Source organism: Cyprinodon tularosa, unplaced genomic scaffold, assembly GCF_016077235.1.
Source record: "Cyprinodon tularosa strain WSP-4 unplaced genomic scaffold, ASM1607723v1 ctg406, whole genome shotgun sequence".
Taxonomy (NCBI): Eukaryota; Metazoa; Chordata; class Actinopteri; order Cyprinodontiformes; family Cyprinodontidae; genus Cyprinodon; species Cyprinodon tularosa.
The window spans coordinates 965630-1104432 of record NW_024039126.1 but is presented as its reverse complement, the minus strand read 5'-3'; the positions used below and the strand labels follow the sequence as shown (position 1 = coordinate 1104432).

The window sequence follows — 138803 nt, the reverse complement described above, 5'->3', positions numbered from 1 at the left end:
GGCCAAAAATGTTTGAGCCAAAATGGCCGACTTCCTGTGGGTTTTAGGGCATACCTCCAAGAGACTTTTTTTCATGATTTGAGGAGATCTACCTGTGTGCCAACTTTCAAATCTCTGGGACTTACAGTTTCCCCCAACTCACGTTAGGGGGCGCTGTGGCGTAATTTGGGGGCGGCCATTTTGGATTCCATTACAGACCGGCTATTTCACGCGGGGGACAATTTACTGCCACGTTTTCCTGAGTTTTTGAATATGCGAAGTCCCCGTAAAATGCGTTCAAAGTGCTACAAGAATCGTAATAATAATAATAATAAGAAACTTTCGAAATACAATAGGCCTTCGCAGCGCTTTGCTGCTCGGGCCTAATAAGAAACTTTCGAAATACAATAGGCCTTCGCAGCGCTATGCTGCTCGGGCCTAATAATAATAATAATAATAAGAAACTTTCGAAATACAATAGGCCTTCGCAGCGCTATGCTGCTCGGGCCTAATAATAATAAGAAACTTTCGAAATACAATAGGCCTTCGCAGCGCTTTGCTGCTCGGGCCTAATAAGAAACTTTCGAAATACAATAGGCCTTCGCAGCGCTTTGCTGCTCGGGCCTAAAAATCTGGCCCTTCCTGTAAAATCATATACTGTGCAATATGTGCTCAGTATTTGGTTTGGGCATCTTTTGCATAAACTGCATCAACATCGAGTGGAACGTATAAATAATTAGCCTGTAGCACCATTGTGGTGTGGATGAGGCCCAGCTTGCTTCACAACAACCTTCCCCTTGTTTTTATTGTTAGCTCTCTGTGTCTCTGATCTTTCTTTTGTCACTACTGCATAGATTCCCTATGGTGTTTGGATCAGACCAGTCTGCTGGTCCATCAAACACAGCGATACCATCATCATTTAGGTGTGGCTGGCAGTGTAGACCGATACCAGGCCTCGTCCTGTTTTCCAGTGTAGTCCTGTTTCTCTGACTGTGACTAACTGGATGTCCTCTCTTCATCTCGGAGCTCGTCTGCCTGGCTGTGTGTTTCCTGGACGGGGCCGCCTTTTACAGCTGCTTTTTGTATCTCTGCTTCTGTCTGATGGCCGCTCAGAGAGCCTGGTTCTGCTGGAGGTTTCTTCCTGTTAAAAGGGAGTTTTTCCTCTCCACTGTCGCTACAAGCATGCTTAGTGTGAGGGATTGTATTTGAGTCAATGAGTCGATGCAATCAACTGGTTTTCCTTAGATAAAAACCTTTGAATCAATTTGAATGGATGATCTAGTGACCTGTAAATTGCCTTGAGATGACGTGTTGGGAATTGGCGCTATAGAAATATTATTACTTTATTAAGATGCATCTGTAAGGACTGTTCTCTTTCAAAACATGCAGCTCAGCTACATCAATCTCTGATTTAATCAAGTAGGAAATATTCATTTAGGTCCTGCAACTGCTGGTTGAGTTTAACCAAATCTTGCATAAGTTTCCGGAATCCATATTTCATCATATAGTGAGCAAAGAAGTTGTCGTTGTTCTCTATTGTTACAATACAAACATTAAAAAAAAACTTTGGACCATGCTGTGATAAGTGTTCCTGAGACTAATCTCTCTTCTTTGAGAGATTACTTTGCAGCCTAGAGCAGAGAGCCTTAGAGCGTCTAATTGAAAAAGTAGATGGAATCCCATTGACACCACAGCAACAATGAGGCCTCCCAATGGAATTACAGGTATTAGACTTGGCCATGTTACAGCATGGCTGCTGATACGAGTTAGAAAATAAGAGCATGGAATCAGGGCATCAGGGTGTAGCTGTGCTGAAGGATAAAGATACATGTGGAAAAGGCAGACAAGAGAAATAATCGACTCTGCTACTTATCAGCGTGTTCAGGCGGGAAATGGCGGCTGACCTCTTTGCTGTGAGACACTTAAACACAGAGTGTATCTTCCCCTGTGGGAGCTACTACACTAAACAAGACTGGCCTGCATCAACTGCATGGGACTAGTGGACAGAGTATCAAACTATGCAAGTATGAACTTGTGGTCTGTGCCCTAAAAATCCTTCAAACCCATTCAAACTGACATAAACGTGAACAAATAAAAATTGTGGCTCGTTATCTGAGAGATTAGGATCCAGTTTTTGTAGCCCTTTTATAACCAGAGGACAATATAAAGGGGAGAAAGAATTCTTATGAAGTTCTTAGGAAGGGATTAGTTGTTGCAAAAAAGAAAGCATTCTGTAAAACCCAATAAAGGCAGCAGAGAGACGTACTTTGACTCCACGCTGACTTGTGTTCTGCCTATTCTTACACTATCATTACAGCACAGCAGAGAGGCGACGCTCTCCACAAGGTTCACTCCTATCCCAATGGACAGCTATTCTTTGGACATGATTTGTTGGCCCATAACGTCTGACATAAAACCACAAACTGTGAGATAGAAGGTCCTTTTTTAATGAGCTGACGTTTATGTCCAGCCAGAGGATCTCAAAGAATCTGATTTCTTCAGATCTTTATGTGAAAATACACTTAGACCTTTATTTATTTTTTTTATTTTTTTACCATTCATGGATTTTCAAGCAAAGGCTTTAATAATTTTTATTGGGATTTTATGCAGTGAAATACAGAGAAGTACACAATTGTACGGTGGCCCTGAAGTGCAAACTGCAACTACAAATCTAAAAGCGAACTACATTAAGGAAAACACAATTACAATTACAATTACAATTACACGGTGATCGCGGTCTCAGCTCTGATGATGTACTCCGTAACCGACTCACAGGGTGATTTCTGCAGTGAAGTCAGCTCAGTATACAGGTTGATCACTCTGGGCTTTCCTTTGCCAGCATAATGGGCCCGCAGGATTCCCAGCGCCACACGCCCGTCGTCTGCCGCGTCATGCATGATAAGTGATAGACTTTTGTCATCCAAAAACTGAATGAGCTCTGCATAAGCCTCAGCGTTTTTCGTCGCATCTTCCTCTTCATTGTCATCATCGGAGGGGCTTGTCAAAATTGTCTGTTTCAGCCCTTGCAATTGAAGATGTCCTAAAAACTTTGTTTCCCATAGTTCATAATTTTTCTCGTCTCCATCAAAGAGAAGTCTTGACCAGCGGCTGTGTGCCATTGTGAAACTGGTGAGCCCTCTGGCTCAGGTTTCACTGCAGGATGGCCACCCAAATGGAATGAAAGCACTCAACAAGGAGGTCCAGTGCAAATGACGTGGTGTATATTTATTTACAGTGCTCTAACCAAAAAGTGCAGTAACAAAAAGACTTTCCAAAACATAAACAAAATCAACACGATGGTTGTTCAAAATAATAACTAATAATAAATCTAAGCACAGAGAGCAATACCTCTTTTGAACACGACAGTCTCAGGCACCAACCTTTCTCCTAGCATCCAACCCCCAAACTGAGGAAAAAGTAGGGTTTTTATACAAACAGACATAATTGGCAAATTGCATGCCTACTGGACTAAATCACTGACTGATTGGATGAGACCACTATGCAAGAAAAAAAAGGTACAGCTGAAACAATGCACTACTTCATTTTCACTGTTAAATTACATGCCTAAGCAATCTACATTAACCACATTACTGTATGCATACATTCAATAAAACACATTTCTCATTACATCAACATTACACCTAAAAATAGCATTTTAAATGCATCAAACACTCAGTTTCACCCCGTCAGGTAATCAAAGCCTCTGATTGGCTGAATGAGACATAAATTATTCCCCTACCCACAGTTCGTGTTTCCCAGGGGAGGAGAAGTTGTCGGACCAGGAAGTGTGTGTGCGCGTTTGTGTTTGTGTGTGCAATGTGTGGAAACTGGAGCGGTATGGGATTATGGAGCGATATCGGCGGGTACCTCACCGAACGCTGCGATGGCTGGTCACTCAGGTAAGTACTGAAAGTTTTTGGAGTGTTGGCGTGACAAAGAGCTCTCATATGCGGTTGCCGGCTCCGCGAGTGAAAGTCTCAGATTCGTGTGTGCGCGCTTGTGTATGGAGGTGTGTGCAGGTGTGTGTGACGTTAGCCAGCTACATTGTAGCGTGCTGTTCTGTGGCATTTGTGAAAAGGGACGGCTGCCTTTTCACATTTCCCCCTTCCTCTGGAGGCTCGCCACTTGGGTGGCGAGACAGATAATCCGCCACTGCATTCTGCGTGCCCGCCCGATAGCGGACCTGGAAACTGTATGGCTGCAAGGCCAAAAACCAACGGGTGATGCGGGTATTTGTGTCTTTCATCTGCCCGAGCCACTTCAAGGCCCGGTGGTCAGTCTCTAAAACAAACTGTCGACCCAAGAGATAGTAACGAAAGGAGTCCAGGGCCCATTTCACAGCAAGGCACTCCAATTCAACAGCAGAGTACCTTGTCTCTCTTGGAAAAAGTTTGCGGCTTATGTAAGCCACAGGTCGCTGCTGATCTCCTTCACCTTGAAGGAGCACGGCCCCCAGACCAACACCGGAGGCGTCAGTCTGGACGGTCATCGGCTGCTTGAAGTCTGGACTCTGCAGTACTGGCCCGCTGCAGAGGGCCTCCTTCAGGTCGTTGAAGGCCGTTTCATGCTGGTCCTCCCACCTGACTCGGACTGAGCCAGACTTCCTGGTGAGATTGGTGAGAGGGGCTGCTCTGGTGGCAAAGTTGGGGACGAACCTCCGGTACCACCCTGCGAGCCCCAAGAAAGAGCGGACCCCCTTCTTGGTCTCTGGCCGCGGGCAGTCCCGGATTGCCTGGAGCTTGTCTTGTTGAGGCTTGATGACTCCGCGTCCAACAATGTGCCCCAGGTAGCGCACCTCTTGCTGAACAAAGGCACACTTGTTGGGCTGGATGGTCAACCCCGCTTGGTGAATGCGGTGCAACACCTCGGCCAGGTGCTGCACATGCTCCGCCCAACTGCTGCTGTAGATGATGATGTCATCAAGATAAGCACCCGCGAAGGCGCCGGTGCCGTCCAGCACCCGGTCCATCAGGCGCTGGAATGTTGCAGGCGCCCCCTGCAGGCCGAAGGGCATCACCGTGAATTGAAAGAGGCCCTGGGGTGTCCTGAAGGCGGTGTAGGGTCTTGCTTCTTTTGCCAGGGGCACCTGCCAGTACCCCTTGCTAAGGTCCAGCGTGGTAATGTACTGGGCGCCTCCCAGACGCTCGATGAGGTCTTCAAGTCGGGGCATGGGGTAGGCGTCGAAGTGTGACTGAGCGTTCACCTGGCGGAAGTCAATGCAGAAGCGCATTGTGCCGTCCTTCTTCGGCACAAGGACCACTGGGCTGCTCCAGGCACTCTCCGAACGCTCAATCACCCCCAGTCTCTGCATGACCTGAAGCTCCTCCCGGAGAGCAGGTAACAGGCGCTCTGGAACTCTGTACATCCGTTGTCTGGCGGGTGTAGAGTCTTTCAGACGGATGGGGTGCTCTGCCACCGGTGTGTACCCCGGCTGGTCACTGAGCAGGCCTTCAGGAACAATGGCCTGTATCTCTTGCTGCTGCTGACGGGTTAGATGGGACAAGTCCAATGTCCCAGCTGGCTGTTCGGTCGGGAAGAATTGCTCAGGGGTGTCCTCCTCTTCCTTCACGGCCTGCACCAACAGCTGTGGACTAGGTGGTGCCTCCCTTTCATTCCACTCTTTCAGGAGGTTGACGTGGAACGCTTGCCGCTTCTTCCTCCTCTCTGGCATCTCCAGCTCATAGGTGGTAGGCCCCAACTGTCTGCTGATGCTGTAAGGACCCTGCCACCTCGCCAGCAACTTATTCTCTTCAGTGGGCAGGAGAAGGAGGACTTTCTGGCCAGGCTGGAAGGTTCTCTGTCGTGCACTCCGGTCGTACCAGGTGGTCTGGGTCACCTGGGCACTCTGGAGGTTGTCTCGAACGAGGCTGGCCATCTCCTCCATCCTGTCCCTCATGGCAATGACGTAGGAGATCACGTTGGAGGTGGTGGCCTTGGGCGACTCCCAGGCATCCTTCAGCAGGTCAAGGGGTCCGCGCACATGTCTGCCGTACAGGAGTTCGAACGGCGAGAACCCCGTGGATGCTTGAGGTACCTCACGGTAGGCAAACATCAGGTACGGCAGCCAGCGGTCCCAATCTTTGCCGTTGGCAGACACAAATTTCCTCAGCATACCTTTCAGTGTGTGATTGTACCTCTCAACAAGTCCATCTGTCTGGGGATGGTAGGGAGTGGTCCTGATCGCACTAATACCCAACAACCCATAAACCTGCTTTAAGGTGTTTGAAAGGAAAGCTGTTCCCTGATCCGTCAGTATTTCCCGGGGAATTCCCACCCTTGAGAATAACTGTAATAGTGCAGGGGCAATGGCTCTAGCCGTAACCTTGCGTAAGGGAAACACTTCAGGATAACGTGTGGCGTAATCACAGATTACCAAAATGTACTGGTGGCCTGATTGTGTGCGCTCTAAAGGTCCTACAATGTCCATACCTATTCGGGTGAATGGGACATCTATCACTGGCAACGGCTGAAGTGGATATGGCCTGACTTTGTGTTTGCTGTAAAGCTGGCATGTGGGGCATGTTTTGCAGTGTTTTTGCACATCAGTATACAACCCGGGCCAGAAGAATCTGTCTGAAATCCTCTGCAAAGTTTTCACACTTCCCAAATGTGCCGACCAAGGAATGTCATGACCCAAACACAAAATCTTCTGTCTTAGACAGGTCGGTATTACTAGCTGCTCTGCACTGCCACCTTCAGGCTGATGATACAGCAAGCCATCACGCACAAAGTAAAATTCACCCAGCAATGTCTTTTCCTGGCCTGTGCCCACACCATCCACTTCAACAACTTGGTCAAACAGCTCCTTCAGTGAAACATCTTGGTTTTGCAATTCTTTCAGATCATCAGGAACTTGCCACATCTCCTTCCCTGCATCAGGAACTGCCGCTAGCTCTTCACCAGACATGACTTTGACTGTGCCAACTAGTTTGTCATGCCTACGCTGTCGGCGTGTCTTCCTGTCTCTCATTTTTACAGGGGAACCAAAATCTTCTCCACTGTATGGCATTTCACGTAACAACTCCTGCGCCTTTTTAGCCTGTGCCCTGGTTGCAACGCAACTCATTGGGAGAGAAGCCTGCACCAGGTCTGGCAGAATCCCCACATCCTGACCTAAGACCACAGGATAATTCAAGCCTTTAACAACCCCGGCTTCTAACCTGAACATCTGATCTTGCACTTTAACAGACACAAGTGCTATGGGGTATTCATGGACATCACCATTCACACACACTACTCGCAGTTTCTCGCCAGTCAAAGCTTCAGGCTGCTGAACCAGGTGAGGTTGCACCAAAGTGTGGGTGCTGCCTGTGTCCAGGAGAGCCCTTGCCGGTTTATCATTCACAATCACACCCATTACTGGCACACTGTCAGCATACACAGCATCAGTCATAGGTCTAGGCACAGAAACCATACTGCAAGTAGCACCCCTAACCTTCTTCAGAGGACAAACTCTAGCCCAGTGACCTGGCTTACCACAATAATGACATACAGCCTGTGTGTTAGCAGGTGTATTGTGTGTTGTGGATGTGTCAGTAGGTCTAGGCTGAGAGGGGTGTTGAGGCATGTAATGTCTAGTGCTTGGGCCCCTACTCTGTGTACCACTCCCCGGACCAGGACCAACTCCACTCCCATATCCCACAGACTTACCCTTCGGCGGTTGAGGTGCTCTGTTGGGGCCTTGGAATCTGAAGTCCTTCGGTCCGCGGCGGGCTGACAGGTAACCATCCACGAGCTCTGCAGCCTTCAGGCCTGTGCTGGGGTTGTGCTCTTTGACCCACACTCTTACCTCCGGGGAGAGTGAGCGCAAGAATTGTTCCAGAATGAGCACTTCACCGATTTCTTCCACAGTGTGCTCCGCTGGGCGAATCCATTTTTGGTACAAGTCCTTCAGCCGGTTGTAGAATTCTTTCGGCGTCTCACCAGATTGAATGTTCGGCTCCCTGAACCGTGTTCGGTAGCTTTCGGCGTTTATCTCATATTTGGCTAAGATGGCATTCTTCACCTTGAAGTAGTCCACGGCTTCATAAGGATCCATGGCGACGTATGCAGCCCGAGCTTTGCCAGACAGGTACGGTACAAGGAATGTAGCCCACTGGGCTAAGGGCCACCTGTAGGCTGTGGCTAGGCGTTCAAAGGTGGTCATGTATTGCTCCACATCATCGCTGTCCTCTAGCTTCGGCACTGCTGCTCTGGTCCATGTTGCTGGCGCTGGTGCTGCTGGATCAGGAAACAGGATCGATGGGCCTGCCGCTGGCATCCATGGGGCTGGTGGTGGTGCTGGATACCCTGCTGCCGGTGCTGCTTGGAGGGTTGCTGCCACTGGATGTGCCGGTGCTGCTGCTACTGTCATGAGGGCTGCTGCCGCTGGATGTGCCGCCGCTGCTGGGAGGGTCGCTGCCGCTGGATGCGCCGCTGCTGCTGGGAGGGTCGCTGCCGCTGGATGCGCCGCTGCTGCTGGGAGGGTCGCTGCCGCTGGATGCGCCGCTGCTGCTGGGAGGGTCGCTGCCGCTGGGAGGGTTGCTGGCTTTGCTCCATCTGGCTGCTGCTGCTGCTGCCCTCCCCTGGAACTCCTGCGATGGTCCTCCAGCTCATCACGGACGTTACCCAGTTGAACTTGAATGTTGCGCCACCGCTGCTCTTGTTTCTCCCTCTCTTTCTCCTGCGTCCGCATGGACCGTTGCAGTAGGCTGTACAGGTCTGAAAGGTTGAGTGCTTCTTGCGGCCTGTCGTCGTCATCAGGTTGTGTCTGTTGCTCTCCTCCTATGGCTCCTTCGACCTCTTCCTCACCTGGACCCAGGGGGTTGGTCTTCTTCAACTTCCTGTAAGCCATCTCACTCTGCTTGCACTTCTTTCTTGTTGACTTTCGTGTCGGCGCCACGATCCCACTTCTGACACCAAATGTGAAACTGGTGAGCCCTCTGGCTCAGGTTTCACTGCAGGATGGCCACCCAAATGGAATGAAAGCACTCAACAAGAAGGTCCAGTGCAAATGACGTGGTGTATATTTATTTACAGTGCTCTAACCAAAAAGTGCAGTAACAAAAAGACTTTCCAAAACATAAACAAAATCAACACGATGGTTGTTCAAAATAATAACTAATAATAAATCTAAGCACAGAGAGCAATACCTCTTTTGAACACGACAGTCTCAGGCACCAACCTTTCTCCTAGCATCCAACCCCCAAACTGAGGAAAAAGTAGGGTTTTTATACAAACAGACATAATTGGCAAATTGCATGCCTACTGGACTAAATCACTGACTGATTGGATGAGACCACTATGCAAGAAAAAAAAGGTACAGCTGAAACAATGCACTACTTCATTTTCACTGTTAAATTACATGCCTAAGCAATCTACATTAACCACATTACTGTATGCATACATTCAATAAAACACATTTCTCATTACATCAACATTACACCTAAAAATAGCATTTTAAATGCATCAAACACTCAGTTTCACCCCGTCAGGTAATCAAAGCCTCTGATTGGCTGAATGAGACATAAATTATTCCCCTACCCACAGTTCGTGTTTCCCAGGGGAGGAGAAGTTGTCGGACCAGGAAGTGTGTGTGCGCGTTTGTGTTTGTGTGTGCAATGTGTGGAAACTGGAGCGGTATGGGATTATGGAGCGATATCGGCGGGTACCTCACCGAACGCTGCGATGGCTGGTCACTCAGGTAAGTACTGAAAGTTTTTGGAGTGTTGGCGTGACAAAGAGCTCTCATATGCGGTTGCCGGCTCCACGAGTGAAAGTCTCAGATTCGTGTGTGCGCGCTTGTGTATGGAGGTGTGTGCAGGTGTGTGTGACGTTAGCCAGCTACATTGTAGCGTGCTGTTCTGTGGCATTTGTGAAAAGGGAGGGCTGCCTTTTCACAGCCATGTCTTTTTCTCTTCTGTTCATTTTCCTTGTTTACTTACAAAGCAGGTGCTCACTGTCTGTCTGGACATTCACCAGTTTCTGTATTGATTCTGGACATTCTGGGCCCATAACCTGTTAGCAGAATCAACTTTTCAGCACAGCGTTCAACGTGACAGCATGAGACTCAGTCAGTTTTCGTGTTGTTCCCCCTTTGTTTGAAGGACACACCCTTTATTATACACGAGTGTGTTAAATTAGACAGGTCACGTGACAAACAATCATCCAATAATGATCAAAACAACAACAAATGAGAGCACAAAAACATTCATAATGTCAACAAACCTACCGGAAAAGGTAGGTACCAGTGGGAAACATGAGACATCGCTGATTGGACGAAGGCGCCGTTTGACCCTTGAACCGGAAGTCATTCTGCCTGCTGCGGCTTTTGAAAACATGGATATTGTCGGCGCCCCAAACATAGCTGCCGTTATCCAGGAATATTTTGAATCAGGACATACGTACGAGGTGATACTGGATATGCTCAAGACTAAGCACCAAATTTCAGTTAGTTTGCGTACACTGAAGACACACTTAAAAAAAGCTGGACTGTTCAGACGACGCAACTTCCGGTTCAAGGGTCAAACGGCGCCGTCATCCTTTTCCGGTAGGTTAATGTAATTGTGTTTTCCTTAATGTAGTTGCGCTTTGCTTTATGTAGTTGCGATTTCCTTAATGTAGTTGCGCTTTTAGATTTGTAGTTGCAGTTTGCACTTCAGGGCCAACGTAAATAGGCCATAATTTAATTTAATAGATAATTTATAAAGGCAATGATTTTAACATATATATTTCATTTGATGTTCATGTTAAACTTTATCTTATTCAAAGAACTGTAGTAGAAAACAGATGCTCTTCAACGTCAATTTGTACAATTTAATCTTTATTGAAAATATTTTTAAGTTACTAGTCACCTATTTAATGAAGGAAATGGCTTAACATAATGGTTGTGCAATTATTTTTTTAAATGTAAAACACTCTTAGGTAATGCTCAAAAAAAGGACATTTCTTAAGTTGTGCTGTGAGATCGACGTCTTTATTAAATTGCCTTTACGCACATAATTCCACAACTCTTTGTAGTGGCGCAGTGTAGAAAGACCTTATTTTTTATTGCATTTAGGGGACACAAAGAAACAAAAAATTCATTTTATTATTATTATTATTTCAATGCTTACATGTAGTTTGATAGACCTTAGTGTAAAAGTTCTGAAAATGTTTTTAAGGTAGCGTATAACCGTAAAGATGTCCAGACATGTGAATGTACTGTGTGGAAAGTGAGTGCGGCCATCTAATCAGAGCACCGTAATTCCCACAGCCTGCTGTTTTTGAAACCAAGCAGCACTTTCTGCACTGCTGCTTGTTTATCCTCTGGGCTGGTTTGAGTGGATGATGGCTGATGTTTTAGGATTGTACTTCACTGACGCTGCAAGCCAAAATCCATTGTTGGTCTATTTGGGATTTTCATTATTAATTAAGGTTGAAGCTCATGTCAGACATGGGTTTATCAGAAAAAAGTGCAATTGTGTTCTGAGAAACTTTTGTGGAAACATGATTTATTGCTCTTGTGGAAAAAGAAATTAAGCTTACCATTAGCTTCACTTTTCTTTTCCTCAATATGTTCTATAGAATTCTCCAGTGTGTTGTCAGGGTGTTTTGAAAACATGAAAGTGTACGGCCAATTTTTTATCTTTTCACGTGCAAGAATAGGACCACAAATATTACTTTAATGAGAAAAGGTAATGAAATATCCATAACAGTAACTGGAGTCATAGCAGTCATGGGAAAAGAAGACAAAGCAAGCAGTTGTTTGATTCCCTGAGGCTTTAGTTACTTCTCAGAAGAGAAACCTGGATTTTCCTTTGTCATCTAAGTTGCTTTTAATACCTTACAATGTAATATACATTTATAAAATACAATATAATATCAGCCATAAGAATAAGCCTTAAACAGATGATTACTTTTAAAGATCAATTTCACTTACAAAATCAGCAATTGCTAAATAAAAAAATACAATAATGGCATGTCCAGTTGCACTAACCAGACCCTAAGGAAATGCTAAAAAGACTAAAGTTTGGTGCACCATGAGCAGCGTAATGCAGACAGAAAGCAGCATTGTTTCTAAAAGTTAATGTGACCTTTCTAGAATCTCCCTACTTAAAGGAATAGTACACCCAAAACATGATTAGCCTTCATTTTCTACTCACCCCCATGCTGAACAAAACTCTGGAGTACTTTTTTGATATCTCAAATGCATCTGGAGATCTGGGAGGCTTCTTGCTGTCTGCTGACATTCAAATAATGGAGGTCTATGGCGCCCGAGACAGAAAGGTCCATAAAAGTCCACAAAAAACGTGTCAATATTCCTCCATACTGCTCGTCCAATGTATTCCAAGTGTCCTGAGTGGGTAGCATCCAGAATTTACTCGAAACGAAGTCATTTAGAATGTTTTTAGAGCATAAACAGTAGTGTATAGGATTTCCTGAAAGCGAGTTCACGACGCTACGGAAACCGTGGCAGACCAAACCAGATGAAAGTGCGCATTCAGCTCGTCAAAGAACTCATGCTCTTCCTCAACACTGAAGTCCTCAGACATTTTTCTTTCGTTGTTTCTTTCTTTGCACAGGTAAACAGCACATTTCTTCTTGTACGCTTGCATTATCGGCAGAGCAGACGCTGAATGCGCACTTTCATCTGGTTTGGTCTGCCGGCTTCCGTAGCATCGTGAACGCCCAGGCGCGCGCTTTCAGGAAATCCTATACACTACTGTTTATGCTCTAAAAACATTCTAAATGACTTTGTTTCGAGTAAATTATGGACGCTACCCACTCAGGACACTTGGAATACATTGGACGAGCAGTATGGAGGAATATTGACACGTTTTTTGTGGACTTTTATGGACCTTTCTGTCTCGGGCGCCATAGACCTCCATTATTTGAATGTCAGCAGACAGCAAGAAGCCTCCCAGATCTCCAGATGCATTTGAGATATCAAAAAAGTACTCCAGAGTGTTGTTCAGCATGGGGGTGAGTAGAAAATGAAGGCTAATCATGTTTTGTGTGTACTATTCCTTTAAACAGATGATTACTTTTAAAGATCAATTTCACTTACAAAATCAGCAGTTGCTAAATAAAAAAATACAATAATGGCATGTCCAGTTGCACTAAGGAAATGCTAAAAAGACTAAAGTTTGATGCACCATGAGCAGCGTAATGCAGACAGAAAGTAGCATTGTTTAACCACTCGCTAAAAGTTAATGTGACCTTTCTAGAATCTCCCTACTTAAGGTGGCTCAAGGTTTTAGTTCCAACATTTATGGATCAGAGTTTCTTCTTCCAATATGTGCAATATAAACAAGCTCTGCATGCTTCTCTCCTGTCCAGTCATACGAACATCCTGCCCTCCTTTGAGCAAAATCTTTCCTCTTACACCTTAAATGTTTCCTTTTAACGCTGACTTTAAGCCTCATGATTCCATGCAGATGTTCTTAGGAAAATCAGATGGTGTTCCACCCTTCACCTGTCTGTCTCTAGAGGTAAAGTGAAGAGGCAACTGGAGGGGATAAATTGCAATGATTCAACAGGTTCAGATAGTGTCCCCATCAGAGTCGTGAGGGCCTGTGCAAAGTAGCTGTGTGAAATTCAAGAGCAACACCTCATCCTAACCCAGCAGACAGTTCCAGTGTTGTGCAAGTCCTCTGTTTTGTTCCAGTACCAAAGAAAGCTCAGCCAATTGTCCATAATGACTAAGGACCTGATGCACATCAGATAGGTCCTAAAGAGACTTCTTTTGGTTCACCTGAGCAAGCAAAAAAGCAACTATCAGGTTGCTGGTGACGGTTGTCAAGTCATTCAAAAAAAAAAGAAAATTAAAAACAATCCACTGGACTTTGTTTCCAAGTTTGAAGACGTTTCGCTACCCAATGGGATACTGCAGGCTAACAAAAGAAGCCAAATGACCCCCTTTCCAAATGGGTTGACCCCTTCCTCTGTTCCAATTTGCATGTTTTCAAAACAAAAACAAGGTTTTGTTGGGCTATGCTGATGAAGGTTCTCAGTCATCCAGGTCATAGTCATTCCGTAAAAATTAAAAAAATATCCACTGGACTTGGTTTCCAAGATTTGAAGACGTTTCGCCACCTCTCCAGGAAGCTTTCTCAATTCAAATGTCTGGATCCGCAGTGAGTTTGAGTCTTATATAGACAAAGCATTGTGTCGCTTGGAAACATGCAAATGGTAATCGATGAATGGGTCGATTGGTTCCATCAATAGCCTGTAATACCTGAAACCTGTCTATGATTCTGAGGGTCGGTCGTTAAAGGGGGGGGGGGTTGCCGTTAAGGGGGGGATTGTCTCCTGTAACCTGAAACCTGTTTATGATAGTTGGAACTTTGTTGGGCTACTGTATAAAATCTCAAACTCAAAGCTATTTCTGACATTTTGAATTGAAAAAGCTTCCTCGATGGGAAGCGAAACATCTTAGAACTTGGAAACAAAGTCCAGTTGATTTTAAATTTTCTTTTTTTTTTGGAACAACTATCAGGTTTATTTTGCTGTTTGCTTATCATGGTGGAGTTGCAATAGAACAGTGTTTTTCAATCCTGGTCTTCAAAGTACTCTGCCCTGCATGTTTTAGATGTTTCCCAGCTTCCACACACCTGTTATCAATTGATAACAGATTATCAGGCTTTGCTGAACTGAAATCATCTGAATCAGGTGTGCTGAACTTCAGAAACATCCAAAACATGCAGGGAAGTGTGCCTAGAGGACCAGGGTTGAAAAACACTGCAATAGAAGATTCCATTACACACCTGCTACCAGACAGCACTGTAAGGATCGTGTTCTTTGATTTCACCAGTGTGTTTAACATGATTCACCCTGATTCACTTTGTCAGGTGGAAGACTCAACAATTGACTGATTAAGGACTACCTGAAAAGCAGACCATAGTTGAGGAGACTGAAATGTCAACTGTCTGATCAAATAGCAGCACAGGAGCACCACAGGGAACGGTATTCTCACCATTCCTTTTTACTCTCTACATTCCTGACTTACAATATGAGACAGGGGCCTTAAATCTCCTAACATAGTTGATAGACTCTGCAGTTGTTGGGTTCATCGTTAATAAAGAAGAATCTGAGCACAGGGAGCTGGTAAACTACCACTTTGTGGCATTGTGTGGAAACAATCATCTGATGCTGAAGTTCAACAAACACTGTGAGATGGTTGTAGTTTTCAGACGAAATATTCAAGTTAGGACTATATATATAAGTGATAAGGATTAAAAATATCTTGAAATAACACTAAGGAAACCTGTGAAACAGCATAGTAAGATTAAATAAAATTTTTAAAGGTAAAAATAATACCTGGAGCCAATTTTTGTCACGATTTGGTGTTGGATTGAGGACCCAAAAGCAGAGCCAAGTAGGCAGAGGTGAATTTAGGTGGGTTTAATGAGGTTCTCAGGTACAGAGGCAGGAATCAAAAATCCAACAAAAATAACAAACAAAACCAGAACCAAGGAGACATCAGGGGAAACCAAACACTAGGAGCCAGGGAGAGAGGAGGTAAGCAGACAGATGTTTGACGAGGATCCAGCAAACAGGAACTGAAGAGGGAGGCTTTTAAAGGGGACAGAGACAAAAAGAGGGCTAACGAGAGGATTGAAAACAGGTGAGGACAGAGCAGAAAACAGAGCTACGGATAGAGGACACAAGAGGGCAGCAGAGAACAACAAATGGAAAACCTGGAAGACAGGAACTAACAAGAAAACAACAAAATAATAATTAGACAATAAAACAAGAAGCAAAGTAAGACTGAATACTCTAAATAACCATAACAAAACCAAGACTGTGACAATTTTTAGATTAAATGGAAAAAAGATTTCAATAACAGTATGAATGTACAAACACACATATGACAAGGGTACGATTGCATCGATTGCATTGGGATGTTGAGAGCAGAGAATCCTAGACAGTCTAACAGCAGCTGGGAGAGAGGATCTGTGACAGCATCCCTTTGTACTTTTAGTGTCACAAAGTTTGGTCAAAGAAGGAATATTCACCCTTTAAAACTCTGCTCATATTCAGAATTGAAACTTCTGAAAGTTCTTTAAATATGAAATTATTCCATTTTGTTCAATGAATGATCAGTTTTTTTAAATTAAGAATAATTTACATTTGAATGTTCTTTACTGGAGGCATCCATGTTTGTAAAAGAACACTACTGCCACCTACTGGTTTGTGACGTCACGGTGCGGTATCGGCTGTTGATCAAGTCCCAGTGCTGTATCTGGTGTTTGTCACAACGCGCTATTATCCAAGTCATCTTGAAAACATTCTTCTTCCAAATGTTGGCTACATATTACGGGTTTTTTCTCTGGCCAGAAGTTCGATGGCAAATTCCTACCTCTTCAAGTTGGCGATCCAACGACCAACCCGTCCGTGGAGGATCAGGAATCAGAAAGGTTTTTTTCACTTTTACCCGATGTATTCCAGCATCCAGCTGCCATGCACGTGGGCATTGTCAGTTTCACTATAGCTCTGGTGAATTTCAGTGGTGAAGTCCTCTGGAAATCTTCAATAATTGTTGTTGATTGCAGATGTGTCTAGTAGTTCCCATTGATTTAGCTTGTAAAGCGGGGAGAATGGCGCTAGGCTTACCGCACCGTGACGTCACTACCGGAAGATGGCAGGAGGGATATATGTGGGCAAAAATAATCGCGATGAAAATTAGCATTTTTAATTTTTTTACTGATAATTGCTAAATTCAATAAATCACCGCGTACGTATTAGTTTAAGGTATAGATAATAATCCATTCATTATTTCTTGCTGACCGGACTTTTCCTTTAAGCCTATTTTGAAATTAGACTAAACAAATATCACTAAAAGTAGAACATGCACATCAACGCTGCAGCCCGGATTTGGTTAGCTAAAACATGAAATGAAGCTGTGTACAAGTTTGGAAAACAAAAATATTTAATAATTAATGTTACGCCAATTATCCTACAAAGTAATTTCTTAAAAACAGACATTACAACATTGTTAATAAGATAAATAAGAAGAGCCATTGTGTAATGAGGTTCTCCCTGCAGCTAATTATAATGAGTGTTAAATCTTAGAAAAACATTAATGCACACATACAATAAGTATATATTTTCATCCGCAGGTATGCTGTTTTTTTATACTGTATAGAAAGCTTAATGCAACAACCATGAGTAAGATAGTTTGATATAATAAGTGACCACAAGATAAGATGTTTTAAAAGGGGCTAAATTAAACCCCAAGGAGGAAGGATTCACTCCTGATCATCCCTACTACAGCAAACAATAACTGCAACATTGAAGGCAGAGTGCCACTGTGATTCTATCGCTTGTACACATCCAGTCCCTGATCCACCCCCTGATTAGAGGAGGGAGAGAAAATCCTCATCTTGAGTCCCACAATCATTAGTGTTGATCACAGCTGCAATTAAACTCTCGTTTATCTTAATTACTGAGCTAATGAGACGAGTCCCGCAGGAGCGAGCGGCTTTCTCCGAGGACACTTGGGGCGAGGAGCGGGGAAGCTGGAGAGGCATCAAGCAGAGTCACACTTAAGTGTGCAAACAAGCACGCCTTGATCTGACTCAGCCAAGCCTAGGCAGATGGAGACATATTGATACTGTATGTCTGTGTGAAGAAGCAAACACGGGAAAACCCATGATGACAGGTGCACACAGACAGCAGCTTCTGGAAAAACCTTGACTGCACCACCCTTCGATTTCCATTATCTGTCAAACTTATAATGATTTTATCAAGCCTTCATTGCGGTGCTATAACTCTTGATTTTGCAACGGCTGGGAATACATCGCGCCACCTAATTAATGTCTTTTTAATGCCCTTCTCCTCTAGAGCTTAACTCGCTCATTCAACTTTGCAACAAACACAACACAGAACAATACAACATGTGGGAGCAGACGGTAAGTAAGACCGAGTAGGTGACTGCAGCAAATGAGAGCAGAGGGTGACTTCAGGAAAGAAGAGGCCTGAGTGGTGGACCCTGTCCAGGGTGCACATGTGGTCATGGTGAGAACATGCACATACAGTCATAATAAAAAGAAGTGGATCCTCTTAATTAGGATGTACGGAAGAGGATTAGGGCCACTGAAAAAAAAGAAAGTAAACTGATTTTTAAACTTTATTTCAGTTTAACATGGGAAAAAAGTCAGAATTCTGAGATTAAAGTCAGAATTCTGACTTTATTCTCAGAATTCTGACTTTAATCTCAGAATTCTGACTGAATTCTGACAATAAAAAAAAGTCAGAATTCTGACTTTAATCTCAGAATTCTGACTGAATTCTGACAATAAAAAAAGTCAGAATTCTGACTTTAATCTCAGAATTCTGACTGAATTCTGACAATAAAAAAGTCAGAATTCTGACTTTAATCTCAGAATTCTGACTGAATTCTGACAATAAAAAAAAGTCAGAATTCTGAGAAAAAAGTCAGAATTCTAAGAATAAAGTCAGAATTCTGACTTTAATCTCAGAATTCAGTCAGAATTCTGAGATTAAAGTCAGAATTCTGACTTTTTTTATTGTCAGAATTCAGTCAGAATTCTGAGATTAAAGTCAGAATTCTGACTTTATTCTCAGAATTCTGACTGAATTCTGACAATAAAAAAAAGTCAGAATTCTGACATTAAAGTCAGAATTCTGACTTTAATCTCAGAATTCTGACTGAATTCTGACAATAAAAAAAAGTCAGAATTCTGAGAAAAAAGTCAGAATTCTAAGAATAAAGTCAGAATTCTGACTTTAATCTCAGAATTCAGTCAGAATTCTGAGATTAAAGTCAGAATTCTGACTTTTTTTATTGTCAGAATTCAGTCAGAATTCTGAGATTAAAGTCAGAATTCTGACTTTAATCTCAGAATTCTGACTGAATTCTGACAATAAAAAAAAGTCAGAATTCTGACATTAAAGTCAGAATTCTGACTTTTTTCCCATACTATACTGAAATAAAATAAAAACTAATCAGTTACTTTTTTTTTTTTTTTTCCAGTGGCCCTAATCCTCTTCTGTAAGGATGTGTGACATGTTGGCACAAAGTACAAAAAATAAATATTTTTAATTGAATTTACATTTATACAAAACAGAGCCTGGTTTGTTTGGGTTGTTTGTTTGAGAAAACCTGCTTACACTGCAAAAACGATCTAGAAATAAGTAAAAATTTCTTAAGTTAAGTGTATTCACCTTTAATTTGAGTAGGTAAATGAGATAGTTTGCCAATGGAATGAGTAATTTTACTCTTAAAATAAGAAAATTAGATAATATGCATTTGAAATAAGACAATGCAATTGTGTTTTCTTATTTTAAGTGTAAATTGTCTTGTTACATTGGCAAAATGTCTCTTTTACCTCCTCCATTCAAGAACAAATGCACTTATTTTAAGAAAAAATTACTTCTCTAGATTTAGATTTTTTGCAGTGAGGACCTAAGTTTGCGAGTCGTCATGTATAAGAACCACAGAGTTTCTTGGAAATTGTCCTTTGAAACAATAAAAAAAAACTGCAGCTGTTGGTCCATTATGCATTAAGCCATGTTTGGAGAGAACCATAAAGCAAGAACCGCTAGCAGCAGGTTAGCATGGCTTTGGAGCCCTGATGTTTGGACCTGGGCCCCTGGGCTCTGAATTACTTAAGATCCTTTATTATGACAGTATTTAGAACAGTTATTTAAGACCATCTGTGGCCCAGTAATGTTTAGGTCACATTAAGCATGGCATACACTCTACGATTGTTTTCAATCGTTGCACGTAGCTAGAGATCACACTGTACGATGAAACCACAGGGATTAGAAGTTCCCAGCTCACGATGTTTGTTCTCACACTATGCGACCCGACGCTCTGATGCGATCTATCTGCACACACTGTACGTCTAAAAACCCACGTGAGAATCAGCTCCTCAGTGAGATGGCGCTACTTGGACTCATCTATCCGGAAGCCAAATGAGTTGGCAATTTGTGCCATTTTGTGCTGAAAGCCCTAAAAAGAAAAAGCGACGACGTGGCTACTACAGTCTGTTCATTTTCCAGAAATCACTCCGTTTCACTCACATCCCCGCCATGCTTTTGTGTTTTCATCATCCTTTTTAGCACATGCCCACTAGAGACTGACAGGGGAGTGGATTTTCACTCCTGTCCCGTCCCACTCCCACAGAAAAAAAATTATGTCCCGTCCCGATCCCGGGCCAGAGTAGAAATCTAAATCCTGTCCCGTCCCACTCCTGGTGAAATTACTCCCACTCCCATCCCGCTCCCATTCAGAATGACTCCCGCTCCTGCACCACTCCCATTCGAGTCGAGTTTGCCTCCAACTGTTGGTCCCTCCATTGTTGTTTTTGAGCGCGGGTGAAAAACTCAGAGCGGAAGCACTGTTGGTTTTTGGGTCGTGTAGTTTTTTTTGACTCGCATTATAGTGTAGCTTCAAGGAAAAAAAACTTCAAAATGGCGGCGCCAGTACTGGATTATTTTTCTATTTTATTTGATTTTTTGGCATCGATCCTAGTTTTTTTTAGTTATTTGCCCACTACCACCTTATGACGGCCGACTAAATTTAAACCACTGTAGCTCTGGTTTTATGTTTAGGATCGCTGTCCTACCGGAAGGTGAACCTCTGCCCCAGTCTCCAGTAATTTCATTCAGTTCAATTCAGTTTATGTCTATTTTATGTCGATTCACAGCATATGTCATCTCAAGGCACTTTACAGTTCACCAGATCGTCGAAGCATATGACGTACTAACAGAGCGACGACGAAAACACAACCACAAGCCAGGCTACTCTTGTCGAAACCAGTCGGGAGAAGAGCAAAAACATCTTTTCCTCTGAGAAAAGCCTCCAGAGCAGTGTTTTGCTTTTCTTTCAGTGAAGAAATACTCTGTAATTCCGATAAAACTTGCTCGCTAGCCACACCAACGCTAGTTTAATCGGCTGAAGCCGCCATGTTCTTCAGACTGAACTGTCGCGCTTCTCGTTGCGTCACACCTCAACCCGCCTCAAAGCCAACGCTGATTGGACGTTCGTTTGGTGAACGGCTCCAAATTTTCTCTAACGGAGAGTCTACAGACTGATCTGCGAGTGAAACCTTGAAAGCTCGCGAGATCAGGATGGTCTCACGAGGCTAGAAAACTGCAGCATACACTCTGTATAATTTCAGTTATTTCCCATCAACTCTATATATAGAAGAAACAAGGCAGTATAGTTTTATCATTACCAAAAACACACTGCTTACTTGATGGCTTCTAGGTTCATCATCTGGCAAGCTGAAATATTTGTCTTCTAGAAAGACAACAGATTTCTGCAAAATATTTTTCATGACACCATAAAAAGATGAGATCAGGTATAAAGCCAAATCCTAAAACATTTCCTCCATTAAAATTTAGATTTTCTTTCAAAGAGCATTTTTAAAAAGACAAACAATATATCTGGCAGGCATAAAGGTAATTCTTGGAAGAGGTAAGAGAACCAAGTTTCATCCTTATCGTCGCCATGCAAGCTGTGCCTTTATCTCTGTTTAGAGTAAAACTATCAGATTAGCAAAACCAACACAAGTTAGGAGTATTAAATGAACCCTCTGCACTTTTGAACTAAAACCAGTGTCACTTCATAAATAGAATAGGTGGAACATCTGAATGACAAGTTCACTTTACTATTACTACCCTGGAACAATGATAAGATGTGATTGATTCCCCTCTCATTGCTAGTGATGTCACATCAGTTTGAGGCTCTGACCTGACACGATGGTGTAGCCAATTCCTCTGGGTTGGCCACGGTCCTGGTCAATGGCTACGATCTTCCGCACTTCATAGCCCTGCAAAAACAGAGACAACACCAATTAAAGGTTGCATTAAGTAATCCTAGCTTTGATTCTATTAGTTTCTAATTTATTCAGATATAACAAACTGATGAATTGGAGAAAAATACCTGGTTCTTTCCATTTCTGCATTATTTGCAGTGACTGTTGATATTAGATTTTTTTTTTTCTGTTCCACATGAGGAACGGTAATCTTTATATTTATGAACACTGGAAAAAATATTTGGAAATAAGTAAAAAGTTCTTAAATTAAGTGTATTTACCCTTGATTTGAATAGGTAAATTTAATAATTTGCCAATGGAATGAGTATTTTTAGACTTAAAATAAGATAATTAGATAGTATTCACTTGAAATAAGACAATGCAATTGTGTTTTCTTATTTTAAATCTAAATTGTCTTGTTCCATTGGCAAAATGTCTCTTTAATTTTTTCAATTTAAGAACAAATGCACTTATTTTAAGGAAAAATGACTTATCTAGATTTAGATTTTTTCCAGTGAATCTGTTTATCTTTCCTGGTTAGAGTAATGGATTTTGGGTTGGATTTGGTTTGTTTAATATTTTTTGGCGTCTTCTGTCCACCTTTTTTGTTAAAGTAACTCCCCAAATTCCCAAACTGTAGGACAATCTTCCCATAGTCAAACATCTTTCAAATTACTTACAAATAAACACTGATTCTTACGCCACAATGCCAGCAGTAAACTATAAATCATTTAACATTTTTTTTTCTTCATATCTTCATATCTGTTATTTTATGTAATTCTAAGGTGAGTCTCAAAAGCCAAGCAGAAGAGCTTGTTAGTTAAAATATCTTAATATATATATATATATATATATATATATATATATATATATATATATATATATATATATATATATATGTGTGTAAAATCAATTTGGGGAAAACCTCATTTAATAGCAAACTTCTCATGTGTTAAATTCTAATAACTGCTTAGTATTACTGGAATTCACATAAGTTTGATAAGACGAAAATCACATTGTTCATGTTGTTTATTTAGCTAAATATTAATTATGATTTTTTTGGTATAAAAAATTAGTTTAAACACTGGAAAAACGATTTAGAAATCAGTAAAAATGTCTTAAATTAAGTGTATTTACCCTTAATCCGAGTAGGTAAATTAGATAGTTTGCCAATGGAATGAGTATTTTTACTCTTAAAAAAGGATAATTACATAATATTCACTTGAAATAAGACAATGCAATTGTTTTTTTTTTATTATTCTGAGTGTAAATGTTCTTGTTCCACTGGCAAAATGTCTCTTCTACCTTCTCAATCCAAGAACAAATGCACTTATTTTAAGAACAAATGAGTTATCTAGATTTCAATGTTTTCCAGTGAAAAAGATTTGTTCTTTCGTGCTTTTATTTTTATCAATATAAAAATACAACTTTTTTATTTTTATTGTGCTATTAATTTATTATGCAACCTAAAATTTCAAAGAACAACAAATATTTAAAAGAAGTCAAGTATTAAAAATACAGAGAGATCATTAGTCAAACGATTTTTCTTTCTTTATGTTTGATATCAGATTTTTATCGGTGTTTGTGTTTTTCTTTTATTGTTCGGAAGCCCTCCTGGTGTGCCAGTCAGTCCGCTCCCTTTCCAAATCACAGTATGACAGCTAAAAAAAGAAAAAAACTGAATAAGAAACAAAAGAAAAAGAACGAAAGCCATTTGAGAAGCCTTTGATCTGCAGCACATTTCAGCTTCCCTGCTTCAATCAGACACGGTGGTGCTGCTTTAAAACCCCCGTGCTGCAGGGATGAGAAGCTTCCTACTTCCATGCATCCTTTCTTCCTTGTTTTTCATGCCTCTGGCTCCTACCTTAGGGAGCTGCCTCCCATTGATCCTGCAAATTGTGTCTAAGACATGTTTATGCTCGATTTCTAGCAAAGCATCTCCTGTCATTGACCAATTACAGCAGAATCAATTACAAGCCTTTTTAAGAAGAGACTCATTCCATAGCTGAGAGGGCAAAAACGCACACATACAGGAACAATGTGGAGAAAAATAAAAAGAAGTGATGCTAAAGTAATGTGAGCAATATTTTTGAGCTGTTGACACAAGTGGAATATGTTCAATCAGCCATCACAGATACAATCCCTCCCCCTTAGGGTGCAGACACACATCCACACGCACCCATACACAAGCCATCCTTCAATTTTGCTATACAGTGCATCCCTCCCCCACCTCCCTTTTTTCCTTCTCTTTCCTCCTCATTGGTTTGACAGCCAAATTGTGTGTTTGTCCTGGAAAGAGCTTAATGTCAGTTAGAGCATAGATTCACAGCCATAACTGTTAAAAACACAGACCTGTGATTTCATTTGAAAATAAAAAAAAAATACAAAAAAACAACATAGATAAATAAATTACATTTTTCAACACTTTGTCAAAGTTTTTTTTTCCTGGATGACAGGTTGATTGGCCCTAAGAGAAAAGGAAAGATAGCATTTGAAAGGCGAAACATGGTCAAAGAAAAAAGAAATAAATAGAAACTATAACTCAGTGAGATGACCTATGTCAGAAGTCTGTATTTAATGGCCTTATGTGTAAATGTCACCAGCTGACATGTTGTACAACATCTGCTTTTCAATAATAACCAGTGCAAAATGGACAACTGCTTGCCTTTATAAACACTTCATCCATCCCTGTAAAGAAGTGTTAATAAATAATGATTTTTATATGCTATTGTTTAACACTGAAAAGTACCATATTGATAAAAACCCCACAAGAAACAGTGGTAGAATTATTCATCATCTAAAAAATAATACAAATAAACATGTATTTAAAAATATATTTAATTGTTTGTGTAAATCAAAGTTTCTAAAACCTTATTCTTGATACTTCATAACCACTTTTTCTCCAGGGGCTGCAACATTCTCAGTCCAATATACCATATTTGCTAGATTCTATCAAATAAAAGCTAAGCAGAGCTGCAGAATATAGATTAACACCGGGGATGAGTGGAGTCTAAAGTTTTTATAACATTAAGCCTTGCTTTCTGTCATAATTTGTGGGCATTAAGATCTAAAGAGAAGCGTCATCTCCTGGTCAGACCCTGTAATTCAGTGTAAGGTTGACGTCAGAGTAAAAAAATATATACATCGCCAGGAGAAGGAGGGGTTCACTCCAGCGGTTGGAAGTTGGAGGGGATTCTGCTGGGAGTTGCAGGGAAGTGGGCTGTCATTTGGCTGGAGTTTGACTGGGAAGGGCCATTTTGCTACTGTAGACATTTTCCTCCAATCCCCTAGCTAGGACATTACATATAAAGTTATTGCTTAACACCTTGAAAGAAGCCACCTTCGCATGCCTCGTTTATGTAGTCGCTATAATGCCTTCTTGAACCGCTCATTATCTGACTCATCACCCAATGGGGTGACAGTGGCGTCAGATGTAGGAGTTTGCCCTGAAATCGAAGGATTGACGGTTCAAGCCCTGACTCCGACTTTCAGTGTCGTCGTGTCCTTGGGCAAGACACTTCACCTGCATTGTACAGCTCTCCCTGGATACAGTTTGTTCAGAAACATCAATAAAAAAACGCTGACATGTAACCCAGATTCCGGAGGTATTGCAATCAAGCTTTAAAAAGATCAACAAAGATATACACAACACTGATAGTACCTTATCTTAGTCATGTAGTCTCTGTCAAAAATGAAAAAGCAAGGGAATATGACAACATGAAATAACAAGGCTGACAGTGGCGTCGGATGTAGGAGTTCGCCCTGAAATCGAAGGATTGACGGTTCAAGCCCCGACTCAGACTTTCATTGTCGTTGTGTCCTTGGGCAAGACACTTCACCTGCATTGTCTACTGATGGTGGTCAGAGGGCCTGGTGGTGCCAGTGTACGGCAGCAACGCTTCTGTCAGTGAGCCCCAGGGCAGCTGTGGCTACTATGCAGCTTGCCACCATCAGTGTGTGCGTGAATGGGTTAATGAATGTAGTGTAAAGCGCTTTGGTCAAGTCTCCTGACTTGAATACAGGCGCTATATAAGTACATGCCAATTACCATCACTTGGAAGACCCTAGCAGGGGCATTTAAGCCCCTGAAACACAGCCTCTTGTATCAACCGGCTGTTCAAAAAGAGGCTAATGTGTTCATGTGCTAGATTTACTTTAAATCCCAAAATAAAAAGACTTATAAACTTCTGTATCAAGTCAACACACTCTCTTTTATCGGCCTTTATTTTAATTTAGCCTCTTGGCTCTTGGTTCTTATACCACACAATCTCCTCTAGTTTCTTCTCCCTGTTGTGACCTTCCTGGTGACAGTTGATGAATCAGATGGTCAGAAAGACACTAGGCATCTGCACTGTCACACCCTCCTAATATGCATGCAAATGTAGCACTTGACATTTCTAGTATGTCCCATACAGGCTGTGGACCAGGGATAAGCAAATGGTGGTGTTAGCCTGGGAGCTGGCTGGAGTGAGAAACTGAGGGAGAGACATAAAGGTAATAAAGTGATAGAGAGGTAGAAACAGAAATAAGGACAGACTGTATCATGCCCATGTGTATAATTCCCTCCAAGCAAGTGGAAACATCAATAGCTGGAATATTAGCCACCTGGGTGCTAAGTTAAGGGGCTGAGCAGAGAGACTGAGTATAATGGTGCTCAGGGAAACAGTATATTAGATGGCCATTACAAACCCAATTGCAATAATGACTAAGGTAAGGTCATAGCGAGACCCCACTGCTTAGCAATTCATGCGATTCACAGACTCCTCTGACCTTTGCTGGAGGCCTAACATCCCAGAGGCAGGACAATAAATTTCCTACAGTAATTACAACCTGACACACCTGCAGTGCTGTATGCAGAGACCTCAGGGTGAGATTGGGATGGATGAGGGGGCTTCTTCAGGTAAGAAGGAGAAATATTGGATGGATTATAATTAAGCCCTTTGATTTGACTGTATTTTTTATGTTTAAAACACATCCCTGATCTACAAAGAGCAGCATGTTTACAACCATGACCCCTGGGGCATTTCAGGAGGGGCTTCAACAATACTTAGTAATTACCACAGTTATTTAAAAGACACAACCAAATTACTGTAAGAGAGTAGTAATACCACTGTAAGAGCTGTGTCCAGATTTGCTGGACAAAGTTTCTCTTACAAACCTATTTTGGAGGTTGGACATCACCACGGCTGGCCTTTGTCAGTAATCCTGTTTGTGGTATTTTAGGGACAGGATCATAAGGGTGCACTCAGGCAAAGCATGGTATCCGAGGTGATTTCCCCAAACCCCAAGGGGATTTAACTGCTCTGCATTTCCTATGAACTGTGTTTACACCCTGGATGGCATCATCAAATTGGAGGAAACTGAGCAAATAAATTGAATCGTTAGTGCTACCTTAATGAGGGTTTATGAATTAAAATAAACATTTGTAAACCTTGAAAAAAAAAAAGGACGGTCATGTGTGCTACTTTTGTTTCAAAGATATCAACAATCCCCCCATTAAGCTCTAAATTTAATCAGAATGATCTACCTTTTCAGTGCTACTTCAGTTGTGCTGGTAAAACTGTCACTAGTGCTGATTTGGTTCTTACAGTAAGATACAATCCTTTTTTTTTTATTTTGGCTGATGACATCACCATCCCAGCAGACAGTGTTATAAAGTTATTACATAACATAATATATCATTCCTGTACTGGCATTGAATATGGCATTGATGTTTACCTTTACTGGATATAATCATTGTTTCACAATATTCTGCAGTTTATCAGCATCCCAGAATCTGGACCTGCCGTTATCCATGACAACCCCATAGCATTTCCTGTCAAGCTCAAGCTGTAAGTACTTCGCAATAAAAAAAATAAATCACTTTGGTTCACCCAGAGCTGCGTCTGGATGACAGTCGGATTCGGCATTACTTTCTTGTAGAGCAACCAGCACAGAAAGCACTGATGCTGGGCAGTGGGCAACAACGGACCGTGGTCTGTGTTGGAGGTAAGGGAGGATGACGAACATTCCTTCTACGGCTAAATTAAAAGGGCTTTTTAAAAGGCACTTAATAACCATTTCAGAGAAATCCCGATCAACATTATTCCCTCTTTATTCCATTTTAACTAAAGAAAGTTTTGTCTTGGCTGCACTTCTTTAACTTACGTCACAACCAAAAAGTCCCTTACTGGTTTCTACGATATGATTTCCAAGGAAAGATTTTTCAACTTCAGTGGTCACCGCTCCGCTCTCTCAATACAATGCCACTGTTTGACAACACCTCAGTTCTATCGAGCAGCACAAAGTCAGAGCGGCACACTGACTACCATCACCACGTTGGATTCACCCCTGCCTGCTTTCTCTCCTAAATCCACCACCCTCTCTGTGGACATCGCTTTCGGTCTCAATGTAACCAGGTATATTTTGGTCATTTGAAAATACCAAAACAACCGGATGATTGACTTTTCAGATTGTGTGGTTCTGATGGCATTTTAAGCCACAACCTCATGTGTTCAGCTGGTTATTAAGCCAAATAAACAGACTTTGAAGCTCTGAGGACAATGACCAGTTATTCTAAATCAGAAGCCACATTTACAACTGGAAAACTGGTGGCATTTTCCATCAAAGTCAGTCTAATTTTACCTGTCTGTAAACTAGGTTTTGCTTTTCTTTTATGTTTTGTTTTTTCTTGTGATTTTAATCTTTTAAAGAGCACTTTGTGTCATGTACAGTAGGGACAGTTTTCTTTAAATGAAGATGATATGATTGTTTAAATGCTATAATGTTGTTTGAGTTTTTTTTTTTTTTTACAAATTGAGGCATTGCTTATTTGGATAATTGTACTAACCAGAGAAACGCCCTCTTCTATGTTGGTACTGTAGGGTAGATTGGTGAAAACAGGGTCCATGTCCTGGACGTCAGTGATGGTAATAGCCATGTTTGCAAGCCGGGACAGAGGTCTTAATTTGTCTTGGTCCTATCAAATTACAAAGACAGTGTTAGCAGGAGCCGATAGTCAAGATATGTCTGGCTGCAGAAGGAAGCCCCAATATTCTAAGCCTGCTGACCGTAGCGTTCACTGTGAGCTGGTAGGCAGATGTTCTTTCGTAGTCCAGCGGTCTGGTGACGGTGACGGTACCTCTGGCTCCGTCTATAGCAAAGAAGGGAGAAGGTGGCTGGAACGAGAAGAGAATGCTGCCCCCTGTGCCTTGGTCTGGATCTGTGGCGTTCACCATGAATATTGATGTTCCCACCGCTGTGCTCTGAAAGACACAACCAAGGAGATAAGAGGGAGACATGAGAACAGTTTAAAATAAATTTACCAGATTTTCTGGACAATAGAGTTCACCTCACTATAAGCCGTGACCAGTAGGTTTTTTGAAAAACTTGGAAACGTACACATATAAGCCGCACAGGGCTATAAGCCCCTGATATCTACTCAACTGTCTCCCACCAAACCTGTAGGGGGAGCTCTACATATAGCCCCTAGATTAGGGACAAAGAAGAATGCTAGCACCCGTTAGCTTGTTGACTCGAGGCAGTTAGAACTTCTAGTGAAAGATGGGGCTTTGTCATCCAAAATAAGCTCTAACTGATGCCTTGTAATGCCCATGAAATGATGCACAAGAAGCATTTCATGGGCATTACGCTGCCGTGCGTTATGCATATGCACTATTTTTGCACGCCACCTGTCACTTTACTTGGATTTATCACTTTACTTGGATTTTCACTTTATTTGGTTTTAGTTTTTGACATATGCATATATATACATACAGATATATATACAGAAGAGCTATATGTGTATATATTTTATCACTTTTTATTCTTATTTTTGTTTTATCTTTATTATGTTGTATAGTAGGATGCGTGTATATATTATATACAACTGTTACTTGAGCGTGTAACAAAAGTAATTTCTCTCTGGAATTATTGAAGTATTTCTGATTCTGATAACTTAGGCTGTCGTTGGACATAATTTCAGGAATCTTTTTGAATGCGCTATGTATACGCCCAAAATTAAAAACATTCATAGAAAGTTCATGAATGCCTGCGTTTAAGGAGATTCTGGGACATAAGGCATACGCTGGCTAAATCATCAAGGTGTGACAGGGCCCCAATAGCCTGGGTGCCATTCCGAACTTAGTCCCGTCCACAACATTTGAGGTCGGGAAGTTCGGTCTGGCATTGCTCAACAGTAGCGCGAGTATGCTCGCAGAATATCTGGCGGGCCAATCAAATTGTCTGGCCGGGCTTTATACGATGATGGACAGATGATCAACAGTAACGTAATCAACCAAAGCGCGCATGGGTGACAACAACAATGGCTGCCACTGGAGAGTTGAGGTGAGTAGATTCTGCTATTAGGTCTGTTCTAGAAGATATCGACAGCAACTTAATTTTAAAAGAGGAACAGAGAAACGCGATCGAGGCTCATCTTCTTATTCTAGGCGTGCAACTGCACGCTTTGATTTTTGTTGACAACAACTATGCCTCGCTTAACATACGTCACGCACTCCGTTGCTCTTATTGGTTGTAGGTCTATCCAATTGAGTGCAGAGGGATTTTTTTTCCTGGTTCGTTCGAAACACGCCCCATAATCACAGCTCTATGGAGCAGAATCAGACTCATATTCTGACTAGAATTGAGTAGGACTATGTCAGGCTAGGGCCCCAACACACCTTCAGAGGTCTAGTGTGACTTTAACTGGCCAAAGTTCTTTTGGCAAGAAAAGGAGAAATATAATTAATGTAATGTCTTCACAATAATACGTTAGCAGGGAGACGCTCATCCCTGTGTTGTTAATGCCAAAAAGTGCAAATATGTTTACAGTATCTGTTGAAATGAGGAACGAAATAATTAAGATGAAAGCCTGAGCCAGGAAACTATGGTCGATATATTCATTATGCAGATCAATCTGTTGTTAGAAATGAGGAAAAACGCCTACTTCACCCCACAGCCTGGAGTATAACAATATTGTTTGTATGCACAGATCCATGTATGCACCAGTATCTCTGGATGTCATGGATGCCAACATTATCAACTTTGCTTTGATGTCAAGGAGGCAGACTGATCCCTCTGCTCTTGCTGAGTGAGTTTGTGCATGCTTCATTTTAAGGAATAAGCCTGAGAAGTTTTTAAATGTACGTATTAGGACACTATTTCTCCCCCTAAAGCGTGCAGCTTTTATCTCTTCAAACAGCAATCCTGTAAAACACTGAATCATTACCATCGCCCAGTGTCAAATGTCCTACAGCACATGACAACAGATCCCACCTTCATTCCAATATGTAAACACTCACAAATACCTGTTTGGATCTGCCAGATTTGACAGAGGGGCTGCGTTCAAAGAGGGGCAAGCAACAACCATTCCAAGAACTGATGAGAAAATAACTTCTACATATTTTCATTTTAAAATCTGTTACAGTCAGATTTTCAGATTGCTCACTCCAGTTTGGCCTATGCTTGTAATGCATAGAGCAGGGGTAACCAATTAAAATCAGTGGGATAAAGAAAACCATCAACCAGTGAAGGTCAGGACACATTTTCAATTATAATTTGTTACTTTAAACAGAATTTAACACTGAAATAAAATTATGTTTTTATGCATCCATATTATACCTTTAATTGTTAGAAAATATAAGAAAAAAAGATAGAACATTTTTCCATTTTATAATTTAAAGTAGAGAACAACAGTCTTTCAGTTTGGTATATAGACAATTTCCTGATTCACGTTTTATAAAACACCTGAACTGACCATTTGATTTACTTTTTTTCCTTTTCTATGGCTTAATGAGAGCAGTGGGCTTTAGGCTGCCCTGTGAGGCTTTAAACCTTTCACGATTTGGTTTAACGTTTCTTAATTGGACCCAAAAGCAGAAGCTGAGAGGCAGAGGTGAGTTCTTGGAGGGTTTAATGCGAGATCAGGCAACAAAAACAGGTATCCAAAAATCCAACTTAAAAAATGTTAAACAAAAACAGGAATCCAAAAATCCAACATACAAATCAAACACTAACCAGAACCTTGGAGACATCAGGGAAAAACCAACAAGGAGCCAGGGTGAGGAAAGGTAAGACGAGGAACCAGCAAAGAGGGACTGCAGAGGGAGAGTATTTATGGCTGACTGAACAAAGGTAGAGCTAATGAGCTGATAGGGAACAGGTGTGATTAGAGCTGACGAGGAAGCCAAGGGAAAAGAACACAAGGAGGCAGCAGAGGACAGACAGAAAAACCTAAGCAACTTAAATGAATCCAGACACACCAAAAAAGCTAGAAAACAATGAAAAACCTGGCTAAATTTGAAACAGAAAACTTAAAGAAAAACAACAGAACCAAGATTGTTACAAAACCTGGGTTTGAATGGAGACCAAGCCATTCTAAAGCACATATCAAGGTGCTCATTTTGAGCCTGGATCGATATTCATTTTTGATTAGGGTCATGGTGGAGAATCTTGCTTCATAGCAGCCGGTTGGGTCATCTTTGAGCACGCCATTTTACCGCAGTTCTTCCAGCAGTCCACACTTTTTCTGCTCTCTTTTTCTCATTGTCTTCTCCTTCTTTCCCATCGCCACAGGTTTTGCCTGCTGTGTCTAAAAGTAGCAGCAGCAGCAACCCAGACTGACAGCTCATTGGCTAATTTCAACATATTCTCATTATCAGTTCGTATGAAGTCGTACGAAAAGTTATGCACAGTATTTCGTATGTTTTTGACGTTTTTCCTCGAAAAAACAGATCAGTGCGCATGCGCAGCCAGACAGACGAAAAAAACAGATCCGCGGACGGACGTAAAACTGGGACGGACAGTGCAATAATTACGTCATGATGTCTCTTACTAGGTTGCTTGCTGTTTTGTATCTTAGGGTTAGGGTTAATTGTATGTTAAATTATATGTTATTGAATGCGTAAGATGCGCATGCGCAACGATATCTTGTCTTGTGTCAAGACGTAAAAATACGACGAAATACGGCGAAAACAACATAAAAAACGTACGAAATACTGTGAATAACTTTTCGTACGATTTCGTACGAACTGATAATGAGAATACACTGCTAATTTGGATCATGTGTAGCCTGGTGCCGGACGCTCCGGAGGATTTTACCATATTAACAGGAGAAGCAGTGCAAGTGAAGTTAGACACTGTCGTCGGTCAACATGCGGTAGTTTATTAATGTTTAAATCAGGTTGGGTTCTGATCAGCCAGCAAGTGGGTCCGGATACGGGCCGCGGTTTGCTAATCCATGACCTCTGGCATAGAGGATGACTTTGAGCTTCTGACAGATACCTCTAAAGCCAAGAGGTTTCATATATGGAGCCCGTAGAAAGCACAACTTAGGAGGATGGAAGAATGCATGGCTCAGTAAAAGATTAAATGTGGACAGATGGGCGAAAAAATATTCTGATATTACCGACAAAAAAATCACTTATCATTTGAAATCTGATGCGAAAATGTTTTGAAAGACAAATAACTATCCATACTCTACATTTGCTCATACAAACCTGGTGCCTGACACCTGGTGTTCTGTCAGATGAGCATAACCGGTCAGACCAGGAAACCCATAGTCAATACCCGTTTATCCCTTTAGTTTTGTCCGAAATATAAACTTTAAACTACCTCAACGGGCGTGTATCCCTTTAGTCATGTATAAAAATAAGAATCTAATTACTTAATTTTTTGGTGTTTTTTGAAGCATATATTGATCTCACCTGAAATTGTTTTTTTGTATTATATATCAACTGCAGGCAGTCAGTAAATGCTGCTGCTTGTACTGCACTCTTCTATAAGAGAATAGGAAACAATGGAAACAATGGCAAAATGCTAATGTTGCCAACGCTAATCGATGTTGGCCTAGTGGTTAGAGCAGTGCACTTGTGCTCTGAGCAGTGATGGGACTAACGGCATTGAAAGTAACGGCGTAATCTAACTAATTACTTTGACTGTAACTACAGTATAACGCAGTTACCATTGCAGACACCCCGTTACTCCGCGTTACTCAGGTCGCACAATGAACCTTTTTTCATGATAGGACTCGTGCGCGCCTTGTCATGAGAGAGGGGAGGATGAGAATGGCTGATGTATAGTGAAATTCCGTCTGTCAGTTGTGTAGGTGGGTGTTTCTGCTGGTGGGTGTTAACGTACAGCACACACAGAGAGATGGAGAATGAGGAGGACTCCTGCAGCAAAACAGCGTTTTCCAGATGGAAATACTGGTGTTACGTCGAGCTGCGTTTCCCCATCAGATACGGTTTCCCCTGCATCTCCGCACAGCGCAGGCGGCACGATTAACCGCGCAAGCGACAGGAAACGCGCATGCTCACTAAAGGCGCGTAACAGCCGCCCTGTGCTCGCGCCACAGGAGAACTATGGAGAGCGTGAACGATCAAATGATAGCCTAGATGGAGAAAGGGAGAAATATGGATGGATGGATGGATGGATGGATGGATGGATGGATGGATGGATGGATGGATGGATGGATGGATGGATGATGGATGGATGGATGGATGGATGGATGGATGGATACTCTGCCTTTTCAACCTACTGTATTTTTTATTTTAAACATTATTTGATGGCCTTTGTGGCAGGGATGGAGATCCATATTTTATGTCACACACAGAGTATAGATCTAGATAGATAGATGGATGGATAGATAGATGTTGCAGTATCTATAACAATCCAAACACACAGGATTTCAGAATTAGACATCCCCAGTCATTGATTTCACCAGATCTGAACGCCCTGTTAAAAACCTTCACATGGTGTTCCCCCCGATGCCATTTACGTTGAGTTGCAATAAATGCTAAACTCTCTGCAGGTTCTTGTCTTTGTCGTTCGCTCTATTCAGCTGGCTTTGGAAACACACGGCGAGAAGGTGGGGGCTGGGTGGTGAGGGTTACGGGGGCGAGAAACGCAAAAGTAACGCAATAGTTACTTTTACTAGTAACTAGTTACTTTTATTGTGGAGTAACTCAGTTAGTAACTCAGTTACTTTTTGGGAGAAGTAACTAGTAACTATAACTAATTACTTTTTCAAAGTAACGTGCCCAACACTGCCTCTGAGAAGGTTGCAAGTACCCGGTTTGATCCCCAAAGCTTCCACTCTGGGTCTCTGAGCAAGACCATTAACCTTACATTGCTCCCCGGGCGCCACACAATGGCAGCACACTGCTCCCCAAGGGGACGGGTTAAATGCAGAGAAACATTTTTGAGATCCATAAAGTTCAATTATTATTTCTCATGATCATCTTCATGAGAAAAAAGCGGTTTGAAAAGGGGCCCAATTTAGTTGTTTTTGATTTTATTTTCCTTAAAACAATACATGAATTTAAAGACAGTTTAAAAGGGATTTTATAAGCTACAAAAAACAGGTTTTGACTCCAATTTGTAAATCTGTCCAGGCTGAGTAAGGACTCTGTGGGAAGTAGTTTTCAGCAGCAGGTATCGGCCCGTGATTCCATGCAAACTCAGAGGTTAGAAGCTTAACTTTGTGCAGGTGTCTGTGCAGCTAATCTGGTATCATTGACCTCTCCTTACAGACACAACGAGCATCTGTCAAATACACATTCCCATTTTTCATCCTCATCTTCCTCTTTTCCCTTGAGGCAGTGAAGGTCAGAACGCTCCATCAGCATAAATGATGCATTTAATTAGAAGGCACAATGCAAAAACAACAGTTTGAAATGTCTACTTTTTAGAGTGATGTCCATATTTGCAGCAATCAGCCCAGCATCACAGTACAGAGTTCAGCAGTGATCAAAAAGGCCTCAGAAAGATAAGAGTACTGTCTGACTTTTGCACAGTTGTACTTCTCTTGTATGTGAACTGAGAATGGAAGATAAATGATCAGAGAAGAAAAAAACAGGCTGTGAACCCTTGATTTTTATGAACCTATAAGACCAACTGCTCACATCTCTTTACACGAGACACAAAATAAGCAACGCTGAGCAAAGACCAGTGAGACCAGAGGTTGCTGAGCAGGATGGCATTGCTGTGATACTATGGTGAAGTTTCCTATGTGTCACCCTCTATTCCTTCACGGGTGCAAAAGCCAATTGGTTAGTCACGGCTCATATTCCTGCATATATGCTTTGACAGCGCTTTGTAGCGTTTGAATAAATGGGGGCCATTTCCACAAGGGAGAAGAATGTTAAAGAGTGAGACAGTTGAAGAGGGATGAAGAGCGTTCCCTGCTGTGTCTTATCTGAAGTGCACTGGAAGAATCGCCATCCTGTCCCTCTGAGAGCTGCTGCTAATAGAAACAGAGAAGAAGAACCAAACTGCTGAGAGGTACAGAGAGCCGGAGAGAAAAGGATTTATAAGTAAACATCCTGTGTTTTGGAAGGCTTTAAACTTTAAAGATACTTCAGGTTTTATTCCATAATAAAAAGGTTTGGAAGATAAATTCTTAGAATTAATATTTAATATGCTTTGGTTTTAAGGTCCTGGGTACAAAAATGTTGCATTTTAATGTGTCCAGATGATTTAACCCTGCCTTGAAGAGATTCAGACCACAAAATATCGAAACTTTCAAAATTTGTAAGGACTAGACATAAAGCAAACATTAAAACTCCACCCCATGCATGAAGCTGGTGCTGAACTGGAGAGCTCCTTCAGCGACAGACTGCTGCACCCTAAATGGACCAGGAAGCATTATCACAGATCCTTCCTCCCAGCAGCTGGAAAACTCTATAACCACCACTGTTCCCAATAACCTCAATAAGCTGTTCCATTTATGCTGATTTTGCACAGTTTCTGCCTCGTGAGTTAAATAACACGCTGTGTTGCTGCTATTTTTAAATATCTATTTCTATAAAAATGTCCAAAGTTAATTATTGGTTATTTATTCTCCGGATGCACAGTCTATTTTTAAAACACTTTACAGTACAGTATTTTATTGTTTATCTTTTAACTCTTCACTATTATGTTATTCTTATAATTTTTTCTAAGGTCCATATTTGTGTGACCATTTTTTCTATATACATTTTGCAGCTGTAAACACCAGAATTTCCCCATTGTCAGACAATAAAGGGATTTTCTATTCTATTTTAAAACATTAACACGCCTTGAGAAACTGTTTAACATCAATCAGGCCTCATTCTTTAAATTATCAATCATTTAACAACTAAAAAAAGTTCCCAAACAGAATTAATACAGACCTTCTCTAGTCATACCAACCATTCAAATGCTTAAAAAAAGGTCATGAGTTCACAGAAGTATTCACAGATCTGCAGAACAGTCGGCTTTGGGTTAAGTGCCTTGCCAAGAAGTATATTTACGTCTGACTTGAAGAAGCAGAAACTGAAGAGTGACTTCTTCTCCCACTTAAGCCGGGCATATACTGTAAATTATTTTTTTTTGCCCTTTTCGGGCCGATTCTTCAGTCGTGTGAGAATTTTTTCAATCGGGCCGACTTTCAGACTGATTGTGCATCGTGTAGTATACAAATGTAGTGTGGAGTTCTGTCTGTCAAACTGACAGACCGTAGTAGCCATGTTTGCTCAGCCATGTCTTTGTCCAAATACGTCGTCTTCTTTTCTTTTTAGGGCTTTCAGCACAAAATTGCAAAAATAGCCAAGGCAGTGCGTTTCACTGTAGTGAGCTTCATATTCTTCTTCTACTCGTTTGGCTTCCGGATAGACGAGTCTGAGTAGCTCCATGTCACTGCGGAGCTTAGTCCCACGTGTTTTTTCAGTGTATTCTCATTATGAGTTCGTATGAAATCGTACGAAAAGTTATGCACCGTAATTTCGTACGTTTTGGACCTTTTTTTTCGTCGTATGCGCATGCGCATCTTACGCACCATTCAAGAATATAGAATATAAATTACAATTAACCCTGACCCTAACCCTAAGATATAAAACAGCAAGCAACGTAGTTAGAGACATGAATAAGTGATTATTGCACTGTTTTTCCCAGTTTTACGTCCGCCCGCGGATCTGCTTTTTTTTTCTGTCTGCCAGCGCATGCACACTGATGTGGTTTTTTTGAGGAAAAACATCCAAAACGTACTAAATAGTGTGCATAACTTTTCGTACGATTTCATACGAACTGATAATGAGAATATGTTGTTTTTTTAGACGTACAGTGTGAGCAGGTAGATAACGTCGGGTCGCACAGTGTAAGAACATACATTGTGAGCTGTGAACTTTTAAACCCTGCAGTTTCGTTGTACAGTGTGAGCTGTAGCCATAGTCGCTGCAGTGGAGGATGAAATCCACAGTCAGCTGTCCAACAAACAGTGCTTTTTATCAACACATGGATCTTTGTAAAAGTGTCTATCCATCTTAAACCTTTTTATATGTTGTCATGTTACATTGTGCACATTGGCCCTAAACATACTTTTCCAACTGTGAAACATGGCAGTGGCTGCATCATGCTGTTTTTCAGGACAGAGGTGATAAAGTTGATGAAAAGGAGGATAGATATAGCCTATATTACCCAGAAGACACCATTCCAGTCAGGTAACATGGTAGTAGCTTCTCTCAACAGCAGATTCTGCTTTTTTTTCTATTAACATGGAAGCTGGGATGTAATAATGGGAAGACAGATGGAGAAATCTACTAAAATCTTTAGATATGAAAACATCTCTAAACATACAACCAGAGCTACTGTGAAACAGTTTATTTCAAAGCATGCCAATGTAAGAAAGGATCCAGTCAAAAGCCCAGAACTAAATCTTATTCAGATTCTGTGGTAGAACCTAATAATATTCTTCCAAAATCCCCTTTATTTAAACTGACAGAGCTTGAGCTATTACACAGAAAAGAAGTGCAAAAATGTTAGTTTCCATATATTCAGAGCTGGTAGAGACAAATACCACCAGACTTGTAGCTGTAATTGCAGCAAATGGTGGTTCTTAGGGGAAATAATATGCTAATGCCTGACATACTAGACTTTAGTTTAGTACAAAAATAAGTAAAAAGAGATTGTTTTTATTTTTCTTGGTAGTTTTGCATGACTTCTTGGTCTGCCACTAATTGTAGCTTTTTGTGTAATCCGGCTAAATGGGATCAAGTTTAAGCTTTATCATTTAATTGTTTAATGAAATCTAGACTGTGAATCCAGATTTTACTGCATCATGAGGGCTGAAAATTTGAGACAGATCCATGAATATGACCTGCAATATGCAAAAAAAAACTTCTATTACGTGTAAACTCCAAAATCTATGGTAATATTTCTACTAAAGGATGGCTAAACTGTCCATTTATGAATCCCACAGCAAAGTTGATAACAAAGATAGTGTGATTTGAAGAGTTCAGGAAAGTTAATTTCCAGTACTTGTATTTGTGGACCAGTAATATTATAAGATAATACTAAATATGTCACAAGTTCCAGGGAAAACTAAGAGTGGGATAAAGAAGAGATAAAATGACAAAGTGTTGTCAGAAAAGAGAAAAAATCATAGAAAAACACAGTATAAACTGATATAAGTAAAGCTGAATGTTATAAAAAAAAAAGCAAAAATGTTTACTCTACCTTTGCTATAAGCTGGTCTTTGCAATATAGTCTGATGGGTAAAAGCAGCAAATGGTGAAAATAGTCAAGCTCATGTGAGCCAGATTTCTGGGTCTGCATAGCAGAGGGATCTCTAAAGGGCCCACTGAGTGAAAGCTAGACACACATTAGGATTACAAGGTTCTGGAACGTTGACATGTTATCACAGAGTCCACTAGGAGCTTACGCTGTGACTGTGGTGGCTTTCAGAGGCAACGTGCCAGCATCTGCCTTTTACAGTCCTTAAGGGAGTTGTCACCAAAGAGGCAGACTGGACGATTTAAAATAGATTAGTTGGTTTCATATTGATGTTGCTGTGCAACAATAGTAAATATAAATCTGTACTTTTGTTTAGGAAAATGTTTGCAACAATTTACAAATCTACAAAAAAAAAACACAACAGGGAAGTAAAAACTATGATAAAAGGACCATTAAAATAAGTAAATAAAGAGGAAATAGTAAAATGCATGATTTAAAATGAAAGAGTTTTAATTTGACATTTAACCCTATAATGCCAAATGTATCAAATATGATACAGTACATACGGTTTCTGAAATTTTTTGCATCTTACACCTTTTGCATAATTTAATGGTAAAAACTTTGCTCAAAATCCTATTGTACACAATCAGATATACCTGATAACAGCCAGTAGAAGACTACACAAATAATAATCTTGACTTATCGCATAGTAATAAATTATTAATGTCAAAAATATATTTCTGTTTTTTCTTTTTACATATTTTGTTAAAAGGGCAAATAAGGAATTCAAACAAAAAAAAAGTAATTTTCTGTTTTGTTTTATTCTTGGATCGGGCTTTAATGGGTTAATTTATATCAAACTGTGATATCTGTGATTCCTGAAGGAATAAAACAAAATAACTTCAAACATTAAAGTCAGCTTCCTGGTCTTTATGGTAATCCATCAACAATTTATTCTTTTGAAAAGGATGGAGGACAAACACTACTCCATCACAGCTAATTAGTATTCTATGTCTTTCCTCCAAAAGTTACTACTTTTTTCTAAATGACCTTAAGCCATTCTAAAACTTGCTAAAAAATGTCATCATGGCTCCATGCTGTGGTGTTTAAATCACTTTAGTGGGTTTTAGAGTTTAGTTTATCTTGTTCTACTCCAACACCACAGACTCTGCATTGATTTGTGCATTTATTGGTGGAAAATAATATGTTTTCAACATTAGGTTTACAGCCAAGTGATCACCGCTGATAAGTAAAAGCTGCAGTTCTGCAAAATTCACATTGATAGTTATTCATAAGCAAACATTTGTGTTTCTTTACAAAAGCATACTAAGAATTTAAGACTGTATGTAAAATATTGTTCATCTACTCTGTGCTGTTATCAGTACACTGTAAAAACGATCTAGAAATAAGTCAAAATGTCTTAAATTAAGTGTATTTACCCTTATTTTGAGTAGGTTGATAAGATGATTTGCCAATGGAATGAGGGTTTTTACTCTTAAAATAAGGTAATTAGATAATATGCACTTGAAATAAGACAAGGAAATAGTTTTTTTTTCTTATTTTAAATGTAAGTTGTCTCGTTCCATTGGAGATTACTTATTTAGATATCGATTTTTGCCAGTGTATGTATGGATGAAACCAAAATTACTGCACTGGAAAAAAATAAAATCTAGATAAGTCATTTTTTTCTTAAAATAAGTGCATTTGTTCTTGAATTTAGATGGTAATAGAGACATTTTGTCAATGGAACAAGACAATTTACATTTAAAATAAGAAAACACAATAGTTTTGTCTTACTTCAATTGCATTTTATCTAATTATCTTATTTTAAGAGTAGAAATACTCATCATATTGGCAAATCATCTCATTTACCTACTCAAAGTAAGGGAAAATACCCTTAATTTAAGAAATGTTTACTTTTTTCTAGATCGTTTTTCCAGTGTGTACCTGTAATACCAGAGTTTTACAAAAATGAAAGTGTGTTGTTGCATTATTATAAATTATCTCTTAGTGTTCTTCATTCCATCAGTGTCCCTTTTCCACATTAAATTACTTTACAGCTTATTCTAAATCCATCTATTTTCTTAAAAAGGAAAGGAGAGTATTAACCAGAGATGTAACCAAGAGACCCACGGTTTACTTTGATGAGTGGAATGTAGATTTATGCATCTCAGGAAAATCTCTAGATATTAAAACTGTTTTTCATGTAATTGATAAACCTAGAAGGTATGGAGGAACAGCTACTACAAAGCCGTATGAAAAGGCATAAGATGAAAAAGACTTGGGAAAGTGGTTCACCACCTAGCAGGGATTCAGGTCAGAGGTCTCCAGGTGTTAAGAGCTGCTTCCCTGTAGATGTTTACATCTCCTCTGTTTATTTAAGTGATTGAAATACTTGTTCATTATTCCTTCAGGTGTCATGATTCTGCCCTTTGTGGACTTTTTGGTTCTTTTTTAAGTTTCTTTTTGAATTTACAATTAGACTTTGATTAATGTTGGCGCTCGGTTTAATGGTGTGACCAAATATTGTCTTATTCAACTGGCTGTTAAACTATCGCACTGTCCCAGCGTTGAATGAAACACCTCGCTCCATTCGTGTTGCCCCGCGTTTCCTATTTAATTATTATTAAATAAAAAAGGTCACTTCGTATCCAATGTGTAAATGAGGTAATAGCGCATAATGCATGTATGCAAACCATTTTCAAAAACAGGCGCTTACCACAACTATCACTTTATGTAAACCACTCTGTATTTTTAAGTATAGTAAGTGTATGTTTTTATTAGCCTAGTAAACTAGCCCCATCCGCCAGCGGCCAAAATCGTTTTTGTCCTGCGAGTTGGTCTAGCCTCGATCAAGTAACCTGACTCCGCCAGATGGATTTGCTCCGCATATCCATCTGGAAACCTTCCGTTGAAGTAATTTTGGGAAGGGGCGAAAATACTGGTTAGCTGATTGGCCTATGTTGGTGATAGACGGGCCAAATAAACCAATCAGATCAACGAAGCATATGACGTACTAACAGAGCGACGACGAAGAGGAGCCAATGGATAGATCAAACTCTTGCCGAAACCAGTCGGGAGAAGAGCAAAAACATCTTTTCCTCTGAGAAAAGCCTCCAGAGCAGTGTTTTGCTCTTCTTTCAGTGAAGAAATACTCTGTAATTCCGATAAAACTTGCTCGATAGCCACGCTAACGCTAGTTTCATCGGCTGAAGCCGCCATGTTCTTTAGACTGAACTGTCGCGCTTCTCGTTGCGTCACACCTCAACCCGCCTCAAAGCCAACGCTGATTGGACGTTCGTTTGGTGAAGGCTCCAAATTTTCTTCAACGGAGAGTCTCCAGACTGATTAGCGAGTGAAACCTTGAAAGCTCGCGAGATCAGGATGGTCTCACGAGGCTATCGATCAAGGCCCCAGGCCCTAAATCTGGCAGGCCAATCAAAATGCAGAGATTTGTTTTACATATCTGGATGCAAAGCGGGCGGGGTTTTGAGGGCGTGACGGCAAAGCTGCGCGACGCTGGAGAAAGCACAACAGTAGCCTGCACTGCGGCAGCAGCAGCTTTCAATGGAGCGCTCCGTTGAAAGTTAAAAGTTCTCTTTCTGTTGTTCAATAAAATTACGTTTTAAGTTAATTTGAGGCAAGAATATTATACTTTAAAGCGTTACTATATGGTCCCTTTACAGATTTAATGCATAATTGCAAAAATTATTTCAGAACTTGAGAGGACTGCTGCAACCAGCGGAGCTCGGAGGCTAACGGCAGCCAGGGCTAACCACAGCCCGTCTCTCAGCATAGTCGTGTATGAAGGACTGATTGCTCTGATGGCGATTTTTGACTCAGCTTTGGAATCAGTTTTGGAAGGATTAGACTTGGGGTTTTCGTTGAAACGTGAGCAGGATGAGGCTCTACGCTCATTCACTTTTAAGAAGGATTTATTCGCCATTTTACCGACAGGTTGTTTGTTTCCACTCCCCCACCAGCTTTCTATCGCGCTTCCTACGTCACAGTCAGTTGCGCTCATTGGCCAGACCGTTGATCAATAGGCACAGACTTGGTTTGAAAAACAACGGGTTGTTCTCGTCAACAATCTTCCGATGTCTCATTCATCGGGGGCAGACTAAATAACACCTTCCATCTCCCATTGAGTCTGGTTTATCAGGCTATGTTTTTATGATCCTTTATCCTACTTTTATCAGAAAATATCCAATCCTCATCTCAGCGATTCTGTGCTAAAGTTGAAACATAGACTATAACATGAATTTAAATAAAGTCAGAGCGGACTGGAGCGGAGTGAAATCCTTGCTCCGGCTTTTGAATTGAAAACCGCTCTCCGCTCCACCATGTTTCTTCCGCTCCGCTCCACCCATCTCTCCACACTCTGCTCCGTTTACATGGTCTGCTCTATGAAGCACTGATATATGCAAAGTGGTGAATATTGGCCTGAAAAATAATTGATATATCTGATCTGATCGGGCTAGCACTTGGATCAAAAGTTATTCAGTGTTGCTTTAAACGAAACTGCACAGTTTTACAGAAAGCAAGATAAATAAAAAAAAGATGAGAGACGTTGGGGTGGAAGAATGTCCCATCCTGAAGATAATTCCTAATCTTTACCTTTCTGAGCACCTGAGGGATAAAGTAAAGCAAAACAAAGACTCCAGACTTACATTGGTGTCTGATCTCATGCAGAAGATGCTTATTGAATAAAACCAACTATATCAAAACCCAACACTGGGCAAACCCATCATCAACGCTATCCAGGGATCCATTGCAGAGATGGTTGACCAACAATTGGGGGGGCAATCAATCAGTCTAACCTCTAAACTGCAATGTCGTATCCCGCTTTAAGCTGCCTAGTCTCCAGCTGACCCCCTGATGATCAGCCGAGTAATGAGAGTTAAAGATCCCCCTTCACCATGCAATGCATTCAAACCAACTTCTGTAAAGGCCATGGAAAATTCTAGCACTTCTTTCTGAGTGCAACCTTTTGTTCTTATTTAGTCAGAAATGTTAAAGACATGGTGATTTGAAGGGGGCAGTGCACAGGCTTCACCCCCCTGCTGTTCACAGCCTCAGAGGCCCAACTGTTTTCCACAATAGTGCCATGATTACACCTACACTGCTCACAAGGATCTCAGTTCCTCCCCGACTGTCTGCTCTCCGCTTCCAACCCAGCAGGCATGTGATTGCACCAGCTCTACTCACCCTTCCACTTCCACCGCTGTCCCCTCCATCAATACCTCCTACATGTGCTGCCATGTCATGCTGCCATTTACATTATTAGAACTTACATGCGGTCATGTATCGCAACAAAGAAAAGAGAGAAAAAGGAGAGATTAAGGTTCATTTAATCACGGTGTAATGTAATTTAGAGGGACTCGGCTGTTAACCAGGCATCAAGATTGTCTTAAACTACATAAGAGCGAGGTAGCATTGAAGTTGTCATAACGTGTATCTGCAGCAATGCACACACAGAAATGACCTGCATTAAGTCTAAATATAAGGATGCTAATGTGAACTGATTTCTTCTATTTCCTACAGTAAGAAGAGACTTTAACCAAAGTCATTGGTTTAATTTAAAAAAACGAAACACAATGATTTACGAAGCAGATTAGATCTACTGTTTTATACAACTTGATCATGACGAGAACATAGATTGCTGCGAAAATGCAGTGTTTTCAAAGTAGCTGTGGCTAAAATGATGAATCAATAACATTGCCTAAATTAATCATAGAGGTTACAGAAAACGCCATATTTCAAACCTTAAATTAACTTATCAATAATTCACTCTTTCGCTAAACTAAATGTCCTTCATTTACATGTTCTATTTTAGCACAGATGACAATTCATCAAAATATATATATATATTTATGACCTGCTCAAAAGCCAGAGAGTGGTTTAGTTGGCTTTATAGATGCACTTAATAACCAGATGTATTGGGCACCCCTCTAGTTTATTGAATGTGTGTATTTGAACCATTTTTAATGGCGGCAGGTGTATAAAAATCCAGCTTAAAAAAAAATCTACATCTACACTGCAAAAAATATAAATCTCAATAAGTTATTTTTTCTTAAAATAAGTGTGTTTTTCCTTGATTTGAGGAGATAAGTAAGACACTTTGCCAATGGAACAAGACAATTTCCTTTTAAAATAAGAAAAAACTATTTTATCGTCTTATTTCAAGTAAATATTATCTAACTATCTTATTTTAAGAGTGAAAATACTCATTCCATTGGCAAATCATCTTATTTACCTGCTCAAATTAAGGCTAAATATACTTAATTTAAGCCATTTTTTACTTATTTCTGGATTGTTTTTGCAGTGTAGAAAAGTCATTTTTCTTAAAATAAGTGCAATTGTTCTTGAATTGAGAAGGTAAAAGAGACATTTTGCCAATGGAACAAGATCATTTCCATTTAAAATAAGAAAACACAACTGCATTGTCTTATTTCCAGTGCATTTTATCTAAATATCTTATTTTAAGAGTAAAAATACTAATTTCATTGGCAAACTATCTCAAATTAAGGGTAAATACACTTAATTTAAGACATTTTTACTTATTTCTAGATCGTTTTTCTAGTGTGCAGATTTCTTCTACAAACATTTGTAAGAAGAAAAATAAAGGGCACCTAAGATCCATGATGACACCAGCTTTGCAATTAGTAATTCAAATAACACTGGACATGATTAACAGTAAAACATTAAATTATCATACAGTAAAAATCATTAGGAGCACAGCAACCAAGCAACAAAGCGGTATGTCAATGGTTGCTTAGGCACAGTGCACAGAGGTTGCCAATATTCTGCAGGGTCGAAGCGACAGCTCTCCAGACTTGATGAGGACTTCGGATTTCCTAAAGAAAAGTGAGTAGAGAGCTTGATGGAATGGGCTACTGTGGCAAAACAGCTGCATCCAGGCAGTAGCTTAATCCATTTCAATTCACTTTATTTCTATAGTGCCAATTAGGGGTGTAAATAATAATGGTTTTGTATCGATGCATCGATCCAAAAGCCGACGATCCGATGCATCGATACGTCCGCAGGAGAATCGATTCATGTTTTTTTTTTTTTCCTGCGGTCTATTTTTATCCATTTGCTCCTGGGTGTAATTCTCCCTCCAGTGCTGCGGTGGCGCTAAACCTATTTTGCCCTCCTTCCTCGCTTCCTGGTTATACTCTTACAGCAGTGTGTCGCAGTGAGCTTGACGCAGACATTTTTAAATTATGCTCAATATTGAAGCGTGGTCTGTGCTACACGCTGTGGGTCTAGATACGGCCGAGGCGGCGAGGAAGTGGGGGCGAGTTTAGTCCGACGACAGAGGGACATGAGGGCCAAAAAGAGCGGAGATCCAGATGGAAAAAGGGTCCCAGCGTTCTCGCGCACCTCGCTCTTCTAGCGGGTCAAACTTCACGAGTTGTTTTCCGCAATTTCGGTCATAAAAACAAAACAAGCCGGCCTCTTGTCTGCTGCACTGTCTGCGGTCAGCTACAATTTGGGAGAGGAGCAGCGGAGCGTCTGGGGAGTGGGGGGGACGTCTGGAGACGAGGTATTGCATTGCACTCATTGCACTGATTTTCTAGCCTGGGTGCCATTCCGAACTTAGTCCCGCCCACAAGGTTTGAGGTCGGGAAGTTCGGTCTGGCATTGCTCCATAGTAGCGCGAGTATGCTAGCCCACCCTCTGGCGATCCAATCAAATTGTCAGGGCGGGCTTTATACGATGATGGACAGATGATCAACAGTAACGTAATCAACCACGTCACCAAAGCGCGCTTGGGTGACAACAACAATGGCTGCCGCCGGAGAGTTGAGGTGAGTAGATTCTGCTATTAGGTCTGTTCTAGAAGATATCGACAGCAAGTTAATTTCAAAAGAGGAACAGAGAAACGCGATCAAGGCTCATCTTCTTATTCTAGGCGTGCAACTGCACGCTTTGATTTTTGTTGACAACAACTATGCGTCGCTTAACATACGTCACGCAATCCGTTGCTCTTATTGGTTGTAGGTCTATCCAATTGAGTGCAGAGGCATTTTTTTTCCTGGTTTGTTCGAAACACGCCCCATAATCACAGCTCTATGGAGCAGCATCAGACTCATATTCTGCCTAGAATTGAGTAGGACTACGTCAGGCCACTGATTTTCTGCAGTATTTTTTGATGCAACTTTTCTACTTCTGTTATTTGCTGTTGTTTCTAAAAAAAAATGCATAACGATATTACAGCTTTCATGGATTTATTTCAAACTTGAAACTTTGTTTAGCCTGTAAGGTCTAAAAAAAAAAAGGTCAGGACATCGATACTGAATCGAATCGCCATGATGGGTGTGATTTACACCCCTAGCACCAATTCCCAACATGTCATCTCAAGGCACTTTCCAGTTCACCAGATCATCCATTCAGATTGATTCAAGGTTTTCTATCTAAGGAAAACCAGTTGATTGCATCTGGCGTATGTGTGAGTTTGGCTGTTACCAGGAGATGGTGCTAATTATAGATCGTGGTGGAGCCAAAACTCACTTCAAGAGTGGGGATTGATTCTTTAGTTGAACATAACTACATAGAAAGCTTTTCCAGAAGGGATGAAACTACTATTACTGTGAAGGATGGCTGTATGAAAGAATATGGATCAAGACTTGAATTAATGTATGTCTGCAAGGGAAGATACGAGATACATAGTTTAAGGTGTGTTCTGTGAATTAATAAAAAACAAGGGGTTAGAATATCTTGAAACTGTGGTTATTAAGCTGATACTAGGCCATGTCTGGTGCAAATTCATTGATACTGGAGTTGAATCTGATGTGCAGACTGCTTTTCTACTATCTTGTATTTTTTCAGTAATGAACTGAAGGCCTTTTTAGATCATGGTTTATCAGCCAGAGGTTGGTTAACCTGTGGACTGTGGTGAATAAGGTGCTAGCATTGTTAATGTTTCTGTTGATAGCCTCAGAAGAGAAAGATTCTTTTGCATCTTTTAGTTGTAAAAAACTATTTGGTTACACCAAAATCCCCAAAAATGATTTTAAAATGCTGATAGTAGCATAAATTTAACAGAGCTGCACTTTTTTAATTAATGGAAGGGTCGATTGTAATGTCCGACAGTTTACAGGTTATTATTCACGGTATGTAAACATATGGTTCCAGCTGTTTTGCATGTGATGGAGATCATGGCTTGGTTTTTTGGTAACTACAAATTTGACAAAATGTGAATAGATTTTTTCTTTAGTATTATATAGAACTAAGATTGAGAAAAGTCAGACACGCTAGGATGGGATTTCTCCGTTTTTACTTACTGTATTTTGAATAGAAATTGATTTTTTTAAAGCATATACAATTCATAGAGAAAGACAGCGTTTATTTCAGTACTAAATCAGTTTACTTTTCTTTAAACTCCAGCTGCGTATTTGTTTTCACCTCTGATTTTCTTCCTGAATGTATTTTTCATTACTTTCCCTGTGAAGGAGTGTGTTTATCGTGGATTTCTATCCAGTCCTCATGTGTTCCTTTTCAAGTGGAGCTTTTGTACTTTCAACCTCCTTGAGTTAATTCAAGCTTTGCTTTCTGAGACCCGAAGTCACTTGGGTCCTTTCTTTTCACAACTGACACTTCGCCTTTTCTCAACAATTCATTTGACCTCCTGTATCCAACCGATTTCTGATAAATTGGTCAGGAGGACATAATGTTACAGGTTCAGCATCATGAACCGAGTCTGTGTGTACTGTACAGAAAAGGACGGCGACGAACGTTTCTGAAAACGTCCTTTTCTTCCCATCTTGCTCTTGCACTTGTTTCCGCCTCGTCCACTCGCCGGCCAGACGGAGCAAATTTCTGTGGAAGCACTCAGCCGAATAAAATAATTTCTCACCAACAGACAGCAAAGGGAGTGAAACAAGGACAGTCTCACAAAACGAGTTTGTCTGAGTGCGTGTGAGCCGAGATAAAGTGAAGGACATTATGTGCGAGAATGTATAGTACTAATTGATAATTGTGTTTCAATCCCTGCTGAGTGACATGCAGCCTTTTTGGTTGGATGGTCCAACAGGATGTGTGGCATTTAAACGCCTAAATGTTAGACAATCGGTGCAGCAGATGTCTGAGAACAAAATGGTGCGTGCGTTTCTATGTATGGACAGGGCCTTTTATCAGTAAGGAAAATAAATAACATTTTTATCACCTAATCAGTCTTCTCCACCAACTGGCTGACCTCAGCCGCTCCCCGCTGTCAGTGCCTATGGCTGGCTGCCTTCAAAGAGCTGGAGCTGTTTGTTTAAATGTAAAGGTAATCAGGGCCAGCATGCCGCAGGGATGGGTTGATCCCAGGAGAGGGGTGCAAGGACAGGCCAAATCAGCAGGTTCCGTACCCTCATTCTACCTCTTACACGCTGTTATCCATATCAATTCAAAGTACTAAAACAGACTCAAGTACATTGATAAGCTTTATTGATTGAGGTCACCCTTTAGCTACAATCGCTGGCCAATTTATTAGGTACAACTTGCTGGTTTTCCGGCCTTTAAAACGGCTTTGATTCTTCGCAACGTGTCAGAAGCCTCCAGTGCAGAATAGAGACTGACACGGGAGTGGATTTTCACTCCTGTCCCGTCCCACTCCCACAGAAAAAAACTGTGTCCCGTCCCGATCCCGGGCCAGAGTAGAAATCTAAATCCTTCCCCGTCCCACTCCTGGTGACATTACTCCCGCTCCCATTCAGAATGACTTCCGCTCCTGCACCCATCCCATTCTTGCTTTTTTTTTTTTGAGCGCGGGTGAAAAACTCAGAGCGGAAGCACTGTTGGTTTTTGGGTCGTGTAGTTTTTTTGACTCGCATTATAGTGTAGGCTTCAAGGAAAAAAACTACAAAATGGCGGCGCCAGTACTGGATTTTTTTTCTTTCTATTTTATTTTATTTTTTGGCATCGATCCTAGATTTTTTTAGTTACTATTGGTTTGCTCCCGTCTGCTCCCGTTAATCCCGTTACTAATACTGACTCCCATCCCACTGGAATCCCGTGACCCGTGGGATTCCCAAAAAATTGTCAGTCTCTAGTGCAGACAGTTTTTGTAACTATAGGTAAAAAATAAGTAAAAAATGTCTTAAATTAAGTGTATTTACCCTTAATTTGAGCAGGTAAATAAGATAATCTGCCAATGGAATGAGTATTTTTACTCCTAAAATAAGATAATTAGATAATATACACTTGAAATAAGACAAAGCAATTGTTTTTTTTCTTATTTTAAATGTAAATTGTCTTGTTCCATTGGCAAAGTGTCTCACTTACTTCCTCAAGTCAAGAAAAATGCATTTAATTTGAGCATAAATTACTTATTTAGATTTAAATTTTTTGCAGTGTAGGCTGTGTCCGAACATCCGCCTTAACCCATAGACCCCTCCATCACTATTTAGAGCGGGGTTTGCTCCCCATTGGTCACTGAACTCCGCCTCCCTGTGTGGTGCCTGCGCCATTTTGATCTTGCCACCACAACCAATCCCATGATGCATTGTTAGGACAGATTGCACATAGCATTCTTGGATATATCTGAGTGTCTTGTGACCATTAGTGATTAGTAATCAATAATAGTACTGGTCTGCGTCAGTGTTGTTTTTGGCAACATTTGAAGTTTTAGTTTAGATCTTTTGCAGGAAGGTACCCCATAGTTTTAGTAACAATGAAGTCATTAGGAACTCTCCTCCAACCCATTGAAAATCTCAGTAGATCACCAACCTCTACTTAGAAAAGCTTTTTGACATCAGCTATGCCATCTCCTTGCTTTACTCTCAGCACATACTGTAGCTTTTTTCTCTATATTATCCTTTGAAAGCGTAATATTATTTTGTAATATAATAAAGAAACTGTTACATTGTTTTATTTAATAAGAAAAACATAGTAACCCCATCACCAGTGAACCTTAACACACTGGAAAAAATTTTAATCTAATTAAGTCATTTTTTCCTTAAAATAAGTGCAGTTGTTCTTGAATTGAAAAGATAAAAGTGAAATTTTGCCAATGGAACAAGATAATTTAGATTTAGAATAAGAAAACACAACTACATTTTCTTATTTTAAGTGCGTATTATCTATTTATCTTACTTTAAGAGTAAAAATACTTATTCCATTGGCAGATCATCCAAGTTACCTATTCAAATCAGGAGTAAATACACTTAATATAAGAAATTTGTACTGATTTGTAGGTCTTTTTTCCAGTGCACAGTGCACTGCAAAAAAGTCAATCTTTCTTAAAATAACTGCAGTTTTTCTTGAGTTAAGCAGGAAGGCAAGACTTTTGGCCAATGGAATAAGGCAATTTACATTTAAAATAAAAAAAAGAAACTGCATTATCTTAATTCAAGTCTGTAATAACTAATTATCTCATTTTAAGTGTAAAAGTATTAATTATATTAGCAGATCATCCTATTTACCTACTCAAATTAAGGTTGAATATACTTATTGTAAAGATTTTCTACTTATTATTAGATATTTTCTGCAGTGTGGGGTGATTAAAACCTGTCTAATGGTTGCTTTTACCTGAGTTTAAGTCATTAACTTGCAAATTTGAACACCAAGTTTATTTTAATTTTTTTATTTTCTTAATTTTTTGGTTTTGCATTTTAAATCTTACACAGAAAACATGTACAGTGGATTACAGAAATCCTTTAAATGTCAGGCATACTTTAATGGAAAAGTGGGGGGGATTATACCTACTGGTATTTCCCAGCCTTCTTCTTTGTAAAACCTTCGGTGAAGCAGATTTATTTTTCTCTTTCTTATTCCTTAATGCAAGTACCAAAAGCTTTCAGGAAATAGTGGCCATTCAGCTCCAGCTGTACACAAAAAGATGCAGTCTATTTAAAAACGGCATACATTTAGCATAATATGCAGTTTTTACCCAAAGTTATCCATAATTCCTCATATTACTATCACCAAAATGTCTCATTGCTAAAAGTAAACACACTTCTTTTGAATCTGAGGGTCAAGTCACCTATTAAAAGAGCTTTGGTACATTAGATCAACAAGTAAAACCTGATGTGCTGTCGTTTTAAAAAAATGTCCAGACTTTTGGGGCTTTTTCACCCTGGATTTAGTCCACAACATTGACAATGGTTGGTTTTTCCAATATCTTTTGGGCAACTTTTTCAGTTTAAGATACAAGGTTAAATGTCAGACTGTAGAAAATTAATCTAAGAATAGTTTTTAGTTATAAGCATTTGGCTATTTTCAAAAAACATTACCTTAATTTAGAGTTTGAAGAAGATTCCAGGAGTTGCCTGTTTTTTCATTTAACCCATTTATTTTGCGTACTGAACTGCAAAAACTTTCTAGAAATAAGTACAATTTTCTTAAATTAAGTGCATTCACTCTGAATTTGAGTAGGTAAATGAGATAGTTTGCAAATGGAATGAGTATTTTTACTCTTAAAATAAGATAATTAGATAAAATGCACTTGAAATAAGACAATGCAATTGTGTTTTCTTATTTTAAGTGTAAATTGTCTTGTTTCATTGGCAAAATGTCTTTTTTTACCTCCTAAATTCAAGAACAAATGCACTTATTTTAAGAAAAAAATGACTTATCAAGATTTAGATTTTTTGCAGTGTGTAGATCTGGTTTTGAGGCAAACCGATACATTATAGCTGTTTAGTATTTAAGGCAGGGGTCTTCAACGTTTTCCAGGCTAAAACATGAATTCAACACACAAACTGATGGCGAGATGGAGCGGGGACCCCCTAATTTTATATATTGTACGAAATTGTGTTATATTAAACTGGTTCTATAGTCACTCTATTACAGATGGAGTCATGTAACGGAACTAATTCTTCGCTGGGATTATTAAAGTATTTCTGATTCTATTCCTGGTTGATGGGACAGGTGTTGTGAATGAAACGGTGCCCAGCTTGAAAGAGCTCCTGTGTGTCGCTGAATGTGAGCATTGATGACTGAAAGACATCTTCTGCCTCCATTTATTTGTTTACTACTGTGTGTTGAATTCATGTTAATGTGTATTTGAAGATATTTTAATTAGTGGAAACAATTGCAGGGGGGAATATTAAAAAAATGTTTAGGTTACAGCTATCCTATACCTGTTTGACCTCTTTTCTCTGGTTGATTTGTCATTTATGTTGAAGACTATCTAAAAATATAAGCCATGGTTTTAGATATTTTATGCATCAAATCTTGATATTCTTTCTCTGACTTTTTGAAGAACTAAAATAATCTAGAGTCTATGTTTCTGTTCTTACTATTAAACTTATTGGAACAACAATAACAAAACATTAAACGCCTAAATGTTAGACAATCGGTGCAGATATATAATCTTCTAATTTCCACACTTTTTTTTCAGATATTTGACTTATTTTTACTCCGAAACGCAGATCTGCATTGATGACTGAAAGACATCTTCTGCCTTCATTTATTTGTTTACTACAGTGTGTTGAATTCGTGTTAATGTGGATTTAAAGACATTTCAATTAGTGGAAAATATTGCAGGGGGGAATAGAAGTCTAATTAGCCAAAACTTCGCGACCCCCATGCAGTAGCCTACCTCTGCGGACCCCCTAGGGGTCGCGGACCCCCTGTTGAAGACCTCTGATTTAAGGTAATACCTGAATAATCATTTATTTAAAACAGTCACACAAGTGTAAACTGAGTAGCTTTGCCTCGTCTGTTCCTGTTTGGCTGTGACTCCATTCTGGAGACAAACATCAGCTGTGCTGCTTCCATCAACACCCTTGTTTATAGATGTTGGAGATCGGCCTGTTTTCCAGTGTGGTCCTGTTTCTCTGACTGTGACTGGCTGGATGTGCTCTCCTCTGGCATGAGAGCTGGCTCAGAGCTCGTCGTGTGTTTCCTGGACGGAGCCGCCTTTTACAGCTGCTTTTTGTATCTCTGCTTCTGTCTCCTTGAACCCCAGTGGGCCTCAGCAGATGGCCGCTCACACTGAGCCTGGTCCTGCTGGAGGTTTCTTCCTGTTCAAAGGGAGTCTTTCCTCTCCACTGTCGCTACAAGCATGCTTAGCGTAAGGGATTTTATTTGAGTCAATGAGTCGATGCAATCAACTGGTTTTCCTTAGATAGAAAACTTTGAATCAATTTGACTGGATGATCTGGTTGAACTGTAAAGTGCCTTGAGATGACATTTGTTGTGAATTGGCGCTATAGAAATAAACTGAATTGAAATCAATAATTGGCACCAAATATCTGTCAGGACTAAGGTCACCTATTAAGAACTGAGCCATATTAAGAAAACAGCATTAATTAAATAAAAAAAAAATGATCATATCTCTTTAGAAAACAAATCTTAATATTTTTATCTATTAATGTGAAAATAAAACATACTACTTAAGATAACAATTAGCTGCCTGATGAAAACATGTAAAAGCCAAATGATCAAAGTCTATTTTCTCCTCTATAGGAAAATATGCTGCTCATAATGTTTCCTACTCTTCACCATTCCTCTTTTTAAAGAAGTCATTTTTTAAAATAGAATTAAATGCAAATTAGAGTTGGGCTGATTATCATATAAACGTCTGTTGCCTAGGGGGCAGAGTATGTCTGGGTTTATTTATTTAATTTTGATATATTTTTCACAGTTCCCCATAAAACTAGATTTTTCATCAGTTCACAGTATTTCAGTATTCATGGAGGATTGAGGGACCAGAAGAAGCAAAGGCCTGTCATTTTTCTATATGGTTTAGACTTAATACTTTTGAAGAACTTGACCGTCAGAGAACCAAACTATAGTTTTAAATTCTATATGAGGGTTTAAAATCGATTTAAATATTTTCAGAAGCGCTGCAAATAATAATACAGCCATTGGCAGCACTTGCTTCAGGTCTCCTGGAATTTCAGCGTACCTAATGGAGTAAAACTTAATGTGTGACAAGAGTCAAGATCAATATTTCAGAAAAGTAACTTTTGCACACAGTAGTCTAGTTGTAAAAAAAAAAAGAAGGGGCATGATGTTTTTTTTTTTTGGAAGCATACATAGCCTAATTAATATAGTCTATTGACCTAAAGCAGTATGCATGGTCTGGTTGTTACATGTCAGGTACGTCGGTCACTGACCTTGACCAAGGAACCTTCCAGTAGAACTACAGTCAGTCCCTGGACTGGCATGGCTATCACTGCCCCTACATAGTTAGCATGGCTATCACTGCCCCTACATAGTTAGCATGGCTATCACTGCCCCTATAGAGTTAGCATGGCTATCACTGCCCCTACAGAGTTAGCATGGCTATCACTGCCCCTACATAGTTAGCATGGCTATCACTGCCCCTACATAGTTAGCATGGCTATCACTGCCTCTACATAGTTAGCATGGCTATCACTGCCCCTACATAGTTAGCAAGGCTATCACTGCCCCTACAGAGTTAGCATGGCTATCACTGCCCCTACATAGTTAGCATGGCTATCACTGCCCCTACATGGTTAGCATGGCTATCACTGCCCCTACATAGTTAGCATGGCTATCACTGCCCCTATAGAGTTAGCATGGCTATCACTGCCCCTACAGAGTTAGCATGGCTATCACTGCCCCTACATAGTTAGCAGGGTTATCACTGCCCCTACAGAGTTAGCATGGCTATCACTGCCCCTACATAGTTAGCATGGCTATCACTGCCCCTACAGAGTTAACATGGCTATCACTGCCCCTACAGACTTAGCATGGCTATCACTGCCCCTACAGAGTTAGCAAGGCTATCACTGCCCCTACAGAGTTAGCATGGCTATCACTGCCCCTATATAGTTAGCATGGCTATCACTGCCCCTACAGAGTTAGCATGGCTATCACTGCCCCTACATAGTTAGCAGGGCTATCACTGCAACTACAGAGTTAGCATGGCTATCACTGCCCCTACAGAGTAAGCAAGGCTATCACTGCCCCTATATAGTTAGCAAGGCTATCACTGCCCCTATAAAGTTAGCATGGCTATCACTGCCCCTACATAGTTAGCATGGCTATCACTGCCCCTACAGACTTAGCATGGCTATCACTGCCCCTACAGAGTTAGCAAGGCTATCACTGCCCCTACAGAGTTAGCATGGCTATCACTGCCCCTACATAGTTAGCATGGCTATCACTGCCCCTACAGAGTTAACATGGCTATCACTGCCCCTACAGACTTAGCATGGCTATCACTGCCCCTACAGAGTTAGCAAGGCTATCACTGCCCCTACAGAGTTAGCATGGCTATCACTGCCCCTACATAGTTAGCAGGGCTATCACTGCCCCTACAGAGTTAGCATGGCTATCACTGCCCCTACAGAGTAAGCAAGGCTATCACTGCCCCTATATAGTTAGCAAGGCTATCACTGCCCCTATATAGTTAGCATGGCTATCACTGCCACTACAGAGTTAGCAAGGCTATCACTGCCCCTACAGAGTTAGCATGGCTATCACTGCCCCTACATAGTTAGCATGGCTATCACTGCCCCTACAGAGTTAACATGGCTATCACTGCCCCTACAGACTTAGCATGGCTATCACTGCCCCTACAGAGTTAGCAAGGCTATCACTGCCCCTACAGAGTTAGCATGGCTATCACTGCCCCTACATAGTTAGCAGGGCTATCACTGCCCCTACAGAGTTAGCATGGCTATCACTGCCCCTACAGAGTAAGCAAGGCTATCACTGCCCCTATATAGTTAGCAAGGCTATCACTGCCCCTATATAGTTAGCAAGGCTATCACTGCCCCTACATAGTTAGCATGGCTATCACTGCCCCTATAGAGTTAGCATGGCTATCACTGCCCCTACAGAGTTAGCAAGGCTATCACTGCCCCTACAGAGTTAGCATGGCTATTACTGCCCCTACAGAGTTAGCAAGGCTATCACTGCCCCTACAGAGTTAGCATGGCTATCACTGCCCCTACAGAGTTAGGGATAAATTCCCACTGGGATCAGCTTCCTAGTCATCTTAGGAAACTTCTTTGATTTTATTTATTTTGCTCAGGCTACACATAAGCCCACAGTCAGCCAAATGTTGAAAGGGGAAATATTGTTGCTATTACTGTTAATATATAGTAGAAATCTTCCACGTTTAGTAATAAAATGTTACAGGGGATGGTTATGGCTGCGGTGGGTCTCTGCCGTTTTCTGTAGTGGGGTTCGGGGGACGGGCCCTCTGCGGGTGATGTGTTTTGCCCTGATTGGTGCTCTGTAGCTTTAAAGATGCTACGCATGCAGCAGAAAGGGGGCTTTTTCTCTCCCTCCTCAAAACCCATTTGTATTGGTTTGGTTGGGTTTTGTTAAGTCTGTTTTGTTTTAATTCTGGTTAGTAATGGTCTTTGCATTGATCTACTTTGGTTTCTTATTTCAGGTATTCTATTTTCATATTTTTATTTATTTAAGATAATTTAATAAATTCAACTTTAATCAGAAATCCTTGGGTGGTCTCATTTAGTGTTACCCCACCAAACAAGCCTGGTGGACGTAACAGGGATGGTATCCCCCATACCATCCCTGTTACGGTGGTCATTTAAGAAGGGGGACGATTTTTAAGATATTTTTAAGAAGAGGAATGCCACCCCCCCCTCATCACCCCTCAGCTAGAGAACTGTTTGCACATAACAAAATGCAAAAAATAATAGCACAACGGTAAGGTTATAATAATAATTAATATTAATAAATAATAAAAACTGCCCAAATTCACTTGCCGATAATAAACTAATGATTGCCACAATAAGCTGATATCCAAGTTAATAAATGCAGCTAAACATACATACATATTTTCTAACACTTAAGTCATGGTTAACATTGCGCAATGGTTATATGATGAATAAAAAAAGGTTCATGAATGAATGTTTGTCATACTTAAAAATAAGAGTTTTGTATCAAAAGGTGTAATTAGTTCTTTTTTTGGGGGGACTTTAAGGGAGAACCTGCTGACTTTCTGATTCTATTAGTTAAGTAGGAGAAAACCAGAGACAACACTGGAAAAAAATCGAGCTCTAGATAAGTCAGTTTTTCTTAAAATAAGTGCATTTGTTGTTGATTGAGGAGGTAAAGAGACATCTTGCCAATGGAACAAGACAATTTGCAGTTAAAATAAGAAAACTCAATTGCATAGTCTTATTTCACATGCATATTATCTAATTATCTTATTGTAAGAGTAAAAATACTGATTCCAATGGCAAATCGTCTCATTTACCTATTCAAATTAAGGGTGAATACACTTGATTTAAGAAATTTTCCACTTATTTCTAGATCGTTTTTCCAGTGAACACAGCCTCTAAGGAAAGGATTTGAACATATACATTTTATCTCTGTGTTTTTTGTTGTTGTTTTTTCTTTGGGATGGGTAATGGGACTTTGAGGAAGAACTGTTGCTTTAAGCAGATCTATGAGAACTAGATCTCATCTTCTAAAATGAAATCTACCCATCAGAAATGCTTGTTTTTTGCTTTGACTATTGAAGCAGATGGCTGTACACTGCAAAAAATGGAAATCTGTATGAGTTATTTTTGCTTAAATTGAGTGAATTTTGTCTTGAATTGAGGAGATAAGTGAGACACCTTGCCAATGGAACAAGACAATTTACATTTAAAATAAGAAAAAAAACAATTGCTTTGTCTTATTTCAAGTGAATATTATCTAATTGTCTTATTTTAGGAGTAGAAATACTCATTCCATTGGCAAATCGTCTACTAAAATTAAGGGTAAATGCACTTATTTTAAGAACTTTTGTACTTATTTCTAGATGGTTTTTGCAGTGTAGTTTACCTGCACTGCAAAACCATCTAGAAATAAGTAAAGTTTACTTAAATTAAGTGTATTTACCCTTAATTTGAGTAGGTAAATGAGATAGTTTGCCAATGGAATGAGTATTTCTACTCCTAAAATAAGACAATTAGATAATATGCACTTAAAATAAGACGATGCAATTGTGTTTTCTTATTTTATGTGTAAATTGTCTTGTTCCATTGGCAAAGTCGCTCTTTTACCTCCTCAATCCAAGATCAAATGCACTTATTTTAAGAAAAAATTACTTATCTAGATTTCGATTTTTTCCAGTGTATCAGAGATCCTTGATTCTATATGGAATACAGCACTATGGTTGAGGTATAGCAGCTGCTTTAAGTATCAAATCTCCTGTTCTGAAGTGATGGCAAAAAAGCAGATGGAAAAACAAATTCAATTCAACCTGTAGCTATATTCCCATCTGTCCAATGGTGATGGAAAAGGAACTGAACATAACTTTTCTGATCCAATACAGAACAAGATACTCCAGAAGCAGCTGGAGTCAAAATCTTGCCATTAGTTAAGTAGAAGAAAACCAGAGACAGCACAGCCTGTAAGGAAGGGATTTGAACATATACATTTTATGTGTTTTTTGTTCTAATGTCAGAAGGGTTAAGGTCAATTCTTGGCATCTGTGTTCCTCCTGCCACTGTTCATCACACTTCTCCAACAGTAAAGTCACTTTGGTGTGATAGTTTGACTTTAATGTGCAAACAGTGACATTTCCTCTTATATCATAACCAACTGGCTAATTTACAATGGAAGCTACATTTGAACAAGTTGTTCTAGAAGCCATCTCCTCTAATCATAACTATACTGGTAATACTGGTGACAATACTGGTGCATCCTTTACTAGAAACATGATATCTGAACACTGGAGATCCTTCTGCTTTAACCACATTATCCTTCTTTTTATAGCCTATAGTTACAGTAAAGGAACCATCTAGGGATGCATCAATCAGAATATTTTAGCCCACAACATAAATCTCAGAAACATCAAGCTTCTTTAGAACATTTATATAACTGACTGATTAATAATAAAAGTGTTTGTTGTTTCCATTCCAAATGTTATTGACTATTGTTGTGTTTCAGTACTACTACTTTCAGACCGCATGCTCTAGAGCAGGGGTGTCAAAGTGGTTCCAGAAAGGGCCGTGTGGCTGCACACTGGAAAAACGATCTAGAAATAACAAAAAATGTCTTAAATTAAGTGTATTTACCCTTAATTTGGGTAGGTAATTGAGATGGTTTCACTGCAAAAAATCTAAATCTAGATAAGTCATTTTTTCTTAAAATAAGTGCATTTGTTCTTGAATTGAGGAGGTAAAATAGACATTTTGCCAATGGAACAAGACAAAGTTAACCTACATTCGATGCCACTGTCTTGATAAACTGACTGCACAGATGAAGTTTTCAGGTGGAGTTTCTCACTTAAAAATGCATTAAAACTACTTTTTACCCACTGATCACAGCAAATATAGTTAAAGCCGCTCTGTGCCATTGAACCAGAGCAGCAGATGCATCTGGAACATTTTACTGGACGCGCTTCAGGACATGCGTCAAAGCTGCTCTTGATGCGTGTCAGACCTTTATGTGTAGAAGCATCAAAAAAGAAGCAGCAGAAGCTTATTTGCAACTTCCAGCACTTGCGTTCTGAACGTAACATAATTTTACTTGATCAAGTTTTTCTTATATGCCAAGCAAGGAAAAAGTAATAAAAGTATGTATGATTTGTGCTAATATCCAATCCAATTGTATTTTTTTAAGCACTTCTAAAACAACCATAGCTGACCAAAGTGCTGTATAAAAAAGATAAATAAAACATAAAATAGTACAGATTAAAGATAATAGAGCTAAAATATGGGTAAAAGTAACATTCACCCAATCAAATCAATACAATTACCGTATTTTCACGACTATAAGGCGCACATAAACGTCTTTTTTTTCCCTCAAAATGTGCGGTGCGCCCTATGGTGCGGTGCGCCCTATGTGTGTTGCAACTGCGACTTTTGAGACCACCTCATTGAGGAGATGATGAAAGAGTGGCTGAATGTAAGGAGACCAGGTGTTTTTTTTTCCACTCATCACCACACCATTGCTGTTAATCTGACTCCATGCGTGCCCATCTCACAGCTGATGTGAAAAACATGGTGAAACAAATTAATACTGTGCTCGCTGTGAACCGGACGCAGCAGGTGCAGCAGAAGCAGCGAGTTTACATGCAAAGTCAACGGTTGATGAGCGTATAGATGCAGCAAAAGGTCCTGCAGCGCGTTTTGAGCGAGTCGGGAGCGCACCGCCAACGCACTGCTGCTGCTCGAGATGGAAAAAATTGAGGTGAAACGGATTACTAATTAAGGGAGAGCAAACAGGCCAGATCATGACAGAAACTTTGGATATCCGATTATTAATCGATGAATTGAAAAAGTAATCGAGTTTAATCCATTTGCAAAACGACGCAACGAGAAGCGCGACAGTTCAGTCTAAAGAACATGGCGGCTTCAGCCGTTGAAACTAGCATTAGCTTGGCTATCGAGTATTTTTTCACTGAAAGAAGAGCAAAACACTGCTCTGGAGGCTTTTCTCAGAGGAAAAGATGTTTTTGCTCTTCTCCTGACTGGTTTCGGCAAGAGTAGCCTGGCTTGTGGTTGTGTTTTCGTCGTCGCTCTGTTAGTACGTCATATGCTTCGTTGATCTGATTGGTTTATTTGACCCGTCTATCACCAACATAGGCCAATCATCTAACCAGTATTTTCGCCCCTTCCCAAAATTACTTCAACGGAAGGTTTCCAGATGGATATGCGGAGCAAGTCAGGTTACTAATGGCCGCCATCATTGGAAACTACAGGCTCAGACCCTTTAAGGAGGGGTCAGAGGTAATTGTGTGACCATTTCAGGTGATGTAACTGGCCTGCCTTACATAATCTTGCTCTATTATTCTTATTTTCTGTTCAGTTTGGTGATAATTGTCAGGATCCGGGACTTTGCCCACCAGAGGGCGCAGTGGATCCAAGCCTAGGGAGTTTGGACTCAGCTTGATCAGCTGTTTGTTGTTCTGCTGATTAAGGAAGCTCCCTATATAAGCTATATGTGATTTTCTCTCTGTGCTGGATCGTTTGTTTTACCTGTGCCATCATGCCTGTCTGAGCCTTGATCCTGTAAGATTCCTCCGTGTTCCAATAAATGTTGGACTTTTATTCCTCTCTCCGTGTCTGTGAGTCCGCATATGGGCTAGAGAAACCAACGCCTCATGACAATAATATTGGTAAATGTTAACAAAGCAACGGCTAAACCTTATAAGGAAGGTCTCCAATAATGTAATGTAAACCAACCAGACCTGACCTCTCATCACTAACAACCTTGTCACTAATTTGCCACTATTCTTTCTACAAATCACTTTTAATAGATACAGTTGGAGATGCTCCCACCCAGTTAACCAGCTGCACATCTTGGCTCTTATCAGACTCCCTCAGCCCGTTGCACCAGCCCATTTTCCTTTCTCTGTAAACTCTGAGGACACAGCGCTCCTTTGCTGCTTAGCATACCGTAAATACCTACAGGTTAGTATAATAAGAGATAATCAGTGTTATTTTAGCTGTCAGTGGTCGTAAAGTCATGCTTGATCAGTGTAAACAGCATTTATTCTAACAGTACGTAATGTTCAGGGTCTGTGTGGTAAACATGTAGATTTTGTATTGCGACTAAGTCGGCAAGCAGTAATTTATCTTCATTTCCCATATATTCCTTAGATTATTTTTGCCATTTTGTAACTGAGGTTACAAAATGACGGTGGGTAACGGAAGGAAAAAAAAAATCCATATTAAGAAAAATACTGTACTGTATAAGAGATGGTTAAATTGAAACTATTATGTCATATTACAAACCAGCTTTTCGGAGGTTAACTAATTTTTTACCCTCCTTATCTCAATTAGTAGGTTACAATGTGTTGTCAGATTAAACGACAGTTTATTGATGAGACATGACATCGGTTATGAGGAGCTGAATGTGCTGAGAGGAAAGTCAGGCTCCCTCTGTGTCTTTTTCAATCATCTTTGCTCTTCAAAGATTAACAGTTTTCTCATTCATAAACGCCGGCTCCAGAAATTACTGCAGCACACATTTCATATAAAATATCTTTATTGCAACCTAGAGGGGATAATCTCTCGTTTAGTGAGTCTCTTAATTACTATTACCACTTGTGCATTTTACCCCCCTTACCTCCGTTCCAATTCTAACCCACCTTTTCTATAAACTTGGTCCCAACAGGGCAGGAAAATGGGAATGGAGAATAAAGCTAGACAGGAGCGGTCAAATGCAAAACTTAATTAGACATCAAATCATCCGTGCTAAAGACATCCCATAATGTTAAGCAAAGAAGGATGTGGAGAGGAAGCGGATTTTAGGGAACAAGAAAAAACGCTGGTTTGAGTTTAGTGACTAATGGGGATTTGAAGCAGGCTTTATAATGAGACTATTGTTTTCTTATTTCCCTTTATAGTTTCTAATTTATAAGGATCGGCTTTTGTTTAAGCTGAAATACAAACATTTAGGTGATTCAAGTAAGAATAAAAAATGTAAAGCAGCTTTGGACCTTAGAAATAATTCATTATAGAATAAAAAATGCTTCATTTTTAGACTGAATGGTTGCATCTTAATGAGAAAGTCCTGGATACTAGAAACCGGTTGTCTCTGTTTAACCCTGCCAGCTTCAAAAACTTTGACTTACAGCTTTATATGGACATAACCTCTGTTCGTCTGGGAAAGGAAAATCTGTTTTAGGCAGATAGAGTTTTCTTTCTTACCCTCTTTAAAGTCTAAATTATGAGTTTTAATTCTTTCTGGAAGAAAGACAAGAAGAAAACAACTGAAAGTAACCATAATGACCTGTATTTGCACCATAGTAGCTTCTTCTAGTGAACGGCGTGGAACTGTTCAGACCTTAATGGAAAGTTCAACAAGGTTTCCATGTATCCGTCCCTCCGTCTAACCAAATTATTGACATTAACTATAAACATAAAAATCAATTTAGAGGAACATCTTAACCCAACATGTCATAAAACGGTGGACAAAGTACGGAAGCAGAGAGTGGGCGTGTCTCTCTGATTTTTTCACAGTAGTTTTCTTGAGAAAACAAATTATTTTTCTCATTATCTAAAGATGACGAAATCCGTTTTCTCGTGATAATGAGACGATTGGTATGTGTTAAAACTGATTTAATCCTTCAATACCACAACAGCGAGTGAGGATTTAGTGTATAAGCCATGGCAGCCTATGTGTAATTCTGTAAATGATCCTGTGTTTAACTTTTAGGTAAACAGACGCCATTGTTGGTTTGAGGATTTGTTTCGACATCTGATTCATAAGCAATTAGATCTATGCCTCCAGGGCCTTAGCGTTGAGTGTTTTCTGAACAGCCCCGGTGTTATGCCTGTAACAGCTATGCGATAGCCTCGTGAGACCATCCTGATCTCGTGAGTTTTCAAGATTTCGCTCGCTAATCAGTCTGGAGACTCTCCGTTAAAGAAAATTTGGAGCCGTTCACCAAACGAACGTCCAATCAGCCTTGGCTTTGAGGCAGGTTGAGGTGTGACGCAACGAGAAGCGCAACAGTTCAGTCTAAAGAACATGGCGGCTTCAGCCGATGAAACTAGCGTAAGCGTGGCTATCGAGCAAGTTTTATCGGAATTACAGAGTATTTCTTCACTGAAAGAAGAGCAAAACACTGCTCTGGAGGCTTTTCTCAGAGGAAAAGATGTTTTTGCTCTTCTCCCGACTGGTTTCGGCAAGAGTAGCCTGGCTGTTAGTACGTCATATGCTTTGTTGATCTGATTGGTTTATTTGGCCCGTCTATCACCAAAATAGGCCAATCAGCTAACTGGTATTTTCGCCGTTTCCCAAAATTACTTCAACCGAAAGTTTCCAGATTGATATGCGGAGCAAATCCATCTGGCGGAGTCAGGTTAGCTATACGATGCATTAACCCCCAAAATTAGTCCAGATTAAAGATTTTCATTAAAAAAAATACTTTTTCTGCTGCATTCAATGCAATCCAATCATCCACCACAACCTGATAATGAATTGAAAGCAAAAGGAAACTAAAAAACTGATTTTGTGCGCACATGCGGTACAACGACTGCACGACTACAGGCACCACAGGCATGGATGTACTGGGAATCCAGGGCTGTTGGCCAGCCTCATTCATTACTCATCTCTCCATTATCTCAAGAAATCAATAACTGTTTTCTCGTGATAACAAGATAATTATCTAGTTATCTTGAGAAAGCAATCAATGGTTTAACCGTGATAACAAGATGGTTATGTCATCATCACGAGAAGGCAAAGGAAAAAAAAAAAAGTCGAGTACGACTGCTCTTGGTGTCCATAAAAAAAGCCTGAATCTGACATCCTCATTTCTCAGATACCTTTATAATTTGTTCCTGATCACCAACTCTAACTTCTTTCTACGTTGGACTGTAGGTGCAGGTATATTATGTGCTATTGTGCTAGTAACGCTAAAACTAGGGGTGTGCTCATCCTTCCATTCATTTCCTATGGAACTTGTGAGATGAAATCAGTTGCTTGACTTTCTCCAAGGGCAAGCGAGTGGTGATATTCATGCATGTAAAATTACAAGGAGAGTTTGCAGAAGTCTGCATCCTGCAACCACTTTCAGCATTTGGGAAAACATCATTTTGTCATGTCCAACTTTACTATAATTATATGATTTCAGTCAGTTCCACTACATTCCTCCGACTCTTCATCCTTACTACCCTGTCTGTCATGGTAAAATCACTCTAATTTCATAACCAATATATTTATCGAAGACAAGCGACATGAGAGCGCTATTTGCAACTGCTGCCCTCGCCATCATGTTCCCTGATTTGGGTTTTAGAGCGCTAGAGAAGACAGCCATCTGACTCTGCTGCTTATCATTCTGTGTGTCTAGCCCAAAATATGGGTTATTCCAGGTTTGGCAGTTTTAAATTCCAGAGTACAACCTAAAAAAGGGATGAAATCAAAGCCAAGTACAGCTTTTTCTTAATATTTACAAACGTTTCTGAGTGTAAATACTCCTAATGGAGCCTTTGACATATAAATCATGATCTGGCAACCTCTCAAGTAATCCAAACATATGAAATGAAAAATCACAGCAAACTTGTCAGCAAATAGATTCATGATGACATGTGTTGTGAATTGTTGCTATATAAATAAACTGAATTGAATTGAATGAGTATAAAACATGGGTAGTGAAGGGAATGAGTATTGCAAACATGACAAAATGCTAAAAAAAAAAGGCAAAGAAAAATGGAGAAACCAATTTAATCTCCTGTATAAAAAAACCTTCTGCTGCTGAAGTCCTATTTTTTCTTCTTGTTATCTATAGCTTCCATTGTGGAAAATGTCTTCTATGTGTTTCCTTATTAGCATTAAATGGGCCATTTCTGTTCATCCACCCCTTCTTAAAATACAAATGTATTTTTTATAAGGTATTAAGCTAATATACAGTAGCAGCTTTTTAAAATGGTCTTTCCCAGTCAAACGGCAGACGAATGGCAGCCCACTTCCCTGCAACTCCCAGCAAAATCCCCTCCAACTTCCAGCCACTGGAGTGACCCCTCCTTCTCCTGGGTGTTCATATTTTTTTCTCTGACTCCTCCCTTTTATGGAATTACAAGGTCTAACCAGGAGAAAACGCTTCTCTTTAGACTTAGACAGACTTTGTACACACAGAGGGCCGGATTTATCAAGATCCAATTTTGCGAGCAGTAATTTGCGCTCGCAAACTGGAATTTTGCGCGAGGGGCTGAACCATGGTTTGCGGGTGATTTAACAAGAGTGATTGCGTAACTGGTGGCAGGTGCTAAACTGTTGGAGACGCCCTACTTCAATGATGGTTTTGCGCGTTTTGTGAACGCGTTAGGGCGTCAGGGCGACATGGCATTTAGAACGTCGGACAGCACTTCTGAAAAACTAGATTGGGAGATCCCAGCTCTCGCTGCAACCGTACGCTGGAATAACCCAGATGCAAAAAAGTGCAATGTTGCAAGGAGTTTTGTGATATCTGGTATTGCGTGGGTCCAAATCCATTCGGAGTTCCCCCAACAGCTCCAGAATAGCAATGCTGGATAAACGATATGTTTTGATGATCGTTTCCTCGTTCATTCCAAAAATATTCACAGGGAGTGAAAAAATGCGTTCTCTGCGTCTCCTTGCTTCATTTCGATGTCTCCTTCTTGCGACAATAACCGCTGCCATGTGTGCGCAATTACGCATACAGACCATTTGCACCTTCTTTTGAAACGTGTTAAATATAGAGTCAGATACCGTTAGCAAAATTGCTTTCAGGTTTGATAAATCACTTTGTGAGTGCTAAATTAATATATTTACATGTTCTCCTCCCACAAGACGCACTTTTGCGTGTAAACGCCCCATATTGCATATTCATTGCACAAAAAGTACTAAATGGATAAGGCCCCGTCCACACGAAGCCCAACCCTGGTCTAAACGCACACATTTTTCACCAAACCAGCCTCTCATCCATACGAAGCCGGCGTTTCGGGGGTCTGTAAACGATCTTTTTTTTATTCAGCCTTCAGAGTGGGAAGATTTTGAAACGCCGTTTTCGCGTTCCCATCTTTAAGCTCTAACCGCATTTTTTTTTTTTACACGCATGCGTCATAGCGTCGCCTCTAAACACGCATGCGCGACACAGTATCACAACAACAATGGCGCCATACTGTGTTGAATGGTTGCTGCTCATGCTACTCACCCTGCTGTCGGGCTTACAACAGAATCTTCTTCTTCTGGAATATCTCCAGGAAGAACAGAGCAATATAGACCACATAGTTCAGCACCTGAATTTGACTGAACCACGAAAATGGACCCGCAGGGCAACCATGTATAAATATTAGTGCGCATGCCCAACATTTCGTCGCCTATTTTTGCTTTGGCACCACAGCGCCACTTACAGGCCTGGCATACATTTTGCAGCGTTTTCATGCATTCGTGTGGTAGATCACATTTATTTTACGTCTCCGTCTTTACGACAAACGTTCTGGAAAATATTAGCGTTTCGTGTTTGTTTTGACTTCCTGTGGACGGGGCCTAAGAGGCGCTGTTTAGCACGTTTTAAAGACCAAATCCTTTTAGCACGCTGTTGATAGATCAGTTTGTACATTTTTTGCGCAGTGAAATAGCTCACGTTTTTATACACGCAAACCTTTGATAGATCCGGCCCAGAGTGTATACAAAAAGAAATTTCGTCCAGTACAGCTCTCAAGAAATTTTCATATTTAAAGTGCAGCAGGGATGAAATAAACATACAACTGTATATGAGTTACAGTTTCCAACATTCAGGGTTTTTTTTTTTATATAGATATAAACCCAATTTTATACAACATTCAGCAGTCTAATGGCAGTGGGGAAAAAACTGTTCTGAAATCTGCTGGTTCTGCATCGGATGCTGCAAAGCCTCTTCCCAGAGGGCAGCAGGGAGAACAGTCCATGTTGGGGGGGTGAGGGGTCATTGATGATGTCACGGGCTCAGGACACGCAGTGCTGGGATGAAGTTTCTTTAATGGAGGGAAGAGGAGCCCACATGATCCTCTCGGCTGTTCTCACCACTCTTCTCACCTTCTTCCAGTCTGAGGCGCTGCAGCCTCCACACCACACAGTCAAAACGCTCCCTGTGGTGCTTCTGTAGTTGAAGGTGAGGATGGGTGGGGGCAGGTGGGCTCTCCTCATCCTCCGCAGGAAGTACATGCACTTCTGTGCCCTTTTGACCAGTGAGGTGATGTTTACATTCCAGGTGAGGTTGTCTGTGATGTGCACCCCCAGGAATTCTGAATGCTGTTGACCACCTCTACAGCTGAGCTGTTGATGACCAGTGGAGCCTGGTAAGGCCAGTTCTTCCTGAAGTCCAAGATGATCTCCTTGGTCTTCTCCACGTTCAGGATCAGGCTGTTATCTTTGCACCAGTCCACCAGCTGCTCCACCTCCTGGTCGTTGTCTGCAAACTTCACCATGTGATTGGTGGTGAACCTGGGGACGCAGTCGTGAGTTATCAGGGTGAACAGCAGGGGGCTCAGGACTTCAGAGGTGTTCTGTCCGACCCGGACTGACTGAGATCTGTCTGTGAGGAAGTCTAGCAGCCAATTTCGAAGGGTTGTATTGCATCCCAGATGTTCCAGTTTGCCCATCAGATGCAGTGGGATGATGGTGCTGAAAGCTGAGCTGAAGTCCAGGAACAACATCAGTACATGAGTGTTCTTCTCCTCCAGGTGCGCCAGCAGAGATGGCGTCCTCAGTGGAGCGGTCCCATCAATAGGCAAACCTGAAAGTTGGCGGCACACTGGACACTGGAGGCGATGTGTTCTTTAACCAGCCTTTCGAAGCGCTTCATCATGATTGGAGTCAGTGCAACACGCTGGTAGTTATTGAGTGAGGTGACCTGAGGCTTCTTTGGGACATTAGATCTTAATGTCCACAAATCATGACAGAAAGAATATTTTAGTGCAAATATTGATGTTTAAAAAGGACTTGTAAGTGAACTGACCAATTACCAGCCAAGGGCCCATCAAGGAAAGTGGGGAAATCTGTATTATTATTATTTAAATCTAAAATACCTTATTTAAGCAGCACATCATCCAGTATTGTTTAAATAATTGGTCAAATTACAACTACTTTGGTGTCTTCTGTCGTTGTGACAACAGAAGGCCAGAATGATGCTGGACCTGCAGTGATCTCTGCTGTTAGGAGATACAGTCATTCACCCTCGCATAAAAAAGTGGAGTGAGAGTTAAAGTTAAATTATATAAACATTACTACATGTTACACATGTGTGAAAACTTCGTGTGCATTTTAAGAAACCATTATCTTTTCTCAGTTGCGTTTCTCTAGGGGAGATGAGAGGAAGTAACAATTAGCTCTCACTGTGTCTGTGTGTAGACTGACAGCCTTAAATGGAGCAGAGATTTGACAAAGAACGGCTGCGAGTAGAAGCCTTAACGTCTGTAAATGAGATGGTTTCAACATTGTCGTCATTAACTAATCTTACTGTTGTAAAATACTTTAACACTTGCAAGCCTTAATCTAAGCTGTTAACTAAAAGAGGAAAAAGAAACATAATGCTTTCCTTTTTTTATTACAAAGGCTCTAGATACATACTTGGTAGAAATGAAGAATAATAAGTATTTATTGATTAAAAAATGTAAAAAAATTAAACAAATATTAGATGAAAAACATTTTTTTTAATGAATAGACTAATATAAAATGTACGGAGCCCCTCTGATGACATGGGCAAAAAAAATTTTTAATTGTGGCCACGCAATAAGTATAACGTGCGCACGAAATACTTATTAATAATATTAATATCATTCCTGGACAACTGGGTAAGCAAATCGAGCGCGCCTTCTCTAAGGTCTAAGGCGCGCTCGATTTGCTTACCCAGTCGGTCTCCGCCAGTCATGTGACATTTGTTGCTAAGATGCCATTTTAGGTGGAAAAGGCGTAGTTTAAACAACCGCAGCATAGCTAAACGAAGGACTAAAGGCCCGTTTACATAGCAGCCTGTCCAAGATAAGTCATTACAGTTAACATAAGCCTGAAAACAGGGGCGGATTTATTGATATTATTAATAAGTATTTCGTGCGCACGTTAAACTTATTGCGTGGCCGCGAAATACTACTTCGTGCGCACGAAATACTACTTCGTGGCCACAATTAAACATTTTTTTTGACCATGTCATCAGAGGGGCTCCGTAAAAATGCAATTTTCAAATCTCTTATTTCCAGACTAATTTGTGTCATGACTCTTCACCTTATGGTTCTTTTTAACTTTTTTTTTTGTTTTACAGTTATACTTTGATTCATGTCTTTCTGTGTTTTCTAGTTTATTGGTTTCATTTCAAATTTTTTTTTAGTTATTTTTGATTGTATTGGAGTTCTTAGGTATTTCTTGTTTGCTCTCGTGTCTATTTTTTTCCTAACTCCCTTCTGGACTCCTCTGTCCACATCTGCTGATTATCCCAGTCTTTGTTCAGTTTCCCATTTATACACCTCATGTTCAGTCACTGCTGGTTCCTTGTTGTTGTTTTGTTGCTCTGTTATTTCTTGGCTTCTCATGTGTGTTTTTGTGAAGTTTTCCTACATTTTGGTTTTCAGTATTTTAGATTTTTGGGTTTTTGCCTCAGTTGCATTTGGAAACTTAATAAACCTATAAACTCATCTCTGCATTTGGGTCCTCAAAAAGTCTCCACTTAAAGCTACAGTGTGTAATTCATGATAATCTAATTAAAATCAAAATAACTCCAATTGGGGAAAAAGTTAAAACAATTAAATGCGGTCTGTTTAACATAAGATCGCTTTCCTCTAAAAGTCTACTAGTTAATGACTTGATTTGTGATAATCACATTGACTTGTTTTGCCTTACAGAAACCTGGCTGCAGCAAGAGGATTATGTGAGCATAAATGAGGCAACTCCTTCAAGCTATTTAAATTTTCACATCCCCAGAAGTTCTGGGCGAGGAGGAGGAGTAGCAACAATCTTCCAGTCTGACTTACTGATTACTCCCAAAACAATTAATACCTACAACTCTTTTGAACATTTAACCCTTAATTTCCCTGATCCAAATTTCAATGCCAGAAAACCTCTTCTTTTTGTAACTTTGTATCGTCCACCAGGTCCTTACTCTGAATTTTTAGATGAGTTTTCAGAGTTCGTTTCTGATTTGGTATTAAATACTGACAGGGTCATCATAGTGGGAGATTTTAACATCCATGCTGACATTGAAGGCGATAGCTTAAGAGCAGCCTTTAATGCTATCTTAGACACTATTGGCTTTGTTCAAAATGTGAATAGTCCCACGCATTCTCATCTTCATACTTTGGATCTTGTGCTGACATACGGCATAGAATGTGAAGAAATAACAGTATTTCCTCACAACCCTGTCCTCTCTGACCACTTTCTAATAACCTTCAGGATTACTTTAACAGAGTTCTCCTCCCCCAAAAGAAGGTTCAATTTTAGTAGATCTTTATCAGATAGTGCAGTTATAAATTTTAAAGAATCTGCTTCACTTTCTCTCTGCTCTGTGTCACTGAGCAGTGCTGCAGAGTGCAAAAGCTTAGCTTATTCCCCTTCACAGGTTGATGATTTTGTTGATGGGGTTGCTAGTTCTCTGCGTATTGCCTTAGACAACGCAGCTCCTTTGAAAATGAAAACCGTTAAAAATAGAAAGCTTGCTCCTTGGTTTAATGCAGAGCTGCGTACTTTGAAGCAAAATGCTAGGAAACTGGAGAGAAAATATCGCTCCACAGGCCTGCGAGAGTCCTTCCTAGTCTGGAAAAATGGTTTACTGCTGTATAAGAGGACCCTTTGTAAAGCAAGAGCAGCATACTTCTCCTCATTAATAGAGGAGAATAAGAATAATCCTAGATTTCTTTTTAATACAGTTGCCAAACTCACCCAGAGCCATAGCTCTGTTGAACCGTCCATTCCACCTGCTCTTAGCAGCAATGATTTTATGGGATTCTTTATAAATAAGATTGATCTTATTAAAAATAAGATCATAAGCACTCCTCTATCCGCGATTGTACCTGAGGTAGTCATGGAATCTGAACCGGGTTTAGACTGCTTTGATCCAGTTGAACTCTCTGAATTAGCAAAATTATTGTCTTCATCTAAGCCTTCAACTTGTATGTTAGATCCAGTTCCAACCAGGTTATTTAAGGAGGTATTCCCTTTGATCTCCTCCTCCATTTTAGATGTGATTAATCTATCTCTGTTACAGGGATACGTACCTAAAGCTTTTAAGATTGCTGTAATTAAACCTCTGCTTAAGAAACCGTCTCTTGACCCAGATGACTTGGTCAATTATAGACCTATATCCAATCTTCCTTTCTTATCCAAAATTCTTGAGAAAGTAGTTGCCAAACAAGTCTGCGATCACTTCCACCATAATGAACTTTTTGAAGAGTTTCAGTCTGGCTTTAGAGCTCATCATAGCACTGAAACAGCTCTGGTGAAAGTCACTAATGATATTCTCATGGCCTCAGATAATGGACTTGTATCTGTGCTCGTCCTGTTGGATCTTAGTGCTGCATTTGATACAGTTGACCATAATATTCTTTTAGAAAGACTTGAATATTTTGTTGGAATTAAAGGAACAGCACTAGACTGGTTTAAATCTTATCTATCTGATCGAATTCAGTTTGTTCATGTTAATGATAGATCTTCAACACGCTCAAAGGTTACCTGTGGATCACCACAGGGATCAGTGCTAGGACCAATTCTCTTTACTTTATACATGCTCCCAATTGGTAGAATTATTAGACAGCATGGGATTAATTTCCACTGTTATGCTGATGATACCCAGCCAGTGACGTGCGGTCAGGGGAGGCAGGTGAGGCAGTGCCTCACCAGCCATCATGGAAAGAAAGAAAATATATAATCATAAAGTAATTTAAATTGTTATATTCATCCGGTGGTTTGTACTATAAAATATTCATTTTTCATGTAGCTTCACCAATTTCGATTTTTATTTGTTCAAAATCGCTGAATTTTCTTATTTTCCCATTCAAATGCTTGGAAGCGATGCCGGTGAGGCAGCAGCGAGCTCTGCCTCACCTTGGATTGCGCAACCCCTGGCTCTGCGCTGGCTGCAAAGCGGAGAGAGCATGTTGCTGTACGGCGTCAATAAAATGGTTTAAACAAATGTAATATGTGAACTTATTTCTAATAATTTGGCTTATGTATATAATGTACAGAGCTTTTTGTCACCAACTGTGTTTGTGTAACGTGTTTCGTGTAATGAGCGATTATAAACGGCAGAGAACAAGTTCGAGGTGAGGCAGGCAGTTCTCTTGCCTCATGGCAGGGGGTGCTCAAGAGACTGAAAACATAAGGCAGGAACAGGACGGATCAAGGAAGGCTTTCTTCCCTGGCAGTGATCTCCATTGAGACAGAGAGACTTTTAAAACTGAAGGAAGATAAGGAGGACTTCTATTCATTTATAAGTAAAGGTAAGACAGTAATAACATTTATTTTGTTTTGTTTTTTAAGGAAATGTGTGTTTTGTGAGCTACAGTTTGTATGTGTAAGGATGCAGAAGTGAAACATAACCTGTAAACTGCTGTCAATCTATGCATCTATTTGCAAATCTGATTCTGATGACGTCAGTGCCTCACCAGCTATGAACCTCACCGCACGTCACTGTACCCAGCTATATCTGTCTATAAATCCAGATGAAGCTAACCCATTACATAGATTACAGGAATGTCTTGAAGACATAAAAACCTGGATGACTCTTAACTTTCTGCTTCTGAATGCAGACAAAACAGAAGTTATAGTCTTTGGACCAGAGTCTCTGAAAAAGAAACTGATTAGCCAGTCACTTCATTTGGATGGGATTAAACTGATTTCAGATAATAAAGTAAAAAATCTTGGTGTTATTTTTGATCAGGACCTGTCATTTAAATCCCAGATCAAAGAGGTTTCTAGAATTTCCTTCTTTTATCTGAGGAACATTGCAAAAATTAGAAATATCCTGTCCAGGGGTGATGCTGAGAAACTAGTCCATGCATTTGTTACTTCAAGGCTGGACTATTGTAATTCTTTACTATCAGGAAGTCCACAAACTGTAGTTAAAAGCCTTCAGCTGATCCAAAATGCTGCAGCCAGAGTTCTAATGAAAATGAAAAAGAGAGATCATATCTCTCCTATGCTGGCTTCTCTTCATTGGCTTCCTGTTAAATCAAGAATAGAATTTAAAATCCTCCTTCTCACATATAAAGCCTTAAATGGCCAAGCTCCATCTTATATCAGAGATCTGATTGTTCCTTATGTTCCTAACAGAGCACTTCGCTCTCAATCTGCAGGTTTACTAGTGGTTCCTAGAATTTCTAAAAGTAGAATGGGAGGCAGATCTTTTAGTTATCAGGCTCCTCTCCTGTGGAACCAACTACCAGTTTTAGTCCGTGAGGCAGACACCCTGTCTACTTTTAAGGCTAGGCTTAAAACTTTCATTTTTGATAAAGCTTATAGTTAGGGTGGCTCAGGTTATCCTGAGCTATCTCTATAGTTATGCTGCTATAGGCTTAGACTTTTGGAGGACATAGGGACCCCTTTTTCATCATTCTGCTTCATTCTCTCTCTGTTCTCCTATTCTGCAGAATCTGTTAGTTCAATCTCTAAGCTTCTGCTCTCTCTGCTTTTCCTCAGAGTAGCTTTGCCTCGTCTGTTCCTGTTTGGCTGTGACGCCATCCTGGAGAGAAACATCAGCTGTGCTGCTGCCATCAACACCCTTGTTTATAGATGTTGGAGATCGGCCTGTTTTCCAGTCTGGTCCTGTTTCTCTGACCGTGACTGAGTGGATGTGCTCTCTTCGTCTTCTGGCATGGGAGCTGCCTTGGAGCTCGTCTGCCTGGCTGTGTGTTTCCTGGACGGGGCCGCCTTTTACAGCTGCTTTTTGTATCTCTGCTTCTGTCTCCTTGAACCCCAGTCGGCCTCGGCAGATGGCCGCTCACACTGAGCCTGGTTCTGCTGGAGGTTTCTTCCTGTTAAAAGGGAGTTTTTCCTCTCCACTGTCGCTACAAGCATGCTTAGTGTGGGGGATTGTATTTGAGTCAACGAGTCAATGCAATCAACTGGTTTTCCTTAGATAGAAAACTTTGTATCAATTTGACTGTATGATCTGGTTGAACTGTAAAGTGCCTTGAGATGACATGTGTTGTGAATTTGGCGCTATATAAATAAACTGAATTGAATTGAAATTGAAATTAATTTTCAGCGACATCTAGCGGTCAGACTGCAGACCGCAGCAACATGAACATCTCCCCCCCACCGCTTCTCCCCCCCAACAGTACGGCGAGCGTTACGGGACAAAATGTCTTCCACGACGTCCGCATCACCTACCTTCTCAAGTGATGAGGTTTGTTTACATAGATAATTTTACAGATAGTATTTCATTAGTCTGTGTAGGGTACAGATTTCAGTACCGTCTCAGTTCATCTCTCTCAACTTGCCGTAGTTACTTTCGAGCGTAATGGGCGATCTCGCAATCGCTAGTTTGTTGGCTCTGCGCTGCCGTAGCGCAAAGATGTCTGCCTCCATGGCTGCGAGACCCGCTCCTATGTAATTATAAATAACGAATTCTAAGGCAACGCAAATATTAAGGTTAAGAGGCTGAGCTCGTAGATGATAAAATAACATAGTTATGTATAATATATTACATTTCTGACTGTATATCCCTGTAATTATTACACACTGTAGCTTTAAGCCTGACAATTTGACCAAATTAAATGGTGCGCTATTTGATTTTTTTACCAGGGGTTCTGTCGCTAACACTTTCCCCGATTGTCTTGTTTTTGCCACTTTCACTTCTACTAAACTTGGTCGGCTGTTTACTGTCCAGCCGCATCTATAAAATAGGAGGGCATCTAAGGTAAAAAGATCCATCTGATTGGCCAAAAAAATAAAGGTCTCCATTTGATTGGTCAAATACTTAAAGCTTGATTCAAAGCATAAACTAATAATTTTGTTTGCAATTATTTTATTTTATTTATTTATTTATTTTTCTACAGTGTCCTGTCTGGCAATGTGGCAATAAGAATAATTGTCTTGAAGCCTAAAAAGAGCCCAACAGATTTTACTTTCACAAGTGTGGCAGTATGGCAATTGCCACATTGCTCCACTTGTTTGATACATATAAATTGCTTTATTATAATTATGCAGGGAGTTTTACAGTTTATATGGACACTGCAATGTAAATAGAGCAGAAAAACAGAAGAAGAAAAGGAAAAAAGAGAAAAGATGAAAGAATGAAGAGATAGAAAGGAGACAATGAATTTGCAATTATTTGTGATATGTTCACACAGGCTTTTATTATGATGATGATACATTTCCAATATATATTCTGCACATATAAAAGAAATCCCTGTAATACACTTTGAAGCTTGATGCTGTAGCATATCCAAACAAATAAATGTAAGCTTCACTTTTCATATTTTTGTTTTGAACAAAAAAAAAAATCTTTTCAAGTATCCAATTCCAATTATTCCTCTGTAATTAGTTTGATATTGATGATACTTTTTGGATATCTCTCTTCCAGGTCCTTCCTAGTTGACTCTAATGGTGACTGAACTGAGTGATGTTTGTCTGTCAGGCTGAGGGCTAAAAGTGAATTCTCCCTGACAATAAGACCCTGAACCCCATAGGGAGGAATGGAGGGATTTAGAGAAGAGAATGAGGAAAAATTGATACAGCGAGGGACAGAAAGTCTCATCTCTGACACCTTTTATACCGTTTTTCCACATATATTTGGCAAAAAAAAGTTAAAACTTCTTTTGTGATATATTTTCTTCATATTTTAAAAGTATTAAAACTGCCGTTTTCTAACCACTGCTTATGCTTAAATATGTGTTCGGTTTTTTAGACTTTCTTTCCATCTGCTACATCATTATTTCTGACAGCACTGATTAGAAATTTCAACTTGATCATCAAACTTGTACACTAACTTTTACATCATTTAAGCAATGTAAACAGTGTTCATATGGTCCATTTGTTGAGCTCCAGGATGTTTAACCAGCTGTTTGTTCATATATTTCATGTAAAAAGAATATTCCTATCATGGTATTATTTTAAATACGTGAGAGCTAACATTAAAGCCAGATCATTTCAATTCAGTTTGTTTATATAGTGGCAATTCACAACACATGTCATCTAAAGGCACTTTACAGTTCAACCCGATCGTCCAGTCAAATTGATTCAAAGTTTTAAAGATAATTTCATCTCATGTTGTTTAATGACTCAGCACTTTTTGGGTTCTGTTTAGGTTTTCTTTTCTTATTTTTTCAGTTATACTTTGATTCATGTCTTTCTGTGTTTTCTAGTTTATTGGTTTAATTTCCCTTTTGTTATTCTAGTTATTTTTAATTGTACTGGAGTTCTTAGGTATTGCATGCCGTCTGTTGCCCTCTTGTGTCAGTCTCCTTTTCCCTAGCTCCATTCTAGTCTCCTCTGTCCACACCTGCTCCCAATCGGCTGATTAGTCTGGTCTTTGTTTAGTCACACTTAGGGTGATCAGACGTCCTCTTTTTCCCCTGACATGTCCTACTTTTAATACCTAAAATAATGTCAGGGGGGAATTTTGGTCGACTACAGTGCAGCAGAACTGAGCCTTGAGCTCCAGGGCTGGTACGGGAACTCCGGCAGACGGGGGGAGGGAGCCGGCAGGGAACGGAGCGACCAAACCCGACCTGGTGACGGTAGCCACGGCCCAGTGCACCGTAAGGCAGGCGGGTGGAAGCATACCATCACTGGGTCGTCAACTGGAGCTGATGGCTCGGTGTGAATGCTCCTTGTTCCTAGTGATGGGTTATTGAGACATCTTGAAGTGTTTCGATACATGTATTGATAGTGTCTCACTGAATACTGACACCTGCTGGACATTTAAGGACTCTAGAGCAGGCATGCCCAAAGTCGGTCCTCAAGGGCCGCTGTCCTGCAGGTTTTAGAGGTTTCCCTGCTTTCAGCAACAGCCTGTTAATCAGCTATCAAGTAAAATCAGCTGGGCTTAAGTGGGAAACCACTAAAACCTGCAGGACAGCGGCCCTTGAGGACCGACTTTGGGCATGCCTGCTCTAGAGGCAACTTATGGGACAGAATAAACTGAATTGATTTGATGACCTAGTACAATGATAATACAATAATTTAAGTTATTGTAGGTTATATTGTATTATTTCATATCTATGTTTAAATTGAAAATATCTTTGATATTTTTAGATGCACCCAATAAATAATGTAAACATATATAATAACGTGAAAATTTAGGGGAAAATGTGAATGAGAATGCTTGTTGATTTGAATCATATTTTTAAAACATTAAGTACAGTGAAAAAAAAAAAAGTGATTTTGAGATTAACTTTAATTCAGAGAAGTTGAGTGATACCTGGGAGGAAAAGTATGAAACAACGAAAAAATAAAAATAAAAATGCAATGACTGAAACGTTACCATTCCTTTTAGGCTGCTCCAAAATTCTTGATCATTTTAATGATGAACCAAAGATGAGACATTTTTTTTTAGCAGACCCATTGTCACAGTCTTGGTTTGTTAGTTTCTGTTAGGGATGGGACGATTTATGAAAATCGTCAGAATCGTTCGGTTCGACTGTCTCGGTTTGGTTCGCGTGTGTTTCGTTCGGTTCATGCGCTGCTCCTTTTTCTCATAGAGGAAGCGATTACACTCCAGAACAGAAGGTGGCGGTACTGCGACCAAAGCCAACCACCAGTAGTAAACAAGAAGAAGAAGAAGAAGAAGCGAAGCAGCGTAGCCGGGTGTAGCAGGGGGAAAAAATCAGTTGTTGTGGAGAATTGTGTGGGTATGGCGAGTGGGAAAGAACAGGAGTTGGAAGACGCGCCAGCAGCACTTTATAGGTCTGCTGTATGGGAGCGCTTTGCATTTAGAGTGACCTACGATGACGGCGGAAAGAAAGTTGTGGATAAAAGTGCAACAGTATGCAAGCATCGTGCCACACGTTTTGTTTATGCTAACAGCAACATGTCATGCTAACCCCGAAATCCCTCATACTCCGTCAGCAACCCCCGCTGCGCTCCAGACCGGCTGCTCAAAGCAAAGCCTACAGCCCCCATTGTGGCTTCGTCTGCTCCCCTCTGAGTTCCTTGGAGATGGTAGAGAGCATGTAACCTGACAATAGCCAGATGCATGTCTCACTCCGCCTACATGAGCGAGACATGCATCTGGCTGTTGTCAGGTTAGAGAGCATGCGCCAGATGATTAAATTCAAAGCAGCAAAACATACGGAAATGATCCAGGGTTTCCGCGGATCATTTAAAATAATTACAATCCATTATTTTTGGGGGGATTTTTTCATTAATTTCATAATTTTTTATGGAATTTCGGTGTAACAATCAACATGTATCTAATCGAACCGAAAACCATGACCAGAATCCATGAATCGAACCGAACCGTGCTTATTGTGAACCGTTTCACCCCTAGTTTCTGTCTTCCAGGTTTTCCATTTGTTGTCCTCTGCTGCCCTCTTGTGTCCTCTATCCCTAGCTCTGTTTTCTGCTCTGTCCTGACCTGTTTTCAATCCTCTCGTTAGCCCTCTCTTTGTCTCTGTCCACTTTAAAAGCCTCCCTCTTCAGTTCCTGTTTGCTGGATCCTCATCTAATGTCTGTCTGCCTACCTCGTCTCACCCTGGCTCCTAGAGTTTGGTTTTCCCCTGATGTGTCCCTGGTTCTAGTTCGTTTGTTATTTCTCTTGGATTTTTGATTCCTGCCTCAGTTCCTGTGAACCTCATTAAACCCACCTAAATTCACCTCTGCCTACTTGCCTCTGCATTTGGGTCCTCAAACCAGCACCAAATCCTGACACCCATCATGTTGACAGATACGTTTTTAAACAGTTTAGTGTGTCACATGACTTTCTTGACACGCGCACCGATACAGTATTTTGCTCTATGGGCTTGAGACATGCACCAACGCATCGGCATTAATGGATCCATCACTACTTGCTCCCCATGTGGGTTTTTTAATGATGTTACTGGATTTTTTGATGCTCAGTATTTTGTATTTTTGCCTCTGTTGCCTTGGATGTTTCATTAAATCTACAAAACTCACCTATGCCTCCTCACCTTTGCATTTTGGTCCTCAGAAACCTCCTCTAAACCCCGACAGAGAGCTTTGGGACAAGAGACGAAGCTAGCTGCCAAAGAGACAGTTTGCCCTGCAAAACTATTTTTCTGTCCATCCTTTCCAGCCCAGAGGTTAATGCAACAAATCCTGCCAACGCATCATGCATGCTGTCACTCGTGAAGGTAAATCACTTCCTATGCCTCTCTTTATCTTTCTGTCATTTACTTTATCCTGCTAAGCATGAAGAGCACCTTGCTTTCCGTTCTGTATAGTGATGGGTGCAGATTTGGCTGTCAAGAAAGCGAACTGTGTTTATGAGTGAGCAAAGTGTATTTTAGAGACAGAAAGACATACAGAGTGGGAGAGATGGAGAAAAAATATATAAGTGAGCGTGGGTAAGACTGAAAGGGAGAGAGGAGGGCTCCCAAATGCCATTAAAGTTTGATTTCTTCACTCCTCATTTTTTTGAATAAATCAAACTGTCACTCCCTTTCTGCCTTTCTTTGAGCAGTGCACTTTCCACCCCACTATGGTCACTTGCACCCTGCCTTTGGCGCTCTTGTACACTCTGTAGGCACCATTGTGAATTCTGACAAGGTTTTTCTCACATGACAGACGGCCATTCACCGTGTCACTTCCCTCCAGATTTTGTTGCTGCTTCAGGTGATGTTAAAGTACAGCTGCAGCGCCTTGGAAAAAGTATTTGTCCCCTTTAAAGGTTTTGTCTGTTAAACACTTATGTTTTGAAACATCAAACTGATTTCAGGAGCAGACAAGGATGGATTCATATAATATGCAGTTCACAATGTTAAGGATTGATGGAAAAAAAAAGAACTAACCAGATCAATCCAGTTCTTAACGGTCTATTTTGGGATGTTCTCCCTTGCTGAATGCAGGCATGACTACTGGCAGACCTGTAGAATAAAGATATCACTTCAAAAGAACCTCTCAACAATCCTGTCTAAGCTAAATTTACAAAAACCAACAACATAAGAAAATTATTAAATTCAATTCAGTTTATTTGTATACCGGAAATAAACAACACGTCACTTTACAGCTCACCAGATCAAATGGATTTAAAGTTTACTAAGGAAAACCAGTTGATCGCACCGACTCATTGACTCGATATCCTCGTGAGACCATCAAGATCTCGCGAGCTTTCAAGGTTTCACTCGCTAATCAGTCTGGAGACTCTCCGTTGTAGAAAATTTGGAGCCGTTCACCAAACGAACGTCCAATCAGCGTTGGCTTTGAGGCGGGTTGAGGTGTGACACAACGAGAAGCGCAACAGTTCAGACTAAAGAACATGGCGGCTTCAGCTGATGAAACTAGCGTTAGCGTGTTACAGAGTATTTCTTCACTGAAAGAAGAGCAAAACACTAATCTGGAGGCTTTTCTCAGAGGAAAAGATGTTTTTGCTCTTCTCCCGACTGGTTTCGGCAAGAGTTTGATCTATCAATTGGCTTGGGCAAGAGTAGCCTGGCTGGTGGTTGTGTTTTCGTCGTCGCTCTGTTAGTACGTCATATGCTTCGTTGATCTGATTGGTTTATTTGGCCCGTCTATCACCAACATAGGCTAATCAGCTAACCAGTATTTTCGCGCCTTCCCAAAATTACTTCAACGGAAGGTTTCCAGATGGATATGTGGAGCAAATCCATCTGGCGGAGTCAGGTTATGGACTCGAAGGCAATCCCTCAAACTAAGCATGCTTGTAGCGACAGTGGAGAGGAAAAACTCCCTTTTAACAGGAAGAAACCTCCAGCAGAACCAGGCTCAGTGTGGGCGGCCATCTGCTGAGGCTAACTGGGGTTCAAGGAGACAGAAGCAGAGATATAAAAAGCAATTGTAACCCAAAATACCAACAAATAAACAAACAACTTAGTGTAGTACAGTTTTTTTCCTCCATCAGTCCAGAAAATCTTTCAAAGCTGTTTTTAAATCGTTGGGACGACTACAGTCAGAGCCTTTCTACAAATTCATTCATATCTAGAAAAACAAATAAGAAAGCTGTGGTTAATCTCCCCATTAGTGACCTTATCAAAACACTCAGTACAGTAAGTGGTTTTAAAAGAAGGCATTCTAACGTCTAAAGCTCTTTTCTAAAATATACCAAGACTTCCTTCTCCCAGGAGTCCTCCTCTAGCTCCTCTGGAAGCCTGATATAAAGGTCGGAAGCAGCCAGATGTAAGACATACAGATACTAGATGGACATACAACCCATATGCAACAATGAATTACTCTCTGTGATGACAAATAGTGTGCGAATGTAAAACCCCTGTAGGATAATAAATGATCCATGTGCGCAGGAGTTTGACGTGAGACCAAGTGAGCAGTGTGCAAAACATAAATGACTTGTTCCTGAGTGGAAGCGATTTTATAGAAAAAAATCTATATCAAATTAAAAAAGCTGCTTTCAAACAATAATATCTACATGAATAAAAGTTGATTACTATTTTCTTTTAGCTTACTGTCATCCTGCTCCTGTTAAAGTTTTCCTGCAACAGCTTCTATCATTCTATAAGGCTATTATCTAAAGTAGCCCATTTAGAATTCATTAAAGGTTATTAGAGGGCATTACATTTCTATTCTTACCCTGAAATATAGGCTATTCACATTTCACACTTTAATTAATAAATACATTTCCTGAATAATGCAAATCCTCTCCATTCACTGATTGGGCAGTTGTTCTGATACAACTTTTTTAGCAAACCTCACAATGTCTCAAATGACAAAATTCAACAGTTAACATTTTAGTTTGAGTTTTTTTTTTCTTCGATTAAAAAATAAATCTTTTTGACTTGTGCACAAAAGTCTTTCACTCTCGAGAGCTGTCGCACATCTCTATACATCTCACATCTGGCATCTAATGCCCTTTATAGCCTAAGGCCAGGGTCTTCAACGGTTTCCAGGCCAAGGACCCCCAAATCGATGGTGAGATGAAGCGGGGACCCCTAATTAAATATTGCATGAAATAGTGTTCTATCAAACTGGTCCTACAGTCACTCTATTACATATGGAGTAATGTAATGAAAGTAATTACTCCCTGGGATTATTAAAGTATTTCTGATTCCTGGTTGATGGGATAGGTGTTGTGACTGAAACGGTGCCCAGCTTGAAAGAGCTCCTGTGTGTCGCTAAGTGTGTGCATTGATCATGGGCGGTTCTAGACAGGGGCCAACGAGGGCCAGTGCCCCTGTAGATCATGTCCTGGCACCTGTTATTAGCCTCGTGAGACCATCCTGATCTCGCGAGCTTTCAAGGTTTCACTCGCTAATCAGTCTGGAGACTCTCCGTTAAAGAAAATTTGGAGCCGTTCACCAAACGAACGTCCAATCAGCGTTGGCTTTGAGGCGGGTTGAGGTGTGACGCAACGAGAAGCGCGACAGTTCAGTCTGAAGAACATGGCGGCTTCAGCCGATGTAACTAGCGTTAGCGTGGCTATCGAGCAAGTTTTATCGGAATTACAGAGTATTTCTTCACTGAAAGAAGAGCAAAACACTGCTCTGGAGGCTTCGTTGATCTGATTGGTTTATTTGGCCCGTCTATCACCAACATAGGCCAATCAGCTAACCAGTATTTTCACCCCTTCCCAAAATTACTTCAACGGAAGGTTTCCAGATGGATATGTGGAGCAAATGCATCTGGCGGAGTCAGGTTACCCTGTTATGGCCCCTGTGACAGTCTAATTGTTTTTACTGGGATTGTTTTTACTGGGAATACGTCCACGATTCGTCAGCACTACAGGACTGTGTGAGTCCCAACTAGGCTACTACCAGTAGCTCACCTGTCCTGCCTCGTTTTCAGCCTCACCTGGCGTTTTTAATAATGTGGACCGGCAGGACATACACCCTGCTTGTCTGTATCTGGATATTCCTACTGCCCGCTCACCTGCAAGTGGCGGGTTTGCTGCAGTATTCACCCGCTGACCTGCTCCGGCTCCGCTGTCACTCCCTTGGACCTGCGCCCGAGGCTCTCCACCTTCATCCGGACATCACCTTCCAGCCACGTCGGAGATACATCCACCGAGGGTCCCGTCGGATTGTCCACCGCAACGGTTCAACAGCAATAAAATCCATCTGGTCCAGCTCCTGACGGTGGATTCGTCGCCCTCCATGCTCCACCAGCCGGCCTGTCGACCACAGCGTCTTAGCCCGCCTAGCTCGGTCGGCTAGCACCACCACCAGCTGCGACAACAACGCACTCAACTTTGCTCTGCTCAACATCCGTTCACTGACAAGCAAGGGACATCTCATTCAGGATCTCATCACTGACCGTAGACTGGACTTTCTCTGCTTAACCGAGACCTGGCAACAGCCCCAAGATTACTCTCAGCTCAACGATTCCACTCCTAGTGGATTTGTTTACATCTCTCAACCCCGTGGTTCCGGTCGCGGAGGAGGTCTCGCGATAATTCATCGCGAGAATTGGAAAGTCTCGCCGGTATCAGCTCCAGTTTCAAGCACGTTTGAATCCACAGTCTGCAAGCTATCTGGTCCAACTCCAACCATCATTGCTGCTGTCTACCGCCCCCCAAAACGGAATAGTGCCTTTTTAACTGAGTTTGCTGATTTTCTCACCCACCTATCCTCTCTCTCACCAAACTTAATTCTGCTGGGTGATTTCAATATCCACATGGACAACACCAATTCGCCTCTCACCAAAGACTTTACTTCCTGCCTAGAGAGTTTTGGATGTCAGCAATACACCACTACCCCCACACACACCAAAGGACATATTCTGGATTTAATCTGTTGCTCTGGTATCATCCCCCACAACATAACATCTGATGAACTCCCCATAAGTGACCATTTTCTCCTCTCATTTGCAGTTAATCTTACTCTCTCAGTCTCTAAAACATCCCGCCTCATATCCTTCCGGAACATAAAGAAAATTGATCCCTCCACCCGTATTTCCAGTATCCACTCATCCTGCCTCCTTGACTTCAATAATCTGCTAACCCCTGATGATCTGGTTTTTCACTACAACACTGGTCTCCATAATATTCTTGACTCACTTGCTCCTCTAAAAAATAGATTTGTTTCTTTCTCTGTCTCCTCCCCCTGGTACACCCCAAATCTCAGAAGCATGAAAACCAAAGGACGGCAACTTGAAAGACTTTACAGAAAAACTGGTCTTACTATACACAAAGAAATGTACAATAATCACATTATGCACTGTAAGGACTCCATTGCCAGCACCAAATCACAGTACTACTCCAACTTAATCACTGCCAATCAACAGAGCTCTAAGTCACTTTTCTCTATACTTAACAATACCATCAAACCCCAGGACCCTTTCCCCCTGCACCTTTACACAACCTCCTTCTGCAATGACATCATGTCATACTTCACTGAAAAAGAGAACATTCACCAGAACCTTGGATCAACGGCTCATCTCAACAACTCAGCAGATCTCCCCCCGCCTACACATTTATTCTCCTCCTTCCATCCTCCCACTGTCTCGGAAATCACAGAGCTCATCCGGAAATCCAAATCATCCACCTGTCAACTGGACCCCCTCCCAACACAACTTGTCAAAACCTGCCTTCCCTCTCTGGCTCCCCTCATCTCCGCTATCATCCACTCCTCCCTCACCACTGGAACTGTCCCTACACCTCTCAAAACTGCTGCCATCACCCCGATTGTAAAAAAACCTGGTGCCGACCCCACCAACTTCAACAACCTCCGTCCTATCTCCAATTTACCCTTCATCTCCAAAATTCTTGAAAAAACAGTTGCCTCCCAGCTCCATTCTCACCTATGTGCCAACAGCCTGTATGAAGAGTTTCAGTCTGGTTTCCGGCCACTCCATAGCACTGAAACAGCACTCATCAAAATCACCAATGACCTCCTCATGGCATCTGATTCTGGACTACTCACCATCCTCATCCTCCTCGACCTGAGTGCAGCCTTCGACACCATCTGTCACACCACCCTCCTCAGTAGGCTTTCTTCCATTGGCATCACGAGCACTCCGTTGGACTGGTTTATTTCCTATTTTTCTGACCGCACTCAGTTTATTCAACTGAAGACCCTCAAATCCACCCCCTCCCCCGTCACCTCAGGAGTGCCCCAGGGCTCTGTTCTGGGGCCTCTGCTCTTCATCATCTACCTCCTTCCCCTTGGCAATATCTTCCGTAAATTCAATATCCACTTCCATTGCTATGCCGATGACAGCCAGCTCTACCTCACCACGCAGCAATCGTCCTCTCTTCCGCCCGCCTCCCTCACAAATTGCATCTGTGAATTAAAGGCCTGGTTCACCAACAACTTCCTTCAATTAAACAGTAGTAAAACCGAGGTTCTCCTCATTGGTACCAAATCAACTCTTTACAAAACCGACAGTTTCCAAGTCACTATTGATAGCTCCTCCATCTCCCCCTCCCCCCAGGTTAAGAGTCTGGGTGTCATCCTCGATAGCACACTATCTTTCCAATCCCATATAAATAACATTACCCGGTCTGCCTACTTCCACTTAAGAAACATCAACCGCCTCCGTCCCTCCCTTACCCCACACACTACTGCCATACTTGTGCACAGCCTTGTCACCTCCCGACTAGATTACTGCAACTCCCTCCTCTTTGGACTTCCTCAGAAATCACTCCACAAACTACAACTGGTCCAGAACTCAGCTGCTCGAATCATAACAAGAACTCCCTCTATCCACCACATCACTCCGGTCCTCCGACAGCTCCACTGGCTCCCCATACAGTTCCGCATTCAATATAAAATTATCATGATGACTTTCAAGGCACTTCACCATCTTGCCCCCCCATATCTGTCAGACCTCCTGCATGTTCCCACCCCCTCCCGTGCTCTTAGATCCTCATCTGCTTTGCACCTGTCTGTCCCCTCCGCCCGTCTCACCACCATGGGGAGCAGAGCATTCAGCCGCTCTGCCCCCGCCTCTGGAACTCTCTACCACCCCAACTTCGAAATACGGACTCAATTCTCCATTTTAAAATACAACTCAAAACCCATCTGTTCAAGATTGCTTATTCTCTTTAAAAATATCAATTTCACTGTCACAGCCTCTGTATTTTTAAATGTTTTTAAATGTTTTTATAATTATAACTTTTATTTTTTCTGACACTTTTTGTTTTGTACGGTGACCTTGAGTGTCCAGAAAGGCGCCTTTTTAAATAAAAGGTATTATTATTATTATTATTATTACTGAAGACATAATATTCAAAGAAATTCTAATGATGATATGTGCTGGAAGAGACATGATTACTGATAGGCCCTTGGGATCTATTTTATCTTTTTTCTATTCAAATTCTGTTTTACTAATTATTTAAAAACAATAAGGTGCTAGCTTCATTGGTGTTGAGATAGCATCCCAGTTTTCATCTGCTAAATGTTATTTTTTTCAACACAAATTCCTCTAGTTTTTATGGCTACATTTATCAATTTTTCTTGAGTTCTAATTCAGATTTTTAGAAAAAAAAAGGTAATTTTGACTTAAATTAAGTCAAAAATATGTAAAATTTCAAATTTATGAATGTCTATTGATCTAACAAGAAATAGAATTTTAATAATTAAACATAATTGAATAGAAATTTCATTTCATGCAGCGAGCGGCGTAGGAAGCAATATTGAAGCCAGGTGGATATGTCCCCCCCAAAAAAATTGTACCGCAAAATATTGGATTTTGACGTCTTATGAACAAATGCATTACATAAATTTTAAATGCATTATTTTTGCGAGACACATTTATAAAGGAATAAAGTAAAAGATTAAATAGCCTTTTTTTTTAAGAAGCATACTTAAGATATATTTCTGTTGAATATTTACGAATCTCAGATTTCCGGCATGTGTCCCCCCCAATTGTAAACTTATTTCTACGCCCTTGCATGCAGTTCTCTTAATATATTTGAATCCCTTGCCCTGTTTTTTATTTTTTGCTTTTCTGTGCCCCCATGAAAACACGCTGGCCCCCTCATACATTTGGTCTAGAACCGCCACTGGCATTGATGACTGAAAGACATCTTCTGCCTCCATTTATCCGTTTACTACAGTGTGATGAATTCATGTTAATGTGGATTTAAAGACATTTTAATTAGTGGCAAAAAAGAAGTCTAATCAACCAAAACTTTCGCAACCCCCATGCAGTACCTCCGAGGACCCCCTAGGGGTCACAGACCCCATGTTGAAGACCTCTGGCTTAAGGTGGTCATAGGTCATGGTGACTTCAGCTAGTCCTGGGCCATCCCCCGATGGGAAGTGTCTGAGACACATCGTGAATGAAAGGAGTCGGAAACAGATATCCAAGCCACCTTAGCTGGATCCTCTCAATGTGGAGGAGCTGTTTTATCATAGACTGATGCAGCTTCAACATTACAATGGCAGCTGCACCCATCTATCTGTTTCATTCTCCGCTCACTCATCAATCAGACCCTGAAATATCTGAATCCTCCAACTTGAGGAAGAAACTCCCCTTCAACCATTTCCATTGAAATAGAACCATGGACCTGAAATTAAAGGACCTGATTTTAACTCCAGCTGCTTTGCACTGAGCTGCAAAAAGCCCCATCTTATGCTGGAGGTCTTGGCTGGAAGGAGCCTGCAGAACCACATTTACAACCAAGACCTGAGACTAAATTTCTCATACCCAAAACAGACCTCTAGTTTCTGACTGCTCCTACAAATCATGTCCATAAAACGTTATTAGCAGGACTAATGATCACGCAATTTAAACATATACTGAATATTTTAGAGCTTTAATATCAAAGCATGTTTATTTAATACCAAAAAAATATACTTTAAGTTCACAAGAACATCAAAATTCAGTTTCATGAAATCTCTTCTTTCAACATGATAAACAAATTACCTGCTGATATGGTGAACTACTCAGATACAGGCCATGAGGTTCACAGAAGATGAGGGATTGAATTTTAGCTTTCAAAAGCAAACTAAGGCAAAGAAGAATGGAACATAACAGAATCATCTATGTTGTACCTGACAGCAACAGAGGGCACATCAAATAGCAGGTGTCTCTGTTTCGCTGCCAGAACCCACATCAAGCCCTAAACAACTCATTCACAGGTATAATAGAAGCTCTCAAACTCTCTGCCAATATTGTTTCAAATAAGTGGTTTTTGTGTGGATGGGTGTGTTTGTTCAGAGCATGAAATGCTATTATCTTCATCTCCAAAATTCTTACTGAAAGTGATTGTTGATAGACTGAAACAATCCTGCTTTGAATTTGTTTCTTTCCATAAACTGTTTGCTTAACGGCAGAACTGAGCTCTAGCCCAACTTCCTGAAGATGACAATAAAACTAGCGGTTTTGCGAATAATCGAATAATCAAACTGTAAAAACCAAATGAAAACCAAACAATAAAAACCAAATGAAAAGATATTTTTTCTGTGCAGCAGAGAAATCTTGCACTGCAAAAATGATCCAGAAAAAAGTTTATTTCCCTTTAATTTGACGAGGTAAATAAGATAAATTGCCAATGGAGTGAGCTTTTTTACTCTTAAAATAAGATAATTTGATGATAAACACTTATAATACTTTCTTATTTTATATATGTGTCAGGATCCCAGTTTTTGTGTTCATCTGTTTTTCTTGTCTTTTGTGTTTCTCCCTTCCACCACCAGGAGGCGCCTGGCTCCGGTTCGCCTCCTCACACACCTGCAAGCTGTTGCCTCATCACTGGACTACTCTTAAGCTGCTGCCTGCCACTACTTCGACGCCAGAGTGTTTGCCAGTTTGTGGTACTCTAGTCTAGCCTTGTTTATGCTGAGTCTAATCTGAGTTTTTGCATTTTGAGTTTTAGTCCTCTAGCCAAGCTGAGATCACATTGAGTTTTACTGAGAGCTTGTTTCTCCCTGAGTCTCAACTTTGTTTGTTCTTTGCCTTTCGGCAGGAAGCCTTCCTGCAAACTGGACCTTTTCAAACCGCCTTCTCCCAAGTGGGATCAACTGAGTCTTACACTGAGCGACAGATTCCAAACAGGAGGTTTGGATCCAGCCATCTTTGAGCACGCCGAGATCACTTTCTGAGTAAGGAAGTCATCTTCACCACGACCCGTTCAAGTACCACAGGAAAACTGAGTTGCGACCAGCGGCTGCATCATTCCACTCCGTCCTAGTTCTGGGTAAACCCTGTTCCGCCCTCCACCGAATCAAACAAACCCTGGAAGACCAACACACAGGCTGGAGTCTATGTGTCTCTTCTTCTCTGGAAACGTGAGTGGCAACAAATCCTCTCCTTCAAGATTAACAACTCCTATTCCCCACTGAGCCTAAATCTAACAGTCTGTCTTCCCCTTGTCTTACAGTTTCCCGGCCGAACGTTCTGCACGAAACTCAAAATACTCTTCAATAAAACCCGTTGATACTTTTACTCTGTGTCTCTCTGTTTGGCTTCACTGCATGTGGGTCCGAGCTTTAGATAAAATCATGACAATATGCTGGTGAAACTTCTCAGTCATCCAGGTCATAGTCAATCCATAAAAGTAAAAAAAATCCACTGGACTTTGTTTCCAAGTTTGAAGACGTTTTACTTCCCATCCAGGAAGCTTTTTCAATCTAAAATATCAGAAATAGCGTTGAGTTTAAGGCTTTATAGAGTTGATAAAAAACAAAGCCTTGTTTTGGCTTAGAAAACATGCAAATTGAACCGAACGAACGAGTCTGCCCCTTATGAATGGGGGTCGTTCGGGTTCTTTGTTAGCCTGCAATATCCAATACCCCTCTTATTTTCACTTTAAATTGTCTTGTTCCATGGCAAAGTGTCTCATTTACCTCTTTAAGTTAAGAAGGAAGTGCATTTATTTTAAGAAAAATCATTTATTTAGATTTTAAATTGACACACTGCAAAAAATCTAAATCTAGATAAGTTTTTTCTTGAAATAAGTGCATTTCTTCTTGAATTGAGGAGGTAAAGGAGACATTTTGCCAATGGAACAAGACCATTTACACTTAAAATAAGAAAACACAATTGCATTGTCTTATTTCAAGTGCATATTATCTAATTATCTTATTTTAAGAGTAAAATTACTCATTCCATTGGCAAACTATCTCATTTACCTACTCAAATTAAGAGTGAATACACTTAATTTAAGAAATGTTTACTTATTTCTAGATTTAGCAGTGCAGTGTGGGGATTTCCTCCTTTTGATATCTCACCTTCACCCTTTCACCTTGAGTTGAAAAACAACGTCCTTATCTCAATAGAGCTTATTGTAGATTAGAGGGTATTGAGATATGACTTATAGAAAATGGAGGCCAAGGAGACATTTTTTCATCTAGCCGACAAACCTGAGAGACATTAAACTGATAAAGTTTAGCTGTCTATCATTTGGTGTCTTTTACTTGCCTTGTTGCCAATATAGGAAATACCTCTTTTATGGAAATGTTTTACAAGTCTGCTGTAGACTCTTATTAGTCATTACATGTTCATAAGGCTTGAAAATAAAAAAAAGATAATAAAAAAAAAAATGGGTGAAAGTTTAAGTTATAAAATGAGTTTATAAGATAGGACGTTTATAAATTTTGCTGGAATCTAAGCCAGTATAACAAAACAGAAAGAAACAATACTTACATTTACAATCAGAAAATAACAGTGAGCAGTGAATAATCCAGATTATAAAAATATAATTTAGCTAAATAAATATTCTATTCATTTTCTGTAAATTTAGGGCTTTTAATTTTATTGTAAATATATTTACCTGTACTTTTTTTTAGCACAAAAAGATAATGACCCAACAAACAATTATCCTTTTGGGGCACCCAACTGCATCCAAGTTTTATCGATCTAGCGGTCTATTTAAGATTAAACTTAACCCTTTATAGGGCAAGTTACCGTTTTTGATCACTTGCATTCCCATTACAAATGGAATCCCCTCCCCCATCCCTCAGTGAGATCTAGAAGCACAAGATCTACATCCAGCCATTCAGCAATGATACTGCTACATGGCTGTACATCTTATTTTAACATTTGACCAATTAGATGAGGCCTTGAATGATATATTACTTACTGTAGATTAATTCGAAAAAAAAAAAAAAAAAGTTAACAAGTCAAGAAAAAAAGTTAAAAAGCTAACTGGAAAATTAGAGTAAATTGAAAAAGTTAATAAGCGTGTTGCTTTATTGTATGTCTCGTACCATGTCTTTTGGTTGTGCTGTTCTTTTTGCATCTCGTTGCAGGTGATGAATTATACTAAAATGTTTTGTCTTTATCTCCTTTCTATCTCCTCTACGGAAGAGGATTAGGGCCACTGAAAAAAAAAATGTTAACTGATTTTTTTTTATTTTATTTCAGTATAGTATGGGAAAAAAGTCAGAATTCTGACTTTCATCTCAGAATTCTGACTTTTTTCTCAGAATTCTGACTTTAATCTCAGAATTCTGACTTTTTTTCTCAGAATTCTGAGAAAAAAGTCAAAAAGTCAGAATTCTGACTTTTTTCTCAGAATTCTGACTTTAATCTCAGAATTCTGACTTTTTTTCTCAGAATTCTGAGAAAAAAGTCAAAAAGTCAGAATTCTGACTTTAAACTCAGAATTATGAGAAAAAAGTCAGAATTCTGAGTTTAAAGTCAGAAATCTAAGAAAAAAGTCAGAATTCTGAGATGAAAGTCAGAATTCTAAGAAAAAAGTCAGAATTCTGAGATGAAAGTCAGAATTCTGAGAAAAAAGTCAGAATTCTGAGATTAAAGTCAGAATTCTGACTTTTTTCCCATACTATACTGAAATAAAATAAAAAAAAATCAGTTAACATTTTTTTTTTCAGTGGCCCTAATCCTCTTCCGTAATAAACTGTAAAACTCCCTCCATAATTATAATAAAGCAATCTATATGCAAGAAACAAGTGAAGCAATATGCCAATTGCCATACTGCTACACTTGTGAAAGCAAAATCTGTTGGGCTCTTTTTGGCATGAAGACAATTATTCTTATTGCTACATTGCCAGACAGGACACTGTTAAAAAAAAAAAAAAAAAAGTAATAAGCCTAGTTAACAATTATGTTTTGTTGGGATCCGGAGGCTTGCCCACCAGAGGGCGCCGAGGATCCCTTCCTGAGGGCCTGTGCTCACCTGCAACACCTGTCTTCCATCTGCTCATCAAGAGGACTCCTACTTAAGGAGGAGGAGACTGACACTCCAGCGCCAGAGTGTTTTCCAGTAATGGTTAGCAAAGCCTGAGCCAGCCTGCTTTTCTGAACCCTTGAATTTTTGAACCTGCCTGATCCAGTCCTTTTCTGTCTCACAGATATTCCTGCCTGACAATCTGAAAACCTGGAGAGAAACCACGGCTTGGAATCTGCCAGCCTGCACTAAGTCTGAGTCTCTGCCTCTGCCCATGCCTGGATTCTGCCTGCCAGCACTCAGACCTCAGTCCTCTGCCTGTCGACCAGCCTCTGGACTCACAAGGTTCTCCCCCTGCAGATCTGAATCCCTTCTCTCAGTCAGAAACCTGCCTGCCTGCATTCCGTCTCCGTCTCAGCCTAGCCCTCAGTCCTCAGCCCACTGCCTGCCGATAAGCCTCTGGACTCACAGGGTTCCCCCCACCTGCTGATCTGTTCCACCTCCAACAGTGGAGATCCAGCCGAGACCAGTCAGACCACCCAAGTTCCTGTTCACATTTTATTTACACTGTTTGTCAATAAACCTTTGAACATTCTCCTTCCTCTGTGTGTTTCTGCCTCTAATATCAGCAATAATACCTCTAAGGTTATACTTTCTTTCACTCTCAAAGTGGTTTTAATGGGTTTCTTAAAGAAGCACTTTTGTTATTTGTCTTAATATATACGGGCAAGTTGGTGTTTCTTGTTATTTAATTGACATTCATTTTTGCCATCAAAATGTCCATATTTTTTGAATGTTACAAAGGTAATAAGATCTTGTCCTGGATTCCAACAACACTATTGGTTTGAAATTTTGATTTTCAAAGTATGAGTATTTCACTGAGTGAATGCCTCTCGTTCCCTTAAATACCCTAAATGCATCATCTTGAACAATTTACTTTTTGCACAGTTGTACTTACATGTGCCCATAAATGAGCACTGGACAAAGCCTTAGCACGGATAGAAAGTGAAGAATCTAGCAGAAACTGCCATCAGATAAACTTTGTAACGTCTGAAAATGCATAGAAAACAAAGAGGCAGAGCTTTTGGTGTTTGATATCATCATAGCTGCACTAAGATAGATGGCAGCTCCCAGTGGGAGTTGGTGAGGGTCAGCCAGCAGGACGTAGCGACTTGTAAGTAGATGAGGAGAGCTGTTTGGAGCCATAGGTGAACTCACAGTTGGTTGAACAGAAAATCTTTGGTCTGGGGATGAACACTGTAGACATTTACTGTCCCATTGAGAGAATATGACAAGTATGTTTTACTCATGGTCTTTCATCAAATGTTTGGTTGGATGATGGCCCAACTGCATTTAAAACTATTTTAATATGAATCTGGCTTTTTTGAATATCAACACTACTGCCTGCTGCCAGAGGAAGTGTATGTTGTAAATCTGGCCAGCTCATTAGCACAGACAGGTGAACTGCTCGCAGCCCACCTGCTCACCCCCACCCTCTTTATGGATCCACAAATTAAATCGACATTAACACAGACTGCACGGCTCACCTTGACACTCACATTGCTGAGTCTAATCTGTGCTGTACAGAGTCCTACTGTACCGATGGAAAACTTCAAATACATTTGCTGTATTTATTTTGGACCTTTAAAAAAATGCAGTTGAAACATTCTGTAAAAAAGGGAGAGTAAAGGTATAACAATTGCAATAATTGTTCACAAGATTGATGTCCTTGATGATTTTCTCTAAATGTCATGTGATCAATTTAGGTTTAATTTGGTTCCTAAAGCTTCACTTGCATCACATCAAACATTTATTCCTGTAAAAGTGGCCAAATAGCTGAACTTGTGTCTCATTTTATATAAACCAAAAAATTATTCCATAAGAAAATAAAAATGGCTGCAGTACAGTCCATGGCGCAGGTTTTTCAGCAGTTCCAGTGCTAGAAAGGTTGAACTTTGGGTTTTCCTAAAAATCTTTTTCTTTAATCTTTCATCCTTTCCTAAAGATGTCAGATGTTAACCATCACCTGATCTCCCGGGGCAAGTCGTTTTTATTGTCGGGAGAGTACAAATTTCATCGCATTTGCCCGCCAGGCAAGTGAAATGATCACAAAAAAAAAAATATTTATCACTAAAAATTACTTTAAAATCACCGACATTCGATGAAAACCTAGAAGCGTTGCCGGCGCCATTTTTGTTTTTTTGTACACATTTTCGCATGATTTGAAAAAGTCGGGTGATTTTCCGCCAGATGGCGTGATTTTTGTCCACCTAGTGGTAATTTTGATGTAGTTACCAAAGCTAGAAAGCGCTATCATATGGCAGTCTTCTGTACAGTGATGCAAGTAATACATTAAAAAATGTTCTTAAAATGTATTTTCTCTTAGACATTGAAGAGGTGCATTTAAATGTTATAGAGCTAAACATGTTAAATTGGTGACCTGTTATGCTATTATTATTGTCTTGTTGCTGCATTTATTTTGTCAGGGAAAACTAATCCTGAGTCAGTTAAAAGTCAGGGAATTCTGAAATGATGTCAGACTGTGGAAACCCTGAATAAAATAACTATGAATAATGATTCTCTAGAAAAGTCACATTATATTAATAGTATTATCTTGTATCAACATACCGTGACTCTAAAATAAAAGTTATTCATTTGTGACATTGACTTCTGTCTTGGGATTTATCTTAAGTTTTTAACCTGTCAAGTTTTTTTTTTTTAGATTTTTAACATAACAATTTATATTTTTCCAAGCACACAAAAGTTTAAAGCAAAGTTTAGTTTGAAAAGAATGTACAGGAAGGATTGAAAAGCATGTTAACACGGTAATGTAGGCTTGAGTTCATTATCTGACGCATGCAGATACACACCAGGAACCTGGAAACTTAAAAAAATACTGAATTAGAAAAAACATTATCAAACATTATACTGGGCTAGTAAAATTTGTTTCTGGGAAAACGAAATGTACGGGCAAGTGGTAAAAATCCTTAACGTCATCCCCTGCCATTGAAATATCTGTTTTTACATTTTACCCAGGACAAATTTAATCCCAGGTCATCTGTGGGCCTTCTGTTTCCTCTGCTCTGAAAGCCAAGGGAAAGTTTATTTGAATCATGTTGAGGTGGTGTTCAGTCATGGACAGACTGTCTTATGTTTTAGATTTTTTTTTCATATCCCTACAAACCTTACTTGAAGTAATTTGGGATTAAGGGGCCTCTAAAGCTGTTGCTGGTTGCAGAGGATGTTATGCAAACATTTGATTCAGGTCTGCTGGAGAAAAAAACATGCATGGCGTAGTTCCTGAGGACCACGGTAAAAGACCCCTCATGTGTGATGTAGTTGTGAAGAAAATTGCACTACACCTCCAATCCAGCAGGTGGTGGTAATTAGAAACCCAAGGCATCCCGTTTCCAACTTTACCTCAGCTAACTTCTGTTGTCTTGCAACCCTGACAGCACAAACACTTTATGGCTGAATCAAATTCATGGGATATGTCCTCTGAAGGTCAGATTCGTCGGCCGGTTACATCCTAGCACGGTGCTGAGGTCAGATCAGATTCCAAGACTCCTAGTTATGAGGCCTACAAATGCGTCCTTCTTTTTGCCCGATTTGAAGGACGGGTCCGGTGTATCCCATCTATCCTTGGTTTTCCCAGAATTCACTGCAAGATCAAACTGCTCCGAGCTCAGAGGAAAAAGTGAAATTGCTCCAAACAGTGGTGAATATTGGAATTGCAGTTTAATATAATACAAGTATGTGAATAGTTCTGTCTAAAATGAATTAAAATAGTTTTTTTTTAAATAGTTATTGAGTCAGATATGTATCGTTTAAAGTTTAAGTTAATTAAATGTTTTTTATCTGTCACTGTGTAAATGGGTTTGGCTTTAATTTAAGGATAGATTATAATATATCTGCAGGGTGAGGACGATAAATCTCAAGACTTTTATTTTTTTTTTTTGCTTTTTGCACAATTTGCTTAACTAAGTAAATTTTGTTGTTGAATATAAGAGATTTTGCAAATATGTCTCTTTATTTTAAAGGACTTTGAATGATCCAGTTCAGGTAGACCGCATACTTGGAAGAACCAGCTCACCAATATTCCAAAATTAGCTTTCTTTGCTTCTCTTTTTTTTTTTTTAAGAGTAATCCTTCACAAAATGCAGCAGTTGTACTATTTTAGAGACAAGTATTAAAGATGAGGGAATGTTTTATTTTCAAATGTACTCCCCTGCTCTCCAGTAAGATATTAAAGTATATCAGCAAAAATGATTTCCTTTGTAACAAAGGAAATGTAGAAAAAGACCAAATATAAACCAGCAGATATAATCTGAATACATTTAATCCACGTTAAACTTGAATGATTAGTGAAATGCAGCAGGAGTTTAAAAATGATCTGCCAGCCAGTCTCTCTAGGTATAGAGCGTCTCGATCTTCCAGTCAGCTGGCAGCTGGAGCAGTGAGAACAAACATATTGAAATGTTGGAAAAATCTGTAATTGAAATCTTGATTAAACATTAGATTGCTGCCTTGAAACATCTTTAGGGTTTGTGTCATAGGAAGCATAACAGAACTACAGTTTTTTTTTTCTGCCATCCAGCTTCTGTTTGAACAATCCAGCATGACCTTGACCCTCAACAATCCGATGGTAATTAGAAAATCCTACTCCAAGTTTCCTGGGGAATGTTGGGAAAATCCAGCAGTGAATCAGGTACTTTAACATCACTAAGGATATATATATATATATATATATATATATATATATATATATATATATATATATATATATATATATATATATATATATATATATATATATATATATATATATATATATATATATATATATATATATATAAAAAATCAACCTGGAGAGACTCACACATAGAAAAGCTTATTACTGCAGTAATTATATCACATTCTTCAAAAAATTTCTATTTATGGAAATCCCTTACACCAAGCATGCATGTAGCGACAGTGGAAGGGAAAACTCCCTTTTAGCAAGAAGAAACCTCCAGCAGAACCAGGCTCAGTGTGAGCAGCCATCTGCCAAGGACCCTGACTGGAGTTTCAAGGAGATGGAAGCAGATAAAAACATAAACGAAATAAGATATTTGGTGTTCGGGCCCCGGCAGAAGAATTTGATGCTGGGAATCAATGTAAGCTTGAATGACTAAATTAGGAAAGGATTAGAGTAGTCTTCCCCCTTGGACCCTGGTGGTGGAATAAGCTAGAGCGGAGGTCTTCAACAGGGGGTCCGCGACCTCTAGGGGATCCTCGGTGGTACTGCATGGGGGTCGCAAAATTTTTGGTTTATTAGACTATTTTTTATATTCCCTTTTGCAATTTTTTCCACTAATTGAAATGTCTTTTAATACACATTAACATTACAATTCAACACACAGAAGTAAACAGATAAATTAAGGTAAAAGTTTTCAGTCATCAATGCAAACATTCAGGGACACACAGGAGCTCTTTCAAGCTGGCCACCGTTTCATTCACAACACCTGTCCCATTAACCAGGAATTAGAAATACTGTAATAATCCCAGGGAGAAATTGTTTTCGTTACATGACTCCATCTGTAATAGAGTGACTTAGGACCAGTTTGATATAACAAAATTTCATGCGATATATATAATTAGGGGATCCCCGCTCCATTTCGCCATCAGTTTGGCGGTCCTTGGCCTGGAAAACTTTGAGGACCCATCAATTAGAGGATAAGTGGGACTGAGAATGAGGGAGGAGATGGGGTGGAGGTGGGTGAAAGTTTGCTTGCGTGTGGAAAAGTGAAACTCCGCCAGGTGCTAAACACAATAGTAGCCATCCACAATGTCCCTTCTTTCCTTGATTGACCCTTGGCTGGTCCCCTAAAATTCCTTTTTAAACATCAATATTTGTACTAAACTATTCTTTCTGTCATGATTTGTGGACATTAAAATCCAAAGGTGAGGCGTTATCTCTCGCTCAGACCCTGTAATTCAGTGAAAGGGTGGCGTCAGAAAGCCAGTGGCTGGAAGTTGGAGGGGATTTTGCTGGGAATGGCAAGGGGAGTAGGCTGCCGTCAGTGTGCGAAAAACCTGTCAATATTTGGTGTGGTCCCCATCTCCTAATGGTTGCGCAATATCGATCTAAATTTTCATTAACGGCAAGGGTGTAACTTTGTGTTGAAAGTTGGTGTGGACAAGTCATAGGGCAAGGGAGCTACCTGCGCGACGCCTTTTTTTTTGTTGGAAAGGATAAAGCCAAAAAAATGTGAATAACATATATTACTTTAATGCTTACAGTTGAAAACAGAACTGTTACAATATTCACTTATATATTTTGTGCAAAAATATCACATAAATCTAAACTTAACAAGTTTCCCCAAAAATAAGCTGATACAAGAGACAAAAAACCAAAAACAATCAAAGCTTTCTACATCAGAAACTGAACAACTCTGAACGGGAAAACAGATTCAATATATAAAACTGTAATGGACTGAAAGTCCTGTTTTTTATGTGGGAAATTATTTGCGTGTCTTTTAGTATAATTCTGATATATTAGCGCTGTTGTCTGTTTCTATGGCAACGATACTGAATGTAGTGTAGCTGACGTAGCAGGGCGGGACAAAAGTGGTTTGAGGTTTTTTTCCAACAGTTCAGTTATATTTTAAATAAGGTATTCACTTATTTTACACTATTCTCTATTCTTTTACTACTTTAAGTCTCTCCTGACTAAAATTGGGTCTTAATGTTTCCACAAGTCCCTCTAAGTCCACTGCTGTCCCTGAATTGGTTAGCATGCTTGTGGCCTGCTGAATGACACATATTCAACAACAGAACCTTAAAATGTCCTTTATCTCACACATCTCATCAAGAATATTTTCGCAACACTGTTTGCATTTTACCTGAAAACCCGTAGCATCTTCCACTTAGGAAGCTGAATTATATTTGTTCCCTGTTAGAAAGAAGAATAACCTGCATTAAATGCTGCTGTTATGTTTTGTGACTCATTTTAATTTGCCCAAAAAAACTTACACTTGGATGGGGAGAAAGCGAGAGGAAACAGATGATTTTTTCTGAGGAGCGGCGGAGTTTTTTTTGTCGGGGTTTGTGGACAGTGAGCAGTGGGGAGAACTTTTTTATTTTCTTTCTGAGGAGCGGCATGAATGGGGTTTTAATCAGATATACACAGCACCAAAAGTAAAATACGTGTACAAAATATTGGTGGGGACATGTCCCCCTACCGGTCAAGATTGGTAGGGACATGTCCACACCAGTCCTTAAAAGGAATAGTACACCCAAAACATGATTAGCCTTCATTTTCTACTCACCCCCATGCTGAACAACACTCTGGAGTACTTTTTGGATATCTCAAATGCATCTGGAGATCTGGGAGGCTTCTTGCTGTCTGCTGACATTCAAATAATGGAGGTCTATGGCGCCCGAGGCAGAAAGGTCCATAAAAGTCCACAAAAAACTTGTCAATATTCCTCCATACTGCTCGTCCAATGTATTCCAAGTGTCCTGAGTGGGTAGCATCCAGAATTTACTCGAAACGAAGTCATTTAGAATGTTTTAGAGCCTAATAAGTAGTGTATAGGGTTTCCTAAAAGCGCGTTCACGAGTCTACGGAAACCGCGTCAGACCAAACCAGATGAAAGTGAGCATTCAGCTCGGTAAAGAACTCATGCTCTTCCTCAACACTGAAGTCCTCAGACATTTTTCTTTCGTTGTTTCTTTCTTTGCACAGGTAAACAGCACATTTCTTCTTCTACGCTTGCATTATCGGCAGAGCAGACGCTGAATGCGCACTTTCATCTGGTTTGGTCTGCCGCGGTTTCCGTAGATTCGTGAACGCGCTTTCAGGAAATCCTATACACTACTGTTTATGCTCTAAAAACATTCTAAATGACTTCGTTTCGAGTAAATTCTGGATGCTACCCACTCAGGACACTTGGAATACATTGGACGAGCAGTACGGAGGAATATTGACACGTTTTTTGTGGACTTTTATGGACCTTTCTGCCTCGGGCACCACAGACCTCCATTATTTGAATGTCAGCAGACAGCAAGAAGCCTCCCAGATCTCCAGATGCATTTGAGATATCAAAAAAGTACTCCAGAGTGTTGTTCAGCATGGGGGTGAGTAGAAAATGAAGGCTAATCATGTTTTGGGTGTACTATTCCTTTAAGGAAGTTACGCCTATGATTAACGGACATACCTTTCAGGCTAACGGTGAAACAAGTACTTCAGATTATAACTGAAACTCCGATAATATAACAGACATACAGGAACAAGTAAAATATGTAACTTAATAACCTGGAAAAGATTGACATTAACTGGCATTTCCTAATACTGAACATGCTGCCCAGTGCATGCTGGGAAAACTAACTTCTTCTGCCATGTTAAGTCTTTCTTCTGTTTAGCGTGCACATGGCTAATTTGCATACGCACACAGGATTGGCTGGCTATACTTGGCAAAAAAACAGAACATATTTCTGAATAAATTTTTTTTATTTTAAATACCAGACATGTTGAGCATAAAAACATTTTAGTGACCATAAGTGACCAAAATATATTTTTAATTTTTTTGACACAATTTAAGGCCCCCTTTACCAAAAGACCTCGCATTGGAACGTGAGGCTCTCTCTAAGAGTGAGAGGAAGGTTGTAGGTGCCACCAGAAGGCATTTAATTTTACTGAGACGTCGGTAATCTAGAGTGGGATCCCCCCCAGTTATCCAGGTTGGCACCATAGAATTGGTGTGTATCGGACAATCATTGCCTGTAGATAATGGGAAAGGTTTTGCAGTTATATGGTAGTAGAACAAAAGGCAAGGTAGTGGGGAATTGTCAACTGCCCAAGGAGAAATGTTTGATCAAATGCTAACCCAACTGTTTTTAATATTCTTTTTTGTTTCTGCATTTTTTTTAAAAAAATTTTATCCATTTTTTATTTTTTCCTACTTGCTTTGATTCTGTTTTATCTTCCTGTATTTTAATCATGTAAAGCACTTTGCATTGTCTTTGTACTGAATTGTGCTATACAAATAAATGTGCCTTGCCTTGCCTTTAAATTTTGCTTTTGAGGCTTTCAGGGGGTCTCATGGGTTAATTGGGGGGGTCGAGCCCCCCCGGACCCCCCCGTATTTCGCACTCTGGCTACCATTCAGCTGGCATTTGACTGGGAAGGGCCATTTTGAATGGCTGCTACTGTAAAGGGGATCTTGAAAGATGATTGGCTCTCCAGAAGGTGCGGCCCCTGAGTTGATTGGCTGGAGCTGAACAAAGGACATCTCAGGTGGTTCAGGTGAAGCTGATAAGAGTCTTCCAGTTTGAATTTAAGTATAAGCTTAATTAAAAATAAATATAATTTCAATCTGAAGAAAAAGTCCATGCTAAGGACTTGAGTTTAAAATATCTTTTAGAAATTATATTTCTATTCAGAATCCTGGTAAAAACTTGATGATATTTGCTTAAAATTGTTGAGGAAATAGAACCAGATGTCAAAGATATGTTTATCTATGAATCTGAAAGCAAATGTTTAATGATCCAAAATAGATTTTCTCAGTAAATTATATCCAGTGCAAAAAGTATTTTTTCTTCAATTCATTAAGGTTTTTTTCACCAGAGGAAGAAAAAGAGTCAAATATAGCATTTTAAGTCCCAAAATAATAGTTTCTGCCCATGGTTACATAATACTACTTTATATCCTCAAATAAAAGACTATTATTTTCTGTTTGCCTCAATAAATCTCTTATTTTCCGTGACATTTTAGAAGTGTAAAACCACATAATTTGAATTCCTTGCCAATCTTTTAGTCACGCTTCTTCCTCCCTCACAGTTGTCTCTGATGTGCTGATGGCGTCCTAACCCCAGTTACTGTGGTTTGTCCAGTGAGTGACAGCATGATGAAGTGATGTCCCGGCATGTTTGCTTTGCCTGCTACAGGTCAGCTCAGGTCATAGAGGTAATGAGGCCATAAAAATGCAGGTACAGAAAGTCATGGGGAAACCAGATAAGGTGCAGAAAGGTCAAAGGGAGATGAACAATGCATATTTGTCGGGTACCAAGTCTGTCAGAGACAAGAGGAAGAGTTGCAAAGCTTAATAAAGGACTCTCTGTGCACAGATTGGAATTTGTGCTGCATTTTTTAGTGTAACACACAAAAAAATCTGAATGGAATTGCAGTTTCTCATTTATCAAGCAAGCCAGACACACCAAATCATTTAGACTCATGAATAAACACCTTGCTCCTGCAAATTCTGATATGGTGCTTGAAAACACAGTCTGCACATGTTATGATGACTATGTTTAGGCATTTAGAAAAAGATTTGGTTCAGGTGAAAACTGCAGATGTGTCCAGTACCCGAATTAGAGATTTTCTGATCCAAAGTTTTAGGTTCTTTTCTGGCTTCAGAAATGGCCCTCCAGGAGAAAAGAAGTTAATGTGGGATCACGTTTTTTCCAGGAGTCTCAGGACAAAACTCATTATCCGTGGAAATAAATACCCTTTTTCATGTCCTAATAGCGGTCCTTCCCTCATGTTTCTGTTTATCTTCTTTGTTTTGTCTGTTTCAGTTAGCATAGTTTGGTGGGTTAATTACCTATGCAATGGAGGTGATGTTTTCGGTCGCGTTTGTTTGACTGTTAGCTGTTAGTTATGAATAAAATTTAGAGGAATTTCTACCAGAGGTGCGCCTCATGCTAAGGAACAGTTCATACATTCGGTTGATGACAGATATCGTAATCTGGATACAGGATTTTCTTTAATTTTTTAACAATATTTGGCAGAACAAGCAGTTACTCCCGGAACCAGAGGGTGGCAGCAGTGACTACTGACAGCTTCAGCATCGAACTAAAAAAAAAGTGTTATAATGGAGACAAAAATAAAAAAAGCAGAAGAAAAGTGAGCCGTGCAGATCAAAGACCGAGAGAAAAACAAACACCAGAGGCTACAGACACATACTGTGCCTTAAGCCTGGTTTATACTCAGAAACAAGGTCGTCTGTGTTTATGTCGTAGCTAACGCAGATATGCAGGATGCTAGTTTGTAGCTCTGTGCGACGGTGTGTTGTTTTGCACCCGAAGCCAAAACACACAGTGCCACGGCCAGTCTTTCTGGAACACTCAAAGGTGACGGTTTGTTGTCCAGCGTTGGATGGTAAATGGCATGTACTTATATACAGTGATGGGACTAACGGCGTTGAAAGTAACGGTGTTACTAACGGCGTTACCTTGTTTTAGTTACGAGTAATCTAACTAATTACTTTGACTTTAACTATAACGCAGTTAACATTGCAGACACCCCGTTACTGCGCGTTACTCAGGTCGCACAATTAACCTTTTTTCATGATAGGACTCGTGCGCAGCTGCGTGAAGCTGACACCCCACCCACGTCAAAAAACTCTGCAAATAGACTGAATGGTTAGTGCAACGTTAGTGCAGATTTGTGCAGAAAAAATATTGTTTGTGCTACTTTTGTTTAAGAGATATTAAAGATTATTTTTTAGGTCATCCAGAGGTGCGCGCCTTGTCATGAGAGAGGGGAGGATGAGAATGGCTGATGTATAGTGAGATTCCGTCTGTCAGTTGGGTAGGAGGGTGTTTCTGCTGGCGGGTGTTAACGTACAGCACGCACAGAGAGATGGAGAGGGAGGAGGATCCAGCAGCAAAACAGCGCTTTCCAGATGGAAATACCGGTGTTACGTCGAGCTGCATTTCCCCATCACATACGGTTTCCCCTGCATCTCCGCACAGCGCAGGCGGCACGAGTCACCGCGCAAGCGACAGGAAATGCGCATGCTCGCTAAAGGCGCGCAACAGTCGCCCTGTGCTCGCGCCACAGGAGAACTATGGAGAGCGTGAACGATCAAATGATTAACCTGACAACAGCCAGAAATGATAGCCTGTATGGAGAAAGGGAGAAATCTGGATGGATGGATGGATGGATGGATGGATGGATGGATGGATGGATGGATGGATGGATGGATGGATGGATGGATGGATGGATGGATGGATGGATGGATACTCTGCCTTCTCAACCTACTGTATTTTTTATATTAAACATTATTTGATGGCCTTTGTGGCAGGGATGGAGATCCATATTTTATGTCACACACAGAGTATAGATCTAGATAGATAGATGGATAGATAGATGTTGCAGTATCTATAACAACCCAAACACACAGGATTTCAGAATTAGACATCCCCAGTTATTAATTTCACCAGATTTGAACGCCCTGTTAAAAAACTTCACATGGCGTTCCCCCCTGACGTCATTTACGCTGAGTTGCAATAAATGCTAAACTCTCTGCAGGTTCTTGTCTTTGTCGTTCGCTCTATTCAGCTGGCTTTGGAAACACACGGCGAGAAGGTGGGGGCTGGGCGGTGAGGGTTACGGGGGCGAGAAACGCAAAAGTAACGCAATAGTTACTTTTACTAGTAACTAGTTACTTTTATTGTGGAGTAACTCAGTTAGTAACTCAGTTACTTTTTGGGAGAAGTAACTAGTAACTATAACTAATTACTTTTTCAAAGTAACGTGCCCAACACTGCTTATATAGCGCCTTTTTTCAAGTCAGGAGACCTGACCAAAGCGCTTTACACTACATTCATTCACCCATTCACGCACACACTCACACACTGATGGTGGCAAGCTACATTGTAGCCACAGCTGCCCTGGGGCTCACTGACAGAAGCGGGGCTGCCGTACACTGGCGCCACCGGGCCCTCTGACCACCATCAGTAGACAAAGCAGGTGAAGTGTCTGGCCCAACGACACAATGACAATGAAAGTCAAAGCTGGGGCTTGAACCATCAACCCTTGTATTTCAGGGCAAACTACAACATTCAACGCCACTGTCGCGTTGGATGACACTGTTGGGATCCGGAGGCTTGCCCACCAGAGGGCGCCGAGGATCCCTTCCCGAGGGCCTGTGCTCACCTGCAACACCTGTCTTCCATCTGCTCATCAAGAGGACTCCTACTTAAGGAGGAGGAGACTGACACTCCAGCACCAGAGTGTTTGCCAGTAATGGTTAGCAGAATCTGAGCCAGCCTGCCTGATTTAAGACCCTGTCTTTGTGAAACCTGTCTGACCCAGTTTCTCCTTGTCTTTCAGATCCTGACTCGCCTGAAAACCAGAAAAACTCTGGAGAGAGAAACCACGGCTTGGAATCTGCCTGCCTGCACTAAGTCTGAGTCTCAGCCTCTGTCCATGCCTGGATCCTTCCTGCCAGCACTCAGTCTCTGCCTCAGACCTCAGCCTGCCGAAAAGCCTCTGGACTCTCAAGGTCCCCCCTCTGCAGATCTGAATCCCTTCTCTCAGCCAGAAACCTGCCTGCCTGCATTCTGTCTCTGTCTCAGCCTAGCCCTCAGTCCTCAGCCCACTGCCTGCCGATAAGCCTCCGGACTCACAGGGTTCCCACCCCCTGCAGATCAGAATCCCCATCCGTACAGTTAAGTTCCTCCTGTGACCAGGCCGCTGAGCCCAGAACCCTTGTATTTTCACCATTGTACATATTTAAATAAATCACTTAACTTCCCCCGGTTTTCAGCGAGTGTTTCTGCATTTTGGGTTAGACACCTAAACCCCATCATGACAGACACACTGCTGCTGAACTAAACACAGCCCTTTATCCACAAACTTATGAAAGGAGTTTGCCTTATGCCAATGAATAATTCATTGAAATTTTGTAAAGATCCAGATCATGTGCGAGTTTTAGTAATAGGTGTAAGTCAAACTGAGGGGTGTGGGGAAAAATTTGATTTGGCGATATACAGTATTGTACGTTTTGACTGACCAATCAACTGGACTAATTATATTTAAAAAATGTATCTGAAAGAATGAGGAAAAATGGGTGACCTCCACATCGCCACTCTGGTACATAGCCCTGTGGCGGAACAGCGCCATTTCTGTAGTTGAGGCAGTCACAGTGGAAGATGTAAACTGAATAAAACCCTAAACAACATGGTTTCTGATGAACATATACTGCTCTTGCTTTTTTATCTATACATTCAATTTTGATAACTGGGTAAAATATCGCAGTCTATAGTGATATTTCAATATGCTGATAATATCCTATGGTGACTAAGAAAAAAATCAATTTGGCAATATATGGTGATATTCGGCTGCCCGATTTAATATTGATTTTCAAAAAATTATGTTTTACCTAAAACAATGAGGGGAAAATGGACTACCTCTACACCACCACTCTGGTAGATGGCACTACTTTAATCGTCACTATATGGCCCATTTACTGATTTAATGCGTGATTAAAACATTTTCTGAAGTTGAGAGGACCGCTGTAACGGCAGCCAGGGCTACCCGCAGCCCGTCTGCAGCAGCCCTCTCTCGGCATAGCCGTGAGTGAAATAGAGCCAGTTGAATCTCAGGAGGCTGAAAATATTGAGTTTGAATTTTTTATATGCAGATTTTTTTAACACTGAAAAATAAGTATTGAAAATGTAATCACTATAAAATAGTCACGTGAATTTTTAGCTTGAAGAGAAAATAAATGAAATTTCAACTGTGTAGAAATAATGACAATGATTTTTTTTTTAGGTCAAAAATGTGTTAACACTGAAACATTAAGTACAAACATACAACATTTAAATTTCAGTGGCATTTTTAATTCAAATCCTTACTTCCATAGGAGGTACTTCTAAATTTTTTTCCTTTTTATTCAAGCAATCTTTAGTTTCTCTCTGTTGCCTCCTTGTGCTTATTTTATTTCCCCCTAGACTTCCTTCTAGTTAGTTCCACTCACACCTGCTCCTTATTCAGCTCATCAGTCCATCCTTCTGTTCCCCTTATATACACCACCTCTGCAGTAACTCAGTCACTCAGTGCTGGTTCCTGGTCGTCAGTTGCTTCCTCATCTCTGTCTCCCTACGTGAGTTTTCCTTTAAATTTTCTGGCTTTTTGGTTCTTTGTATTTTTTTTTTGGATGTCTGCCTCAGTTTTTCATTAAAAAAAAAGTCAAATTTGTTTTAGTTTTCCCCCCCCTGTTTATGGTACAGATTTGAAATGCTTAACTACGGTGTGCAAAACACATTTACAATTCAAAAACACATTAACAAATAAAAAACAAAATAATATTTGAAGAAACAAAATTATATTTTATGAAACAAATGTATTTTTGAAAAAAAAGAAAAGTTTAAATTTTTAAAAACAAATTTACATTTTAGGAAACAAATTTACATTTTAGGAAACAAATTCACATTTTTAATAAGTTAGATTTTAGGTGAGAGAAAGTTTCATTTTAGAGAGAAAAAAATACATTATAGGGAAACAAATTTACATCTAAAAAAAATTGCCCGTTCGGAAACAAAACTGCAAGCGGCAAAACACAGTTACATAGCCAAAAACAAATGAACAAAAGACGGCTACACGGAAAGGGAACGTCCCAGTGGCCGGATGTGACGTCACCATTACCCTGACTTGTAGTACAAACAGCTCAATCTGTAGTCCTCCTGCTTCACGTGAAAAGTCAGCGGCGTGTAGCCGTCTTTTGTTAATTTGTTTTTGGCTATGTAACTGTGTTTTGCCGCTTGCAGTTTTCACTTGTACAAGTGTTTCCGAACGGTCAATTTTTTTTTTAGATGTACATTTGTTTCCCTATAATGTATTTTTTTTTCTCTAAAATGAAACTTTCTCTCACCTAAAATCTAACTTATTTAAAATGTGAATTTGTTTCCTAAAATGTAAATTAGTTTTTAAAAATTTAAACTTTTTTTTTTTCAAAAATACATTTGTTTCATGAAATCTAATTTTGTTTCTTCAAATGTTATTTTGTTCTTTATTTGTTAATGTGTTTTTGAATTGTAAATGTGTTTTGCACTTCTCAGCCACCGTACTTAACGGATGAAATACATCCGATGTTACAAAACTATTTTTTTTTTATTTTATTTATCACAGTCCTTAAAATGAAAACCTGAATTGTTTAAAAAGAAACTGGTACATCTTAAGTTTTACCTGATTGTTATGAATGGCACTACGGGTACAAGTTATAAATGATTAAAAAATCATTCCAGTTTAAAAGCTTTATTATTGCTGATATTAAGCCTTTTATTTATAGAATTAGGAAAGTTTAAACACATAAAAATACGTATGTTGTAGAAAAAGGTGAGCTGGTAAAACTGACCCCAGAAAAACAGTTCAGCTGTGGGCGATCTAAACAGCCTCATCTAAATACTCCATATTTCCCTACGTTTATTTGTCTGACAATATGAATTGAGGATAGGAAAAGCCAGCAGCTTTGAAGATTTAGTGAGGACTCAGATAGGGGTATGTGCTCAGTATAAGCACAGAAAGACGTGGGTGTGTTTTGTGTGTGTGGACTCAAGCCCCTGTTTGAAGTCCTCCACCTCACTTTTGCAATTACTTCATATCAAGGATTAGATGGAGAAGAAAGCATGGAGGAGACACAAAGATTGAGAAACGAGGAGAGGAAAAAGAAGGAGGTGGCATGTTTAGAAAGAGGACAGAGACGTTGGGGAAACTGCTAGCAAAGTGCAGATTAAGGTTTTCGCTGCAGGGAGCCTTTTTTTTTTCTCCCTTAAAGAGACGGTTACACTGGCTGTCTCATCTGGAGGACATCATGTGTAGCAAAAACTGGTCACTTTAAGATGAACAGATGTCAAATTTACTTTTCTCATTTCGCAAGAAGTTTTAATGTCTTTTTGTGAATGCTAAAACAAAAAGTAGATCATAGCTATTAAGAAGAAGGTAAGGATGTCGGGTTCTAAAAACTTTACACAAATAATAATCTAAAGCCAAGCCAAGAGAGACTAGCTGCAGACCTGCAATGTAAGGACCCTTTGTTGTATAATAGCGTTTAACTTTGAGTGAAGTTCCAGCAGGAATCACAGTTTTAAAAATGCATCTGTAAGAGACAGATAATGTTGTGATAAGTAAAATAAAATCACCCAAAAACTAAATGATAAAACACGGGTTTTCTTGGTCATTATGTAGCGAAAAGTTGTCATGATCTTGGCGGTGACGGTTTGGTTTTTTCCCATTGCTCCTTGCTCAGCTGTCGAATTGGTTCTGCGGCTGATTATCGCCGATCATTTCCACCTGGTTCCTCTACTATTTAGGTTGTGTGTTTGCCTTCCATCAGCACCAGGTTATTTAGTCTGTCTGTTTTCCTGTTTATGACCAGTTTTCTGCCCTGAGGATCTGGAGTTTTTGCCTCGCCCCCGTCTGCTCTGTTTGTCTTATCTGATCCTGGATCCTACCGACTTCTGAACCTTGAACTGTCTTCCCTTCTGGGCTTGGTTGCTGCTCGGCGTCAGCTGGCCCCCACTTCGCTCGCTCTCTAAGAACTCTGGGGGTGTTGCCTGCCGCAACTGCGGTCAAACCTTCCGTCTAGATGCAGCTGTGTTCTCCGCGAACGGACTCAACTTTGAATCAGGTCAGTGACTTTGCTACAAGTCGTATTCAGCTCCACATCCGGTCACTGACCTGTATTCTACTATCCCTGCAGAGATCCGCCCCGGAGCAGACGAGCAGCCCTGCGCTCCTGTTAGTTTAAATAAACGCTTTGAACTTTCCCACTGTCTGTCTCACCTCGAATTCTGGGTCCAACATTCTGAGATCATTACAAAAGTAGGGAAAAGGTACGTTTAAGTGAGCACTTACCTTGCATAAAAAAACATTTCTTCTTCTCTGTTAGAGTGACAATTATAAAATGAATGTGTGGGCATATGAAACGTTCTGGTTCTGGTTCTATCCTGTGATTCAATCAGGAGGTTCATAAACTTTTATGACCTGCATCCAGTAGGTCATGAGGCAGAGTCACACGGTTGTGTGACTTCCATCCAGCCAGATGGTCATTTCACACTGTCCTATGACCTGCATCCTGCCAGATAATCATTACTGGGTTTTCTGTTTAAGACCCGCCCTATTATGTTGTAAACTGATAATAAAAGGCTTTGCTGTGAAGGGATCTGTGAGAAATGGTGCTGGTTTGGAGCCAGCAGTCTTTCTCCCCTGTGCAGAGGTTGACAAAATCCCTGTCTGTGTTTGATCATTTCGTCCTTTTAATCTTTTAAACTCACATTTCTCTGGATTAAAACCCAACATTCTCCTTATAAAATCCGGCATCACATATGTGCTATGCGCCAATCCTGACCCCTTGCTCACACTGGCTCCGGTGCGGTTACCGAGCCGACGGAGACCGCAACTCCCGCACACCCCCTCTCACACCGCCCTTTTGACTACGGTGCGTTGCGGCTCTGCGGCTCCGGCAACAGGTCCGGGGATTTAACAGAAGTTCACTTGAGTTCACGTAACTTCACGCGATAACACGGCCCAAATAAGGATATTTGCGAGAGCTTGTTGCGGAGGGCTCCGGCACGCCGCAAGGATAGCTTTCTTGTGGAATTTTCTGCAGCGCCGGAGTGTCTCGGTAACCGCAGCCGGACAGCTCAGCAGCCGGTGAGAGAGGTTTACGTCTTTTTAATGACTTGGAATCACTGCGGCGTCGCACCCACCGCACCGCAACGGTAAGACCGGAGTCGGTGTGAGCCTGGGGTGAAGGCTTCATTTAAAACGTCTAGAATAAACTTCCGGTTCAGCAAATCCCATAATGCTTTGCGAGGAGAGCTCACCGCAAAAATAATTCCTAGGTATCTGCCTCCTCTGATGCATGTCTTTTATTCTCATACACTTAGCAGACACTTTTTATCTGACGACCCTTGTCCATTTTCAAAGAACCGCAATGGGAAAGGTGAGCTTCAATGATTGTCTGAAACCGTAGCTCACCACAGATGTGCAGCTGAAAGTGCGCATGCGCAGAAAAGATAGCTAACGGGCTGAACACGTAGGACGGCCTTATATAAACATATCACCAGAATGATTGACAATTAGGATAACCACTTATTAACAGAGATGGCAAAAGTACTCACTTTCCGTACTTGAGTAAAAGTACAGATACTTGTGTTAAAAAATACTCTGGTAAAAGTGGAAGTACTGATTAAACTTCTTTACTCAAGTAAAAGTAACAAAGTACAGGCTTGTAAATTTACTTAAAGTATAAAAGTAAAAGTAGAAACCACGTTTTTCATGCCGTTGCCTACATTTTAAATGGATGTCTGCCAATAGGACTAGATCTCCGTTGTGTTCATTTTCAATCATCTCGTCGTCCATGCTACTATGCTAACGCCACCGCCACCAAGCTGCAATGATTTGCCGCCAATGAATACCGCCGAATCTGTCGATTCATCTTGTAGTGGTGCGTCAAATGCAACGTAGATTCCCATCCAATTAGATTGAATTTGGTATTGATGACGTGAAAAATAATAACGGTAACTCCATTGAAATGATTCAAAACTAAAGTAACGAGACAATTTTTTAAAATGTAAGGAGTAGAAAGTACAGATATTTGTGGAAAAATGTAAGAAGTAAAAAGTCGCCATAAAAATAAGTAGTAAAGTAAAGTAAAAATATCAGAAAAATCTACTTGAGTACAGTAATGAAGTATTTGTACTTCGTTACTTCCCATCTCTGCTTATTAAGATGATCCAACCAGAAAAAGAAAATCCTCCCCAAAAACTTTAATTGTCTCACAATTCTAACATACAGGTGCTGGTCATAAAATTAGAATATCATGAAAAAGTAGATTGATTTCAGTAATTCCATTTAAAAAGTGAAACTTGTATATTATATTCATACATTACATACAAACTCATATATTTCAGATGTTTATTTTGTTTAATTTTGATGATTACAAATGACAACAAATGAAAATCTCAAATTCATCATATCAGAAAATTAGAATATTGTGAAAAGGTTCAAAATTGATGGCCCCTGGTGCCACACTCTAATCAGCTAATTAACTCAAACCACCTGCAAAAGCCTTTAAATGGTCTTTCAGTCTAGTTCTATAGGCTACACAATCATGGGGAAGACTGCTGACTTGACAGTTGTCCAAAAGACGACCATCGACACCTTGCACAAGGAGGGCAAGACACAAAAGGTCATCGCTAAAGAGGCTGGCTGTTCACAGAGCTCAGTGTCCAAGCACATTAATAGAGAGGCGAAGGGAAGGAAAAGATGTGGTCGAAAAAAGTGTACAAGCAGGAGAGATAACCGCACCCTGGAGAGGATTGTGAAACAAAACCCATTCAAAAATGTGGGGGAGATTCACAAAGAGTGGACTGCAGCTGGAGTGAGTGCTTCAAGAACCACCACACACAGACGTATGAAAGACATGGGTTTCTGCTGTCGCATTCCTTGTGTCAAGCCACTCTTGAACCACAGACAGCGTCAGAAGCGTCTTGCCTGGGCTAAAGAGAAACAGGACTGGACTGCTGGTGAGTGGTCCAAAGTCATGTTCTCTGATGAAAGTAAATTTTGCATTTCCTTTGGAAATCAAGGTCCCAGAGTCTGGAGGAAAAGAAGAGAGGCACTTCATCCACGTTGCTTGAAGTCCAGTGTAAAGTTTCCACAGTCAGTGATGGTTTGGGGTGCCATGTCATCTGCTGGTGTTGGTCCATTGTGTTTTCTGAGGTCCAGGGTCAACGCAGCCACATACCAGGAAGTTTTAGAGCACTTCATGCTTCCTGCAGCTGACCAACTTTTTGGAGATGCAGATTTCATTTTCCAACAGGACTTGGCACCTGCACACAGTGCCAAAGCTACCAGTACCTGGTTGAAGGACCATGGTATCCCTGTTCTTAATTGGCCAGCAAACTCTCCTGACCTTAACCCCATAGAAAATCTATGGGGTATTGTGAAGAAGAAGATGCAATACACCAGACCCAACAATTCAGAAGAGCTAAAAGCCACTATTAGAGCAACCTGGGCTATCATAACACCTGAGCAGTGCCACAGACTGATCGACTCCATGCCACGCCGCATTGCTGCAGTAATACAGGCCAAAGGAGGCCCAACTAAATACTGAGTGCTGTACATGCTCATACTTTTCATGTTCATACTTTTCAGTTGGCCAACATTTCTATAAATCCTTTGTTTTTATTGGTCTTCAGTAATATTCTAATTTTCTGATATGATGAATTTGAGATTTTCATTTGTTGTCATTTGTAATCATCAAAATTAAACAAAATAAACATCTGAAATATATGAGTTTGTATGTAATGTATGAATATAATATACAAGTTTCACTTTTTAAATGGAATTACTGAAATCAATCTACTTTTTCATGATATTCTAATTTTATGACCAGCACCTGTATTTTTTTCAGCGTTCCAACTAAGCATTACTTTCCATTGGGCTGTTACAGAAAAAAAAATACAGTAAAACAGGATTTTCCACCCCATTCCTCCAGGTCTGGTGTCCTTCACCTTTTAGATGAGTCTCTGCTTCCGCACACCTTCTCAGTGTGCAGTTAAGTTTTCTGGAGTTCTCCTAACGACCTCATTATTTGACTCCGGTGTGTTGAAGCAGGGACACATCAAAAAGATGGTGGACATCCCATATCGAGGACTGGAAGAGAAGATCCCTGCAGTATAGTGTGTGTTTGAGATGTGAGAAATGATTTAAAATATTCAAAATATATTGTATGAACACTTTTGTAAGAAAGTCTACATCAGCTTTACGAGGAACCAGAGATTTTGAAGAGGTATTTACATTTTCAGCAAAAAACTGATTTGTGTTTATTTCCCCAGGGGCCATTACTTTAACAGTTGTTGTGTTTCTTACCTCTGGTATACGAACAGTGTAGGGCTGCCCATGGAAGTTTGGTGCATTATCATTCACGTCTCCAATCTGAATATTTACTGTATCTTTTACCACCTGAGGGAGGAAACAGATAAGCAATAAATATAAAACGGCTTTAATCAGCAAAGGAGAAAAAAACTGCATTAAATTATGACTGACCAGAGGGGCAGTAGGCTAAAAGTCAGTTTATTTTTGCACATAGACTTTGTTAAGTGAGACAGATGTCATATAAGATAGAATGGAGGTGATATGTAGTCAGGCTATATTCACAATGTCAGCATGTGTGAAGATGTGACACTATAATCACAGATCAGATCTGTCACATACCTCTTGAATGTCACTCACGTAGAACTCGACCTGCATTTCTGACTTGGTCTGGTGGGGAAAAAAAGAGACATCAGCATCATATTTCCAGAGAGAAGTGACACACAGGAAGAGTGCAGAACATAAAAAAAAAACTTTCACGCCTTCCTGCCACCTTTCAAATGACGGGGAGATGATGCATTTACTTCTCTTCCGTCATTCGGTGGTTTACTTTCTATTTTGTTCAACATGTTATTTTCTTAGTCCGTGCTGCATTCACTTTGCATCCATGCAGAGTTAAGGCGGTGTGTTTGTACCTCTCGGTCGAGCTGCTGTCGAAGCCAGACCACACCGGTGTCCTTGTTCACAGAAAAATACCGCATGGCTTCTTCTCCTGAAACCCCGTAAATGAGCGGCTCCCCCTCAGGATCCGTAGCTTTAAGCTGAGCAACGGAAGAACCTGCAAGAGAGTTCAGGAGAAAAGTCAGAAATTATGAAAAATTGAATAATCTTTAGATACCCTTTTTTGTCCTGTCTCGCAATGTGGCAACAAGAATAATTGTCTTGATGCCAAAAAGAGCCCACACTGCAAAAATGATCTCAAAATGAGTAAAAAATGTCTTAAATTAAGGGTATTTACCCTTATTTTGAGCAGGTAAATAAGATGATTTGCCAATGGAATTAGTATTTTTACTCTTAAAAGAAGGTATCTAGATAAAATGCACTTGAAATAAGACAATGCAATTGTTTTTTTCTTATTTTAAGTGTAAACTGTCTTGTTCCATTGGCAAAAATGCACTTAATTTAAGAAGAAATGACTTATTTAGATTTCATTTTTTTGCAGTGCAACAGATTTTACTTTCACAAGTGTAGCAGTATGGCAATTGCAAATATTGCTCCACTTGTTACATGCATATAAATTGCTTTATTATAATCATGCAGGGAGTTTTACAGTTTATATGGACACTGTAATGTAAATAGAGCAGAAAAACAGAAGAAGAATAAAGGGAAAAAAAGAGAAAAGATGAAAGAAAGAGGAGATACGCTGCAAAAAATCTAAATAAGTCATTTTTTCTTAAAATAAGTGCATTTGTTCTTGAATTGAGGAGGTAAAAAAGACATTCTGCCAATAGAACAAGGCAATTTACACTTAAAATAAGAAAACACAATTGCATTGTCTTATTTCAAGTGCATATTATCTAATGATCTTATTTTAAGAGTAAAATTACTCATTCCATTGGCAAACTATCTCATTTACCTACTCAAATTCAGAGTGAATACAGCTAATTTAAGAAAATTTTACTTATTTCTAGATCGTTTTTGCGGTGTAGAAAGGAGATAATGACAAAACATTTTCAGTCTGCTTCATCACCTGTAGCGAGATGAAAAAAGAACAGCACAACCGAAAGACATGGTACGAGACATACAATAAAAACACCTTGAAACTATCGCTAAAGTAGTATTATTAAGTCTGACATCTACTCTGTGTTACCTGAAGATATGAATGTGGGGTTTCTGTTTGGAAGTGAATCTCTGAGTACCTGGAGCCTAGCACCTGTAATTGTTTGTGAGGGTGAACTTGTGCATGAAAAGTTTATCCATAGAAAAAATGCTCAATAGTGGTTGTGGAGAGCCGAAGAGGCACCCCCCCCAGAGCACTGAGTCCAGCGCCGGGAGACCCAAAGCCCCAGGCACCCAAAGGGACCCCAAGAGCGAATGCACCAAGGAGGGGCCAGCCCCGGAAATCAGACCCCCACCAAGGGAGGAGGAGAGACAGCCTCGAGGAAGCCCCCCAGGGCCCGCGGGGACGACTCCGTAGATACCCTTAACAGTATAGATTTTTTTCCTTAGTGATTTTATTTAAACCCGCAATAAATGTACACCTAATTAAAAAAAACAGGCAAAGGAGTAATTTTAATACACATTTTTGCAATATTTTTCTTATTGAATTGGAAAATCATTCCGTTTTTTAATAAGATTCTTTAAAAATACAGCTATTTGTCAATTTCTTAGGATTAACTTATCAGATTTTGTTTTTCCAGGCTGCTCAGTGACGGAGTGGGTAGTAATGCTGCTTTGCAGCAAGAAGGTTCTGTCTTCAATTCCCGGCCCAATGTCTTTATGCATGTGCGTGGATAATTGTTTGTCCTGTTTGTCTCTGTGTTGCCCTGTGATGGACTGGTGACCTGTCCAGGGTCGACCCCGCCTCCCGCCAGTAGACAGCTGGAGATAGGCACCAGCAACCTTTGTGACCCCAGTTGGGATAAGCATGAGTGAAATGGTTGGATAGTTTTTCCACATTTGAGTAAGCTGATCACTTAAAGCCAAAATGTGACTATTACCAGAGAACAGTTCTGAGTGCTTTACCGCCATCCTGTTCAGGGTAAAAACAAAATGAAATAAAAAAGAAACTTAGCAGGGTGAGTGATAGCAAGTGCTGTAGAAATGTTTGAAAATGCAGGTAGGTACCGAAGTGGAGTTAAGGGTTTTATCCAAGAGGTGCACCTATCCATCAGCATGAGATACGGTTATAAAAAATGTTTCCTTTGATTATCTATGACTAGTGATGGGCGTTAAATGCATTAAAGAACTCCCAATATTTCAGCCTATTGATAGTTAGATGCGATGGCTCAGAGGTTGAGCAATGGCGCGTGAGGCACAGTTAGAGGAGGTATCTGGCAGTATCAGTGTGGGCGACCCACCTGCTTGTAGGGGTCAGGTGTCCTGCTAACCAGATGGCAGGTGAGTGTTGGTAGTAAGGAAATGCTAATTACCAGTGGAATAAATATTGCTTTGTTAGAAAGAAAAAAAGACACACAGGGTTTCATGTTGGTTTTGTATAATGGAAGAAAAAAACTTGTGTAGCTTTATTAGTGATTCTTCACTTGGTTCTAAACAAAACTCTTCAGTAAATCCATCCTGCATTCATCCAGAGCCATTAGCTCAGAATCAGAAGCACTTTAATGATCCCAGGGGGAAATTATCTTTGTTCCACGCTCCAGGTATACAAACAAAATATTACAAACATTCATCATCTAAAAGAACTAAAATACCATACAAAGAAATACAATACAACTTTCCTTATATAAATGAATAAAAAACAATGTTTTTAAGTATATCTAAAGATCAAATTGAACAAATGTTTCATATTTCAATGTAGATTCCATTTTATTTGTCCAACCCTATGATTCCTATTGCACTGGAAAAAATCGAGCTCTAGATAAGTCAGTTTTTCTTAAAATAAATGCATTTGTTCTTGAATTGAGGGGATAAAAGAGACATTTTGCCGATGGAACAAGACAATCTACATTTAAAATAAGAAAACTCAATTGCATTGTCTTATTTCACGTGAATACTATCTAATTATCTTATTGTAAGAGTAAAAATACTGATTCCATTGGCAAATCATTTCATTTACCTATTCAAATTAAGGGTAAATACACTCGATTTAAGAAATTTTCCACTTATTTCTAGATCATTTTTCCAGTTTGTGGTCTTGAAGCAGAAATTATAGACTTCTAAATTAGTCCTCTAAAGTGTTTGAGTGAACCACAGACAATGATGTAAGGATTCTCTCATCAGAAGAGGCAGAGCAAACAGGGAAGCAGTCTTTCTACTTTGTCAATGATGTTAGACAAGGTGCTGGTGAAGATTCTCAGTCATCCCGGTCATAGTCGTTCCAAAAAAGTCAAAAAAAAAATCCCTTGGACTTTGTTTCCAAGTTTGAAGACGTTTCGCTTCCCATCCAGGAAGCTTTTTCAATTCAAATGTGAGAAATAGTATTGAGTTGCTTTATAAAGCGGCCCAGCAAAGCCTTCCTTTTGATTAGAAAACATGCAAATTGAAACAGCTAAATGGGTCCACCCTTTGCAATGGGGGTCGTTTGGCTTCTTTTGTTAGCCTGCGATGCCCCATACCTGTCTGTCTCTGAAAGTGGGGTCGTTAAAGGGAATTGTTGCAGGTTAAATTGTTGTAACAATTTAGACATGGTGGGATTTTATCCCCAGTGTATTTTAATCAAGTTCAATTAAGAGCCTGCAGTGCTGGATGTATGATAGGTGAAACATTGATAAATTATCCTACGTATGCTGATGACCTGCTAGTTTTCAGTCCAAATGGTGCTAATTCAGGGCGGCCTCTTAACCCTTTCACTGCCTTATCTACCTCCATTTGGTTAACCAGGCTGTTAAAGAGTATCTGTAATGAATACAGAGAGCATTAATAAATAAAGGGTAATGATGTAAAAGTGCTATTTTGAAGTTTAGAACCAAGCAGAATAAACATTAGAATTATGTTTCCAATAAGTTATTACTGATGAAATAAGTGATGATGACATATTCAGGCAATGATGTAAGATTTATATGAAGGCTAACGAAAACTTCTGCTCAGGTTCAATAAAGGTGGGCATTTTACGAGCATAGCATTCAAAAGCTAGCCTCGTGAGACCATCCTGATCTCGCGAGCTTTCAAGGTTTCACTCGCAGATCAGTCTGGCTACTTTCCGTTAAAGAAAATTTGGAGCCGTTCTCCAAACGAACGTCCAATCAGCGTTGGCTTTGAGGCGGGTTGAGGTGTGACGCAACGAGAAGCGCGACAGTTCAGTCTAAAGAACATGGCGGCTTCAGCCGATGAAACTAGCGTTAGCATGGCTATCGAGCACATTTTATCGGAATTACAGAGTATTTCTTCACTGAAAGAAGAGCAAAACACTGCTCTGGAGGCTTTTCTCAGAGGAAAAGATGTTTTTGCTCTTCTCCTGACTGGTTTCGGCAAGAGTAGCCTGGCTTGTGGTTGTGTTTTCATCGTCGCTCTGTCACCAACATAGGCCAATCAGCTAACCAGTATTTTCGCCCCTTCCCAAAATTACTTCAACGGAAGGTTTCCAGATGGATATGCGGAGCAAATCCATCTGGCGGAGTCAGGTTATTCAAAAGCTGCATGCGGCATACAACGATTTGTGGGATGTCAACAAACGAAGGTGCTAGTAGGATGGTTTTTGCTATGGGTTTATGTATTCTTAATGTTTACTTTTAGCAAAATACTTGATTCTGGTAACAGAATAAATTTGGTGCTCTTATAGTTCTCATCCAGTGTAAGGAAGCACTAGCTTAAGAGTCGGTGCATGTATTGATCATTGCTTTTTTTTATAAATGGAAATCTTATATTTCTGCAGTTTTCTTTGTTTTTCTTGATTATAGATGTAAATTCTGCTAATAAAGACTTCCTACTAAATAATAGATGCTTACATAACTTTCTGGTGAGAGCCATGTAAGTAAATATGGGTTTAAATCACTGTGCAATGCTGATAGTGGACAGTTCATGATATGTCATTCAGTCCCTGGTAGAAGTTACCAAATACAGTAAAAGTCTAAAGATACTTAGTCAGAAAAAAGAAGACAAGCTGGAGTAAATCAAACGTGTCACTTGAGCTCCAAACCTCCTAAAACAGCAACCGATTAGGCTTCACAATTACCCCGCCCTTGGTTTTATTAATATACTCCATTTTCTTATGAAAGGGTTGCAAAAAATGACTAATTAATATAACGATTTATGAACCCCTTTCATTGTAGTCTAATGAGATTTATGCAAATTCAGAAGCTTTCAGTATGAGTTATAATTTGGTTGAAGACGGTGCAAATTAAGCATTTTCCTTCATAGTCATCAATAATGATTTTTCCCTGCTCCTCTTGGGGTTTTCGACTGTAAAATAACCATCCGCTTCATGCGAGTAGACATGCACTTGACTGAAAAACAAAACATGTAGACTAGAGAAGAGGGGGGAAAAAACACAGTAATGATAAAATGAAGTTTACTTCAAAGAAAGATCCGAATTCAATTACATAAAGTCGGATCTCACTTTGACGTGTTCAAATGTAGTTCACATACCAGTTGGAAATGTGAACTAAAACCAGGCAATTTCAATGAGGCATTAACTTTCTAATAATTAGTATTCCTGAGAATGCATATGGCGACAATGGAAAGGAAGGCACACACTGTACAAGTTTTTGCACTTTTTGGGGCGATTCTACAGTCATGCGAGACTTTTTTGGTATAAGGGGTAACGGCGGTTAATTTGCCTCTCACAACGACATCCCAATCAGGATTTGTAAGATCGGGAGAAAATCAAACACGTATGAAATTCAGTCGGCCCTCATGAGCAAATCCGGCTGTTGAAGCAGAGCTGAATTAGCTGATTTACCAGAAACTTGAGCACTGCACATGTGCAAACAAGAGAGTTCTCCTTCCAGTTTGATGCGTCCGACCAGCGCCATCTCTTGGCGCTGAGTCCGATGTGATCTGTCCTGCGCATGCGCGAACGGATGTACATCCGGGTGTCCATAAAGAATGTAAAATTACTAATTTCTGTCCTTAACTTACTTAAGAATTAGCCTCGTGAGACCATCCTGATCTCGCGAGCTTTCAAGGTTTCACTCGCAGATCAGTCTGGCTACTTTCCGTTAAAGAAAATTTGGAGCCGTTCTCCAAACGAACGTCCAATCAGCGTTGGCTTTGAGGCGGGTTGAGGTGTGACGCAACGAGAAGCGCGACAGTTCAGTCTAAAGAACATGGCGGCTTCAGCCGATGAAACTAGCGTTAGCATGGCTATCGAGCACATTTTATCGGAATTACAGAGTATTTCTTCACTGAAAGAAGAGCAAAACACTGCTCTGGAGGCTTTTCTCAGAGGAAAAGATGTTTTTGCTCTTCTCCCGACTGGTTTTTGGCAAGAGTTTGATCTATCAATTGGCTCCTCTTCGTCGTCGCTCTGTTAGTACGTCATATGCTTCGTTGATCTGATTGGTTTATTTGGCCCGTCTATCACCAACATAGGCCAATCAGCTAACCAGTATTTTCGCCCCTTCCCAAAATTACTTCAACGGAAGGTTTCCAGATGGATATGCGGAGCAAATCCAGAAAATCCATCTGGCGGAGTCAGGTTACTAAAGAATGCTAATACACGTCTTTAAAAAATGTTATATTACTTTTGTGAGACAATTTAGATGCTTTTTACATTTTTTTTTTTCGTTAAACTGCTCCTCTGATGTTCATTGGCATGCTAAGAGCAGTCCGAGAAAATATGATTAAACCATATTTATCTTCATTTTAGTTGTTTCTTTCTTTTAATTATGCACTATATACCATAAGGTTAAAACAAAACGAAAACATAAAACTCAAAAAGACTAGATTTATTTAAAAAGTTAGCCACCGCAAGTAGCATAGGATCCCATTTCCGGTGCAGATCAGGCAGAAATGACTGATAAAACGGAAAGGATTTTAAGGCAGTTATTTTCTCAGAAAACCTTTGACACATTGTATTTTGGTATGCTAAAATATGTCATTTAGGTCTTTTTAACAAAATCAAGTTTAACCCGGGTATATATCTAGATGTGCATGTGCTAACAGCGCATTTGTGCATCTAGATATACATGAAGGGATCGTGCTTCCAAGACGGATCGGGTAGTGACAGCGACTAATAAAGATGGCGCAGGTACTGCACGAAAGAGGAGGGGTTGCGTGACAGGTCGCCAGTCCATCGCAGGGGCAACACAGAGACAAACAGGACAAACAACCATTCACACACACACCTAAGGAGAATCTAGAGAAGCCAATTAACCTAACAGTCATGTTTTTGGACTGAGGGAGGACACCGGAGTACCCGGAGAGAACCCATGCATGGTCAGCGAAAACATGTGAACTCCATCCAGAAAGATGAATCAAACCTGGAACGTTCTTGCTGCAAGGCGGCAGTGCTATCCACTGCGCCACTGAGCAGTCCAAGTTAAATGTCCAACAGAGCAAAAAGCAATGATCATCTGTCCGAACGGTCAGTTAACTGAGTTTTAAAAAGTGCATGCACGAGGAGAAATGGGCTAGTGCATGCTTTTGCACTTGCATTTTTTTTTTTTTTATGTAGAGAGGGCGGGTCTTAAAAAAAAACCCTCCACAATACCTTTTAATGATTGAAAATATACAGTGTATGCTAACAGGAACAAACCTCTGACAGAGCCAGGCTTGCTATGTCTAATCTGGTACGGTAAGCTGCACGGTGACAAGAAACAAATATGGTGTCTTTCTTTTTTTGTCCTCAATTTTCTTAATAGACATAACAAATACTGTATTTTAATAAGCACAATATCCTTTAAAACAAGAGATTAAGTGAATCACTTAAATAGTGCACTGAAGACACCAAGACAGTTGGTGAAGTTGTTAGTTAGTAGGCTTTATTCTAAGCCTTTGTTTGTAAAACTGAAAATTTTTAGGATGTTTTGCAGGAGCAGAGGAAATATTCACAACCGGCTTGCAAACACTGAATGTGCAAACCCCTTCTAGCAGACTTATAAACTGCATCAAAAGGGAGAGCTGCTGCTAAAACATTGCTATCAAGTAAATGAAGTCACTTGGCCAATGATGCGGTTTGCTGATGTTTAAATAAGGCATTATGCAGGCATTTAGAGTCCAGACTGCCAACATGTACTGTATTTCTATGTAAATGACAAGCGGATTGAATAGCTTTTGAGTTTGAAAAAACAGTGGGGTTTGTGACAAGCAGATAAAAACACAGTCTGCTGAAAGCCGGTGATCATTTTAGTGCAATTAAAGATAAAGAGGGTTATATCAACCTCATCTGTTAGTGGATGGATGAAGGTGCAGAGCATTAAAAACACAGATTCATGGAGAGCACTAAAAGGAGATACCAGCCGGATACGGTGAGATGGTCTTCATGGTAGGCTTGATTTTTTTTTAGGACCTGAAGTCGTTTGTAGAATATTTTTCTGCCGATTTATTATTTCTGCATCTACTTTGTTTTTGACTGAAAGAGACAGTTTTGACCTGGCGGAGAAATAGCTGCAAACTGCTTCAATCTGCTGGACTATATAGATGTTTTTATGCATTTATTAAGTGCAAATGCATTAGGAATGTAGTGCAGCTGTAAAGCCAAAAGCCAAAGGAAATCTCAGAACAAGTCTTAAAAAAAGTATTATTTCCTGAATTTCCCGCTAGAGTAAATTCCCAGGTGTCCATCTTGTCGTCTTTGCTCATTCAATGAAAAACTGCAGTCAGTAGACAGATTTCTATTTAAAAAAAAAGGAAGCCTTCACACTTGAGAGGTCTCCCAACATTTTGATAAAAGCAGAGATGATGCAGTTACATAGAAAATCCTGCCTTTGATCAATGAGAGGGAGAAACACAGAACTACTGTATGTTTATATTTGGCAGTAATTACCTCACATATATTGTCATATTTACCATGAGTGTGTGCACAGTTGATATTCCTGTAACACTGAGATACTAAGCCCTTTTCTCTGACAAATGATGGTATTTAGCAGCAAGTGATGCCAGTACTACTGTTATGAATGATACAGTGCACATTAATGACCAGCGCTTCTCCGCCACTCTGCAACACTGCCTCCATGACAGGAGCAATGGACTGCAAGGACCATCTTTCATCTTCACCTTTCTCTCTCCTATTGTCCTTTCAGCCACCCGACTTTCTCAGCACCCTTACACTTCCTCTTGAAACAAAGCCATCATTGTGAAGCAAGGCAAGCACATAAAGCATCTGGGGGCTAAAATGAACTTTTCCATTGCGCAATCTGCTTTATGTGGAGAGTGTTTAGCCTCCTTTTGTTTCGTTTAGCCTCTACAGATCCCAACTAATCTGACATTTCTCATTTTAGCTTTAGAGATTTTAAAGCATGGTAGCTATTAACCTGACTCCGCCAGATGGATTTGCTCCGCATATCCATCTGGAAACCTTCCGTTGAAGTAATTTTGGGAAGGGGCGAAAATACTGGTAAGCTGATTGGCCTATGTTGGTGATAGACGGGCCAAATAAACCAATCAGATCAATGAAGCATATGACGTACTAACAGAGCGACGATGAAAACACAACCACAAGCCAGGCTACTCTTTTTGGAAAAAAACATCTTTTCCTCTGAGAAAAGCCTCCAGAGCAGTGTTTTGCTCTTCTTTCAGTGAAGAAATACTCTGTACTTCCGATAAAACTTGCTCGATAGCCACGCTAATGCTAGTTTCATTGGCTAAAGCCGCCATGTTCTTTAGACTGAACGGTCGCGCTTCTCATTGCGTCACACCTCAACCCGCCTCAAAGCCAACGCTGATTGGACGTTCATTTGGTCCACATTTTCTGTAACGGAGAGTCTCCAGACTGATTAGCGAGTGAAACCTTGAAAGCTCGCAAGATCAGGATGGTCTCACGAGGCTAGGTAGCTATTAGTACCGTGGAAAAATACATAGACATCCTGTAAAAAAACACACATTACCATGTGTTTTGTTTCATTTTATGTGAAGAAGAAAACACACAGACGGTAATAGAAGTGAAATAATTTTTTTTTTTTACTTCACAAATCCAAATCTGAAACATATTGCCAGTATCATGTTTCTTCTCCAGCAGGAACAGAGAAGAAGGTCAAAGAAGTCTGTTAAGCCTCTGTCACACCTTAACGATTTAGACCAGCGTATGCCTGACGTACAAAAACTCGTCCTAAAACGCTGGCATACGTTGGATAAGTTATGAGCACGCTGAAGTACACTGGCACACATCAACATACGGCGAGTACATTGAGAACGTTTGAGCATGCTCAAAATTTCCCGACTTATGCCAGACGTGGGACATAAGTTATCAGTAAGTTATCTGATAGTTGACAAATGTTAATTGTGAGTTACTCATTATTCGTGACGTCTAGCTTATCCAAAACCTATGAGTAACTTGTGCATAACTTATCAAGAAATTATCTCCAACGCATATCAACGTATTTGATGTGTTCCAGACAACCTTCATAGGGTGAGTGAGAAGGTGACTGTGATGGATCCTCCTTGAGTTCACACCCAAAGACAAGAATCTGCTGCGAGTGTAAACCTTCTTTCTTTCTTTTTTTTTATTATTTTTTGGGGGGCCCAGCGATAAACAGTAGCTAGATTAATACCGTGATCAAAGACATCTTTTCATGCAAATAGGGGGCATAAAAAGTTCAGGGATGCGTCTGAGAGGTGCAGCTTTAACTGATGCTTCGTAATGCCCATGAAATTATGCTTTTGCATCATATTATGGGGATTACACTGCCGTGCGTTATGCATAAGTTAGGATGTTGCTGGACATAGGTTCTGGATTTGTTTGGCGACAGTGGCGTTGGATGTAGGAGTTTGTCCTGAAATCGAAGGATTGACAGTTCAAACCCGACTCCGACTTTCAGTGTCGTTGTGTCCTTGGACAACACACTTCACCTGCATTGTCTACTGATGGTGGTCAGAGGGCCCGGTGGCGCCAGTGTACGGCAGCCCCGCTTCTGTCAGTGAGCCCCAGGGCAGCTGTGGCTACAATGTAGCTTGCCACCATCAGTGTGTGAGTGAATGGGTGAATGAATGTGGTGTAGAGCGCTTTGGTCAAGTCTCCTGACTTGAATAAAGGCGCTGTATAAGTACATGCCATTTACCATTACCATTTGCTATGAATACTCTATATATACACCCAAAATTTAAAATAATACATAGAAAGTTCAGGGTATGCCAGCATTTTAGGAGATGTGACAGGGCCCTAATATTGATAGAACCTAATGCAAGCAAATCCTGGAAAATGGGCAAAGAATGGACAACAATCTCAGTCTACCAATGTCCAAAGCCAGTGGAGAAGCACAAAAGGGTTGTTGCTGTACTTTCAACCAAAGGTTGATCAACAAAATGCTAAACAGGAATGAATGTATAACGTAGTATTTATCTTTTTAACATCAATTAGTTATTAATCTAAATGTAGTCTCTCAATTAAAATGTCAATATAGAAAACTGCCTGAGAACTGTCTGGAAGATCGACTAAAATATGTTATGTACAGTAGCTGTGATGAAATATTTGGTGAGGAAGTAAGGAAGTTACTGAGCCTGGAGAATTTTGTTGGAGATAAACAAATAGTTTGGCTAATATGTCTGAAAGGACGGCATTGAAAATTGAGCTAAAGTGCACAAATATCATGAAATGATTCAGAGCCGTGTGAGGTGCGATCTGTTTTCTTAACAATTTGATATTAAGAAAAGATTATGTGATCTAGTTAGTGTAAAATTGGCTTAAGAAATTAGTGGAAAGTTAAAAGAAATCATGAAAGGTTAAAAAAAGGATATAAACTTATGTAATAACACAGAAAAAAAGCAACTAGTGGTTTTGGTTAGTGTTAGTACTTCACAAAATGTTGGACTTTTACATACAGACGAAAAGTTTCACTTGTTTTTATCAGAATAAAAACAAAAGAAAACATCCAGAGTTGAAAAGTATATATAAAAAAAAGAACAGGTAGATGGATGAAAACTGCAAAGCAAAAAGGAAAGAGATGGAAGATTTAAAAAGATACCGACAGCAACATCTGAAATTCGAACTTAGTCCAGGTTTACAGGAGAGACGAAGGAGAGGGGACTAAATCAGCCACTAGAGGACATCAATCCCTGCTGGATCAATAAGAGTAGCACATGTTAGACGGGGACTAGCCTTTGCCCTGCCCTGAGGCCGCAGGCTTCTCAAACAAAAGGGGCTGTGGACCAAAGCCCTGTTTATTATCTAGGTGACATCTCCAGACCTCTCGTTCATCTGAGTTCTGATTCACTGGGACAGGAGCTGTCAGCTCTGCAATTTCAGCTATGCTCTGAATTATGGCTATGAATTTTATGGAGCAAAAGGGGCTTAATGGGTATATGGGCAGTGCTCAGCTGTCTACCACTGCAGGGACAAACAAAAGAAAAGATGAAGCCTCCTCAGATCAGTGTTAAGTCTTAGTGAGTGCACAGGACTGAGTGAAGAGAATCTTGATCCTTAGTTGCTGTGTATAAATACTTGATGGATAGTCTCTCACTCAGGGCCAGTCAGACTTGGGCTGCAGTCATGCAATCAGTAGGCTGATGAGTCAGTGTGGTGCCACTCAAGTTACTGTACTGTCTATTTGCTGACAAAAGAGAGTCTTCAAACACATCAACTATATGCAGCAACACTACCTCACATCAATCACTGCCCCGAAAAATTCACATACAGGTGCTGGTCATAAAATTAGAATATCATGAAAAAGTAGATTGATTTCAGTAATTCCATTTAAAAAGTGAAACTTGTATATTATATTCATACATTACATACAAACTCATATATTTCAGATGTTTATTTTGTTTAATTTTGATGATTACAAATGACAACAAATGAAAATCTCAAATTCGTCATATCAGAAAATTAGAATATTACTGAAGACCAATAAAAACAAAGGATTTATAGAAATGTTGGCCAACTGAAAAGTATGAACATGAAAAGTATGAGCATGTACAGCACTCAGTATTTAGTTGGGCCTCCTTTGGCCTGTATTACTGCAGCAATGCGGCGTGGCATGGAGTCGATCAGTCTGTGGCACTGCTCAGGTGTTATGATAGCCCAGGTTGCTCTAATAGTGGCTTTTAGCTCTTCTGAATTGTTGGGTCTGGTGTATTGCATCTTCTTCTTCACAATACCCCATAGATTTTCTATGGGGTTAAGGTCAGGAGAGTTTGCTGGCCAATTAAGAACAGGGATACCATGGTCCTTCAACCAGGTACTGGTAGCTTTGGCACTGTGTGCAGGTGCCAAGTCCTGTTGGAAAATGAAATCTGCATCTCCAAAAAGTTGGTCAGCTGCAGGAAGCATGAAGTGCTCTAAAACTTCCTGGTATGTGGCTGCGTTGACCCTGGACCTCAGAAAACACAATGGACCAACACCAGCAGATGACATGGCACCCCAAACCATCACTGACTGTGGAAACTTTACACTGGACTTCAAGCAACGTGGATGAAGTGCCTCTCTTCTTTTCCTCCAGACTCTGGGACCTTGATTTCCAAAGGAAATGCAAAATTTACTTTCATCAGAGAACATGACTTTGGACCACTCACCAGCAGTCCAGTCCTGTTTCTCTTTAGCCCAGGCAAGACGCTTCTGACGCTGTCTGTGGTTCAAGAGTGGCTTGACACAAGGAATGCGACAGCAGAAACCCATGTCTTTCATACGTCTGTGTGTGGTGGTTCTTGAAGCACTCACTCCAGCTGCAGTCCACTCTTTGTGAATCTCCCCCACATTTTTGAATGGGTTTTGTTTCACAATCCTCTCCAGGGTGCGGTTATCTCTCTTGCTTGTACACTTTTTTCGACCACATCTTTTCCTTCCCTTCGCCTCTCTATTAATGTGCTTGGACACTGAGCTCTGTGAACAGCCAGCCTCTTTAGCGATGACCTTTTGTGTCTTGCCCTCCTTGTGCAAGGTGTCGATGGTCGTCTTTTGGACAACTGTCAAGTCAGCAGTCTTCCCCATGATTGTGTAGCCTATAGAACTAGACTGAAAGACCATTTAAAGGCTTTTGCAGGCGGTTTGAGTTAATTAGCTGATTAGAGTGTGGCACCAGGGGCCATCAATTTTGAACCTTTTCACAATATTCTAATTTTCTGATATGATGAATTTGAGATTTTCATTTGTTGTCATTTGTAATCATCAAAATTAAACAAAATAAACATCTGAAATATATGAGTTTGTATGTAATGTATGAATATAATATACAAGTTTCACTTTTTAAATGGAATTACTGAAATCAATCTACTTTTTCATGATATTCTAATTTTATGACCAGCACCTGTAAGCAAACGCACACTTCAATAAAGTTGCAGGATGAGCTCATTTAGGACAGTGGGTTTTCACCAATAGTGGATTGTTTATCACTATGTAGATTACAAGGACAAAGAGTTAGCTTTAGATGCAGAAAATAACTGTAGCAGAGAGTCACCTAATCTACTACACTGATAAGCTGATTTTAGATTTTAAACTAAGTATGACAAAAAAATAAATAAAATAAAATCAGATGATCAATATAGAACCCCATGAGAACCATCTGTACAATAAGGATTAATTTGTTTAAAAGTTGAAGTAGTTATTTCGAGGTTTTGGTCATTCTAATTTTTGGAAATCAAACTGAATCTATAGTAACTTTTTTTCTACATTTTTTATAGAAACTCAAATTTTTCATATTAGAATATGACATTAAGTAATTCCAATATACATATCTTAAACTACTAATTCATTAATTACAGTCTATAACTCAGAGTCTATATTAATGTCAATGTCAGGACTCCTGTCTTAGTGATTGTGTTTCTGTGTTTGTCTCCCTTCCTCCACCAGGAGGCGCCTGGTTCTGGTCCGCCTCCTCACACACCTGCTGATGGTTTCCTCGTTAAACAGAGTGTTGCTTAAGCTGCTGACTGCCACTACCTCGATGCCAGAGTGTTTGCCAGTTTTGGGTAGTCATCCTGCAAACTGGATTTATCTGACCTTCTCTCCCTGGAAGGATCAACTGAGCTACAAACTGAGCTGGGGTTCAAACAGGAGGTTTAGATCCACTTTCCCCAAGAGATCGTTTGAGCTTCGCACTGAGAAAGGGATTTATCTCCACTACGACCCATTCAAGTACCGCAGGAAATCTGAGTGGCAGTCAGTTTCTCCATCCACCAACTAACAACTGCATTCTGGGTAAACCCTGTCCCGCCCTCCACTGAATCAGACAAACACTGGAACTACGGCACACAGACAGGAGTCAAGGATTCAACAACTTCTCTGGAAACGTGAGTCGGCAACCAAACCCTCTTCTCCAAGTTCACGAGTCAAATTCCCCACTGAGCCTGAACTAACCGCTGTGTCTTCCCCTCACTTTACAGTTCCAGTTGAGCAGTGATCAGAGCAACACTTCTCCCTCAGCTTAACTTCTTCAATAAAACCTGTTAACCTTTTCCCTGGTCTCTCTGTTCGGTCTTCTGCATTTGGGTCAGAACTTTAGTAAAATAATGACATTGTTATCTTTAAAGGACAGAGTTAAAAGATACAAACATGGATACCATTGTGTCAATAAGTCTATATTTCATTGCTACAGTGTAATTTTGAGCTAATATTTTTACCATTCATACCAGCGTATGACCCCTAAATCTTTAAGTCTATCCAGCTCCTATGGAGCCCTTTATAAGTAATTGAAGGGGTCAGATTTCTACAGAGAATTTAAGTCATTGTTTCAGGCTCATCCTTTTTACATACTCTATTGGGAGTCATGCATTATCTCCTTCCGTCACCACCAGTGAAATAAACAATAAATTAATCTTACCAACATTTCTTTAGAAATAAGATGGAAATGAGCTGAAATCAACTTATCAGTACTTTCTCTGCCTTAGGTGCTGTGAGCTCCCTTATTGTCTGATGATTTAAGCTTCTGGGAAGCCACTTAAATGTGAAAATAAATAAGGAGATCAATCTGAAATGAAAATAGTCCAGTTGCCAGAAACAAAATTTAAACATCTATTTCCATACAAAGAGAACTGGACGTGTTTAGGCATTACTTAAAGCTGAAATGGGAATAAATGCAGTTTTTTTCTCCTGTCAGAGGAGAACAGCCACACATTAAAAGAATAAAAACACGACATACATGCAATAGGGATGGATGAAAGAGGCTGGTAAGCCATGTTTATAAGTCTACATTACATGGCACACATTTATAAAAAAGAGGAATGAAAGATTTATTGTAGAGATGTGAAACAGCATTTGGTTTTTCAGTTATTTTCCGCATTGAATGTCTTAGTTAAGCAAAGATGAATTTAAGTTAAAAAAAAAATCTCATTACTTTCTTCCCCATAGATTCAAGAACACATTGAAATTGAACTTGTTTAAAAACACGAGGTAAGCTAAAAAAAATTACAAAAAAACAAACCCCAAGACTCGCCTCCATGACTCATATTTCAGGAGGTCATTGGCAACTTAACCATGAGGTCACATAACCCACAACCACACATATAGAACAATTTAAAAACAATAGAGACAATATAAAAGTTTAACTGACACCATCCAACTTTGCAAATGATCAACAAATTTAGATTGTCACTAATAAGCTACTGATCCACATTTCTCTACCTTCCTTATACCTCATCCAAAATAGTTAGTTTGTGCAGAGTTATTTTCTTTGTTTATGCTGCTATAGGTTTAGAATCCTGGAGGACAGTGTGACCACTTTTCATCATTCAGCTTCAGTCCATCTCTAATCTCATATTCAGCAATAATTATTAGCTCAACCCCTAACTGTATGTTCCTTCTGCTTTTTATCATAGTAGCTTCCTCTGGTATGTTCCGGTTCAACTATAACTCCCACCTTGATTGAAACATCAGCTGTGCTGCTGCCATAAACACCCTTGTTTATAGATGTTGGAGCCTGGCCTGTTTTTCAGCGTAGTCCTGCTTCTCTGAAAGTGACTAACTGTATTCAATTCAATTCAGTTTATGTATATAGCACCACTTCCCAACACATGTCATCTCAAGGCACTATACAGTTCACAAGATCATCCAAATTGATTCAAAGTTTTCTATCTAAGAAAAACCAGTTGATTGCATCGACTCATTGACTCTTCAGCAATCCCTCACACTAAGCATGCTTGTAGCGACAGTGGAGAGGAAAAACTCCCTTTTAATAGGAAGAAACCTCCAGCAGAACCAGGCTCAGTGTGAGCGGCCATCTGCTGAGGCCCACTGGGGTTCAAGGAGACAGAAACAGAGACACAAACAGCAACAGTAAAAGGCGGCCCCGTCCAGGAAACACACAGCCAGGCAGACGAGCTCCGAGCCAGCTCCCATGTCAGAGGATGAAGAGAGCACATCCAGTTAGTCACAGTCAGAGAAACAGGACTACACTGGAAAACAGTCCAAGCTCCAACATCTAGAAACAAAGGTGTTGATGGCAGCAGCACAGCTGATATTTCTCTTCATGATGGAGTCACAGCCAAACAGGAACAGACGATGCAAAGCTTCTATGAGAAAAAGCAAAGAGAGCATATGTGCTTTCTTTCATCCTCCGAGATGGGAGCTGGCTCGGAGCTCGTCTGCCTGGTTAAGTGTTTCCTGGACGCTCGTTGAAGCTCGTTGACAGTTACCCTTTGTATCTCTTCCTCTTTTTGTTTCCTTGAACCCCAGCCAGCAGATGGATGCTCACACTCAACCTGGTTCTGCTGGAGGTTTCTTTCTGTTTAAAGTATTTTTTCCTCCCCACTGTCGCTGCATGCATGCTTAGTGTTAAAGATTGCTGCTTACTCATTCAGAAGGAGCATGCCCTGAGAGACAATGACCCAAAGAAATCAGCTGGATTTCATGATAGAAACTCTTGACCAATCGGCATTTTTGTATTTGTAAAGTGTCTTGAGATTACATGTTTTTGTATTGGTGCTATACAGATGAATTTTATTGAATTGAATTATGCAAAGGTACTGCATATAAGTCTAAGTTTAACAATAACAACTTTTAACAAATAACATCTACGTATGACAAACCAGAGAACTGACTTTTTTTTTTTTTTTTTTACATCTTGAAATTCCAATATAAATTTTGCGATAAATTGTGGAGTAAAAAGAGAAATGAAATATTTATGTTACATCTGAAATCTGAACTAGATAATCTAATTTAGATTAGAACATGAAATGTGTAAAAACAGTATAATATAAAAAAAAATTCTGCTCTCTCTTCCAAAACACATCAAGGAAAATGTCTTGCTATCAGTACCCCCGGTTTATGCAGCAGGACAGTGATATAAGAAACACAGCTAGTCCATCTAGATGCCCTAACCAAAGTCTGGTGCTGTGGATTGATGTTAAAGCCCAGTTAAACTCAGAAACCTTCTGAATTGTCAGCAGCAGTTATTAGGACTAAGGGGCAAAACATTTTTCTGCTAGTGAAATCATAATGGACATTGGATTTTTCTTTATTCGGTAGGAAAATTCCTTTAAGTATTTAACCAAGTTATCTTTGGTTGAAATTACACACTCATTTCCTTTTTATGGCATGGTCAATTAGCCCAATTTGATTCCCCTATTCTTGATATGATACTAACAAAAAAAAACTGGGAAAATTAAATCTATAGTAAAATTAGACAATTATTAAAACACATTTGCTTCTTAGTTGTAATTGTTTTTTAAATAATTTTCAAAGTATTTGTCTGTAAAAGTCCCTGTATTTGTGACATAAATTATTGTGATAGCAGAGAGCTGAAGACAAATAGTTCCTTAGGTCTTCCTTTTAGTGACTCCTGTGTTTCTACAATGCACACAGTGAGAGTCCTTGGGAGGCCGTGTATTAATCCAACAGATTTATGACTAAATCTGTCACGGCTGAGTGGAGAACACCCTCTGCTATTCTTTTAGCCTTTCTGGTATGAAATAAACACCTTCAGAACCACACAAGCTATTTTCTATACTTGTGTTACAAGATTTTACTCTTAACTTGCCCCACTATTATGAATATAAACAACACTTATACTAATATCCAGGTTTTCCCTGTAGGTCTTTAAACTGTAATGAAACTATAAATTAAACATAATCTGCAGAAAGATGTTTCTTATCATTGTGGTTCACTTACAATTGTAAAGTTTGATAAAGTTAATTTAAACAAACATATTCAAACTTTCTCTTTATACCTTTTTTATTTTAATTACAGACCTTTACCTTCCTCTCCCAAACCAAGAGCTGTCTCACTCCACAAGCCTCAGTTAGAGATGTTCAATGTTTATATTGGTATCACACCTTTGCTTACAGGCTTTTATTTAAGTGCCATTAGAAAACAGGGGGTTGTAGCCCAATAAGGCCCCTATATCATCCCTACACCTTTACACATTGAAGCTTACACAATTTGATCCCCCACAAGACCACCCTGCAACATATTGATTGGACGTCAAAAAAAGTTTACTACATAAGCACCACAGCTCTCCTACTGTACACCTTAGAAACCACATATTTGTACCACTACTACAACTATAACTCAAATATCGCAGGAATAATCCAGTAATAACACCATCTGGTCACATGCTAAGCTAACCAGGTGCTTAACTTTCTTCAGAGCCGTTCCGTCGTCTAGTTTACGGTCACTTTCACTCACAGCCGTTATTAATATCGTCCATTTGCATTCACTCTGTATCAATAATCATTTTGAATGCAATTGAGCCTTTGCATAAAAAAAAAAAAATATTATAAAAACAGTGAAAGAACTTAAAGGCATACTATGCAACAGTTTTCAGTTAATTAATGTGTTCCGTAAAGTTTTGGATGATTAAATGAGTCATTTCAGGTTGAACAAAGGTTTTCTCGGCCGCCCTGGTGGTCTGTAGGGGAAATACCGTACTTGCAATCGCAGGAGCCCTCGGCCCGCACCCACAGGCTCAGAAGTCTCGAGCATCACGAGAGTCGGTCTTGCTTTACGGCGAGACTGCTACACGCCCCCAGTGAAAGGCATGCTCGTTGCTAGCGCAGTGGCGATATTTGTGCAGTTATCATGGTTAGTTAACATGCTAAATTTTCAAACTCGAAAATTGGAACAAAATAGTCACTTACCGCAGTAGACATGGTGATTCGTTGCGTTCGCCTGTCTGCTAAGCTCAAAACAACTGCGCCTGGCTTGACGGAGAAACCAGGAGAACAGCTGTGCATATTAACGACAGCACTTTTACTTTCGCCCTCTGGGGGGAGCCTCGCTGGAAAATCAACACCGGTTGCATAGTGTACCTTTAAGTAAAAAACTTTTATTAAAGGAACTCATGAGCTAGGGTTGAGAAAGGAAACTATGTTGAAATAACTGAATGATTTTGCCAGACATCCACTATTTCGGTGTGTTTTCTTTATATAACTTTAGCAGGATTACTTAGAAAAAAAGTACTTTCTGGGAGGATTTGCACGACTAAAAAGGCCTCATGCTGTACACCACGACCCGTTCAAGTACCACAGGAAAACTGAGTTGCAACCAGCGGCTGCATCATTCCACTCCTTACGAGTTCTGGGTAAACCCTGTTCCGCCCTCCACCGAATCAAACATTCTCTGGAAGACCAACACACAGACTGGAGTCTAAGTGTCTCTTCTTCTCTGGAAACGTGAGTGGCAACAAATCCTCTCCTTCAAGATTGACAACTGCAATTTCCCACTAAGCCTGAACCTAACGGTCTGTCTTCCCTTCATCTTCCAGTTTCCGGCTGAGCAGAGTTCGGAGGAACTCTGCACCGAACTCAATATACACTTCAATAAAACCCGTTCAACTTTTATATTGTGTCTCTCTGTTTGGTTTCATTGCATGTGGGTCCGAGCCTTAGAAAGAATCATGACAATAACATAGTTATAGATTTAAACTATAACGGTTATAAGCTAAAAAAAAAGGGTCCATTTTGCCATATATAGGCCCTTTAAATTTACTACAGGAAAGTTGGAAAATACTGAAGTATGTCTTATTTAAAATGGCTGCCTTGTTGAAATCTGGAGGCTCAACTTGCGTTTAAGAAAGGGAATGACCCAATTACAGATGATGTTAACCTCTATAAACACAACTGGTGAAAAATCTGAGCTCTGTTATTAAGAAATTAATTTATGAAATCCAAACATTTCATTTAAAACTGCAAACAACCCCAACAACTTTTCATGTTGACGTTGAAGACAAGAATCCCTTCTCACCTCAGCTCTAATAAGAGTGATTCAGCACCGTCCTGAATGAGCTGATGGGAGCAAAGCGTGTGATTGAATGTACGGCCCATGGTCGGCTTTCTAAGACATTCAAGTGGTGATATGATGAAAACACTGAGTGACAAGGCTGTGACTAAGCAATCACATTGTGAAAGATGAAGGACAGTGAAGGACATTAGCGGACAGTCGTCCCACACATTGGTGAGAAGAAGCAAAGCTGTCAGAGCGATTTCTCATGCAGCTCTCTTTTGCCTGCAATCATGCAGGAAAGATTTTTTCTCGCTTCATGTTCTACGACATCCCATCACTGTCTCATGGTTTCCCCACCCCTCTTTCAGTTTTTTCATGTGTTTGTGAGGTTGTGTGTTGGCTGTGGAGGCCAGACAGAGGGACACAGACTGCCCTGATAAGAGCGGACAGCTCCTTCAGTTCTTCTAGGGTTCTGCAGTCACAGCTCAGCCAGTCCGGCCTGGCTCTGTCACAAAAGCCACTAGAAACACACAAATCTGCTCACAACTCCATCACTGATTCTTTCCCAGAGAATGTATACCACTTCTCTGCTTATTTCTGTATTTGCTTCTTTCTCCTTGAACCTCAGTCGGCCTCAGCAGATGGCCGCTCACAATGAGCCTGGTTCTGCTGGAGGTTACTTCCTGTTAAAAGGGAGTTTTTCCTCTCCACTGTCGCTACAAGCATGCTTGGTGTGAGGGATTGCCTTTGAGTCAATGATTCAATGCAATCAACTGTTTTTTCTTAGATAGAAATCTTTCAATTTGACTGTATGATCTGGTTGAATGATCTGTTTTTATTTAATTCAATTCAATTTCAATTCAGTTTATTTATATAGCGCCAAATTCACAACACATGTCATCTCAAGGCACTTTACAGTTCAACCAGATCATACAGTCAAATTGATACAAAGTTTTCTATCTAAGGAAAACCAGTTGATTGCATTGACTTTAAGCACTTTAGGTTTGTAATTCAAAGCTACTTTATTGAATGGCCACAATAAAATTGGCCTTTGTTCTACCCTTTTTGAAGGGCTGCAGGTAAACTTTGTCAAAACTCTGATTAAAGGAATAGTACACCCAAAACATGATTAGCCTTCATTTTCTACTCACCCCCATGCTGAACAACACTCTGGAGTACTTTTTTGATATCTCAAATGCATCTGGAGATCTGGGAGGCTTCTTGCTGTCTGCTGACATTCAAATAATGGAGGTCTATGGCGCCCGAGGCAGAAAGGTCCATAAAAGTCCACAAAAACGTGTCAATATTCCTCCGTACTGCTCGTCCAATGTATTTCAAGTGTCCTGAGTGGGTAGCATCCAGAATTTACTCGAAACGAAGTCATTTGGAATGTTTTTAGAGCATAAACAGTAGTGTATAGGATTTCCTAAAAGCGAGTTCACGAGTCTACGGAAACCGCGGCAGACCAAACCAGACAAAAGTGCGCATTCAGCGTCTGCTCTGCCGATAATGCAAGCGTAGAAGAAGAAATGTGCTGTTTACCTGTGCAAAGAAAGAAACAACGAAAGAAAAATGTCTGAGGACTTCAGTGTTGAGGAAGAGCATGAGTTCTTTACTGAGCTGAATGTGCACTTTCATCTGGTTTGGTCTGCCACGGTTTCTGTAGCGTCGTGAACTCGCAGGCGCGCGCTTTCAGGAAATCCTATACACTATTGTTTACGCTCTAAAAACATTCTAAATGACTTCGTTTCG

At 40.2% G+C, this 138803-nt stretch overlaps 1 protein-coding gene across 1 annotated transcript; it reads right to left on the bottom strand.

The window, feature by feature from the left end:
- Window positions 1–17391: 17391 nt before the first annotated feature.
- Window positions 17392–121839, bottom strand: LOC119791940 (cadherin-23-like). The gene is made up of 9 exons (XM_038298332.1): window positions 121767–121839; window positions 115885–116027; window positions 115592–115639; window positions 115247–115339; window positions 28778–28972; window positions 28521–28686; window positions 27602–27705; window positions 21665–21743; window positions 17392–17459 (listed from the first exon to the last, which is right to left on the bottom strand). Exons 1-9 carry the CDS (start codon window positions 121837–121839, stop codon window positions 17392–17394), a joined length of 969 nt encoding a protein of 322 aa, XP_038154260.1.
- Between the last annotated feature and the right edge of the window lie 16964 nt (window positions 121840–138803).

Bases quoted from the DNA above. Each gene is read 5' to 3' on its own strand.
- LOC119791940 (XM_038298332.1), bottom strand. From the start codon at position 121,839: ATGGCGCTGGTCGGACGCATCAAACTGGAAGGAGAACTCTCTTGTTTG. The intron at 115,640-115,884 runs GTACAAACACAC...TTTCCCCACCAG, and splicing joins GACAGCAGCTCGACCGAGAG to ACCAAGTCAGAAATGCAGGT. The intron at 115,340-115,591 runs GTATGTGACAGA...TTCCTCCCTCAG, and splicing joins ACGTGAGTGACATTCAAGAG to GTGGTAAAAGATACAGTAAA.